The sequence below is a fragment of the Chrysemys picta genome, chromosome 1 (assembly GCF_011386835.1).
Source record: "Chrysemys picta bellii isolate R12L10 chromosome 1, ASM1138683v2, whole genome shotgun sequence".
In the NCBI taxonomy this organism is placed as follows: Eukaryota; Metazoa; Chordata; order Testudines; family Emydidae; genus Chrysemys; species Chrysemys picta.
The window spans coordinates 76,945,789-77,077,139 of NC_088791.1; the positions used below are offsets into that span (position 1 = coordinate 76,945,789).

The following is a 131,351-nucleotide window of genomic DNA, read 5'->3' on the forward strand; positions in this document are numbered from 1 at the left end:
CTGGGTCCCCTCCAGACAATAAACCCAAACCTCTAACCCTGCCCCCCCCCCCCAGAGCACAGTGCCCGCCCCCCCAGCTCACATGCCTGCATCCCCTTCTCCTCCAGGAGCCCAGCTGCAGGGCCCCTCTAGCCCAGTTACCCGCATCCCCTCCTGCCAGAACCTAGCCCTGAGCCCTCCCTCCCAGACACCCGCACCCCCTACCCACCCAGAGCCCAGCCACAGGGCCCCCCCAGCCCAGACAACCCACCTTCTACCCCCCAGAGCCCAGAGATCCAGAGGGATAAACAGCCTAATGCTGGGTCCAGGCTTGTGTGGAGTTTCCTGCACGCTGCAGCCTCCTTCCCTCAGGGTGTGCAGGGAACTGCAGCTGCTGAGAATGTTCCAGCTCCTCCTCCCCCTCCGCTTCTCCCCAGTAGTGTCTTCTATGTGTAATCTTGGCTCTGCTGGATCCAGCAGCCCCTAGTGACAGCCAGCAGCACTGCAGCCCATTTCTGTGGGGAAAGGAAATTCTGCTCAAAAAGCATTAATTTCTGCAAAATTCTGCACTGTGCAGAGGCGCAGAATTCCCCCAGGAGTAGTAGGTGCTTATCTTTGGAACTTCAACATCTGTTTTCTAACTTTATCTTCCTGCTCAAACCTGCCAGAGCTTCCACTGCCAACAATCTGGTGAACAGTTATCAGTAATGATGAAGAAAGCCAGGGAAGAGAAGTTTATCTTTCAACACATGCATTTGAATTGGTTGTGGGACATCCAGGATGACATTTCAAAGCTGGCATAGATGTGGGATGGCACAGAGCCAGAGGTATCTTTGTGTGGTTTTCTATTGAATGACTAATTCATGCTAACATACTAATTTTAAAATTATGGGATGGCTCTAGCTATCTTAAGGCTGTATCCTTTGCCAAAGCCCCTCTCCCTGTTTAATAAAGAAAGAGCTTGTTGCTGACCTGAGGCTTGTATATTGTATTATGAGGAAGGCCCTACTTGAATTGTGGCATGATTGTCAAAAAATTGCAGCTGAGTTGCGGACAAACCTCAGAAAATTGTGGAAAAATAATAATGGACTTTATTATTTGCAATAATAAAGTCCATTATTACTTTTCCGCAAATTTCTGATGTCAGCTACCCAGCACTGAGAGCAGGGTGGGGGTGGGGAAGGAGGAGCGGGCAGGGCTGACAGTAGGAGCTCGGGGTTGAGAGTGGGGGCTCCTGCTGTCGGCTGCCCAGGGCTGACAGTAGGGGCCCCTGCTCTCAGCCCAGGGACTGCTGGGGCTCCCACTCTCAGCCCCATACATGGCGGGGCTCCCGCTGTCAAAATTGCAATGGAAGGCTAATATTGCAGAATCCCCAGTTTTCCGCATTATCAAAAGTTAAGTAGGGCCTTAATTATGAGTCTCTTTCATTCTGATCACAGGTGAACATAAAGCATTAATGGGACGTCTATGTGCTGCAAAAGAAGTGGTGCTGGTAATTTAATAGGTGGCACTGTCCCTCCTGTGTGAATGGGAAACATTTCATACCCACTTTATCCACAGGTGCAAATGACTACACAAGGTGTGAGGCAACATAGGAGAAGGCCATAATATATCAGCATTTAAACCACTACCTTTCTTGTGAAGCAAATCACCCAAGTTTAGATGAATCACTATGTGAGCTGCACTATTTCTCAGTGTCCGCCCTCCTTCCCCCTCATTGCATCTTTCAGTCTTTATGACAGAAAGGAATGAGAAGCAATACTGAAGTGTTCTTGGTTAGAATCCAAGGGTTGGTCTACACTTACCTCCGGGTCCGGCAGTAAGCAATCGATCTTCTGGGATCGATTTATCACGTCTTGTCTAGACGCGATAAATCAATCCCGGATTGATCCCGGAAGTGCTCGCCGTCGACGCCAGTATTCCAGCTCGGCGAGAGGAGTACGCAACATCGACGGGGGAGCCTGCCTGCCGCGTCTAGACCCGTGGTAAGTTCGAACTAAGGTACTTTGAATTCAGCTACGTTATTAACGTAGCTGAATTTGCGTACCTTAGTTCGCAGTGGGGGGTTAGTGTGGAACAGGCCTAAGAGGTTATCTCACGTTTGCTGATTAGTTTGCTGACTTCTGTACTATCCATTTCAGATTTGACCTCTTATCATGGTGGTAATTAAAAAAATTCAAAATATCAGAGCAAGAAGCTGATTATCTACCTGGTCATTATTGCACTTCAGACCTGAAGGAAGACCATTCTGACACAGAAAAAAAGATAGTTTGTCCCTATATTTTTAAGCATTACAGGATTATTGCCCATTTCTTTCTTAGACATAAAATACAAATACTAATGAAAGCAGTTGAGAACACAAAATGAAAGTTTTTTTTTTTTTCCAGTTCTTGCTTTATAGAAACCTATTTTCATTCTGAAATGCTCACTGTTGCTGTCTGATTAATAGGGGATGTGAATGTAAAAGTTTTTCCCAGGCAACAATCTCATGAACCTTGCATCTCATCAACACACTTTTGGAATGTCAGCACCCTCCAGTGGCAGTCGAACTGACTCACACCTTATGTGTTTGATTATTTCATATTTGCTTTTTACACACCATGAAATCTAGCCCAATGTTTTAGGGGTTATTGTTAATTCAGTGATTTTTTGGAAATTGACATAGCTAAATTTATTAGTCTTTCAAAAAGAGTATTAAGGAGGGAGCAAACTTCAGTTTATCTAGATACACTGCATCTCAGCTGATAAATATACAGTTCTCCCAACATTTTTCCATGATCAGTAACAGAGTGGTAATTTGTTCTCTACAGAACCATTTTAGTGCAAGGCTGTGAAACAATTTTACAAATACTCTCCTTCCCCTGGCACCGTCACAAACATAATTGACTCATGGCTCCTGTGATTGCACCACTACACACACAATCCGCCTGAGAATTCTAGGTCATCATCAACTTACGTCAGTGTGCACCCTGGGCTTCCTGCGCATAAGCTGCCTGCTCAGTGGGCATTCTAGACTAAAATGCCTCCTTCCCTTCTAGGGATCCTTCACCCCTCTGGGGTATCCATGGCAAAATTTCTGTGGGATCAGTGAAAGGATAGGAACAGAGCCACAGATATAGTACGGTCCTTGGACTGTGGCCCGTTGCCCTCTCTGCTCATTGCCCAACAGCCCTCTACCCAAGGATGTGGAGGAAATGTTGTGGCGCATGATTACATTATATTTAGACTTGGAAGGATTCGATTTTTATCAGTAAATGTCAATTTCATCATACACACAAAAAACAATGAAAACATATTTTCATTGATGATCTTTGAAATGTACAAAGGCAAAGTAAGAAAAATGCTGCATGAGAAATCATTGATTTAAGGATATTTACTTTGTATATTTTTATGTGATGTTGACAATCTGTCTTTTCCTAAAGCTTCAGTTTTTTGACTATGTGTCTACTGTCTTTAAATAAATGTCTGACTCCCTCAATGCCTGATCCATCCATAATTTCCTGAAACTGTTGAAAATTAAAACTTATAAACATTAAAAAAGCTTAAAAATAAATATTGATATCATCCATTACAATTATAAACTAATATTGAATTCTGCCAAGCCTAATTATATTGATGCCGGCCTTTGATAGCTTTCATTTGTGCAATCAGACCACAGAAAGTATATCCATTTGAACTTTTGCAACAATTTATAGTGCTAATATATTTTCACTTTCCACATGGATGATTTGTCTTTGGACCTAAACGTATTAGGTACAAAGAAGCTTTTCTTTAATTTGGGGCATGATTACCTTGTGTAATGATTTTTATTTCTTTCAACAGACTTATTAATTAATAGGTTGGCATGACACTCCATGCCTTCCAACTTCTTGATAGCTAAATGTCTGAAGCCTTTCTTTTCTGTGTTGTCTCCCTTTCTTTTCTGCATTATATTCCCCTACGCCTTTATGCTTTTTTTCCACTTCTGGCAGAGCAAGTAGTGACTAAAAATACTGAAGTAATCTGAAATGGAGAGATGTGAGAGAACTGGACCAAGGCCCCAGTACATCTAAAACAATCTTCACTCATTGTGTTGTCATTTCTCTGTGGATGGAAATTCCATGTTTGAATAATATAACAGTAGAAATATACTACCGACCACCTAGCCAGGCATGGTAATGCTGATTGGGAGATGCTCAGAGAGATTAGAGAGGCTACAAAAGCAGAAAACCCAATAATAGTCGTGTATTGTAGCTATTCTCATATTGACTGGTTATATGTCACCTCAGGACAGGATGCAGAGATAGCATTTCTAGATATAATTAATGACTGCTTCTTGGAGCAGCTAGTCCTGGAACCCATAAGGGAGGCAAGTTGTGATTTATGTCTAAGTGGCACACAAGATCTGGTTCAAGAAGTGAATATAGATGAACTGCTTGGTAATACTGACCATAATGTAATTAAATTTAATATCCTTGTGGGGGAAAAATACCAATGAAACCCATCACAGTATCATTTAACTTCAAAAAATGGGACTACAGAGATATAAGGAAGCTACTTAAATGGAAATTAAAAGGAACGGTCACAAGAGTGAAATCCGTGCAAGCTGTGTGGAAACTATTTAAAAACACCGTGATAGGGGTTCAAACTAAATGTATACCCCAAATAAAAAAAACAAAAACAGTAAGAGGATAAAAAGTGGCACCATGGCTAAACAGCAGAATAAAAGATGTGTATAGAGGCAAAAGGGCATCCTTTAAGAACTGGAAGTCAAATCCTATCTAGGAATGTAGAAAGGAGCATACATACTGAGAACTCAAGTGTAACAGTATAATTAGGCAGGCCAAAAAAGTATTTGAAGAGCAACTAGCAAAAGACACTAAAACTAACAGCATTTTTTAAAAATACATTGGAAGCAGGAAGCCTGACAACAATCAGTGGGGCTGTGGGACAATCAAGGTGGACAAATTGTTGTGGAGAAGCTTAATCAATTCTTTGCATCAGTTTTCACTACAGAGGATGTGATGGAGATTCCCACACCCGAGCCCACACTCTTTTTTGATGACAAATCTGAGAAACTGTTCCAGATTGAGTTGTCAACAGAGGAGATTTAAAAACAAATTGATAAATTAAACAGTAATAAGTCACCAGGACCAGATGGTATTCACCCATTCACCCATCAAATACGAATGGCAGAACTACTAACTGTGGTATGTAACCTATCACTTAAATCAGCCACTGTACCAGATGAGTTGAGGATAACTAATGTCATACTGATATTTTAAAAGGGCCCTAGAGGCAATCCTGGCAATTACAGGCCAGTAAGCTAACTTCAAAATGAGGCACATTGGTTGAAATGATAGTAAAGGACAGAATTATCAGAGATAGATGAGCATGATATGTTGGGGAAGAGTCAACACAGCTTTTGTAAAGGGAAATCATATCTCAACAGATTATTAGAATTCTTTGAGGGTGTCAACAAGCATGTGGACAAGGGTGATCCAGTTGCTATAGTGTGGGCTTTCGGAAATGCTCCCACATCAAAAGGTTCTTAAGTAAAGTAAGCAGTCATGTTATAAGAGAGAAGGTCCTTTCATGGACCAGAAACTGGTTAAAAGACAGGAAACAAAGGGTAAGATTAAATTATCTGTTTTCACAATGGAAAATGGTAAATAGTGTTGTCCCCCAGGGATCTATACTGGGACCAGTGCTGTTCAACATATTCATGAACGATCTGGAAAAGATGGTAAACAGTGAGGTAGCAAAGTTCGCAGACAAAACTAAATTACTCAAGATAGTTAAATTCAAAGCTGACTGTGAAGAGTTACAAACTGGGTTACTGAGCCACAAAATGTCAGATGAAACTCAATGTTTATAACTGCAAAGTAAAGTACATTGGAAAACATAATCCCAGCTAAACATTCTAAATGATGGGGTCTAAATTGGCTGTTGCCACTCAAATTGGAGTCATTGTGAATAGTTCTCTGAAAATATCTGTTCCATGTGCAGTGGCAGTTAAAAAAGCTAACAGAATGTTAGGAACCATTAAAAAAAGGATAGATAAGAAGACCGAAAATATCATAATGCCACTATATAAATCCATGGTATGCAGTTCTGGTCACTCCAACTCAAAAAAAGATATATTAGAATTGGAAAAGGTACAGAGAAGGGCAACAAAAATGTTTATGGGTATGGAACAACTTCTGTATGAGGAGAGACTAAAAAGACTGGGACTGTTCAACTTAGGAAAGAGACAACTAAGAGGGGAATATGATGGAGGTTTATGAAATTATGAATGGTGTGAAGAAGGTGAATAGGGAAGTGTTATTTACCCCTTCATGTAAGAAAGAACCAGAGGTCACCCAATGAAATTAATAGTCAGCAAACGTAAAACAAACATACAAAAGGACTTCTTCACACAGTGCATAATAGATCTCTGGCACTCATTGCATGGTGATGTTGTGAAGGCCAAAAGTATAACTGAGTTCACGAAAGAATTAAATAAGTCCACGGAGGATAGGTCCATCAATGGCTATTCACCAAGATGCTCAGGGAGGCAACTCCATGTCCTGGATGTGCCTAAACCTCTGACATCGAGAAGCTGGGACTAGACAATAGGGATGGGTTACTCAATAATTGCCCTGTTCTGTTCATTCCCTCTGAAGTGTCTGGCACTGGCCACTGTCAGAAGACAGGATACTGGGCTAAATGGACCATTGTTCTGAACTAGGATGGCCAGTCTTATGTCATTATTTCCAACCTTTCTGACAACACAGAATGATACTCCACTCTCATGTCTCAGTGGATTGATGTTTCTAGGTATATAGTGATGATTTAAATTCCATCATTTTCCTGGAGCCTTATTCTATCATTTGGATCTTTTGTCTTTTATTTGGTTATGTTATATTTACCTCATATGAGGGTATTTTTTGTTCTAGCTCCACTAATGGCTAGCACAACAAAAATCACACGCTGAGGCAAACTTCTGCGCAGAGTAATTCAACAGAGATTTCAATGGACTTTCAGCAGGGATTGAAAAAGGCAGTGTATATTCATGTTTGGCTTGTCTCCTAGGGCTGGGATGTTGCACAGAATCTTTTGCACTCTATTTTTAAGGTGACTCTTTGAGGACCTCCACACTTACTTGCACTTTTCCAGCAATGCTTTTGTTTTTCAAAGGACTCAGCTTCAACAGTGGAGGATGTTTAGCAGCAGTAGGCACCAAGCATTTGAATGGCAGTAGACAGGATGTGTATTAGAGCACAGGGATTCCTGGAGCCCACAACATTCCATGCAACCGGTATGGCAGGATAATCAAAGTATGGTTGTTGGCATGCAGCTAATCAAGAGTTAACAGTGTAAATGTGTGGCCATTTTAAGGAAAGGATAAATATATTACAGAAAGTAGATGAAACAGGAGAAAGAGTTGACAGATTCTCTTGATAGCATGGCCCTTACCATGCTGGGACAATCCTTCACTCTGTGATTATGATTGCATTGATGTCGTTTTTGTATTTCTGGAATAGGCAAAGGGAATTTAACCAGGACTAAGGATATTGTGTTAGAAGCTGTCCCATGAGAAAGGGTAGTTCTGTTGACAGATGTTAGTATGATCATCTTCATTTGTTCAGCTGTGACGGAGAGTGCCCGTCACCGCCAGGATGATGCCTCTTCCTGCTCATTCTGGGGAATAGCTTGCAAGGTCGACACTCCTTCCTGCAGTTGCACACTGTCTCCATCTCTCTCTCTCTCAGTGTCTGCAGCCGCTCTCTCACTCCACAAGCTGCTGCTGCCTCTTTCTAACACAGCATTCTGGCAAGGTTACCATCTGTGTTGTCCCCTTTTGGAGTACCAAGGTTTTCCTTCCTGGGTAGTCTTCTCATTCACTGCCACATAGCGCTACTCCCTGTGGTTGGCATGGGAACCCGGTCCTGCCCTTTACTCCAGGTTCCGGTTCAGGGACCCTCAAGCCAGCAGTCAAAGCCTGTGTCCTCTTAGACCTTACTGCCTTTCCCTGAGCCATCCTGGCATTCCCCCTCTCTATAGATGATAATACATTCCTACACTTCTGCTGCTTCCATGTGGCAGGTTTGGGCACATCTCTACATTTTGTACACATTTCCTCTAGGTCTCTTGCTATTCTGCTGTGGTATATGTGACATTATCTGATAAAATATGACCATGTAGGCCATTGTTGCTGCCACTGCCATATAATTGCAACAAATCTTGTACAAAGTATGTCAAGTAAGGTGTCTATGGAAAGGGTATGATTTGATTAACATGATTTTGCTATTTGTATGCATGTATCATTTTTGTATTTGAAGTTATGAGTATTGGCTCTATACCTGTATTTTAAACATTTGCTCCTGTGGTAATGCCCACAAGATATTTAGCCTGCACATCTTGAAGGGACTATTCGAGTTGAGTGGCCCATTAAAGAACACTTAACTCACAATGGAAGACGCCCATCTACGGACTTTGGACTAATGGACTTTCCTGCTGTGACTAAGCGAAATCATGCATGGACATGTGATTTGCCCATGTGACTCCAAACACCATCTTGTCACCTGTAATTTTCCACAGTGAGAACAATGGGTTTCCCTTCACTTGAGAGAAGCTATAAAAGGTGCTGGAAACATCTCCATTTTGCCTCTTTCCTGCTCAACCTTCTGGACTATGGATTTATACTAATGGGAGCATTCTAGCCAAAGGACTGCGGACCTTCCAATGATTTGGAAGCAACCAGTACATATTTGATTCCTTTAAACAATTTTCTCACCTTTCTTTCTTTTTATAAACAAACCTTTAGATTTTAGATACTAAAGGATGGACAACAGCATGATTTTGGGGTAAGATCTGAGTTATATATTGACCTGAGTATGTGGCTGGTCCTTTGGGATCAGAAGAACCCTTTTGTTTGATGAAATTTGTTTTAAATAACCACTCATCTTTAAGTCTAGTGCCTGGGTGTTGAATCAGGACTGGAATGCCCACGGAGACCGCTTTTCTGACTTCTTGTTAGCCAGTGTGGTGAAACCAAAGTTTAGTTTTGTTGCTAGTTTGGTATATCTTATGGGAGAATAACCACCAGTTTTGGGGTGTGTCTGCCCTATTTCTCAGCAGTTTGTCCTGAATTTGGTATTCTGAGTTGTGACTCACGGAGGCACAGTGACAGTACACAATTACTAACATCATCTGTTGACCACAAAGATCTTTGATGAATGACCCTTTTGAACTATTTCAGTTGCCCTGTGTAAGTTCCAACAGGTAAGCTAGGGACATCCCATAGAACACATTTTATGCAGATAAGAGGCAGCACACTATTCAAAAAGGTTAAGTAACCTGATTTTTTTTTTCTGAGCCACTGTTAGCTAAATTGAGAAGATGTTCTTCTTCATCATTATTAATGAAAATTATTTCAGAAGATCTTAAGGGGGGGAGGGTATGGGGTGGAACTATTCCGAGACGAATAATAAAATAATATTTTCACGGGCATGTTGTATGTTGCATAGCTTACTCTGGATCTTTATTTTCACATGCAAGTATTTTATTCTGAATCACACACTGTTGTAGTATAGTTTAAGGCTCAATTTTGAGCCACCATATGCACCTGTGCAAAGAAATAAGCAAACATAAGGCTTACCTATGTGGGCTACCAGAAGCACAGGTAGCAGCAGAGAAGCAAAGCAACCTTCACAACTTCCTCTCCTATCCATGTAGACATGAAGAGGGGCAGTCAGGGATAGGATGAGGATAGCTGCAAGTCAATCCCAGAGGAAGCGGGGGTGGGAGGAGAACAAGGTACCAGATAGTGGTTCTGACTTTCTTGCATTCCGTCCCAGAGACACAATCTGATTCCTTGTTCTGTTCCTGGCCAACATAGCCATTCTCTACTCTTTACTCAGGACTTGTGGCAAAAGCAGAATTGAGTCTATAGTTTATTACATGCCCCAGGGAACTTCTATGTCTGGATTTGTAAAATGCTATGTAAATTTACAGGGCTACATAAATTATTGTAGTAATAATAAAAATCCTTATTCCTAATGCAATAATTTAATGAAAACATGACCTCCCAGTTAAACATATTTTTGCTTTTACAGGCTTTGAGCACCTCTCTCCAGTTTGTGAACACTGTTCTTTCAGCTAGCCCAGCTGATAGGCAAGAGTGTTACACTATAAAAACATATCAGGAGATAACAAATAAACATCTTTTTTTCACTCTCTTTATTCATAGGTTAAAATGTAATGCCATACAGTTCTTAACGTTTAGTCACTAAAAAAACCAAGGATTTCTTTTTGCATAAACCAGAAGCAAAACAGAAAGAGACTAATTAAAAAAGCCATCTTGCTTCAAGTTTTGAAACCATTACATACAGTATTAATATACATATTTACATTACAAGTATATTATATAAATATAATATATATGTAATCTTGTAACCACAATAAATATCAAGAAGGTTTTTTTAGGCACACAGCATAGAAAAAATGCAGAATCTGCACAATCCTTAAGAGTCTTGGAGTGACTCGTTCTTACATCATTTTCACACTGAAAAAGAAAATATTTTACATAAAATATACAGCCACAGCTTAAGCAATCCTCAGTGAACTGGGAATCTTTCTTGTATTCCCATTAGAAGCCTCCTCCTTGGTTTTCTAATACTATTTTTCTATACAGCTGTTACATAAGAAAATAGTTTGCAAGATTTTGTACTCAGCTAATAGCCTAAGTAATTATCAGTGCTAACAAAATAAGTACAGCATATCTACATAATGTATATACAATTGTGTGAAGAAATAAGGGTTTGGTGAACTATTTTGAGGCTCACTTCTTTCTAATACTTGGGAGTTAACCTGACATCAAAAAAGAGATTTTCAGTTAAACCAAGTCAGAAATATTACATCAGTTGAGAAACTGCTGCAAACTGAGGTAACAACTGTACTTTATAGACATAAAGCTTTCAAATTAAATTTAAAAAAAATCTTCGCTATCTTGACAGACCTAGGCCATCACTGATTTTTTTGTGTGGTGTGTATTCCCTTCAACACTCAAGATAGTCAAGTCCAAAGCAGACTGCAAAGAGTTACAAAAGGGATCTCGCAAAACTGGGCGACGGGGCTACAAAATGGCAGATGAAATTCTATGTTGATAAATGCAAAGTAATGCACATTGGAAAACAATCCCAGCTATACATACAAAATGATGGGGTCTAAATTAGCTGTTACCACTCGAGAAAGAGATCTTGGAGTCACTGTGGATAGTTCTCTGAAAACATCAACTCAATGTGCAGCAGCAGCAATCAAAACAGCGAACAGAATGTTGGGAATCATTAAGAAAGGGATAGATAAGACAGAAAATATCATATTGCCTCTATATAAATCCATGGTACGCCCACATCTTGAATACTGCATGCGGATGTGGTTGCCCCATGTAAAAAAAATATATATATTGGATTTGGAAAAGGTTCACAGAAGGGCAACAAAAATGATTAGGGCCATGGAACAGTTTCCATATGAGGCACGATTAACAAGACTGGGACTTTTCAGCTTGGAAAAAAGATGACTAAGGGGGGATTTGATTGAGGTCTATAAAATCATGTCTGGAGTGGAGAAAGTAAATAAGGAAGTGTTATTTACTCCTCATAACGCAAGAACTAGGGGATCACCAAATGAAATGAATAGGCAGTATGTTTAAAAGAAACAAAAGGAAGTATTTCTTCACACAACGCACAGTCAATCTGTGGAACTCTTTGCCAGAGGATGTTGTGAAGGCCAAGACTATAAAAGGGTTCAAAAAAGAACTAGATAAATTCATGGAGGATAGGTCCATCAATGGCTATTAACCAGGATAGGCAGAGATGGTGTCCCTGGCATCTGTTTGATGGAGGCTGGGGTTGGGTGACTGGGGATGGATCGCTTGATGATTGCCTGTTCTGTTCATTCCCTCTGGGGCACCTGGCACTGGCCACTGTCAGAGGACATGGATGGGCTTTTGGTTTGACCCAGTATGGCTGTTCTTATGTTCTAATGCAATATAAAACCAGACGATCAATCCAAAGGGAATTTTCACTCTGTATGTACCGTCATGATATTTTAAAGACTGTAGCTAGGGGACACCTGAGATCGCACTCTAGTAAGTGAAGCAGACAACTTCTCTTAGAGAGCCAATGTTTAGTGATACAGTATAAACAAAAAAAAGTGATTTTGTTCTCTAGCTACAAGTCAGACTCTGGCATATCTGGCATATCTGCCATTAGATAGCCAATACCATAGCGTCCATTGGGAGCAGTATCCAGCGTTGGGGATCCAGTCTGTTTCCGGTATATGTTTTTACCAAAATTTGGAGATGGCAGCTCACTTGGAATCTTCCCATGAATCAGACTTGCATCATCTCCCTCTAGATTAACAGGCTCCTTTATTATCCGTCCTCTTTTGTAGGATACAGCGGCCAAACTACCAGAGCTATCATCAATAAGATTGCAGCGGCGGACTATGAAGACTATAGGGACTGGAAGTATGGCCAATATCATCAGAGATATACAGACAATCATTCCCCAGGGTGGATAGCTCAGGAACTCCTCAGTAGCCTATGCGGGCCAAGAGAAACACAATTAATACATTGTTACTTAATAAAAGACAAAGCTTGCAATCCTAACCCAGACGAAACTCCTATTCATATCACACATTAACTTCCCCCAAATTTTGATTAGCAGTCAACCCCAGATTTGGTGTTGCTACATGAGATGAAATAAGCACTAAAAGCAGTGCTAATATTGCAAAAAACCTAGAAAACAGAACATTACCAATTCTTTGCTGAAAAACCAAATAGCTAGATTTCCTAGAAACTGAATGTCCTTATCCCACTATGCTAGACAATCATAGATTGTTCTATAAAGTAGCAGTTCACTGATATGCTGTTCCAGCTTCCAGGGGGAGTGGCCATGAAATGCCTAATCTGAATATTTAGTTCTATGAAAGCTGATGACAACAAAGTGGTGAAACAACTGATGCTAGCTCAGTGCCACCACCGTGTATTCTGCTTTAATTCAAACAACCAAACAAACAAATGCCTTAACACCTCCCCCTTTCACCCTCTCTCACACATGCAACCTAACAAATCAGCACTGACACAAAGGATAAAAGGGAGGTGTCAGCCAGTGACTACCTTTTTGGAAATGAAAGAACCAATGCTATATTAAAGGTAATGATGTTTTTGTATTAGTATAACTAGAAACAAAAGTGGCCATGTTTACATTTGTAATGAACTATATGAATTACAAAAGTGTCTTTTCATGGGCTAGCAAAAGCACTTTAAATACATGTTACATTATTCTGGCAATTACTTACCTTTTCTTCAATCCATGCATTGTAACCAGGAGGACTTAATCCCATTTGGACAATACTAGCTACCAGCAAAAATAACAATACTACAGGGGAAACATACTTCCACATGTAGTAATAATATTGGTTTGGAGAAAAACCAAGCATATCCTTTAGGTCCTCCATAAATCTGGGGAGAAATGCACATTATTATTAGTTCAGAAACTGAGGTTTTGAGTGTATGTAGTTGAGACATATCAGCTAATTTGCAACAAGAGGCACACCAATAAAGTGTAAAAATAGAAATATCTGCACTTAGATCAATTATATGGTTTACACATAGTACCTATATTAATAATGGGTTGAATCAGCTCAGATCAAGTTCACTCAGAGTGCTAGAAAACTTAGGTTTGAATCCTGATTAAGCCACAAGCAGAAATGAGTGTGATTCCTAAATGATGTTAGGCCAATATTTAGTTCCTGGTGTGTCACAAATATAGATTAGATTACCCTAAAATAAGTAAGAAACATATTTTGAATGTTGATGAATCATTGTGAAAATCCACAGTATTCAGCTCAGAAATATTTAACACTGGTGTTTAGGGGTGATACATGAGGAAAAAAAACCCCACTGTTATAAGTTTTCCAACCCATTCTTGCAGCTGTCTGCTAGTTCAAAGATGCTACCCCAAACCAGTATAAGTGTAAAAAGAAATATTACCCTGAACCCAACGCAAAACCTACTGAAGTGTTTATATTGTGCTGGGATATCTATTTAGGCATGTGCCATTGCTTTTGAATTCACATACAAGTACGGCACCAGAAAGAACAAAATAGGTGTTACAAAACTAATTTGGAATTCAAGTGTGCTATATATTATAATAAATTACATTATCAACAAGCTACCATTTTGCACCTTATCAGTTGTTGAATGACTGTGTGAGGTCTTGACTCTGCCACTGTGCCTTCGTAGTGCAACATATGTTTTGAACCAAGCCTATTGTTTTAGGACTTTCTGATGAAAAAGGACACATACTCCAATGCCAGCAGAAAATGAGAGTGTTAACTTAGAACTGGTTCCTTTTGTCAGGTTTTTGTCAGCAAACTCTGATGGCATTTTAACACTTTTGCTGTTTCATTTTCCTATTTGAATGTTACTGTAACAAAATGCTTCTACTGTAATTAACGTTGTGGAAGAAATGCCCCATGCAAGATTACTATGACATAAAATCTCATCTAATTCCTGGAAACATACCACTGAGAATATACTTCATTGTGAGCAAAGGACATAGTTAAAACCAGTGAAAATAACCGATTTCACAAATGGCTTTAACCCTTGGTATATAGCTCCCCTTTCTCCACCATAGCAAACATAAGCTACTTGTCTTCACTTTTAAGATTTTTCATGACCTATCCCCACACTACCTATCATCTCTCATATACGATCAAGATGTCATCTCTTGCCTCTGATCTGTCAATGATGACAGCCTTCATCACCCACTTGTTACATTTTCAAACACTTTCTTACTTTCTCCTATGCTGCTCCTCATGCTTGGGAGGTGCTTCACATAAGCATCCACAAGGTCACCTCCCTCAAACTCTCCTTTGCTGTGATGCCTACAGAAAACTTGAGGGTTAGGTGCTGTGCTGAGACCGCAGCCTATCAGTCTGATCAATATTGTCTCACGTTTCCTTGTGTTCCCCCATCGGTCTGTATCCACCTGCTGTCTCTTTTCTTACACTTAGATTATTAGCTCTATGGGGCAGGCACTGCCTTTTTGTACTGTTTGCCCAGCATCTACCACAATGTGGTCCTGACCTTTGACTGAAGCTCCTAGGCCTGATAATTAATAGCTACTTGTCAATGACAGTTTGAGTGCTTTCGATTCAAGTGGTCTCTGCAAATAATATTGGGTTCCATACTAAGGTTAGTGTGGGGAAATATACACCATCAGTGATGTATAGAGCTTAGCAATGAGTTCACAGGTCAGTCTGAATGCTGGACTACAGTACATGCCGTGACTCATAGACACTTTCAGTTGAATCATCAGGATACCCCGTGGAACCACTGACAAAGTAATACCTTGGACTGATAAATCAAGACAGGAGACAAATGCATTTGACATATGTAGGGTCAATGCTTCGAGATTATTAAATCTGAGACTAGATTTACAACAAAGCCATATTCTTTTCATCATCTGCGCTGACTAGTTGATTGAAACTGTTTCCTTTGAATTTGGATCTGGGTACCCTGATCCATGCCTGTGACACCTCAAGACTAGATTAATGCAATGCATTTTGCATGGGACTTTATCTTGACTCAATCTAGAAACTTTAGCTGGTGTAGTATGCAGTAGCCAGTCTAGTAAGTAGTGCACCTTGATGAGAGTGTGTGACATTACAGTTCCAGGATCTGCACTGGCTGACTGTTGGTTTCTGTATTTTTAGTCTAACTAATGTGTTGATTTTGACCTAAAAAGCCTTAAATGGGCTGGCGCCTTCCAACTTGAGAGACTATCTCTCATGTCATATTGTCAAATAATTCAATCTGTCAAAAATCATATATTGTTCCTCACCCACTACTCTAAGTATGTTTAGCTCTTCTTGAAATCCTTCCATTGGCTTCCCCTTGCTGTGTAGACCAAATTTATATGCCTCTTCCTTGACTTCAAGACCTTTCTCATCCTGCCCATCTCTCTGACCTTGTCTCTTGCCACTGACTTCCTCTTCTCTGTTGCACTGGTCTAATCAACCCTCTACTACTCGTGCTTGAAGGCCTTTTTCCATACTGCCCCCATAGATTTAGAACCCTCCTCCTACGCTGGTCCAATATATTCTCCAAATCCATCCTTAAAAATGCACTTCCCTCAGGAGTCCTACAACCACAGGCTCACCCACCCTGACACCCATAACCTACCAGAAATAATGTACCTACACACACAAGAAAAAAACAACCCCAAGATGAAGACTTGATTTCACTCTTCAGTTCATCATTCCCATTCCCTTCTCTGTTTTTGTATGCTGCCTAGATAATTTGAAAGCTCTTTGGGGCAGGGATCTGTCTTTACCTAATCAAGTGGGCTGCTGATCCTATACAACTAAAACAATAACAAGGATAATGATGAAAAGCATCAATATATTAACCATCACAGAAAGGAGCAACTCCATTTCCTGAACTTACTTGTCTATCCCATAAACTTGAGAAATGGCAATATTCTCCAAAATGACCACAATAAGTAGAGGCAGAGTAGCAGAGTAATCATCAAACATTGTGACAAAATAATTTCCAGAGCGCTGCACAAAGATCAGGCCAATTAAAAACGCCACCAGACAGCAGATGACTGGAACAAAGGACAGAAATTAGAATTGTAACCATAATCATGCATCAGAGAAAGAAAGGACGGAAGGAAGAAAGAGTTACCAAACATCAAAATAATTACTGTTTTGCTTTATTCTAGGTTGACACTAGTTTTCCCTTCTTTTCTTCCCACCTTTGCACTGGCACAGTAAAGCCATCAAAGGAATCTTAGCCATTCCCTAGGCAGCAAACAGTCAAAAATTTGAAGTAATTACTAGAATGTAAGGCAGCCCTGAATCAGCAAAATAAGTTCTTTGCTGAATCAAGGACTATTTATCATTAGACATATCACTTAAAGTGAATGTAAGGGTAGAATCCAGGAAAACAGTACGCTTAATGCAGTGCATGCTGTGAACTGGTCCTTAGTTCTCTCTTTCCATCAACTAAAGTTAAGTGCGTCAAAATTTTAGACCAATTTTTTAAAACCAAACAATTATATAGGTTTACTAGGTAGAATCATTCACTGCCACTTTGATTCAGATTGCATTCACTTGCCATGGGAACTATTTGCATTTACTTGCTTTCAGAGCAACAGCATCATAATCTTTTCTTCTTCTAAAGTCCAGCAGGAAATCTCCATCCCAAAGTCAATGAAATTCAGTGATGAAAGTCAATGGGATTTCTGCCATTGGCTTCAGTGGGAGCAGGACTGGACCCTACAATAGTAATACAGTGAGACAAATTCTGGAAGAATTTGAAGTTGGTTGTACTCCGAACAGATAAGACTTGTAGGATTGGCCCCAAAGTGTAACAGTATCCCATAAAGGCCACTTGTTATACTCCAGCCAATATATGTATTGACTTAAGTACTGTAAGGAAAGAGAACAATAATTTTGTAAATACGGTCATATAAAAATAAATGTATCTTTTTTTATCATGTAGCCACAGTTGTTTACTTTATTAATGTCTTTTGGAGAAAAAAGTTTGAATTAAAGCATTGCAGAAGAAACAGCTATTAAAATAAAAAATGGATGTTAACCATAGCATTCAGGGCCCAACACAAATTGACAAAAGTAGGGAAAGTTAGTGTGGAATCTTCAAAAGGCCTCAGCACTGGCCTAATTGCTCCTACTGAAATCAATATGAGTTATCCTAGAAACTTCAGTGAAACAGATTTAGCCCCAGACTGTGTGCTTTGGAAAATCCCACCCTCAGACTTTAGATTATCCCTGAATCGTTAACTCTTCCCTCTGTGCCTTCATGTTGTAGATAGCCAGAGTATGCAATAATCTGTATATGGAGACTCTGATGATAGCACTAATGTCACTGAACACATACATCCCAAAGTATTTAAGCATGTGATAAGTCTCAGTGAAGGCAATGGAGATTCGAAGATACTTGAGTGCTTTGCTGAATCAGGCCCATAATGCTGCAAGTTACAAATGCAGGAACCACTTTAATCAAAATTACAGATGTGTGGGTATCTATGACTCTTCATGCCAAATTCTCCTGTTGGTGTTTATGCTGTGCAATTCAACTGGCATTGGATGGGATGTAATCCAGGGTAGAATTTGGAGATTAGAGATCAATTCTGAAAACATTTTATTGTGAAGTGCTAAAATTGTATTACGTGGCAACAAGGCATTCATATACACATTCAGAACAAGTAGCTAATTTTCAAACTATATTAATGTTACAAGAGTTATTTGATAGGGTTTTAAAGAAGCAAAAGAACTTAAGGACTGTGTTTCAGAAGTGGTGAGCATTTCTATTCAATGGCTCAGCACTCATGAATATCTGCTGATTAGCCTTTGTGAAAATTGTAAGGCCCTGATCAAGCAAACAGCTGAAGCACATGTTTCCTTGTTAACTAAGTCCTCCAAGGCCAGATTTTTAAAGCTATTCAGGCACCTAAGATTTAGACAGGTGCCTAGTGGGATTTTCAAAATTGTATAGGAGCCCATGGGAGCCCAGTGCATTACTGGCCAGGCCTAACTCTCAGTAAAAAAGTATTTTTTATGAATGGTGGGTGCAGGGATGCTATCTTCCTCATAAATATCTGACATAGGACATTTCTGGCAGTAGGCAATCAGAGTGAGTGGGCAATTTGCTTGGTCCACTGTGGTAGTTCTATAGACTTTCTGAACTGCAAATTTCATCTCACCGTTTATTTCTTTACCTCATTTTTTTTCTCTATCCAAAGAAAAGATTAGTAAAAGATGGTTAAGGATGCCCCATTAATCACTCATAAATCAGGACAAGCCACTATTAAGGCTGCATGTGAAACTTTCATTCCTCTTTGTGCATAACTTTTAGCATTTTATATTTATTTTTTTCATTCTTTTCTATTTACATTGTCATACTTGTCTATGCTTGAATGGCGAACATTTGGGGGGACTTAAGAATGACTGACTTTAAAGGAGCTCACAATGGAAACTGTTATACAACTTGAATTACACACAATAAAAATTCTTTATGGAGCTATGTATAGGGGGGTGGGGAATAGAGAGTACAGACTGGTCTGCAGTTAAATTACACTATACTATATTCTATGGTGCAACTCTTCATGCCAATAAAAACATGAAATACCTCTTATTCTTCTCCAAGGAAGTGAGGAGGAGACCTATTTTATTGGGCTAATGAGAGATGAAAACTTGTAAAACTCACCAGTAAGAATTTCTTTCCTCACTTTGAAGGTATCAACAATAGGTGTGATGATTCCTTCAATGGTTCCAAACATACTGCCAAGTCCCAAATTTACCAGCATGAGGAAGAACATCACTGACCAGAAAGGAGAAGCAGGGAAGTGGGTCATTGCTTCTGTAAAGGCAATAAAAGCTAAACCGGTGCCTTGAACAGCCTGTCAATAAGAAATCCACATGAGATGATTAATGGAGACAACAAAGCAAACTGTGAGTCAAAGTAACAGTGGGTCAGTATTTATTTACATATTTTTGTAAGCTTGCGTACACAAATTCTGCCTCCCACTCCAGGCACCAGCTTGGCAAGCAGGTGCTTGGGGCGGCCACGTCGGAGAGGGGCGGCAGGTCCAGCTATTCGGCGGCAATTCGGCGGACGGTCCCTCACTCCCGCTCGGAGCGAAGGACCTTCCGCTGAATTGCCGCCGCAGATCACCATTGCGGCTTTTTTTTTTTTTTTTTTTTGGCTGCCTGGGGCGGCTAAAACCCTGGAGCCTACCCTGCTCCCACCCATAATATTGCATTCTCTAAATGTTTGAAAATCAGGCTCATTATATTTTATGATCTCAGGATCAGTATATCTGATCTCAGGACCATAGCATACAGTAGCTCAGTGCAGAGACACTGATTAGGGGCCTGATCCAAAAAATCTGATTGGGGCTTTAGATGAGGCCCATCTGTTTACAGATGAGGCTGTTCAGAAAATAAAGCCAATTTTAGATATACAATATTGCATTCTTTGTATTTCACAGTAGCAGATGGCTAATAAAATACCTACTCATTCATAATTTTTGCATTGAAGACACAAATATCATTCTAACCTTATTAAGCTCATCTTCGATCTGACAGGATTTCAGGCCAAGAGCAGGAAATTCTTCTTCTTTAACTTTTTGAATGATGTCATAAACTAAATTGTAATCATCTCCTGTAATGCTAGAGAAATTAATATGATGGGGGATCATATCCTGGCTCAGATTGCCTATTTTCAAAAGATTTAAAATCTTTTCTGAATTTCTGTAAAACACAATGAAATAGTGATAATAAATCAGAGGATTTCTTGTGTGAATTCCTAAGTGAAATATACCATAAAAATGAAGGAAAAAAATGAATATTCATACTGGGTAATGCATTTCTCATTTATGATATTTGCTTTGAAGCCCAGGACAGCAAACACCACCAAAGTTGCCAGCACAGAAGTGAAAAAATTGATGAAGGACACCAGAACAGCATCGAAATGGCAGTTGTTGTCTCTCTTGTTGTAGCTTGAAAAGGCAATGACTCCACCAAATCCAAGCCCTAAGGCAAAGAACACCTGAGTAGCAGCTTCTCTCCAGACCTTGGGCTCCAGCATTATTTCAAGCTGTTTGAAATTAGACACAATATATGTCAGCTACAAAATACAGTACTTCTTTTGTATGGATAGACAACATGCAATCCTGTAAGATAACCCACACAAACTAAAATGCTAAAGCCCAAATTTATTTATATAGTATTAGAACAAAAGCTGAATATTAATTCTACCACTGGAGGAATGTATGGACCAAGATTTCCACTGGCATTAAACACACAGTCCAAGAGGAACATAATGAGGCACTATTGGCCAGTTATGTTCATTGTTAAAATAGTAGCTAGTTGTACCCTGGTATTGGAGGCCACATTGTAGTACGTTTCTAGTTTAACTGGGTTAATTGATTTGAGTTGCAATTGTTAAGATATTTTGGGATACAATTCCTTTATAAAATTAAAATAAAGTATGTTGAAGATTGTTTGAATAGCAAAAATGAATTACATGAAGCATCATGTGGAATTCTGTTGTGTTAACAAGCGAGAGTTCTGTGAATGCACTTACATTATAGTCTGTGCAGAAAGATTCAATGAGCAGACTAAACTCTGGCCACTATAACCTTTGCTGATATCTGTGGGTCAAATTCTGTCTTCAAATATACACATAAACCTCTCACTGACTTAAACAGATCACATATCCAAGTGAAAATTTGGCCCTGCACTGAAATTTGATTGTAAATTCCATTTGCATTGCTTCTTTAGCCAATCCAATTTCAATGAATGCCTTTGGTGAAACTAGATAATTTATACTGCATTCACCTTGGATCTACCCAATTAGTAGATCACAACAGAATAACAACACTGTCTAGTTCTTATATGTGTTGTTTTTCTTCCATAGATCTCAAAGAAGGTCAGAAGTTGATGGTTATGTTGGACATATTAGATTTGTCTACTGAGATCAAACTGAACCATACCTTCATAAATATGTTATGAAATTATATATAACATTAAAAGACCTTAATTTTGATGACATACTTTGTATTTAAATTTCATTAGTTTTATAAGAAAATAAAAGCATCAAAATAGTTACATTAATTTATTGTTTGTCCTTACTTTAAGCAAAATATGCCTCAAGCTACTTTAATACAATTTTAGAAAAGTTTCCAACTTCCTGTAAAAACTGAAAGATTATATATATCATATGTAAACTGTAAAGGAGCTGTTTTCATAAATCTAATTCTGGTCCTGGAAGTCCTGACAAATGGATCTTTAGTGTGAAGGTGGAAATATATATTTTTCTGTAAGATGCACAGTACTGTAATTACAAATGGTACAAACAGATATGCCGTACTCTACAGATACACCTCTATCCCGATATAACACGACCCGATGTAACACGAATTTGAATATAATGCTGTAAAGCAGCGCTCCGGGGGGGCAGGGCTGCACGCTCCGGCAGATCAAAGCAAGTTTGATATAACGCGGTTTCACCTATAACGCAGTAAGATTTTTTTGGCTCCCGAGGACAGCGTTATATCGGGGTAGAGGTGTACTTCAGATGTTGTATGTATCTATCACACAATCATTTCTAATGCTTGATCACTAGATGGAGCTAAATATACACTCTTAATTCCTACCAGCATGTCAGAACATTTTTTTTCACATTTTTATTTACTCTGTTAATATAGAGCATTTTCATTTCAGTTTTTGTGCAGTATAAGGAAACATTTCTCCACATACTGTGATATTTCTCCCCAAGTAACTGACTTTAATGGGCTTTGAATCAGGCCCATATATATTTCATTTGCTACTCTATCTACATCAAGCCAATGTTCAAGTGACAATCTTCTAGTTATATATACTGCAAACAACATTATCCTCTCCTGTATTTACACCATCACTCGAGAGTAATGAAAATCAGGTTTTGAGACACATATCTAGAGACCAATAGAAAATATTAAGAATAAAATTTTTCTTTAAACAATATTTATTTGAACAATTTTATTACTAACCTCTTTTAATTAAAAAATCATCAGTATTATTTGTAATGTACTCATCACTATGTTTAAATCATGATTGGCCAACTCCTAAGAGATGCTGAATTCCTTTTGCTCAGTGGGAGCTGGGGAGCTTAGCTTCCTTCAGGATCTGGCTCCAGAGTGTTTTTATGATTAAAAGAAAGATAGTCTTGTGTTTGAAGCACTGAACTGCAAATCAGGAGCTCTCTTTTAAAAGACTCAACTACATCTCAGGAGCTCTCAGTTCAAATCCTGCCTCTGCTACAGGTTTCCTGTCTGACCATGGACAAGTCTCTTAATATCTCTGTGCCTTGGTTTTCCATCTGTAGAAATTGGGATAACACTTCCTCACAACCACCCAGCAACTGTCTTGTCTATTTAGCTGGTAAGCTAATTTAGGGTACGGACTGTCTCTCACTATGTGTTTGTACAGTGCCTAGCATAATGGGCCTGGATCTCAGTTAGGGAATCTTAGCATTACTATCATGCAAGTAAAAAACAATATGATTGCTAACACAGGTCGTTTTAACCTACTGATGGTGCTCCTGACATTCAAACAAGGGGTAACCTTCTTGTTATTTTTCTCTGGCCACGATGACCCCTTCAATTTTATCATATATTAATTAAATATTCATCTGTGAGGGCCAGTCCTGCTTCCACTGAACTCAACTGTGGAACTGGCTTGTACAGAAACAGGAACAGAGCCTGTATGTGTTTCTGAGCAGGTAGGCTCTAAGGGCTTGATCCTGTGCCACTGAAGTCAATGGAAAATGTCCCATTTATTACAATGGGAGCAGGAGCAGGCCCTGAAAGAAGGCTGCTAAGCCCAGTGTTTTATTATTCAAAGAATTCATAAATGAACAATTTGACATTGAAGCCATAAGTGCACATTCAATGGAAACTAAGCACATACCTTAGGTGTAAACATGTGACGAATTCCATCCATGGAACCATTTAAGAGCAGTCCTCTGACTAGAAAGCATATAAGTACCACATAAGGGAAAAGGGAACTAAAATACATGATCTGAAAAACATTAAAAGAACATTAAAAAGACATGCATGGCGTGTTTTTTTTTCAGAGTTTCATTTTCTATAGTCAGTGTCTTTTCATGGTACAATTGCATGACCAAGATTAAATTGCAAGACAGACTCTCTGTTCCCCTCTATGGGGCAGAATGGAGCAAAAGTAAGGTAACATTGCTCAAATGGTTCCCCAAATTGCAGAAAAAGTTATAGTACAACATCTGGTCTGGTTGGTTGAAAAACACAGAATTGGGGTTCCATGGAAATCCAATGGGTATGTCAGTCCTGATGAGAGGAGTGGAGAGCAGCCACTCTTAAGGACTTTGCTTCTGCTTCTAAATGTACTCTGTTTCAGGCAGAAATCAAGATGAAGAAAGTAGCTGCTTTTTGCAGCATTGTTATAATCTGCAACTTGTACTCCCTTTGGAAGAGGGATAACAGGTAGCCCAGTGGCTTCACCCCACCAAATAATGTGTACTGCCAAGAAGGAAGGGGAGCCCAAAACAGTGTGCAAATGCCCCAAAATCCATGGGATTTCAGCCATGTTGCATAGGGATTGGACCATTCCCCCTCACCTGAAGATCACATCTCACTGGGCTAGTAGGCAGAGAAGTTAGTACACTTTAGAGCCCTAGAATACAATCCAGACCAACTTTCTGAGCCAGGAGAACCCTACTCCTACACTCTACAGCACCGATGCAGCTAAGGACCAGGTTTTTACTTTATACTTGAGGGCTGACTTCATTTGGTTTTACAAGCATAAAGCTTAATTTTCTGAGGTACTTGTAACCCCTTGTGATAAATATCTTTTTGCTTTATTGTTAACTTATCTGATCTCATATTGGAAAGAAAACAGAATCCAGTAAGTGAAATGCTATCTTTCATTCCTTATCTGTTCTTGAAAAGGTTAGTAAATGGGTTTGGTGCTTGAAAAACTCAATCGTTTTATTATATGTCAAAACAGGCCACACTTAAATAATTTCTGTTACTGGAATATGCTAAAGAGGCATGTGATAATTCCCCATGATCTGATGTAACATCCTATCACAAGATTTTCTGATCGCAAAGAACTGGGCAGATGATGCTGTCAACAATGAGGCGCCAGAACCAGCCAGTCTTAAGGGCAATTGTTTTTTTCTTATCTGGGGCTGTATGTAGAGGAAAGATGAATTCCCTTAAATTTGGCTAGTATTTTATAATACAGCCTGACATTATGACTCAGTCCTCTTGCCTCCAGGGCAGGAGATTATGGGTGGAAGTTCTAGGTGAGTACTTCCAGTCATGTTAAATACAAATTTTGCAGATTCACTTAGGATCAGGAATAACTGGAGGACGAACCTGGGGGGAGGATTATTGCCATTGCCACCTTCTAGGTCCACCCCAAAATGCCCCTCCATAAACTTCAGACCTTCCTGCAGCATTCCGCAGGTGTCTCTTTTCTAAATGCTAGTTAAGATAGCCCGATTTACGACCCAACCCTGTTAACATTTACACTCACATGTAATTTTATTGACAGTCCCAGTTTTAAGAATTACTGTGATGCATAAAATTTCCACTGAACCCTGTAGGTGCCTAAACTCACGCGGCACCTAAGATTTTACTGTAAAATGTACTTAGATACCTATGACTCTGCCTCTGAGAATGTACACATATCCCGGAAAGATTGGCTTTCTGTCTCCTCAGTCATGTGTGGGGCCTGATGGTGGACAGCCTCCAAACACAGCTAATGGATTGGGCGGGCCCCTCAGGTGAATTTACACAAAACAGACAGGAGAAGAAGGAAGAGGACAACTTCCCTCATAACATTTAGCCCAGTGATTAGAGTATTCTCCTGGCACGTGGGAGACTCACAGTTCAAGACCCACTCTCCCTGAGGAGGTGAAGGGATTTGAGCAGGGATCTGCCACTGGGCTATGGCATATTCTGATGTGGGAGAGTTCTCCTCCTGAAGCAGTGCACTCTGGATAATTAGTCATTGACACAGGAGGGCTGGGTCCTCAGTCCCCACCTCCCAGTGCTCTCACCACTGGACTATAGAGTCATTTTCATGCTTGTCCTCTCTTTTACTTTCTTGCTGGCCCAAATGACTCTTTGACACAGAGAGCACACATGAGAGAGAGTTCAAGCATTAGAATTACTCTGTAGCATCTATCGCTCTCCTCCTCAGCAGCAGCAGCCAAAGGGGATGGCTAATCGAAAAGGTTGAAAAGGAACAATGAAGGCTTCCAAAGGGAGCTGTATCCAGCCCTCATGATAAAGGATGTTACAGCAGCATGGACCTCTGTCAGACAGAGGATCAAAATGATAACGGATCATAAGGAACCAATCTACCATCCTGTAAATGGGCATGGATGTGGTAAGAGCCATCTCACCTCTTTATCTGATACACAAATGTATGCACAGATATCAGTGATGCAATAAAACAGAGGTGAAATTACCTGCATTATTTATGTGACAAGAAAACAAAAAGGGTTCTCAGACTTCAGCACTCCCTCTCTTTTTATAACCATACATTATGTCTACAGTTTTAATGCTTAGGTACCAACAGTTCTCTACCCGAGATTATAAAAATGCTAGATGAGTCACAACCTTTAGTCTGCCCGTGCAGATTTTATGAGAGGGTAGGCAAAGGAAGTGGCAAGTAAGAATGTACAGAAAGTAAAACACTGTAATTAAGATAAAGAATATACTCACTTTGCCTGAAGACTGAATGCCTTTGATCATTGCCAGGCAAACCAGAATCCAGGCAGCCAGCAAGCACAGAGTCATTTTCCAGTTCAGACCCCCACTCTCTGAGAGAGAGTTGGAAATGTTCAGTGCTTCTCTGTACCAGTAATAGGTGGTGGCAGAGCTTTTTTCACACTCAGGCTCCACAACTGGCAAAAAAGTCAACAAATCATTATTGATCTTTGGATGTTGGGTAAAAAGTACTTTCACAATCTTACAGCAAAGCATCACAGCAACCTTGAATTAGTTCTTATATATTTTATTACCATGGGGGCATCATTTTAAAGTCTATTAATATGAAAATATCACAGTTCAAAGATGGAATCTGAGACCTACTGAATGGAAAGTTTTGAATACGGCCCTTGAAAAAATACCCAACTGTACTCCCCAGAAGTGAAATTCATTTGTGCGCAGAACACCAACCCAAAGCCTATGAATCATTTAAATCCCATGTAAGCCCTCAAAATAGGTCTTTGAGTAGTGCAAAGGCCTTGGACATAGTTTTCTGCACAAAGTTGAATTTAATCAATTATGCATAAATTAGACTTTCTGCATTATAAAGCTGTGAATCATGTGCCAGGTTTTCCATTATCATTATGGAAAGTAATTTACTATAAAGTTATTCTGAAATGTAGATGATGTTAATTTTGAAATAAATATGGTGAAGCCATTTTCAAATAAGGGTGTGTGATGGGATGTACTAGGCCTTCATGGCCCCCTGCTGGAGGCCTCACTGCTCTGCTACACCCTACCCCAGGAAGCAGCAAGGTGGAAGGGAAAGGCAGCAAAGGTGAGTCCTCCAGGCCTGCCTAGAGAGGCCTCACTGTAGAAGCCATCTTGGAAGCTAGAGAGACTTGTCCTCCAATGGCTAGAAGGACAAACAACAGCCAATCAGAGCCCAGCAGGCTTAGATAAAAGGAGCTGCAGGGCCTTTGCAGATCCGTTGCTGGATGGGACCAGAGGAATGAGGAAGGGGGCTCCTCTCTAGCCAAAGGAGCCTGACAAGTAGCCAGAGTTTAAGGCTGGCTGCACTTACTCTTGAGATTGCAGACATTGGCCCTGAGATAGAGCCGGAAGGGCCTGGGAGGAAGAGGCCCAGGGAAACCGCAGCAGAGGATTGGAGTAAGCAGTATGTGGCTGCTGTGTATAGAGTCCTTAGGTGGGCCCCCAGAGGAGGGGATGTGCCTAGGTTCCCTTATGGGCCACTTGTAAAGTGGCATAAATGCCAGGAAGAGGAGAGGCCTTATCTGGGAGCCCAAACAATGCGCCATATTTAAAGGGCCCAGAGCCAGGGCTGAAGACTGAGGGCAAATAGACTGTTTAGTTATTGGACTCTTTAATACCTGGAAGGAATTATTTTGGACTTTTTGACTTGACCACATGGCCAAGCTACTGAAGACACAGCAAGGTTGGCCAGCAGCATGCAGGGGTTCAGTCACTAGGAGGTGCTCAAGAGGTGAGTGCTCTTTTACAGGGTGCCTCAACAGAATATCCATATCTTACACACACACACACACACACACACACACACACACACACACACACACACACAGAGTCTGGCAGGTAGGCACATAAATGACTATTTTACAAGTCAAAATAATGATTTAATGATACCAAAGTGTTAAAGCACTTGAAAACAGGGTCCTATATTGTTCTGTTGAACTGAAAGTGGTTATGTGTATTACAGTAGTGATATTTTATAGTACTGTAATGCTACTATGAGTTTTCCAGTAATCTTATACTTATCAAACAGAATAGTTAAAATGTATTTTAAAGGATTTAAAAAAAAAAGACTCATAAAATTCACTTACATTTTTAAATGATAGCATTTCTAATCTAGCTCTTGAATCAAAATAGCTTATGGAGGAAAGAGGTTTATTTTAAATCTAATTAATACAAAGGGCAGATCCTGAGCTGGTATAAATTGTCCTAGTTCCATTATGGCTAGTACACGTTTGCCTGGCAGTTATGAAGCTATGACAACTTATATGAACTGGGGATCTGCCTCCAGGTATTGAAGAAGCAATCAAAACTGGGAAAAAACTTCATAAAGAAATTATTTGCAACATTTCAAATTACCCTGGTCATCTTCTTCATGCAGAAAAAAAAAAAAAACCCAGCACACACTTAATATTTAAGATAAGAATAAAAATTAAAAAAATCAAAAGAAATGTTTCCTACTTCTAGGTGTATGGTCAGATCATCATGAGGTAATCAAATCCTAGGTATAAGAAGCACTTAGTTGTGTTTCATAATGTGCCAGGATAGGATTATTGCATTATGAGTATAAACCAATCACTAATTCTCTGATTCCTGCTTATTTATGAGTCAGACATAACATTGTTTAACTCACTGGTTCTTTTGGGCTTTCTGTTGTCTAACGTGTTTTCATTAGGACACTGAACAAACATGCCACTGAAATCATTACTGGAAAATAAAATCCAAATCTTATCAATGTACAACTATGTCTTCAAAGAAAACACCTTGTTGTAGCCACAGGGAGCTTTGACATACAGTATTAAATATAGAAAAGTTTCCTCTGAGATTACATCTTCGAAGTCAAAGTAAATATAAAACTCACTATTAAAATTAGAAAAGTATATTTATAGTTTAGCCTATAACTTTCCTCATCAAAACATTTCCTAAGAGGACAGCATTCAACCAACCCAGTTACCCTTCAAATGACCTTTTTACATTATTAGGCCTTTTGCAAAGTCTGCCTATTTGTCTTAGACATGAGGTGGTTTATTTTTCTTTTTATGCATCATAATGCCATATCTGCCTTATTTTAGGTTTAAAATCTAGTCAGTGTTTCTTTCAATGAGGTAAAGGTAGTCTCAGGACAATACTGACACCTGTACAGACCAGACATCTGTCCCTGAATCCTCCTGTCAATATTTGGAATGGTTTGAAAAAAACATTTCTCTCCCCTTGTACTGTATAAAAATCTCAGACAAAGCTAAAGTGATAACTGAAGCATTATATAGGGGAAAGAGGGAAATGGACATGGATGGCGAGTATAATATGCCAGCTCAGCCTCCCATGGGGCAGCCACTGCTGCTGGACGCCCTGTTGCAGGTTTGGTGGAGGATGTTTTTGCTTGTTATTATGCCCCATGCAGGTTCTGGGGTGGCTGAGAAGATAGTATCTGCTACTCAGCTTCCCGCATTGATCAGTAATCACTCTGGAGTCCAGGGATATTACTGATGAAGCCAGGAAGCTGAGTAGCACATACTGCCTCCTCAGCCTCCCCGGAACCTGCATGGGGCATATCAAAAGCTCATGTTCTTTTTACAGAAGAGACACTTTTTCCGCAGGGTGGCTTTGGGTTTGGGGAGGCACAGCATGGCTGCAAAGGGCGGCTGACCCGTGGCTCCTCTGGCCATGAGGGTCTTGGGACTCTGGGGCAGGTGTGTGTTGTGGGGGGCTCAGGGCTTCGGCTGGCCCGGAGCTCCTCTGGCAGAGGGGGAGGGGCTCCTGCAGGAGAGGGGGGCTTGTGGCTCCGGTTGGGGGGGGGAGGGGGTCTCGGGGTACCATCCGCAGGGGGTGGGAGGTGGGCAGAAGAGGCGGAGACGGGGGCTAGCCTTCCCGAAGGGGGGCTCCACCTGCCACCCATGGAAACGGACTATACACGGCATGCTGTCAAATATACAAAGCAAAATAACTGAAAAATACACAGAAAATATATCTTTTTCTCTAGTCTCTTTCAGTTACATTAATCTTAGGTGTTACTTAAAGAATAGTAGGTTAAAAAAAAGTAGGGCTGTCAATTAATCGTAGTTAACTCACGCGATTAACTCAAAAAAATTAATCATAATTAAAAAACTAATCGCACTCACAGTGTTAAACAACAGAATACCAATTGAAATTTAATAATATTTGTGGATGTTTTTCTACATTTTCAAAAATATTGATTTCTAATACATCACAGAATACAAAGTGTACAGTTCTCACTTTATATTATTATTTTTTATTACAAATACTTGCAATGTAAAAATTATAAAAGAAATACAGTAAAAACTGTTTTGTCCAGCATGTTAGGAAGAATAGGGGATGCCGGTAAGTGAAAAATGCTGGTTATCTAACAGGGAAGGAGTTTGGGTGGGAGAGGAGGTGTGGGGAGCAGGCTCTGGGAGGGAGTTTGGGTGCAGGAGGGGGCTTGGGGCGCGGGAGGGGGTGCGGGGTGCCAGATCTCGAGGCTGCTCACTTGGAGTGGCTCCCTGCAAGCGGTGACCTGTCCCAGCTGCTCCTAGTGGAGGCGCGACAGGCAGTTCTGCACACTGCCTGAGCCTCCGCCCGCGGGTGCCACCCCCGCAGCTTCCATTGGCTGCAGTTCCCAGCCAATGGGAGCTGCGTTGCTAGCACTCAGGGCAGGACGGGGGCAGCGCGCAAAGCTGCTTGCAATGCCGCCGCCTAGGAACAGCTGGGACAGGTCACGGCACTCCCTCCCACGGCCCAAACCCTCTCCCGCAACCAAACTCCATCCCAGGGCCTGCGCTCCACACCCCCTCCTGTGCCCCAAGCCCCGCTGGCCCCACACCAACCAGACTATAAACTGGAATTTCAATGAAGATCAGAAATGCTGGTTTATAGAGCTTCCCAGCTGGAGATGTGCTGGATAAAACAGCTTTTACTGTAGTATTTTTCAATTCACCTCATACAAGTACTGTAGTGCAATCTCTTTAACGTGAAAGTGTAACTTACAAATGCAGATTTTTTTGTAACATAACCGCACTCAGAATCAAAACAATGTAAAACTTTAGAGCCTACATGTCCACGCAGTTCTACTTCTTGTTCAGCCAATCGCTAAGACAAACATGTTTGTTTACATTTATGGGAGATACTGCTGACTGCTTTTTATTTACAATGTCACCTGAAAGTGAGAACAGGCGTTCACATGGCACTTTTGTAGCCGACGTTGCAAGGTATTTATGTGCCAGAAATGGTAAACATTGACATGCCCCTTCATGCTTAGGCCACCATTCCAGAGGACATGCTTCCATGCTGATAATGGTCATTAAAAAAATAATGCATTAATTACATTTGTGACAGAACTCCTTGGGAGAGAACTGTATGTCTCCTGTTCTGTTTTACCCGCATTCTGCCATATATTTCATGTTATAGCAGTCTCGGATGATGACCCAGCACATGTTCGTTTTAAGAACAGTTTCACAGGTGACTTAACAAAATGCAAAGAAGGTACCAATGTGAGATTTCTAAAATTAGCTATAGCACTCGACCCAAGGTTTAAGAATCTGAAGTGCATTCCAAAATCTGAGAGGGACAAGGTGTGGAGCATGCTTTTAGAAATCTTAAAAGCGCAACACTCTGATGCGGAAACTACAGAACCCGAACCACTAAAAAAGAAAATCAACCTTCTGTTGGTGGCATCTGACTCAGATGATGAAAATGAACATGCATCGGTCCACTCTGCTTTGGATCGTTATTGAGCAGAACCCATCATCAGCATGGATGCATGGACACATGTCCTCTGGAACGGTGGTTGAAGCATGAAGGGACATATGAATCTTTAGCGTATCTGGCACATAAATATCTTGTGACTCTGGTTACAACAGTGCCATGTGAACGCCTGTTCTCCCTTTTAGGTGACATTGTAAACAAGAAACGGGTAGCATTATCTCCTGCAAATTGTAACCAAACTTGTTTGTCTGAGCGATTGGCTGAACAAGAAATAGTACTGAGTGGACTTGTAGGTTCTAAAGTTTTACATTGTTTTATTTTTGAATGCAGTTATTTGTTTTGTACATAACTCTACGTTTGTAAGTTCAACTTTTATGATAAAGAGATTGCACTACAGTACTTGTATTAAGTGAATTGAAAAATACTATTTCTGTTGGTTTTTTACAGTGCAAATAATTGTAATAAAAATAAATATAAAGTGAGCACTGTACGCTTTGTATTCTGTGTTGTAATTGAAATCAATATATTTGAAAATGTAGAAAACATCCAAAAATATTTAAATAAATGGTATTCTATTATTGTTTAACAATGTGATTAATCATGTGATTAAAAAAATTAATCATGACAGCCCTAAAAAAAAGTTGTTGTTTTTTTAAATGGCAATAGCCAAATATAGGGTCTGACTCAAAGCCCATTGAAATCAGTGCAAAGACTGCCCTTGACTTCAGTGGATTTTGCATCAGGCCCAAAGTGACTGTAAAAAAAAAAGAATATATCCAAGACTTACATGTATGAGAAATATTTTTCACCAAAGGACACTGATCCCATGGCAAGGGGTGCTGAAACGACTGAGAAAAGTAAAACAAACTCCATCCAATGATCACATTGTAGTAGAGGGCCACAAAGAAACATACCTGAAGGATAAAACAAGATATTTTAAAAGTTTTATTGAACAACTGCATATCTTAAGTTAAAGTAAATAAAACAAGCTAAATCTTGCACTACCTAAAATTGAGTAAGGAATGAATAACAGCTCTGTGATTTGGCCCTTGTGGATATATTTAAAAGTCCAATATTTTCCAAATTCTTGTTTTTTTCTGTGTTTATCCTGCATATCTTGCTAATATTTTAGCAGACTCTTTATCCCAAAAGACTAATATTTTTATATATTACAATATGAGTTTTACAGATTTTGTAAACATTGTAAATTGGCCCTGGTGCTAGGACAAAAATTATTAACCTTTGGTTAAAACTGAGCAGAAAGTCCCAATGTATTTCATTGTGATGCTCTGGAGAACATCAAACTATGTAAATTACAAACTTACTACACAGCTTGCAAATCCAATTCCACCAAGCGTGGGGCTGATGTAATTCCATACACCAATGCTTCCTCGTCGGATTCTCTGGCCCACAGAAAGCTCCAGGAAAAAAAGTGGAATCCCTATTATCATCAGCAAAATTAAATATGGCACAAGATATGCACCTATGAAAACAAGAGGACATCAATCACTATTAGGATGAGGAAGAGTCTTCTAAGTCGGGGCAGGTATAAATTTCTGAAAGGAGAACAAATAATGGATGACCACAAGTGGCTGAAGTCTTTAATGTGTGTGTGTTTTTTCCCTTCAGTCTCCATTAAAAAGATTAATTGTGACTAGATGCTTAACACAATATTAACAAGTGAAAAAGATTACCGACCAGAATAGGGAAAGAACAGATTAAAGAATATTTAGATAAATTACAGGTTTCAGAGTGGTAGCTGTGTTAGTCTGTATCAGCAAAAAGAACGAGGAATACTTGTGGCACCTTAAAGACTAACAAATTTATTTGAGCATAAGCTTTATAGGCTAAAACCCACTTCATCGGATGCATGCATTGGAAAATACAGTAGAAAGATATATATATATACACAGAGAACATGAAAAATGGGTATTGCCATACCAACTGTAACAAGAATAATTAATTAAGTTGAGCTATTAGGTAAACTATTATCAGCAGGAAAAAAAGTCTGGGGATAGACAAGATGATCGCTCAGTGTCCCTTTCAGCCCCATAGTTCTATGATTCTATTAAAGCAGCTGATACCCTTCCAGTTTTAATCTCTGCCTGTCACTTGTAGAAATGGTTTTCCATCATACAGATAGTGTAGTATTCATTGGAAAATGCCCATGAATCTTTTAAAATTTGAAAAGCCACGAAATCTCATGTTTACAATGCATTTTCTGTTAAGTAAGTGCATATCATTTCGAGCCAAACCTTGCCAAGGAATGAGTGCTCTCTGACCTGGCTACTTGATTGTGCTAGATTTTGTGTGCATATAACCACACTCATCAGAGTAGTAGTGATGTAATCACATGCTAAATCAACCTACCTTCAGACACTGTGTGTGTGTTAACTGCTATCAGAGCAGCAAAAGTGGACATTTTTGACCTATACAGGAATTGTGTGATGTTGCAAAAAACTTGCAGTGAGATTTAGGCTCCTAAGTTCCTAAGTCACTTTTGAAAATAAGACTTAGCTGTCTAAATTTCTTGGGCCTTCTAATGGTGAGTGGAGCAGTGCTTAAATAACTTTAAAAACCAGACTTAACTGACTAATGTTACCCAGGATGTGTGTACTAGAGCAAGACCTGAACCCATGTCTTCAGCACACCAATCTACAAGCTTAACCACAAGGCTCTAAAGTTAAGCACATACTTAATTCCTGTGCTGAATTGGGGCCCTTTTGTAGACCAGTTGTAGGTTGGAAGATTTATCAATTAAACCAATGGGCCAAATTTACCCTGGCATAATTCTGCATTGTTTTATACCCTGTGCAACTCTGTTACTTTCAGTGCACAGGTGTAGGTCAGCATCAGGGTGTTCCAGATGTCCCAATTTTAGAGGAACAGTCCTGATATTCAGGGCTTTGTCTTATATAGGTGCCTATTACCCTTCACCCCATCCTAATTTTGCACACTTACTATCTGGTCACCCTAGTCAGCATAGAATCAGAACAAATATGTTTTGTTTCAGCTTCTTTCAGCTTCTTGCAGTGTCATCCTTTCACTGTCACAAATTGGAATTATATGTAAGCATTCTTGCCAATGCATGAAAACTTGGCACATGAGTGTTGTAGCGTACATGACAAATGAGGATAATTCCTATTCAATTTGGGCAACATTTGGCCATATTTACTAATAGCATCCTAAATTAGCACAGTACATAGGTAAAAGTGGCTCTACATGCCAACTTTCAAGATAGCCCTTGAGTGTCACAGTTTGGTATGTTTCTGTATTTTCATGCAAGAGTTCTGTTCTATATCTTAAAAATATTTTTCTGTCAAATCACAGATGCAGCATTTTATGTATGATACCCTGGCTCATACAGTTAGGTCACTTTTAACAGGACCTTCTTTCTGTCACTCACTGCTGGTATGTGCTGATAAATCTAAAAAGTATATTTTCAGATTTATTTAAATTATTGCTGCTGACATTTTTTTCTCTAAATATTAAATATCTGATTCTGGTCCCATTGAAACCAATATGAGTTTTGGCATTACTTTGAGTAGGATTTGGTCCAAAACTTTATGTCACCTGCTTTCTGTATACTCAGCATCAGGAATCATTGGTCTGGCAGCCAGAGATGTGAGCCAGCACATCTTAAATGTCTAAATTTATGCGAGTTACAATAAATCGAGGTAGACTACCTAATATTGCAGTTTAGTGTCCTACTGGATTATATATTCTAAATTGGTTTGTTTACTCCTGTAAGAATATTAATTTTGCATACACACATGCACACACACACATAGGTATTAAAAACTACTAAATGTTTCACTCAAGTGATCTTTCACAGTCTTAATTTGTTCAGTTACAGCTAGTAATGCTATGTTTAGGGTTGAAACTAGCCTTGAGCAATTAGCTTTAATGGAATGAGAATTAAACTTGCAATATACTTCAATATACTTCATTGCAGCACGCTCATAAGTTCTCACACTCAATAATACAGTTCAAACTAGAATTTGTAAAGTTGAACTTGAGAGAAACTCTTATAGTCACATGTGATAACTTGAAACCATCTATTACAGGTTATTGATCAAGAATTCATTAATGAATCCATCTGTACTCAGACTTGGAAACCTCAAGAGTGTCTAATTTGTACTTTATTTTAGTAAGATTAGTCAATGGAACTGTGGGTTTGAATTACTGATCACTAAAATTTCAGCATTTATTTTTTTCATAATTCTCAGAAATGACCGCTTCCTTTTTGTGTTATCAGTTCACAACCTATACTGTTCAATCTGCTGATATTTCAGTTTGAAAATACAGGCTACCCCATTAACAGCCCCTGATGTGTTTCCAGTCAGTACAGGCATTTCAACAAGTAATGATGAAGTAGACTTTATAGCTTTCCTGCTGCTGCTTATACTTATCAGCTTGCTCATCATTACTTGCTCTTCCTACTCTTTAGCTCAACAGGAATACAGAAAGGATTGACATGCTAAATGCTAGGAAAATCAAGAGCTTAAAATTCACCTTCATGGCAACTGAAGCCCAATCAAGCTACTAATAAACACATACAACTCCCATGGGACATGAATGTGTTTCGCATGCTTCAGGATATGATTATCGTAAATATACTTAATATTAGCAGAATAGGTAATCTGTATTAGTTGTTCTTGGTATCAAGATGAAAATTTTAAGCAATTGATTTTGCTGGTATTTCCCCTAGGGAGAAAAAGGTCTGGTTTGCCATTACTTGTTGGACTGAATGCAGTGAGTGGAACCTTGAGAGCTGTTTAATTACCACTGTCAGTCGAAAGGAGTTGAGAATCTTTAGCATGTCACAAGATCAAGCCTCAGATATTCTGCATAGCTCTAAGTATTTGGCCCAGACTTAATGATGTATGTTCAAATATGTATATTCAAAATAAAGTTTTAGAATTTAACTTATAAAGATTAATGTCCAGATTTCACTTTCTATGCCTATTTTCCTTTTGAAGCTGCAAGTTGTAACATTAAAATATGTGTTAATATAGCTTTATAGTTCAGATCTGTATATAAAATATATTTGTACTCTAATAAAATTATCTATAGTAATATGATGTTATTGTCATATTTTCTGACCTGACATCCCAAACTATCAATTTCAGAATGCTTGGATTAAAGCTGTGCATGACTCAGCACTTTAGAGAAAGCTGTGAACTGAAATATAAAAAATGTGTGATTAAATAAAATGTATCACGGTCAAATATGTGCATGGAAATAATCAACTCCAAAAGCGCTCCAGGTAGAAAAATACTGTTGACGATATTTAAGAGTTTCCTAGATCTGTATTTTGTGGAGTTCCTAATGTGAGTATATGACTCAGCAAGTCCTATGAAGTCTGCCTAGTGAGCCAGTATTGCAAATCTTGGTTAGACATCATTTACACCATCATTCTTTATGAAAGTGTGATGCATGGCTAGAAAGGGTTAAACATCCTGCAAAATAAATAACTCTCAGAAGACATGTGGACAGATAATGTTTGTGTTTTTGTGTATTTACATATGTATGATTAGGGTCAACGACGTAATCAACAGTACCTGTCTATGCTGTATTCTGATAATTCAGAGGTCAAAAGAACATCCTATCATTTAAATGAATTGTAAACACAGGATATCTCAGTATTCATCTCTCTTTGAAATGTACTGTGAATGGTGGAGGAACAAGCAAATGGCCTTATGTTAATTCATATAGCTAAGTACCGGTGATGGACCTCCTTCAAAGTCACCCTAATTACGTTTTGTTCCCCGAGGAATTCTAACTTGTCAAAAGACATGAAATTGTATAAAAGATCCTTGGGCCCTGATTCTATCTTCTCAGATCTGCTTAGGCTTCATCAGGGGAAGTTTGAGTCCCAAGACTGAGGTCTCAGTTATGCTGGTACACCCTGAATATGAGATTTGGACATTGAACAATAACCTATGAACTATTCCTGAAAGAACTCTTTGCAACTACAAAGTTCACCGTCTCGTCTATGAATCTGAACCTCAATCAATTTAACTCTACATCTGTATGTATAGTGATCTTTTAACCATACTCCCTCTCTTTTGTTTTTTAATAAATTTTAGTTTAGCTAATAAGAATTGGCTGTAGCGTGTATTTGGGTAAGATCTGAAACATTCATTAACCTGGGAGGTAATGTGTCCGATCCTTTGGGATTGGTAGAACCTTTCCTTTTATATGATGAAATAAGATTTACAGAAATTTTCATCATGGGTACCTGAATGGAGGCCTGAGGGGAACTGTGTTGTTTGGACTTCTGAGTAACCAGTAAGGTAATAAAGAAGCTGTTTTATGCTGGGTTGATAAATCTAAGTATTGGAATGTCCACCAGCTTTATGGGGATTGTCTGCCCCATTCTTTGCAGGTCACCCTAAATGAGTGACCATAGCTGGCTCCCCACTAGGACCCTTGTCACAGTAAGTAAGGTGTCCTTAATTGACACTGACATTATTTTATCCCTGTAACCTTGATATCACTCCCCCCAACCAATTTCCATTTTCTTTCTTTCTTCAGACTATATTGAAAAACAAACATTATAAGAACTGTCTCCATACCAATGTGTGGATAACATGGTGTGCTCTGTATGTCAACAATATGTCCGATGCTAAATATGAGTCAAAATATCAATAAGTTACTATGGAAGAGCGCAAAGAGGGAGCAAGCAAAAAAAGGTCTCAAACCCCAAGGTCAGAGAGAGAGAACTAGTAAACTAGGGAGTCAAAGTGAATAGGGAGATCTGGAACCAGAGAAGGGAAAAGTGTTTGGGGGCACCCAAGTCCCATTGCCAGTCTAGCCAAGTCCCATTAAGGAACTGGGATAAAACCAATATTTTCACTATAGAAATGATCTCTAACCAATTCAGCCTGATGCCTACAATTCTTTTCTATAGTTATTTGCATCTTTAAAGTCACAAGTGTCAAGAATAAAAATGGTGAAGGTTAGCCCATCATAAAAGTTTACATACTATTGACCATTTTAAAACACATAAGGAAATACAGTAAATTTATTATTCTAATGGAAAGCTTTTTAGTCAATAAATATATTATTTTTGGTAGCTGGAAATTGATTGGTTTATTTCTAAAAATATTCATGAGGCTCTTCATTGTCTGCAGTTATTTGTCAAGTATAAGTAGTTTATAGTTAAAGAACAAAAGTTTGGATTAGACTAAAGTTTGTAGGTCAATAAATATTATCATATTGAAAAAGCTGTTCTATTGGAAAATCTACATGAAGGTGCCTTGCTATATAATCAGAACTCATGCAGATACTTTATTCAAGTGATCTCAGTGCAAGTTTGTAGAGCAGTTCTGACAAAGACATTTCAAACAGGCTTTGTGAAATGTATGCAAAAGCACTCTAATTGCAGTGCAAAATAGATTGAACAGTCTTAAAATCTGGAGTGTGCAAAAAGAGAAGAAACAAAACCTATGTTTGAGTATCCATTTATATCAAAGTCTCCCCATTGTGCTTTATTGTTATCTTAAATCACCAGGAAACAGATCAATACATTTCTCATTCTTCTCTACTAGTCAGAAGTTAACCTTGTCTTCAAAATGATATAAAATAAGTAAAGAAAACAGACTGCAGTAGGCACTGTTAAGCCATGTATTCACTGGCCCAGCACCTGCAATAAACATAACATCTACCTATACTTAGAATAGGAGATACCATGATACTGCATTCACTTCGGAAGGACAACTATTGAGCTCTTAATGTCAACCACTGTAGATTTATTTTCCCAGACTACAGCACAATCCCAGATTTGTATTGTTAATTTGTGTTTCATCTGGATTAATTTGGCAAGCACAAGCTGACACAGTACTTGTAAAGATGTCTGACCATATCAAAACAATCTTTCCTTGCTCTAAGGAAAGCAGCTGATAGACTGGTGCTGCTGGTTCACAGAATTAAGCAATGGGTTTGCAAAATTCATAATTGACTAGCACTAATCAAAGCTTCACAAAATAACTATAAGTTTGATAAACAGACTATTGTAAAGCACTCTGCATGGGACTGCATCTCGATACCCTTTGGAAACTGAAATGGGTGCAGAAAATGTCCACTCCTTTACTGAATGTGAATTAGTTTAACTTGTTTGTTTGCCAATAAGGATACAGGATCAGCCCTACCCTACCCATATACTGCCTACAGACAGTCCTTAAACAGAAAGAATATATGGCTTTCAAGAACACTATATCCAATTTCCACTTTCTCAATCAGAACTTCCTATTTAGCACAGAGACAAGGAAATGAGTCAGATTCCACAGGGACCCAACAATTTAATGGTTCTAGCTCCAGAATAAAGGTACAAATTAAAGTTAAATGAAGGGTGGAAACTCTTGCATTGTTTGAAATGAATGAGAGCTAAGCAGCTATGGAATGTGGGCCATTGTGACCACAGGTTGGAATTCAAATAACTATTTTAGGCCTGATTCTGTAGCCTTTAATGGCATCCGTTGCCCCAGTCTGTACATTTTGAAGGATCTGACCCTAAATGTCCACCATGAATAAAAGTTCTTGTTTGTTTTCAGTTCTCTATAACCTTCTCATTTTTTGTTCAGCAAATATGGACAGATTCTTTTTCAACTCAGCTGAGCAGTCAGCCATACCAGGGTGTGGATTAATAGGCTATTGTTGCATATCTTGAAGAAAGGCCCCAACTCGAGCCTCACAATGTATCTAAGACATGTATAAACAGACAAGTAATATGCAATTTGATGTGGTTTCTTTTTTATGTGAAAGGTATTAAGAAAAAGTGAAGCAATTTTATATCCTAGCACAGTATGTTCTTCTACCATCTAGATTAACTCCTTTTAGTCTCATATTATACACTGTATGATTAAAGTTCTTCATTACCTATAGAAACTCCATTACATTCCCATAATATTTTGTTCTGGCAAAGAACTGATCATGATCAAACTATCTAGGAAGTAGTGATCTAATTAAAAAGGACCTGACGCTCAGTTATGCTAAGTCTTCATTTGGTCCTTAAAGTGAGTGTGCATTACATTTATGTCCATTTTAATGCCCCTTTACACTGCCTGACTGATGTAAGGAGGCCTAGCCTGACTGAGAATCAGGCCCTAACTATTTCACATACCACAATCTGCCCACGAAAATAACAAATGAGAGGACCTTGCTTAGCAAATATTTAAGTTAAAATAAAACAGTTACATGAACAGGGAAATTCTACCACAAAACACAAGGCCAAAGAAGCTTATCAGAATAATGTACTGCTTCCTTCAGCAGATTTGTCTCTCTAAAATAAAGATGGGGTGCTTTCTTCTCATAAACACTTGCCAAAATTAAAAGATAAATTTGAGACTCTGGAGAAATTTATCTGGTTTTTACAATGAAATCAGCAAGGCAAGTTAGTAAAAACCGACCCTTACCTCCACCATTTTTCTGACACAGATATGGGAATCGCCACACATTTCCCAACCCTACAGAAAATCCAACTTGTGCCAGAATATACTGAAGTTTGCTGTTCCAGGCTGGTCTTTCATCTTCTACATCTGACCCCTCTTCAACATCTACATCTTTATGTTCTTGATCATCAACCAGCAGTTCACTCTTCTTAAAGGCATCATCTGCAGAGTCTTCATTAGAGAGAAGATCCTTAACTGACTCGATAACCTCATCATCTAGTTCTCTTTTTACCACCTTGCTGTTCTTAGGCATTTGCAATAAAGAAAAGGTGTAAGTGGGTCAGGTTCAGTTCAGGCAGGCTGACAAAGAAAGCTTTCCTTCGGCTAAACCAAAAATGTTGGTAATTCACTGAACAGCTAGACTGAAGAGGATGTCAGATTAGTCCTTCATACAGAGTGTTCAGGAGAAAGAAGACTTCTGGTTCTAAATGTTTGAACTATATATACCTGTGAAATTTAAAAAAGAATAAATTATTAAATTATACAAGAAAATGTAATTAGGAAAGTTATTTGCTCATTTATCTATTTCAGTTTATTTTCACATTAGGTTACAAGAAAACTCCTAACTCATCTTTTGGATGGTTGTTTTAATTTGCCTGTAGACTATAATGATAGTTATATTCTTCTCCTTATAAATAAAATGTCAGAGAGATACCATCAATATGCGGAAGTCCAAATTCTGATTTATATTAAGTTATGATAATCCACTTGACTCTACCTTTCAGATTTCAAGCATCTCTTTAAAATATGTTTCACTCAATTACTAAGAACTAGCATGTGTGTGCTGAGTCTAGCAGCCTGCTAGGCAAGGCTGAGAACTTCTTAACGAGGCTTTGATTCCATAAGTCCTTTAGCACCCATCAACCTTAACCACGGGCTTTCAAAAGCCTGCTCCTAAGCAACCAGAGGAGCTAGCGAACAGGAGCGGCTAATAGGGGAGTTTTGCAAGGGAGTTCTCCAGGTGAAGGAGAAGCGATTATGTGACCCTTGGGGTAAGTTGGTTGTCTGTAGTGTGTGTGTTTGTGGTGTGCTTGCTGCTTGATTGAAATATACCGTGTGGTCTGTTTGTTTGGGAGACGGTGAGCTGACTGTGTGTGTTCTAAGCCTAGCGGCCTGCTAGGCAAGGCTGAGAGCTTCTTAATGAGGCTTTAACCCCTAAGCCCTTTAGCACCCATTAGAAACAGCTAACAAGGAGTTTCACAAGGGAGTTTAGAGGAGGGAGTGTGAGCCAGGGGGCTAGATACACTTAACATTCTTTAAACTTAAAGCCAAGCACCCCCTGATAAAAACAAAACAACAAAGAAATGAGCTGCAGCTAATGCAGGCAGAAGTCCAGCAACAGAGTGGGGGCTATCCAGTTTACATGTGTAAAATAAAATTAAAAATCTCAGTTCAGAATTTCTATTTGACTTGTGGCTAAAAACCTGATTTTTTTTTTTCTGGAATTTATTTATTAAGAATCTTAAAGGGGGCAGCCTAAATTTTCTGAAATTGTTTCCTGAAACTCATCAGTAAGATTTTCAAATTTAATATACAGAGAAGTGCTGTTGCTTTAATAGTGTGGACAGCCTATATTGTGTGCATAACTATATAGCACAAGAAATGTAAGAGCCCCCAACACACATTTTCAAGGTAGGGCTTTCCATTTCTTTAGAGTGAGCTGAAACGGTGCTTTAGATACAATTATTTTGGAAAAAGAGGATATCTGAACATAGGCTGAAATGTCTGACAACCTGTGTTTTTAAAAACCCTTCCCTTTTGAACATATATATTTTAGCACAGACATAAAAAGTATATATAATTATGCTTTCTTTTAACACAATAAGCCATTTAAAAAGACATTTGGGCTTGCTTGCAACTGCTCATAAAGTATTGTAGATATATCTGAGTAGCTATCCGATTTCTGGGGAAGTGCTTTGGAAGGAATTTTTCACTATTCTCATAGGGTGAAGTTCAGCCTACTGCAGAGGACTGTATGAAGCCATCTGGACAATTTAAACCCCTAACAGAGGTCTTATAATTCAGGCTTAAGTGATGTGAAGAGCTTAGTGCAGACCCTCTGAAGTAAGTAAATTTACCCAAAAGGCCTAATCTTGAAGTCCCAATTGATGGGGAATCATGTTTTATATGATGCATGAAAACTCCTCTAGCCTTTGGACGTCAGAGTTTCTGTAGCAGCATCTGGGCTCTAGTGGTAGGGCTCCACTGTAGTCTTAATGCCAGATGACAGCAATGAAGGGAGTTATTTTGCCCCAGACCTCAGCCTGCAGCTAATCAAGAGGAGTGTTTGCAGAAACAGAGCTGGATTCGCTGTCAATGTAAGTGCTATCATCTTGAGTGGGGAAAGCCTGCAAGATTTGAGGGAGAAAATGCCATGGAAAATGGTATGACCCAGGTGTCTCATCTCCTGCCCATCAGAAATTTCCCATCCCTCTTCATCCATGGAGTCCAAAATGTAGGAGGGCTCCTGCATGCTTCAGGAGAGGAGGGATGAGCACATTAGCACATATCTCCACCTCTTCCATGAGTCCTGCCTGTTTGTGATTGTTTCCCTTCCTCTAATATGGTCATCCTGACTGGACGATTAGATCTTTTTTTAAGAACAAGTTCCCATGTAGACAAAAAGGGTTTTTTTTTAATAACAGCTGAATAATATTAGACCCAATGCACTCATAACTGTACTTGCCATGTTAGTATAAAGGCAACACACAACACTACTAACTGTAACTGACAATTCATATAGGCTTGTGAATGCAAAAGAGTGGGCAAAGGGAAATAAATGCAGCAATAGAAATCCAAAGCTCACTTCAGCAGCATTAGAAAATGCAGTTTCTCAATGAATCTAGGTCAATGTGTGCACTGCCTGCTTTGCTACCTGAGATGAACCTACTGAACGGATGTTGACTCTTAAAGAGGTAAAACAAGAACGGGTCGTACATATCTGTTTGCTACTATGGTACAAAGCAGCATTGCCAATGACGTGCGCATATTTACTTTTATCATAGATTATATAACAAAGCCCATGCATTGGAAGAGAAATAAACAAAACCTATTTGTATGCTTGCCTTGGTAGAAAAACATAAAATAAACACTTCTTAAGTAGAAAAAGGGAAAATAAAGAGTATTTGTTTTCAAGTCTCTAGAGGATACTGTAGACTATAAATTAGTCTCAAAATGCCCTTTTAAATTAGCATTAATGAATACATTACTCTATATTCCAAGTTTCACATCCTGATAAGGCACCCACCAGTCTCCCATGCACAAAACAAAAGTTTTCCACTCCTATTTTGGTCTCCCTAAAAGTGGCAGCAAGGTTGCTCTGCAGGCCTTCTGGATCACATGCCCCAGAGGAGTATCCTGGAGCAGGGTCTTGAAGATACCATTGGTGTATGTATGCCTCCAGGTCTGAAATTGGCTCCCATGTACAAGCCACATTACCCCTTTAATTTCTACTTTGGCAGAAATAATCTGCAAACGGGTGACCAAAACTGTACATGGGGTGACTGCTGAGTAGAATTTTTTCCACACTTTAAGTTAAGGGGCATTCTGGCATGTGTTGAACTAGAAATGGGGCCTACAGAGGCGCCAATTCTGAAAAGTACTTAACCACGTAATGAACTAGCAGCGAACACAGCAGAGGTTGGTGGGAGAGTGGGGGTGTTATATAAAAGGAAAAATGAGAAGAAATAGTATCATACTTTTTGTTGTTTATCTCTGTATGTTTGTTTATCTTGCCTTTTAGGAACAGGGTGTGTCTTCTATTCCAGCGGTTATTCCAAACTTTAGCAACCCGAAGACCCCCATTTTGATTTTTAAAATTTTCATGGACCCCCAAGCCTCCTGCTCAGCCCCAGGCCCTGCCCCCCACTCCGCCCCACCCCTTCCCCCCAAGGCTTCTTCCCACCCCTGCTCCACCCCTCCCCCTCCTCTTCCCTGCCTTTTTCCATTCCCTCCCCCAAGCGCGCCTCATCCCCTCTCCTCCCCCTCCCTCTCAACGCCTCCTGCCTGCTGGGGAACAACTGTTCAGCGGCACACAGGAGGCACTCAGAGGGAGGGGAAGGAGTTGATCAGTGCCCCCGAACATGATTCCACTCCCTCCTCTGAGCGCGCCCTGTCCCCACTCCTTCCCCTCCCTCCCAGCACCTCCTGCACACTGCTGAACTACTGTTCCCCAGCATGCAGAAAGTGTTTAGGAGGAAGGAGGAAGAGTTGATCAGCGGGGCCCCCGGGGCCCCTGGAGTACCCTCGCAGACCCCTCAGGTATCCGCAGACCTCCATTTGAGAAATGCTGTTCTATTCTATTGTGTGTACAGTGCCTAGCACAAAGGGGTCCCAACCATGACTGGAATCTTTAGGTGCTCTCAGGATATAAATAATGAATAATAATAACATTTTAAGTACATGAGTCGTCCCATTGAAGTCAGAACCATAATCATTAGAGACATAGGTGTTTCCACTGATTTTTCAGTAGTATACCCTTGAACTATATTTTAAGCTTCCAGAGAATGAAATAGACTTCTTAAAGAAGACTTTCAATTTTAAAATGTAACCTATAAGAGTAATTTCTTCTAGAAATAAATGTGAATGATGGAACAAGCAATCTTTCCCAAGGATTAAAAAACTAGAATAGAATTATTTTCAAAAACCTCTGGCAACTGTATGGAAGTGAAATTAAAAATAACAAAAACAGTGCTAAGTATAATTGCCCCTTCTAGTCCATTTCACTACTTCACTGAATGACCAACATGTCATATTCAAAATGTTCTGAATTCTCAGATGCTTGTAGCTTCTACAGGTTCCCAGATTAGATTTTCCTTACCTCATAAGCCTTTTGGGAAATTTTTGCCTAATATGTAACCTAATTCAATATCCTCTAAAATTAGATCATGACCATATGTTTAACTATCATCTTGTAATGAAAGCAAAATAATTCCCAGCCTCACTATCTTGGCGCCATATAAATTAGCCTATAATTTAAATTAATCTCTCAAAAACTTTTAATTTTAAGGAACAAATCTGAAGAGGAAAATTCATAAATGTTCATTTCTGAAGTATCTGAAGTATTTCTATGCACTGTTGGGGTATACAGGAATTATGACAAGTCCTAGCTTCTGCTACTTCTTTTTTTATTATTATTATTTCTTGCTTTTCAGCTCTTATACATATAGTAATGGGAATGCTTTTTTCATATATGCTATGTTCAATCAAAGATCAATATGATCAAATTGCCAGCCACTTTTGCCCTTCTATAATTTCATGTTCACCCCATATATCTCATTGTAAACTATGCATTATTTCTTCCCTTTATAAAACAATCTGAATTGCTACCTCATTTCCTCAGCGCCTTGCTGTCCATTTAAGCAAACGGACAGAGCATTATATGCGACATAACTAATTTTCTAAAGAAAAATCAGATTACCCCCAATGATTTATGTGATTTATTCCAGAATGGATCATTTAGGAGAGAACATATGCCAAGAATGTTACTTGTCACATAGGGCAAATATTATGGTAACTCATGTCCTGGACCCTCTGTCAAGTTAGATTTTCTTTCATCAAGCAGTTAGGTTCCCAATAAAAACAGAGAAAGTTGCAGCATAATGTGATATGTATTGTAGCAAGTCCCTAAAGCGAAAGGCATATGACAACCAGCAATAACATGCCGCAACAAAAAAGATGGGGTGTCTTTTCTCTTTACTTATCTGAGACAATAGGCATTTGTAAGGAAATGCTACCGCCCCTTCACATTTTGTATGAGCCATTTCCATTCTGTTCTGTCTGTTTTAAATCAAAATGGGGGTCTTCGGTTTGCTAAAGTTTGAGAACTGCTGGAATAGAAGACAGACCCTGTCCCTAAAATAGTCTAATAAAACAAAGAATACTTTAAACCAGTGATTTTCATAAGGCTGAATACAAAGAACCTGTATGTTGTACTAAATGTTGGGCTTTATTATCTGGAGTCCTGGATGTAGCCAAAACTACTAAGCACTCTGACATGAGTTTTACTAGATTCTAAGGCCAGAAGGGAACATTGTGATCATCTAGTCTGACCTCCTGTGTAACACAGGCCTTCTGTTTACTTGGAGTGGGTTGGTTACTGATTAGGATGTAGTAATATGGCAAAATACAAAATGTGACTCCTGATGGACAAACAGGGAACATGGTGTTACCCATCCCACCCCTAGGGTATTCTCCTTTAAGTTTCCTTGGGATGGTACTGTAATGCATGTGTAAGTGCTGTGACACTGCACCCCATATTCTTGACAGTGATATCTTTATGATATGATTATGGCATAACTATGATGTATTTTATGCAAGATAGATTTTATGTGAGATATCTTTGGAAAGGTTATGATTTACTGAATATGATTATCCTATGTGTATGCATGTGTCATTTTTGTATCTGAAGTTAGGAATATTGTCTATGTATCTATTACAAATGTGTTTACACATGGGGAATGCCCACTAGGCATAATGCACTCAGTCTAGATGTTCTGGCTGGGAAGTACCCATTCAAGTTAATGAACCATTAGGAAAAATGATAGGCCTTAGGAAAAGCTTATCTCCCACCTTGGAGCCTTCCTGGGGACACTGTAAACAGCCTCTGACTCATGGCTGCCAGGACCCCACAGGGACAGGTGACCAGGTCACCTGGTACTGGACTCCATCTTGGAATACCAATGATTTTCCACTGACTGGCGTGGGAAGGAAGCGTAAATACAAAGGGTTCCCACCAGTTGCAAAAGCTATTTAAGCGATGGGAGTGACATCAACGAGGGTTTTCACCGACTCCCCACCCCAAAGAGACTCTTGAAAGCACCCGAGGAACAAGGACTGAACTCAGGAGAAGTGCTGGACCCAGGCTAAAAGTGATTTTAAGCCTGTGAAAGGAACACCTGGGGTTTTTGAGCTGCAAGCAAGTGCAACTAGTCCCTTAGGAATCTCTGCAGCCTGCTTGTTTCAACATTTAGGGAGAGAATTTGCTACTCATATCCAATCTCTTTAATATATTAAGCCTAGGTTGTGTTTTTGTTTATTTGCTAGATAATATGCTTTTATCTGTTTGGTATCCCTTATAATCACTTAAAATCTATCCTTTGTAGTTAATGAACTTATTTTATGTTTTAATCCAAACCAGTGTGTATTTGACTAAGGTGTCTGGCGAAAAATCTCAGTTTGGTTACCACAAGTGTGCATGGTCCTCTTCATATTGAGGGAGAGGCGGACCAGGTGTTAAACCCATATACTGGCCAGATTTGACCAAGGAAGGATGGTACCGCTCTGGGGTCCTAGGCAGGGCCAGATTCACTTTTTGTGGGCTCGGCGCCAAACATATTTGTGGGCCTCCATTGCGGAAATAGGGCATGTGATGGGAGGCAGTCCACAGAGCGAGGGGCTGGTAGGGGACAATGAGGTGCAGCGCAGCGGAGTGGCCCCACTCAGCCCAGCACAAGGGCACTGTTTACAAACCCACAACTACTAGATGCACACTGACCCGCCCAGCCCTGTGCTGCCAGCATGCCCCTTCCACACTGCCCCCCTGCCCAGTGCCCTGCCCAGCACCCCCTCACCCAGAGACTTCCCCCACAGATCCCTATGCCCAGCACCCCCTGCCTAGATACCCCTCCCGCTGACCTCCCACCACAACTGCACAGCACCCTGCAAACCATACCCCCTGCCCAGCTCCCCCACCCACAGATCCCCTACTGTCCAGCACCCCCTTCATAGTCCCAACATCACAGCTGTACAGCACCCCATATTCCTGAGAGAATTCTGCATCAAATTCTGTGCATAATATTTTTAAATTCTGAATATTTTTTTTTACAATAAATAAATGTGGAAGCTCCACCATGGCAGTGGGGAGCACAGGCCACTGGCTGCATGGAGGTGGGAGAATACCCCGCAGCCTCCCCCCGGCCCCTTGGGACAGGGACTTGGCAGTGAGGCTGAACCTGACCCTGACACAGCACAAGGGCCATGCCTGCCACAGAAACACACTGGGGCCCTGCCCCTTTTGCGCCAGGCACACCAGATGTGGGCAGGGAGGCTCAGCCCGGCAGCAGGATCCAAGTGCAGAGGGACTTAGTGTGGGGGTATTCAGATGGGGGTAAGAGGGTTCTGTGGGGGACAGTCTGGGTGCAGGCAGCTCAGTGGGGTATCTGGATGCACAGGGAGGTACCGGGTGCAATAGGGTTTGTAGGGGGGACCAAATGAAAGTGGTTGGAGCTCAGCGGGGGATAGGAGGAGTCTGAGTGCAGGGGAGGTGGGGTTCATTTGGGTGGGGGGTCTAGGTGTAGGTAGTTAGGGATCAGTGGGGAGGGTGTCTAGGGGGGGCTCATCGGGGTAGTACAGATGCAGGGGAGGTGGGGTATCAGGGTGAGGGTTTGATGGGCCTGTTTAACAGGGGAGCCCCAGCTGCTGCCAAGGGGATCTTCATGCTGGGCCCCCATTTCCCTATCCCAGGGATCGGAAACCTTCGGCACGCGGCACGCCAGGGTAAACCCCCTGGCGGGCTGGGCCAGTTTGTTTACTTGCCGCGTCCACAGGTTTGGCCGATTGTGGCTCCCACTGGCCGTGGTTCACCACTCCAGGCCAATGGGGGTTGCGAGAAGCTGCGGCCAGCCCATCCCTCGGCCTGCGCCGATCCCTGCAGCCCCCATTGGCCTGGAGCGGCAAACCGCAGCCAGTGGGAGCCGTGATCGGCCAAACCTACGGACGCAGCAGGTAAACAAACAGGCCCAGCCCGCCAGGGGGCTTACCCTGGTGGGCCGCATGCCAAAGGTTGCTGATCCTTACCCTATTCCCTTCTCTTCCCCATCTCATGCCCCTTCCCCAGCACTCCATCTCCTCCCCATCCCACCCCCTTCCTTCCCCACTGCCTCTGTCCCCTTGCCCTGCTTGCCCCACCGCGGGCACTCACTGTTGTACAAAATGAAGGATGGCTCCCAGCACACAGAAGGGAGCTCAACAAGCACTAGGACCCAGATGGTGGTGTCCAGCTGCAAAGTCCAGGGAGCTGAGCAACACCTTCTTTTTTCAGCCGGGCTGCGCAGCTCTGCAGTCACAGAGTAGGTATGCTCATTCCACCCCCTTCCCCAAGGCCCCGCCCCCACCTCTTCTCTGCCTCCTCTCCCCAGCGGTGAGCATGCTGCGGCACCGCTCTTCCCCCTCCCTCCTGCCAGCAAATAGCTGATCGGCAAACAGCTGATTGGCGGCACGGAGGGGGAGGGTGGGAACGCAGCAGGCTGTGAGAAGAGGCTGGGGAGGGGGAGCTTGGCTCCCCTACTGCAGCAGGAGCCTCAGTGCCAGCAGCACCATGCTTCTGCCCCCCGCAGGAGAGAGCGGAAGGCGGAGAAGAGTGGGCCTGGCCGGATCCCCCCTAGAGTGTGGGCCTGGTGCCCGGCGCCATAATAAATCCGCTACTGGCTAGGCTGTAGGCTGGTGGTTAGAGAGCCTGTGTGTGAGTGCAGCTGGGTGTGTCCCTATCTGTGTGAATGCTGGTGAAAGTGCAGGCTTGGAGGGCTTTGCAACTTGTCACAGCAACACAGTGTGAGCGAGAGAGCCCAGGCTGGTGGGTCAGAGGGCTCAGTGGTATCCCAGTTCCAGGTGGCACCCTAGGGGGAACCCATCACAAGTGCCTACTCTAGAAATGGACTGTGTTTGCATTATATATTGGAAATAAATCTCACAGGGTTATTTTTGGTTTTATCTTCCAAGTAGTGAACTCCTGAGTTTGGTATTACTGCCAGATAATCTGCTGTGTTGCCATATTGGGCCCATTCCTGGCTACCTTCTAAGCAGGCTGATGAAGTCATATAGTACTGACTGATTTAGACCATGTCACTTATGTGTCCACTCTACTTCTGTTATCTAACATTAAGAGGGGAAAACAGTTCCCCACTAATAATACCATTACAAATGTAGTTAGGAGCTAATGACATTCCAACACAAGGTACTATAATAGACTCAGCATTTCCCTGTAACCATTTTAAATCCTTCACCAAACCACATTGCTTTTGGGGTACATACTACCAAAAATGCAGATTTGGGAATAAGAATTTTTTGGAGCGTAAACAAAATAGCATCAGCTCTACATCATTGCATGAAAGCTGAGGGAACCCCCATTTGGCCAAATGCAGAAGAGCTAACTGAGCATTGGCAAGCAGTGTGTTAACGCCTTGCTCAGACCTACAGGTGCAAAGGGTAAAGTACTGTGGCAGGACTTCGGACTTGAGGCCCCGTTAGAGAACATCTAGGACACTCTATAAAAGTAACTTGCAGTGTCACACACAGTTGCTATATGGTTGGGTTTCAACCACAGGTTGAGGTTGTTGTTTTACTCCCTTCTTACTGACTGATTATTTGCTTCCAAAAATCTATGTGACACAAACCACAAGAATAAAGTCTTGGGGGGAAAATCATTGTTAGTGAAAGGCTTTGTGGTGTTGCTGGACTATGGGGCCTACTCCACCAGCTCCTACCTCCTACTATATTAATTATTCCATAGCCTGGAGTTACACATTTATAGATTTAGGACAAAATCAAGCCTTAAATATGTTCATCATTTTGAGGTTTTCCTAATAGGACATTCACTTCATAACCCCAGATTTGTCTTGTAGCAACCTCTGCAGTTTCTTGAAGGCTTAAAAGATACTAACTGACAACAAAACAGTTTTCACAGTGCAGTTCAAAGGAAAAAAAAAAAAGCAAACTTTAGTTCTAATATAAAACTTGCTATAAAAATATTTCAACTCAGTGCAAGTTTAAAGGGACAATTAAAAATCTTGTATATTTTTAAAAAGCAGTGGCTCTACTATTAATAATACCTTACCACTGAAAGGATATCTAAAACCTAATTTTCTCATCATTAATGCTGTTTGTTTAACTTTTTTATTGCTACACTTGATCTGGACAATGAAAATAAACTAGTCAGTTTAATTTTTGTTTCTAGTCAGTTTTACATGGCCATTCTCATACACAGGCTGTTGTAGCATCGTTTAGCTTGGAAACACTATAATAGAGGATTTTTTTTTTTTTATATGGGGAACGAAATTTTGCTTTGGAATTTAACAGCAACAGAAAACCACGGAAACCTTTTTTCACCCTTTTGCTGGGTAAATCCCTGTTTTTAAAAATCTAAATTTGGTCTTAAATCGACTGGACAAGTGCCCCTTTGATGTCTCAGAGAACTTAACAGAATGGAAATTGCTGGTATAGGTGATGTGTGACCCAGTTAAAAATATTTTAGAACAAAATACACAAATAGGAACATGTTAATAGTAATTAATAATCTGAACTAGCACAATCAGAATTCTTTGGCAATCCCCTCACCAATCATTTATAAGCAAGCCTTCTAAATTAAAACAATACCCAGCTAGCAACTGACTAATGATTATCATCTCTTAGACACGTTTTAAATTGGTTAAATTAAAATGTTGCCTTTTCTTTCTACTACTGAAATATCAAAACCAAGAGAATCATGTTGACACTTGCATCGTCCAAACTATGGGCCCAATCTTTCTCCCGGAGAAGACAGTGGGAGCTTTATTATTTACTACAATCAAGGCATAATGGGTATGTCTACACATCCCATGGCAGCAAGACTCCCAGCTCAGGTTGATAGACTCAGGCTCGCAGGGCTCACACTACTTTGCTAAAAATAGCTGTGTAGGTGCTGTGGTTAAGCTGAAGCCTAGGCTCTGAAGCCAAGAGGTGGGCCCTTGAGGGTGTGGGCCTCAGTGCCTGAGCACCAGCCCAAGCTGTACCTTCAAAGCATTGGCTAAATAGCGATTTTTAGAGTGCAAGCATGAGCCCCGCAACACTGAGTCGATCGACCTGGCCTGGGACCTTGTTGCTGCAGGCTGTATAGACATACCCAATAAGTCTAGATTCAGAAAAGAAAGTAACCTGCTTAGATTTTATCTACATTAGGTACTTAGATGACCCCCCCCCGCCCTATCACCAGAGTATCTGAGCACCTCACAGTCTTTAATGTATTTATCCTCACAACACCCTTGTGAGGTAGCGTGTACTATTATTATTATCTTTTTTAAGATGGGGAACTGAGGCACAGAGATGCTAAAGCTCTGAAGCAGAATTCTCAAACTATGCAGGGAAACGCCTTTCTCAGCAGTGGGGCCCGATCTCTGAATATGCCCAAGACCTGATACCTGTCAGACCCCACAGCAGGAGAGCCAGATGCAGGCCACTCGTAGGTGGAGGGGGCAGCACAGCACCCACTCAAAAGACAGCCAGGGACTCAAGGAAATGTAGGACAACTGAGAGGTATCAAGCATGAACTGGAGGCAGGGAGATGGTTTCAGCTGCTAGAGCATTGGCTATTGAAGTGGCCGAACTCCAGAAGAGGGTTCATGGCTGAGGATCCCTAGCACAGGGAGGCATGAACCAGATCAGACACTTAGGTGCCTAAGCCCCTCTTCTAAGCATTTTACTCCTGGCTATCTTAGGCAGCTCCCAGCTCAGCTTTCTAGTCTCAGATGATCCCTTTTTTAGGCACCTGACTCTCCCCATGCATTGTATGGGGAGGTTGAGTGCCTAGCTTCAGGCTGAAAATTCCCCTAGGCAGCAGGCTGCCTAGAGGTTAGTCATTGCAATGCTGAGTGGAGGAATGCCTAAGTACCTTTGAGGGTCTGGGCCCAAGTGACTTGCACAAGGTCACACGGGAAGTCTGAGGAAGAGCAGGGAATTGAACCTAGGTCTCCTAACTCCTAAGCTAGTAACATAACCACTGGACCTCTCACATTACTGTGATTTTGTTAATGACGGAAGCAATATTAATAACTTCAATGGGGAATTTAAGCTTGAATGTACTCCTTAATTGTCTTAGCTTCACTGTATACAAAGTCACAACCTTTCTTTCAAGTTCACAGCCACGTTCAGAAAAGCTGGCACAGGCAGATGGGAAGTATAACTCTGGACCAGTCAAGCATATTGCCTCTGATGGAAAATTCACCCCTTACTAAGGCCAATGACAGACCCAGTGGAATAGAGCCACATTCCACAATGGTGGTAAAGGTGGATGAGCCATGACCATGGATGCGTGTACCGTATAGGACACAAGAAGAGCTAGATCTTCATAATGGTCATCCACATGCTCAGAAACCAACCTTCTGACGACTGTGCAGCGCTATGTGACCTGGCAAATAACATGGCTGCAGACCCAGGAACAGACATCAATCCTCCATCACTCAAGCAAGTATGAAAGGCCATCCAAAACTTATGCTGGACATGATGGTATTCCACTTGAGCTACTCAGATATGCCTTGGAACCAGTGAGCATTGGCGTGCAACAACTGTTCTTAAAAGTGTGAGCAGCAAAAATTCCAGTAGAATGGAAAGATGGCATCATAGTATCCCTGTACCAGGGCAAAGGATCTTGCACTGACTATGGCAACTACAGTATGATCTCATTGTTATTGGTCCATGGAAAGGATGCAGATATTCCTTAACACTGTCATTCACAGCAATCAGGTTTCATTGTTGGGCGGTCAACAGTGAACGCTGTCCTTAACCTCTGGCTTCTGGCTGAGCTGCACCAAGAACTTAACCACCCACTTCATGTGGCATATATTGATATCAAAGCAGCTTTTTGATTTGGTTGACAAGCAAGCACTCTGGCTCACATTGAAAGGAATTGGCATTCTAGATGTTCTGTTAAATCTGGTGTGCAATATTCACACCAGTACTGGTGTCAGAGTGCGTAGTGGTTCAAGGCTTTTGCTGTGTTACTGCACAACCTCAGGTGTGTGGCAGAGATGTATTCTTGCCCCCAAACTATTCTGCCAAGCTATCAACTGGATATTAAGACTTTCCACTCCACATGTCAGAATCAAGGTTGGTCAAGAAGTGTTCATCGACCAAGACTATGCTGCTGCTGCCCTGTTTGTGGAGTAGTCAGAGAATTTCAGCCCATCCTCCAAAATCTCCAAGATGCTGCCCACACTATGGGGTTGAACATCTCATGGCAGAAGACCAAGGTCCAGAATCTCAGAATTGGGCCACCAGAACCCCTGGTGCGGGTGGGGTCAAGTACCACGAGAGCATTGCTGAGTTCATCTACCTAGGCAGAGTTCAAACAATCACAGCAAACCAGACATTCTTCAGTGAATAGGTCTCACTGCCTCCTGTATGAAGTCCATGTCTCACTTACTGACCCAAAAACATCTTTGGACTGAGACAAAATCTGGAGCACCCACAGAGAAAAATAAGTGGGTGCTCAACACCCACCGGCAGCCAAGCTCCCCCTCTCCCCCCCAGCCCCCAGAGCCTCTCCTCTGCTGGCGGCCCCACTGATCACTCCTTTCTCTCCCTCCCAGCGGCTCCCGCCCTCCACAAACAGCTGTTTCATGGCATGCAGGTCAGCTCCGAAAGAGACGGGAAGAAGCGGGGACGTGGCGTGCTCGGGGGAGGGGGCGGAAAGAGGCAGGGAAGAGGCGTGGCGGAGCAGAGGCGGAAAGAGGCGGGGTGAGGGGGCATGGGGGTGGGGCCTGGGGAGGAGCAGGGTTTGAGCACCCCCTGGGTAGAGGGGAAGTTGGAGCTTATGATCTGTATTGCTATATGGGTAAGAAACCTGGACCCTCTTACAGGGAGACTTGGAGCAGCTAGAGGCATTACATATGCATTCTCAGCGCCAAATCCTGAGCATAAAGCAGTTTGACTTTGTGCTAAATGTCATAATCTTGCCGAGATTTGGCCTTCCTTCAATAGTTCTTTACATTAACAAGTGGTTGTGTATTCTTTTTGGCCATGTCAGCAGGAGAGACAAAAACATCCCATGCTCTCAAATTTTCCATTGAACCATGAAGGGAAGCATGCTCTAACCTTACCTGGCACCACCCACAGGGCCACCCCAGAGATGCATGGATTCACAGGACTGAGCCAGATCTGGGAACTTCACTACACGATATATGGTGTGACTCCACCAACCGTGGTCACTCTGGCTAGCACAACCGTCCTTGGTAGACTACAGACATTTAATAATGATGACAGACAGATGGAGTTTGTCAGGAGGCAGACAGGAGTTCAAATTTCCAATCAGATGCCTAGGAACTTCACCAGTGGGAGAATCTGAATAGATACATTCTCTAAGCAGCCTGGCTAGACAGCTTTTTCCTGCTGGTCCTGCTCACTTAGGGGGGTTTCACTGCCACCCATTCCTGCTCTCTCATAAAGAGTTGTAGCAGCTTTGCACTGTCTTCCATCATACCAGAGACCATCACCAATATTTAAATCCTTTTTTTTTAGCATTTAAACTTGAATCTGACTCAACAATCCTTGTCAGGCTTATCTGGTAAGATGTATATATTAATATATGAGTGCAACTTACTGGATATGGACTGTTTTCCAAGCGCTGTCAATTATGTAGTATGAATAAATAATTAAAAAGTGATGGTGCTGGAGACTTTCACAATCAATAGGGAAAAACATTCACAAAACATCTGTAGTCTTGCATACAAATTTGAAAGTAAAATGAACATAGATGACCCAGAAATCCTATAGCTGTAATCACAGCATCAGTCTATATGCAAATATATATGTAAGGCAATTTTAGTTTATAAAGTACAGTAGAATATTATTACACTGATTGATGTAACTCAACAGCAAAGAGCCATAGCAAAGATCTATTTTGTTTACACAAAGTAAAACATAATTGTTTTTAGATTCATAGCTTTCAAAAGGGAACATACTATGATTTGAAAACATATAGCTCCCAATATGCCTTTAATGGAAGGTGTATTGTAATGTGTTTTATTTCTTTTTTATTTTATTTTTATATATTTTATTTTGTATTTAATCAAAATTAAAAGCATTCATCAAAAAGAAAGTGAAAGAGTCTAAATACACTAATTAATACATTATATTTATTTGGTTTCGGCCCATTTGGACATTTACGTAACGGAAACAAAGACAAAATGAAGTCATCACTTTTTAAAGCTTTATAAAAGACTAGCAACAAACACCAAATAGAGCAGAATTTCTCTTGTTTGTTTGAAAAGCCTCACTTAATCATAATATAATATACTATTCCTACACATTCAAAATAGAAAAATGGAATTGATTTCCTTTTAAATTCAAGATTACTCTTTAAGAGAAGTAAGACATTCATGCTGTTAGAGCTCAATGTTCCTTTCAGGGGTAGCTCTATTCATAACTTTGCGGAGTTAGGGAAAGGTGGAATGCATGGTGCGAAAAGGTATATAGAGTTCATGCCATATTCTCCTAACTTTGTGAAGAAAGTGCCAGAACAGTTTAAAGTCCCGTCTGCAAGGTGTTAAGTGCCTTCTTCTCCCATTCACAAAATGTCCCATTGACTCCACTCCAATGAAGGATAGTGTAGTTCAGCAGATAAGATACTGGACTAGTCGTCAAGATTCTATCCTCACTCTGCCACTGAGCGGCTTTCTGACCTTGGTCAAGTCACATCTCCATGCTTCAGTTTTCCCATCTGTAAAATGATGATGATACTTACCTATCCCTGAGATTTATGTGCAAAAAGCTCTGAGCAAAGGAACCTTGCAGGAGTCAATTCAAATATAGAGCAGGATAGTGGAAGCTGATGCTGGGAGAGGAAAATAAAAAGAGCAGGAGCAGAGGGCCTTGCTGAACTGAGAAGAAGAGGACCAGTGCTGCTGATAGGACCTGGGGGAAGATCTGAAAGACATCAGTTCTGACTGGGAAATAGGAATGGGAGGGGAAAGGTAGCAGGATTGATCAAGTTTTGGAGGCAGACTGTGATTGTGAAGAATGGCTAAAGTTGGTGAAGACCTGTTTGCAGGGAGCTAATCACACAAAAGAAGAACTACACTACATTACAGTACTCTGTTTAGTTGACATTGAACTGCTGCTGCAATGCAGCAGCAGCATATTCCTTGCAGGTATCCAGAGCCTGCACTGTCTTCTTCCTGCCAAGTCAAGCCCATTGTTACCCTTCTGCACCCTACAAGATGGAAAAGTATAGGAGTGGCCATTATGCTGCTCCTCAGTAGGAGCTGCATGTTATAGCATTTTGCCCTGGTTAATTAATGTAGTTATGCATACCAAAAAGTTAATACAAGTTTCCCATCATAAAACTGTTATACAAGTGTACATTAAGAAATTTAAATCTGTTAGGAAAACATGACGTTCTCAGTTTCATCCATATTGTCTCTAAGGCTAGACTCCAAAAAATATCAACCAGTGTGGTAGAAATGGATGAGGACTCAAGCTGCATCTGACTTGATCTTTCCCTTCTGAAAGATGTGAACTCATCCATATAAAGAGGGACCCAGTTCTATGTGTTCCCTTGTGATTCTACATGAGATGTGCAGGAATATAACATGGAAAATGTGACATTACAATCTTGCTTATTGGCTCAGAAATGAACCTTTGGTTTGGAGGCACGAGAAATAATGAGTATCTCCCCCTTAAATGCCTCCACCCCAATTAAATATTTTGACCCAGGCAAAATAATTTAAAGACTCGGGGACAAATTTACCACTCATGTAAGTAGGTACATATCTATTGACTTCAGTGAAGCTATGCTTGCTTATTTTAACAGTGAATATAGCCCTCAATTCCTAATAAATGTTCTTCCTGGCATCTCTCTTAGAATAGGGACTTCTTTCCCAATCTCAAATACAGGCCAAATAAGTCCTTCATTTCTCCTTCTTGTTCTCCCATCCTGACACTCAGGTCCATTGGAGGATACTTTCTGGAATTATTAGGCAAACAATATGGCTTAGCTAGGGGTCGAAACTATTCTTCACAGAATCATCAAATAGTTGGTTCATTAAATCAATGGCAACTTTCTCCTTGCAAATCAGTGGTACGGCAGGGACTTATATTTGGGGATCTCCAATTGGACATCTGGGGAATATCAAAGATAATTTTATTTTTGAATTCTTGAGTACCATTTTTGTTCTGAATTTGTAGGTTGTCTCTAATAATCATCTCAATTGTGGCCTGAACAGATCCTAATTTTATCTCTTGTACCTATAATCTTCTCAGCAGATTCTAAAGACTTCTCAACACTTGTCACTGTGACAGGCAGAGATGCTCTGTAGTGCCCCCTTCAGGGCCTCTCCCCACCTTAGTCTGCAAAGTTCTTAACTGGCTTGCTGGTTCCTGAGTAGTCAATATTTTCTCCTGAACCTTGGAGGACTGGCTTGTTGATCGCCTGTTCTTAGAAGATTTTCCTTGGGCTAGGAGTTTTGGGCACTGATGCCTCCAGCAAGGGACAGAGAAGCCTAATAGACCCTATCACACACCTCCGCCCCACAGAATAGGCCTATTGGCCCAATCTCCCTCCTCTGCAATAATGCCACCCTCCCAGAAAAAGAAATCTGCATTCTGATGCTGTGAACCTGGCTGGTGTATACAAAAGGCATAGGGTTCTAACTCCAGATACCACCAAGTAATGTGAGGGTTAGTGTCTTTCATTGACTGCCACTATTTGAGGGGGTGCCTTCTGGGTTTCATTGGGAAGTACCCCTCATTTTGGGACTTCTCTGGGAGCCCCCTGGGCCTTTTCTAGTACCTCAAGTTGACTCCTCAGGAGGTTGGGGCCAGGCTTCACCAGACAAGGGCCATTCACTCTGGCTGGACCAACCTGCTGCCATAAAGTCCTGTGTGAGTTGAACTGTCACCATGCTGAGATTGTATCAGCATACCCAGGTTTGGATGGCAGTTAGCAGAATATCTAGGTACTGTTCGAGCACCACCACCTCCAGAATCTTGGCTGGACAGTGGGATGCCAGCTGGAGCTGGCGGGCAGCTTAGTTCTTTAGCCGCTAAGCCACAGCCTGGGGTTTTGCCCCCGGTGGGAAATGTTCTGTCTAGAATTGTCTTCGGCGATACCCCTCGTTGGTTGAGACAGTAGCTTTCAGGGTATCAGAATCCTTTGCAGCTTCATCATCTAAGGACAAGTAGGCCACCTGGGCTTCCCTAGTCAGAAAATGGGCTAGTCGTGTGGCCCATGTGGCCTTCTCCCATTGTGTGGCAGTGCCTATCAGCTCAAACATAACAAAATATGTCTCAGGGTTAGCAGCAGGTCCCAATTTGGAAAGGACAATACTGGGGCTGGCTGAGTCCCTTCAGAGTGGGAGCAGCTGGTGATCCATTCCAGTATTGGCTCCTAAAACTGCTGCTGCCATTATTGCTTGCTTGCTGCTATTGGGTGGCTCGCCAAGTCTCCCGCTGCCCTTATGGAAAAGCTGCTGGGCCTCTGCCTGGACCTGCTGCTGCTGAGCTAGGAGTTGTATGATCTTCTCCATGGTTCCCCTTTACAAAAAAAGTCAGTCCCATTTCTGGGTCCAAGTTGTGGCAGGCAAGGCTGCATGTGGTACTGGAGCTGCTCCATACCTTAGTCTGAAAAGTTGGCCACCTACTTGGGGTTGTAAGCTTGGCATCAAGTTCTAAACAAAAATAGCAACTCATGATTTGGCTGTCTGCGCCTTTAAACAAGAAGGGGGGAAATTCCTTCAAAATGCAAATGCTTAGTTGCAGTGCTTAGGGCAAGCCCCTGGCTCGGTTAGCCCTGATGAGCTCCTCCTCTGTCCCAATGTCACCCAGCTCTGCCCCTGAGCAAAAGCAGGCTAGCCTTCTTAACTGGTCTGGTGGTTCCTGATCGGTATTTCCTCTTTTAGGCCTCTGGAGAACTGTCTTGTTGGTTACCCAGTCAGAGTGGATTTTCATTGGGTGGAGAATGTTAGGGCTCTGTGCCTATGTCCCTGCCATTGAGCATGTGCACTGCTGCCTCATTCTAGACATCCAGATGGTTAAGCCCCAGTGTGATGCACTAACTGAAGGAAGACAGGCCTCCACCATCTTACTCACCTGTGGGGCCCAATCCTGTAGGTGTGCAGTTCCACACAAGATGACTTCCCTCATAACTTTTAGCCCAGTGTTTAGGGTACTCACCCAGATGTGGCACACCAAGTACAGTATGTTCTGCTGCTATTTGGTGGTGTGGGCCCAGGTCTTTGGAATGTTGGTGTTCAGTTATTATTATGGCAGGTTGCTAAATTTTCCCTGAGGAATACAAGTGAAAAAGGGAAAAGGAGTTAAATCTGTATGAAATTTCAGAGGACAAAAGAAAAATGTACTTCTCTAGCCTGAGTGCTTCTCCATGCAAAACTTCAAAGGCCTGCTGCAAACAGTGGATGTGTTAGCGTTTCTAAAAAAAGATCACAAGAATCTTTTATAATAGAAGCTACTAGGCAATGTAAATATAGTGATTGTTACCAACTCTGCCGATAAGGACCAAAAGTGCTAAAAGCTTGCATTAAGTAAAGCAGTTTTGTCGCCCATCTTAATTCACTCAACTGTAAGTAATTTCACAGTAGATTTTATAAAACTTAATATTTAATTGGTGAAAAGTTCAGATATTCTTTTGTATTAGAGGGGATTAAAATGAAAAATGTAGTAAGTGGGTAGAAAATAGTCTCTGTAAGTAACCAAAAATAATTTAACAACATAACAGCACCTTCAGGGAACTACGTAGCTGCCAAATCACTTGCCTGAAATATTGCTCCTGATACTTAAGTCATGAGATAATTACCAAAAGAAGAGGATGACAAAGAGAAATCTGATAGGAAGGAACATGAAGGGACATATTTTACTTTAATATTAAAGGATGCCAACACTTTTAAAATAATTTAAAATACAGAGAACACAAATTCAGACAGGAAATAAGGCATACGTTTTTTTACAATGAGAGTAATTAACCATTTGAACAACTTACCAAGGCTTGTGGTGGATTCTCCATCACCAAGAATTTTTAAATCAATACTGGTTATTTTTCTAAAAGGAATTATTTTGGAGGAAGTTCTATGATCTATGTTATACAGTAGGTCAGACTGGATTGTCCCTTCTAGTCTTGGAATCTGTGAATCAATGAATCAGCTGTATTCTGCAAAAGTAACTTGGCATTGCATCAGCAATTTCTTAATTCCACTGTTGGTGGCACATCTGAATTTCTATGAGGGGACCCAATTCTGGATTCTAAGACCAAAATCAACAGGAAGGCTCCCCTCACTTGTAGTGTAATATTCAGCTCCCAAGGCATTCTCTGTGTGTAAGAAGCTGTTTATTTAATAGCTCCTATGTATAAATTCAATCCTTCAATAATGGCAAAGAAGTCCAAAATGGAGAAATCCTGATTTGGGTTTTCTAACGTTTAGTTAACTAAATTTTCATTTTAATGCAGAAAATATCAATCTAAATGGTGTCTGGGAAGTAAGTTGCAACATACAAGGATTTGAGGGAAATTTTGTCATTTGTATCAAAGGGAGAAAGTTGTCTGGAGAACATATCTGAGTGCACAAGCATAACGGCTGATGTAACACATGACTTATGAAATCACTAGTGCTAATTTATTCATTTTTGAGGGAAAAAGAAATTGGGAGAAACCAGCATATTTATCCTCTATTAACAATAATAATTGCCTCTTAAGAGGAAGACTGTGTTTTGAAAATAGTTAAGGTCTCTTATAAACCAATGCTACTACACTCACTGTGATTGATATGTAGCAATACTAAATACCAGATGGTCTAAAATGGCTGATCCACATGGTAATATAAAACTTTGACTGCAAAATTTAACAAATAACATTAAATTCTGTGCAATGGAAATCTACATTCCTTTGCATCCCTAAGGGCAGGGAGACGATGATACCTTTTAAAAATCCTATGTGCTTCCTCAACCGAAACAAAGTACTGTATGGCAGAGAAATGCTGAACCTCTGCATGGCTGGCAGTTCATTCTCATACTAGCAACAACCAAAGGAAAATATTGCAGGAGCATATAGGCAATGAGGAGGATTATCAAAGGAATCCAGTAGCGCAGAGTCCAATCACAGCATGAAAATAACAGGCGTGAATCTCCCCTCTCTCTGAGATATATTGTTGTACGTGTGCTGGAGAGAGGGGATTAGCCTTAAAATGCGGGAGGGGGAAAAAACCCAAGACCGAACAAGATTGGGGAGAGATCCTCATTAACATACCCACCCAAACATGGCTGACATCACAGTAGACCAGCCTTGTGTATCCCCCCACCCCCTCCCAGCCAGACTGGGATTCGGAAGGCGTGGGAGAAGGAGGAATACGCACTGGCCATGACCATTGGATACACAGAATGAGACAGCATCCGAACCTCTTCCTCCTCACTGCCGATAAAATGATCTTAGATCCCGGCCCCTCGCCCCCGCCTCCAAAATAATATGACAGTAGCCTCATCTGAGCAGATCCTGCCTTCTGAGGATATTTCCCTAAACCTTTCCCCCAATTAAAGAGAGAGAGAGAGAGATGCAGATTTGGGAACCGCTACAGGCGCAACCGGCGCTGTTCATCCTCTTTCATCCCCTAGATAGCTTAAACGATTAAGATCAGGCAGATTCCTCTTAATAAGCCTCGGAGCCACCGAAATAGCTAAATCCAGAAAGGCAGCTCTCCAGATTAAATGCTCCCTTCCCTGCGCTGCAGACACACAGGCAATCAAGGCGTTTTACATAACCCGCGGGACCTGAAAGAAATGCTTTTGATCCACACAAGGAAAAGAACTCCCCGCCAAAAGAGAAAGAAAGAAAACCCAACCCCACCGAATCAGAGCACAAGGCGCCTCTTTCCATCTGGCCACACTATTGTTTCCCCAAGGACAAACCCGCTTCCCTCCGAACAGGCGATATTCAGTCTAGCAAAGAGAATCTCCCAGGGACTGATGTGACAATGCCCCTGGCTTCTGCGAGAGGGGAAACACCGGGCGGAGAGAAACCACTTCCCCTTCCCTCCCTTCCCCTCCCAGCACATAGAGATAAGCGGTGGGAGGGGGGACTCTCTTTACCCCCCAGCGTGAGCTCTCCGGTGCCCACAAACCCCACTACTGGTACTAACCTACCAGGCAAACCGTGCCTCCGACCATGTGTTTCTTTCCATCCTGCCAGATCACGATCCACACAAGATGGCTTGGGAGCACTAAAGCCTAGAACATCCTGTGGGGACTCCTGCTGATTCCTCTCCATCCCTCTCCCCCCCCACACACACACTCGCCCCAGACATGCCCCCTTGCCCGGCGGTGCGGCCGCCTTACCTACCTTTCTTCGGGGCGTCCCGCGGGGCGAGGCCCTGCAGCGGAGGCTCGCTTCGCCTTGTGTGCTTGGAGTGAATGAATGAGCGTGTTTGTCATAAGGTTTGTGTGCGTGGTGGAGAGCGAGATGCAGGCGCACATGTGCCCAGCCCTCTATGCAGCGGCGGCTTAAAGGCGGACACACACACACACAAAAGGGGGGGGGCGGCGCCGGTGGAAGAAGGTGGGCAGGGCTGAGCAGGGGGAGCCGCACCTCCCTTGACGCAGAGGAAACTCTGCAACACCCGCCCGCAGTTGCATCCTTGCTCAGCCAGCGATGGGGGTGATGGGTGTGGGGAGGTGTGGGGACGGGGGCCCAGTGCTCCATTCCACAAGCGTGCCGCTGCCTGGTGGTCCTTAACCCGGTTTGTTTAAGGCTCTGCTTGATCTGAAGCCTGGGCTGTTTGTGTTCAAGAACTATCAGCAGCCCCCCAGCTGGCCCCACCCTGTCTCCAGCGCTGGAACGGCCCATGGCATCTGCAGTATGCTCCTTGCCCTGCCTCACAAAAGCAAGAAGCACCTTTTTCCACCCTCTTCCCCTCTGCTACCACCACTGCATCCCAGTGCACACATGCAAGGTACCTGTCTGCCTAAGGGTTATGGGAAAGTGAAGCAGTTATGGCTCTTTCCATGCCCTTGGCCCAGGCCCAGCACTTCCACTGCAATCAGGCAGGATGGAGAGTTGGGATCTATAAGGCAATGCGTGGGAGGGGTGTGTGTATTTCTGTGTGTTTTGTGGTTGACATGCTGATAGAGGAAGGGGAGGGGGCGCAGGGGTGGAGAAACACAGGAGTGAGGAGCTAAAAAGTACATGGAAAGGGAAGGGGATGTGGAGGAGGTGAGCTGGGTGGTGGGGGAGCCCAGGAGCAGGTGAGGAGCCCAGCTGTATTTTGTAGACTTGGATAGGATATATGGTGGTGGTGAGGAGTTGTGGTGGGAGTTGGGGACAGGACAGTTAATGAAGGAGAGAGGAAGAAGAGCTCTCTGAGGGATGGGAGAGTAGGAAGATGGAAGAGTGGAGGTGAGGAGGTGATTCGGGAAATTAGTGAGATGGAGGCATGGGAATGAGGATCTGATCATACATTTGAAAAATTGAGATCAGGAGTAACAATGCATGAGTCCTGCAGCCAGGCTGTGGATGACTTCTAAAGGACTGCAAAATGTTGGAGGGGAGACATTAATTCGGTCCTCTTGTGCATACGCATTATAATACAGTTTTTAATTATGTGATCACATACTGTTTTTCCCACAGGACCCTTTGCTTCATTCAGTACACAGGACAGACAGTGTTCACTTAACGAGCAGCTATGGAATATTTTGTTTTTTCATCACTGTTCAATCTGTTGTCCTGGACCTTATCTACTGCACACTATTCAAACTCTGTTATGAAGCTCAAATTATTAATTTCCTCTTGGGCTTTCAATGGTGTTTATTAGTATAGTATCTGAGTGCTCCACAGTTAATTTATCTTCACAACACCCCTGTAAAGTGATGGGGTGGTATCCCCATTTTACAGATGGGGAGCTGAGGCACAGAGAGATTAAGGTAAATTTATCTACTAATTTTGGGTGCGCAATTTGAGACACCTAATACTTGATTTTTTCAGAATACTTAGCACTTTGAAGCACAGCTCTCAATGACTGCAGTGGCATTTGTGAGTACTCAGCACTTCTGAAAATGCAGCAAGTCGGACCTCAGGAACTCAAGTCAGGCATCCAGAAAATGAGGAGCACATAGTTAGTGCTAGTGACCTCTGAAAAGTTTGGGTTAAATGACTTGTTTAACATCACACAGGAATTCTGTGGCAGAGGCAAGGATAGAATCCAGTTCTCCAGGGCAGCAGCCCACTGCTTTAGCCATGAAACCATCCTTTCTCTTCCCTTAGTCCCTTCCTCATTCACTACACAACCTTCAATTTCTGCAACAAATGAGGAGAGGCCCTACAGGCGACAACCTCCTTTATTACATAACTCTGATTCATCCTTGCAGCAAGACCATTCTATACACTGAATAAGACAGGAATCCTGTGGAAAAAAATCATATGTGATCATATTATTAAAGACTGTATAACAAGGCATAAACACAAAGGGGATGAATTAAGGTAATACAGACAACTTTAAATCTAGCATTTCCTAACTTTTGAGTGCTTGACTTTGCAACTTCAATCGTGTTTTTAACATAGTTTTTCTGTGTAATTTAGGTTTTTAGAAAATCATATTGAAAAAATAGAAATTCCATTGTTTGGCACCCGCATCAGCAAGGTTGGAAACTTTATATTCACCACATATACCTCTGCCACTTGAGCTAACTGAGCAACTAATAGCAATAGTATGTTATCATCCTTTATATGGACTAGCACTAGTGAGGAGTGAGACACAATGATGAGACTCAAGAATCTTGGGTTCCATTCCAAGCTTTGGAGGGAAATGTGCTCCAGTGTGCACAGATTCTTTTGTTCATTTCCCCGAAGTTTGACCCCTTCTACCCCATCCCCTCTAACTTGTCCCTTTCCTAGTCCTGACTGTTCCCTACCCCAGGATCCTTATACCAGGCCCATTCTCATTGTCCACCTAGTCCTAGTCCTAGTCTCCACTCCTAAGGCTTCTCAAACGAGACCCAGTCTCCTTGTTTGGTCAGTCCTAATCTCCCGCTTTCAGCTTGCTGTCAGAGTCCAAGCCTCTGCCCCCCCCCCAGTCCCAGTTTCCCCTCCCACTCCAACACCTTGTCCCTAGTCTCCTTGTCCAGACAGTACCAGTTCCTCCATCTGGCTCCTCATCCAATCTGTCTCTCATCTTCCATCTCACTGGCTCACAGTCCCAGTCTTTCTCCTTGAGCTCCTCATCTGATCTCAACTTCCTCCTTCACCCCTTCCTGTCTCCTTGTCCCAATCAATCCCAATTAACCCACACCTCAGCTCCTTGTCTGCTATGTTGCTCCTCCTCCTTTTCCTTTCCCTCTCCTACTGATTTCTAGTTCCAGTCTCTCGTGCTCCCTCCAGCTTTCATCCGATCTCAGTGTTCCCCACCAACAACAGCCAACTGGTCTCCAGTCCCCCTCAGTCTTGTTGTACTCACTGTTTCCCAGTCCCTGTCTCCTTGCCCAACTCCCCCTCTCCTCCCCCCAGCTGTTTGTCTCCACCTCTCCAAATCCCACAGTTTCCACCATACATACAACTCCAGTCCCAGTCTCACCAGACTCACCGTTCCATTCTACTCCTTTCCTTTTCCCCTGGTCCGGTTTTTGTCCCCTGTGCATTTGAGTCAGTTTCCTCCTCCATCCAGTATGGCAGCAGGGGGGTCATTGAGAGCACAGGAGAAACAGGTTCCTGTTCTCAGTTCTAATGTCTGGCCCAACCCTGACCCCGAGCAGCTGGGAGCAGCTTTTACAGGTACAGCTCTTCTGAGCCCTCATAGCCCTGGGCTTCAGAGAGCATGATCAGTCGCTCTGTGAGGACAGCACATGTGCAGTCTGGTCAAACATAGGAGCTGGGAGGGCTTGGAACATGCATAGTCTGGTCACCACTTTATGTTGTGAGAGGTTCAAGCATGTTCAGAGAGGGAGGAATCTTCTGAGATTTTAGCTGATAAGCATCAGATTGAGCATATGCAAACTGTGATTTTTCAAATGCTTATAACTTGGCCAAATTTGGACAAATTTTCATGGGTACAGCAAAAAGCACATCCATGACAGAAAGGAGACCCCACTACCAAATTTAAAAACATGCTCCAAAACAAGGGGCTCTAGAGCATTTAAAAAAAAGGTTACCAGAAGTTTTTAACAAGGGGGAAATAATGTAATTTTCTCCACCATTGTTCTGGGAAAAATCTGAACCACTTTGTCTTAAATTCTCCAGAAATATTCAGCCTGAAGCACATACCTAGCTTGGAAAACTTCAGCCTGAATGTTTTGTGTTTGACAAAGTTATAAGCAACAGAAAACAGGATCTTATAGTGGGAAATGCTGCACAACCTTAATGACGTTTAGAAAGTGCTACCAGCCCTGCCTATAGTGTGTGTATCTGTGTGCATAATTATTGCAACTACTTAAACCTAACATATACAGTGCTATGTTTTCTCTAAGTGGAATCTTCTTTATTCTGTTTTTTTTAAATATCCTCAGAGGCATTTTTTCTCTTTCTCTCACTCTCCTTTTATAACTTTGATTTTGCAAAGTGACTTACAAATTAAAACAAAAACACCAAAAAACAATTTTTGTAGTATTTTTACAATGCAAAAACAAGTCAGATATTTTTCATTACAAAGGTTTATAAAGTTGCTGTTTTAGGAGTGCTGTGTTGGTCAGAATGTTTGAATGGAAACTTAAGTCCATTTTTTTACCTCATTTTCCTACAAGAGGTTGTCATGAAGGTTTTCTGTATTTTTTGCTGTTGTTGACGGGCCTCCTCACTAAAGATTTCCACAATCCACATCTAATTTAATTTTCAAACAAATTCTGTACATGTTTTTGTAACCCCCTCTGGAATTGGTTGTTCCTGACATATTATTCTAAGCCTCTAGGAGACTTGCCCCTGAAGTACAGCAGCAATGGCTACAGAGGCTCAGGACTCGCTTTCCCAGATTGCCTAGCATACAGGGAGGTGACAGAATAAGCTGGAAGCTACTACCAGAATCAGTCATAAGCCAGAACTCAGAGACAAATGGTTTGTTTTTAATTTGGGTTTTGGTTGTTGTTGCAGTGGAGAGGAGATTGGAAAGGGGAGAGAAGCATCACTGCCTGGGATGTCCCCATTAAGCTTCCCATTTCTACCTAAAATGGTGGTTACTGGGTCATTGAAGGATGTCAGCGTGGCAGAGACCAGCAACATGGGAGGCCAAGTCAGGGTACCAAGAGCTAGACTAATTATCCATACTCCAGAACAGTGTGACAGGATCCCCGGGGTACAACCTGGAACTGGGTTACTACTGTGCTCCCTTAACTCTCCAGCCAGGGCTATCCCTCACAATGCTTTGCTGGTGACAAGCAGCAAACCCCTCCGGGTGCTGTTATAACTCAATACAATAACATGTGAGTAGTATAAGGGTCCTACCGTCAATCAAACCCTAACCCCGCCCCCTTGACCCCTGAAGCCCCGCCCTTGACCTCTTGGTGCCTCCCACCTGTCACCAGAAGTCCCACCCCATAGGGGTATTACTTCCGGGATCAAGGTGCCACCTGACCGGAAGCAAGGTGTGTCATGTGACCCCTCTAAGAACTCCTCCCACCACCCTCTACCAATCAGGAGGGGTTTTGTCCTGATAGGACCTCCCCGAGAGGAGATTTTGACTAATCAGGGTGACTTCTGGGTTGGGGTGACCCCTCCGTAAGTGAGTTGTGTGACCCCACTAAGAACTCCATCCAAGGCCCTCCGCCAATCAGAGTGCAGCACCATTACCCCATAAGTCCCAGCACCAGACAGAGGAGGCGGCCATGTCTTACCAAGGACACGTGTTTTCAAAATCGTGGAAAGGCTGCTGAGAGGAAACATGGACTCCTTCACCACCTCCATGAGAACTTCGGACTTTGTTTTAGCCCCGAGGGTCTTTGACCATCCACGGTGAAAGCGCTACATCAGTGACAGTTCCGAGGAGGAGGGAGCGACCGAGGGGAGCCCTTTGGCCCAACCGTTGCTGGATACGCTGGAACTCGACCCCAAAACCCTCATGAGACACTCCGATGAGCATGGCAGTCTCTCTTTGTCCACCCCCTCAGAGGTGGAAGGCGATCGCGGCTCGGGGGAGTCACCGGCAAACAAGGCGAACGGAAAAGACGGCATTCAGGTAAATGAATGATTAAGAAGCGGCAGTCGAGGAGGGGTGGGTAATGGGTTAGGAACCAGGGGCTGTGTAAATTAAAAAACAAGCAGTGGGGGTGCTTACCCGGTTTCTTTTCTGAAAATTTCTCAACAGCTCGACAATGCCTTTCCAGAGAACCCAGAGGCCCTGGACAGCGTTGCATCAAGCAGCGAAGATTAACCGGGTCCACCATGTTTTTGCTCAATGCCAGTACAAGTTGTTGAAGAGGACTCTAAGGATGATGGCTATGAGGAGTTTAGGAGGCGGCTTGGCATAGAACTAACTGAGCCAGTGCCTCATCGTGAGCATAAAAAAGTCATGCGGACTATTGTATGCGTTGCTGTTTATGCTATCCTTAAACACTGCCTTAGGGAAAAGCTTTTTGAAGATTGTGAGGGCTGTGTCATAGATGCACCAGGCCAAAGGCACCATGACTGTGTGACTTGGACTTCAGTGGATTTAAACTGCAAGCTCCAGGGCCTGTGTGCTGAGCTGTGTTTGGAAAGCTTATTAAACACTATTATTGCCATAGGTTATGGTATGCAATGTCTGTGCCTAACCCAAGAACATTTAGCACAAGGGGTGACCTTGATAAATGCTGTGCAATTCAGTGCAGACCCTGACCGTGTTCTAAAGAAAATGACCAAACCGGAAGATGCCTGCTTACAGTCTTATATTGACCATCTAGTCCGCACAAAGAGTTACAGAACCCTGCTTAAGAAAAAGACTATTTGTAAGAAATCTAAAAGGATTAAGTTAGAGAATGGTGAGGGGACAAACATGCGATATAAAACTTGGTAGCTGTAAATTTTTTTTAAAAAGGGGGATTTGTGATTATCTGTGTTTTGTTAGAAGGCCTTTGGCCCTTAAGTGAGCTAAAAAGTTTTAATGAAGCAATTTGGTTTGTTTTCAAGGAGCTGTATGTTTTTTAAAATAAAAAAATAAATTGTGAGAATTAGCTCTTGTGTTTTTGTGTGTGTATAGCAAAAAGCTGAAATGTATGTTGTGGGAGAGGGAAAAAATCTTAAAAATGTGCTTATAATAAAACAAACAAGGCTAGTTCAGACAATAGAGTTAATATGGAGATATCTCATAGAACTGCCTTTACTAGCAGGACCAAATATTGATTTTGCCCCCAATCCCTAAGTGGCCTTCTCAAGGCTTGAACTCACAACCCTGGACTTAGCAGGCCAATGCTTAAACCACTGAGCTATCCTTAGTCTATTGAACTGAATGAGTTTAACCACCCCCCCCCCCCAGACAAAATGGTTTCAATACTCCAGATCACAAAAGGGAACGCTATGGGTGGGGTGATTAAATTAACCTGTTAGCAACTATGTTGAAGTCTGTTTGAAACAATGGAGCTAAGATGGTATAAAAACCTCAGGTATGCTGGAGCTTGTCCTTTTCAACAGAAAACTTTCTTGGATAGCTGCTGGACTGTAAAAAGAGGTAAGACTTGCTGTCTTTAACTCTGAAACTATATATTATATAATGCCACTCTTTGCCCATGCTGACTTAGTAAATAATGGTGCCTATGTTTATTGCAGTGTGATCTGTTTAGCATGGAACCAGTAACTTTAAACTGCATTTCACCACCAGGCCAAGGTAAAAACCATTTTAGCTATAGTTGTGCTTAATACAGTTGAATTTAAAAAAAAAAAGTATTACACAGGCTGCATAGGGATTTGGTGGTAATACAAACTAACATTTTTGCTTGTTCTTGAACCTGAAGGCCCAAGCACACATGAGGGGGAACAGAACAAGCATGTGCCTGCAACACTTTATCCCATAGTGAAAGGTAACTTTATTTATTCATTCATTTTGCAACTGGCTTTTAAATGCATGTGGGGTTTTTGAAAAGTGTATGGCTGCAAACTTGGGTTTGGTGTGTTTTATAAAGCTGCTGTGTGTGTGTTTGTGAGGGGCCTGTGCAAGGCATAGGTGTTTTTGTTTTGTTTTTTAAAGTACTTGGTTTGTTTCAAACTAACAGGGGTTTTTTACTGTGCATAATGTGATGGGTTTTTAAAAATGGGGTTTGAGGAACTTGGGGAGAGGGAATGCTACTAACTAAACCAAAGGCACATGGCTGGGGGACAGAACAAGCATGTGGCTTTTAAATGCATGTGGGGTTTTTGAAAAGTGTATGGCTGCAAACTTGGTTTGGTGTGTTTTATAAAGCTGGTGTGTGTGTGTGTAATATGTATGTGTGTGTACAAGATGGTTTCATGTGTTTTATAATAATGTTGTTTGCTCCACAGTACAGTTGAAACATGAGAGATCCTTAGACCAGAGGGAAAACAAGCTGAAAAGAAAAAGGAAAGAGACAGCTGAAAAGGAAACTTCACCAGCATCAGTGATGGATGGATGGATGAAGCCCTGTAAATATATTTTGCTTATTGGTTTGGTTGCTCTATGAGGTTTTGTATTTTACATAAATACATAGGTGTGGGTGAGAGAGATGGTAAAGTTCAGTTTTTGTAAAATGTTTTTTTTTTTTTTTTTCCCCCCCCCCTCATAGGCCTGGGCAACTTTTCTGACAACGCTGTAGTCAGAGCTACAAAGACATCTCCTCCAGAACTGCCAACGAACCAGGAATCTGCTTTGAGACCCTTAACAACGCAAAACAGCACAAGAATGCAGCTGAAGTATCCGGGCGGGCCAAACCTCATATACGTCAAGCCCAAGGACAAAACAAAAGACTCTGGTAAAAAACAACCATGCCACCACAACTCCAGTTCCTCAGCGGCCACCACCACACCAAGCCCTGAGGAAACTGTGAGTGAAAATGCCCACATTCACAAACCCGGAGCATGCGCTCTAGGGGTTGTGAATAAAAAATCAAGAACTGACAAACCATTCTCCCAAAACCATAAGCTCATCACAGCTCCCCCGTATTCTAGTATTTGGGAAGGGTTTGAGGCTTCCTTCAGAAAAGTGATGGAGGCTGTATCCTCGGGTAGTCTAAAAGAACGGGATTCTAGAAAGAAATGGGAAAAATATGATGCTTTGTTAAGAACCATGCTGAAAAACATAAGGGCTGGAAAGGGGGGCTCTGAGCAGGCATAACTAGTCATGAAGAGGGGCACCCTCCAGGGTACACATCAGCTTCTGTGTAAACAAAAGGGGGGACAGCGCTTGGGGGATAAACAGATGGCTGCCAAAAAGTTCCAGGCCCAGGTTGTTGTAAAAATTTTAAAAAGGGCTAAAGAGGTAATGGGGGGGGGGGGAACAAACCAAGAGATGGGGAGGCGGAATCAGACTCTGGTTTAGCAAATTCCCCAGAGGGCTCTCTAGACGGGTCCCGTTCTACTCCCAATGACCCTCATGGAGGCGCCTCAGAGTCTGACTCTCAAATAGCATCTGATGTAGAAGATACTGCTCATGATCCCGTAGAGGAACCCCCAAGTAACCCCGAAAATGTCGAGGTGTATATGGAGAGAGTGAGAAGTTGGCAACATGAATTATCCAGATTTGGGGGGTCGGTGTATTGTGAGGAATTTTGTTTTGTCAATCTTGAGCAAATAAATTCAGCTCAGCAGGTTGCTGAAGCCATACATCGGGGAATATAGTTAGTGCTCGATGACATTAATGGTAGGGTAGGCCCTGATGATTATGTTCAGTTACGTTTAGAGAGCCGTAATTTAACTAACTCTTTGTTTTCGGTCAAAAGAACTAGGGATGAGCTGTCTGCTGAAGATTTCTTAAATCAGACCTCAAAACTGCTACAGAGCAATAAAGAGTTGCATGTCGATGGGACATAGCGCCTCATTGTGACAGTTGTGAAAAAACAGGTGGGGACGCTCGTAGAGTTTTAAATTCTATCCTTAATAGTCAAATTAGTCATAAAAAGAGACAGTGTTTAGTAGACCTGACTTACACTGGTACCAATTTGTGTTTTGCGGGTGGGCTCTTGGCCGTCATGTCCGATCATAAACCTACGGACGCGGAATTGTTAGCAGAGGCGAGAAAGTTACATGAGAAACTGAGGTGGTCAGATAAAAAAAAAGTTATGCTCAGTGACGTAGCAAAGTTTGAACAGCATTTAGGAGTTAATGTACAGGTGTATGTATATGACGAAAGGCAGCTGGGGCTTTTTTAAAACGGGGGGCACAGTGTACCCCAAGACTTATTTTATCTTGTTGCATGATGAGCATTACTATGGAGTTTTGGATGTAAAAAAGTTGTTCAGAGTGAAAAATTGTGAGTTTTGCCACACTGTGTACAGCCACGACCACTCTTGCAGGTATCGTTGCCACCTCTGCTTGAGCGTAACATGCTCAGACAGCGTGGGCGTGCAGCAGCAGTGTCCTAGCTGTAGACTGTATTGTCGGTCCAAAGAGTGTTTCGACAGACATATCGACTGTGCATCAAAAAACCAAGTTGAATGCCTGTCTAAAACTTTGTGTGAGAAGTGTCAGTCTTACGTGGACGAGCGGCATAAGTGTAAAGGGAGACGGTGTAAGCAGTGTCAGGGTTTGATCGTTGGTGATGTAGACAGTCACCTCTGTTTTATGGACAGCCTTAGAAAGCCCGAATCTTCAGAAAAGTATATATATATATATTTTTTTATGATTTCGAATGCACGCAGGAGACCGGGTTGCACACTCCCAATTACATTTTTGCTATGTCCCTAAAGCCAGAAAAATCCTGGGAATTTAAGGGCGATGAGTCTTTCTGTGTTTGTGAAGAACTTTTACTGGCAAAGAGTTTCAGGACTACATGTTCCTAGCACACAATTCTAAAGGTTATGATGCGTACTTCATTGTTAGACAGTTACTCAAGGAAAAGATGGGCCTAGAACTGATCACTCAAGGTAGTAAACTAATGTGCGTGGAAGTTAAGGCCCTGCGCATTCGTTTTATAGACTCTTTAAACTTCTTGCCCATGAAGCTTAGCAAGCTACCGCAGGCAATGGTTTGAAGGGTGCAAAGGGTATTTTCCACACTTTTTTTAACATGTTAGAAAATCAAAATTACGTGGGGCCTATGCCCGGTATGGAGCACTATGGTGTAGAAAGCATGATGCCCAGAGAAAGAGTTTCTCGACTGGTATCGGGACCACAGCTCTGAGGCATTTGACTTGCAGAAAGAGCTCGTGTATTACTGTCAGCAGGATGTAAAAATTGAGACAGGTCTGTATCCTATACAGAAAAGAGATTCTGAAAATGACGGAGAAGGGAGATGTAGTAGAGAAAGAACCTGGTAAATTCACTGAGATAAAACTGTGTATAGATCTATTCCAGTACATAACATAGCCATGCAGACAGATGCTAATGTATAGGTTTATGTTTTTGGAGCCTAACACGGTAGCTCTTCTCCTTCCAGACAACTATCACAGGCAGAAAAAGATATTCGACCCCAGCTATTCAGTGGCTGTTGTATATCTCTCACAAAGAAAATATACAAATACGGCACACTTTACAGGGTGGGGAACTATAAGTAGGCCCCTACTTTTTAGATGGCTATGCTGATGTTGATAGGGTATGCACAGCCTTTGAGTTTAACGGGTGTTTTTTCCATGGCTGTGTCACCTGTTTGGTTTTGTAGTGAGGACTCTTTGGGAGCACAAGTGGGAGGTGATGAAAGAAACAGACAGGGAGCTTGCAGACTTTTTAAACCAAGCCCAGTTACCCCAGCCTCTCGTGCTTAGGGATGCTCTTTTTTGGGGGGGGAGGACTAAAGCTATCCGCCTATATTACAAGCCTAACCCCGGGGAAGAAATCCACTTATGATTTTACCAGCCTGTACCCTTTCGTAAACAAAACCAAAGAATACCCTATCGGACACCCCGATATAGTCTATGACAAATTTGGACCCCTTGCAAATTATTCTGGAATTGCAAAAGTTAAAGTGTACCCCCCACGAGGCCTCTTTTTTCCTATTGTTACCTGTCAGAGTGGGTGGCAAGCTTATGTTCTCGCTATGCCAAACCTGTGCGGAAACAGAGCAGCGGGAGACATGCACCCATACTGACAAGGAGCGAGCCATCCTGGGGACTTGGTGCACGGTGGAATTGAACATGGCCATAGCGAAGGGGTACACGGTGGCTAAGATCTATGAAATCTGGCATTTTAATGAAAAATCTGAAACTCTTTTCAGAGTACATAAAATTACACCTCCACCAGAAACAAGAGGCTTCAGGGTATCCCAGTTGGTGCACAGACGAGGAAAAACAAAATAAGTACGTTAGCGATTTCTACCAGAAAGAAGGCATGCATTTACACCAACACGAGCTCAGATCAAACCCTGCTAAATGCCAAATCACTAAACTGTTTTTAAATTCTCTGTGGGGTAAATTCAGCCAAAGATCCAACCTACCCAACACCAGCATCATGAGAGACCCTGACTAACTCTTGCAGTACCTGTTCTCCCCCAATTATGAGGTTTCATCCTGCGAGTCTATCAATGATGAAACAGTGTGCATGTTGTGGAAGCACGCAAAAGAACAGTACTCTGTCTCTGGCAATACCAATGTTTTCATAGCCTCTTTCACCACTGCTTATGCCCGCTTAGAATTATACAGCCTCCTAGACGGTTGGCAAGAGCAGTGCCTGTACCACGACACTGACTCGGTGATATTTGTGAAAAGGGAGGGTGACTGGAATCCCCCTCTGGGGGATTATTTCAGGGACCTCATGAGCGAAATCCCACCAGATCAACACATCACAGAGTTTGTGTCGGCAGGCCCGAAAACCTATGGGTATAAGCTGTTGGGTGGAAAGGCCTGTATGAAAGTCAAAGGTATTACCCTAAACATAGCAAACTGTGAAAAGATCAACTTCGACAGTTTGAAAGATCTAGTCCTGGACTATTGCACAGATCTGCAAGAAAACACCTCAAAAAAGATAGAGGTGCAGCAGCCCTCTATCGTAAGAAACAAAAAACAGTGGCAAATAGAGACAAAAACCCTTAAAGACAGAAAGTGGTTTACAACAAGAGGGTCCTAGGAGAAGGTTTTAAAACCCTGCCCTACGGCTTTTGAAAAAAATGGATACGAGGTGGAAACACCCCTTTCCTGCAATTCTCACGGGGCCTAGCAACTGCGGGAAAAGTTACTTTATAAAAAACGTGTTGGATAATGCTAAACACACACTGTCTGTTATGCCTGAGAATATCGTGTGGTGTTACAGTTGTTGGCAACCTCTGTATAAAGAACTGCTTTGTAAATATCCCTTTATCAATTTTGTGGAGGGGCTGCCTGATGCTTTTGATGATGACAGTTTGTTTCCTACTAATAAAGTAAATATGATTATCATAGATGATCTGATGAACTCGGCTTGTGAAAGTAATGAAATCGAGAGAGCCTTTACCAAGTACGTGCATCACAGAAACCTGAGCATTATGTATATAGTTAAAAACGTATTTTGTCAGGGGAAAAAAAGAGTCGCATGATTAACCTAAACACAAAGTACATGGTTCTGTTCAAAAACTCCAGGGATAAATTGCTAGGTTCGCTTGGCAAATGTACCCCGGCAAAGCTCAATTCTTTCTAGAAGCTTTTGAGGATGCTACCAAAAGACCTTATGGCTACCTGGTGGTGGATTTAAATGCTTCCACACCAGAAGCTTATAGACTAAGAACTGGTCTTTTCCCTCCAGACTGGCCGGCGGTTTATACTTTGAAAAGAACAACAGCCAGGTATAAAAAGAGATGACTTATCAGCAGGCCCCTTTTTAACAGCCGGGGCTGCTGACCGAAAACATGTCTAGCTGCGTAAAGAGAAACCTGAGCCTTTTAAAATTACTTAGCAAATCATCCCCACAGCAAAGGAGGGCTATACTGTGTTCGGCCTCTGAAGATCTAGTAGCGGCTATCTCCGAAATAGCGCTCAATACCTTAAAAGGAAACATACCTTTAACACAGAATCAAGTGCGTGTGCTGAAAAAGAAACGCACGCTTATAAAAACTTTGTGTAATAAAAGGGTTTCACTTAAAAGAAAAAATCATCTGGTAAAGCAGTCTGGGGGGTTTATCAGACCTCTGTTAAGTTTTGCTATCCCTCTGATAACGGGGCTTTTAACTAATCGATAATGGAGTATGCAGAAAAAATGTTCCTGGTGCCCAGCCACCAGTTGGAGCAATTAAGGGCTCCCCTCCAGCAGAGGAAAATATCAGAACTGCAACTCGCTTACTGGATGCTGAAATGAAGTCTGTTCTTCAAAGAACTGACTTGGCCGAATACGAAAAGGCTAAACTTCACAGCACCTTACTTCAAAGGTACTTAATGTACGTGAAGCATAGCGATGCGGATAAAGGGAAAATAAGTCTGTTTCTACCCAAACAGGAACAAAGTGTGACTGCGAAACCCCCAGAAACACCAAAGAACTCAGACTCTGTTGCTCAGGAGGTGTTGGATAACGCAAATAAGCGTTATAAGAAAAATGCAATAGTATTGCTAAATAAGCTGGGCCAGGATAAAAATCTCTCTTCATGGAATGATAAAGGGTCTTTTGTGTACAAAGGCTCTGTGGTTAATCTTCCTAACATGCTCGACTTAGTCAGGGCTGTCACCCAGACTCACTCTGTTCCTACCAGACATGTACCTAAAGGATGGCATGTGTTTATGAATGCCATGGCGGAACTGAACGTAACGTCTTCCGTTAGGGGCAATGCGGCCAACAGAGATCTTTTGGAACGCCTCAAGGCCTCAACTGCTGACACCGGCGTGGATCAAGAAACCGTGACCCCTTTTTTGCCGTCTAAAAAATGAAAATTGGCTAAAAGAGCCGAATGGCTCAGTGTGAACAGTTTTTCACATTCTAATTTTAAAAAAAAAACTGGTAATGTTTTGCTTTAAATAAAACATTTCTATAATTAAAAAAAAAAATCTGTGTACTTTTTCCTCAATTGGTGTGTGTTGTGTTTTTTTTTTTAAAACTCCACCAAACATCAATTTTCTTTAAACCCCTCACCTGGGTGCTTTATTGGGTAACATGGCTATGAAAATCATTGCAAGATACACATGTCTGGGCTTGTTGAAACATGGTTTGAGCAAGGCTAGGCATACCCAAGAATTTAAATTTACTTTTTACAAAATTCATCACCATCCAGTCATTTTGCACTAAGTCATTAGAATACAATTTTAAAATCTGATCAAAAGATAAACCCTTGCTACGATGATGTAAGAAAAACACGCAATGATAGCCGCAGGCGACGGAGCGGGGGTCTTGTAATTGTCTATTGTGAAACACCATGTCTGTGACATTTTTGTTTAAAAAAAATTCATAATGCTTTTAGGAAACAACACACTGTTCGGGGGGTGCCCATATGAGTGAAAAAACTCTCCACGGTTACGCTCCACTAGATACAAGGCAAGCCAGTGTTCACCCAGTTGGTTGTGTGCATGTGTGTTCACCACCAAGCCTAGGGGTCTCTGAGACAGCTTGCCTCCTGGGAGCCAATCGCAAGGGAACACATCTAAGAAATTCTTTTTTGTGTAAGGGTCTGTTGATAAGACACGTGAGAGCTGCACGGTGTCCATGTTCACATGTAGTCAAACAGAACATTTCTCCTCTGATTTATTTCAATGACATTGTCAAAAACCCCATACACAATCATATTGACGGTAACCGTTAAAGCCTTCCCAAAACATATTTCTGCTCTCAGGTTCCCAGTTTTAATCAGGGAATAGTGATCAGCGCATTCCTGGTCGGGAGACAGGTCAAAGGCAAACAAGGTGTAACCCTGTGCAAACTCCTCATGGTCGATTAACAGAGAATGATCTTTCATGTGTTTACCAGCTGTCTGTACCAAATTAATGTATTCTCTCACACAGTGTCCTGCCTCGAAGTCCGGTTGCAGAGGCTTGGTCGGTATCTGTTCACCATACACATACAAGGCCACAAAATTAATATCGTAATGTTTAAAATGAAAGGGATTTTTAGCGTAACTTTTGCTAAAGGCATCGTTATCCACAAACCCTAGGACAAGCATTTTGGGTAACTGTCCCAAGAACAGGTTCTCCTGGTTACTAACCCTGCTGCCCACAGGGATGCTAAACACTTTAATTCCCACACGGTCCACGGGGTATTTAGCATTAGCGGTAAGCAGGGCCTCCGCGTGCCCCAGACGGACTCCCGGGGCCGCCCGTACTTTCTTCACAAAAAGGGACGCTGATACAATGCGCGGTTTAAAGCCTTCAGCCGCACTGCCCATTAAACAGAAAGCATCTTTACTGCGCGTCAGTTTAATTTTCACATCCACTCCGTTTAACAAAAGTTTTTCTTGAAAAAACAGGTTGCTGTGTAAATGGCCCAGCAGCTCTACCGTTCTGCTCTCGGCCGTCAGCTTTGCTTGCCTCACAAACCTTAGATTCCCTCCATTCAACTCTGTTTCTTCATGTTGTCCAGCAATGTCTTTGTAAAACAGGCCGGCGGAAAATTGCGTGGCGAGGGTGTCATCGCTGTAATTGAGCACCGATTCTGTAAAGGCCCTGTAAGGGTAACAGTTGTTGCTTTGGCTTATGAGGCGGTCTCCCAGCGTGACATCCAACTGACTGAAAATAGAGGCCATAGGGTAATTCACCAGGCCCACTTCGGCATCCACGGCGAGTTCAGTTCCGTCTCCTTTTACAATCTTGCAACACAGGTACAGCAGCGTGTTGTTTAAATCCATATAATCTATGCCATTCCCTGCTGCAAAAAAGTCAATGGGGGCAGACTTCGTAATAGCCGATAGAGGCGGCACCTCGATGTAGATGCTTTTCTCGATGCTGGTCTGCGTAGGGGCTATTTGAAACACGTCTAGTTTGGATTTGGTGCACTCTTCAGACCCGCAGTGAACAAAAGCCATGTTGATTAAAATATGTCTCTTTTACCAGGCAGAGCGCGTCTCCTCTTTTGCCCAGGCTTCCTCTTGGACTTTCGCTTATGGCCGACCCTGCGTGTCAAAGCCCTGCTTTTAAAGGGTTTCGGGGGACCTGTGCATTGCAGGTATGACGTATTTCTCTTTCTCTTCCTCCTTTTAATGTACATCAGCCCCGATCCTTCCTGTGAAGCTGTATTCCCCACCTTCTCCAGAACAGCATGGGAGACATGACCTACCACATCTTTAGCTATGTTTTGAGGGGTGGTTTTTACGTGGGGTTTAATAATCTCTAGCCCCCTCCTCAAAAGCGGTACGGCTTTTCGAAAGAGGCTACAAAATATTCCACCCACACCCGCCTCGTACACCCCGGGTCCCCATGATATCCAGGAAGGGCGTATCCAGCCTGGGCTTTGTAATAGTTCCTGTAGATTGTGGAGTCGCCATAATTTTTTGGGATCGCCATAATAGGGTTTTGCTTTTTTTAGAAACCTTGCTCTCTCCACGGCTGCAGATGCAGCTTGACGATCACCTTGCCGAAGCGAAATGAGACATGTCTTCTGATCTGTCTTTATTTCAATGGTGATGGTGTCGATGTGGTGTTTACTGACAGGGACGTAATGAGGTTTGTCATAGGTGATGGTAACAAACTCGTTGTTCCTTCCTCGGACAGGGACGCAGCGTAACAGGGGAACAGAAAAGTCCCCCACAAACTGGTGTTCTATGATATCCGTATGATATTAAACCTCCTGTGATGTCTGCTGAGAAGGGGAATTTTTGGACATTGCGTTTGTGGCCCAAACCCAGAATGTTAGCTAGCTCCCCGTCAGTAGAAAACACATACATAAAATCGGTAGATTTAAGTCTCACTTTTCTACCCACAGGATCGTAGTTCATGAGCACCTCAGGCGGTCCGGGATGACGAGCCACGTTGCTGTTCATATGCTCCAGTAATTCGGGTATGGTCAAGTAATAACCTCGTCGTAGGATGAAATTCCACGTTGTAGCTCCAAAGGTGATTTTGAAAGGGGTGTCTTCGTTGATAGTATTCCAGCTGTGCGGGTATTGTATTTCCGCTAACCCTACCTCCCAGGCACCCGGGAGATCCAAGGGCTTAATTAGCCGTATTGTAAAGTTCGAGATGGTGTTTTGGGGAAAAACTGCAGAGCTGGCATTGCTGGGCAAAGTAATGTAAAACCCGCCATCGCTCATTTTTCTCTCTGTCTTTGCAGAATGAATCTTTTTTTGTTCGTGTCTAGATGTCACAGAGTTGAGAAGCTTCCACCCAGCTGTTAAACTTACCGGGCCACCCCAACCATTTCACCAGTAGCTGCTTTTTTCTCCCTTTTCCTTTCTCTGCTAGAACTTTTTCAATCCTGTAAATCCTGTCTCGTTCGGGGTTTACTTTTTGTAATTCTTCAGGGTAAAAAGATCCAGTAACTGCCTCACCCTCGTAATCTTTTAATTGGTATACAGGTCTCTGGCCCCTGGTTAAGGCTTCATCCACTATGAATATCTCATCGGTAAACGTCTGTTCATAACCTTTTTCAAAAGCGCCTTTGGTTTTAGATAGTCTCACGTGGTCACCTTTTCTAAAAGAGGCAACAACCAGTTTTATTTTAAAACCATCTCCGTAAACCATTTTCCATACCTTCAGAGAATTTGAAGGGTTAACATCAACAGGTCTGGTACGTATAGTTCTGTGAAAGCTCTGGTTGTAACTCTTTATAAAGTCAGGTAAGACGTCAATGTAGCGAAAGGTGTTATGGGCTGTAAAATATCTCCACATCCTAGTTTTTAAAGTTCTGTTAAATCGCTCCACAACCCCTTCTTTGACTTCATTATTGGTAACAAAATGGTGAACTCCATGCCGCTTTAACAATCCACTTAGAGGTTTGTTTAAAAATTCTTTCCCCCGATCGGTTTGTAATTTTTGAGGCATGCGACTTTCACTGAAAATAGCTTTAAAGGCCTTGGATACCTCACCACTCATCTTGTCTTTTAGGCCTAAGGCCCAGGCATATTTGTATAGAATGTCTATCACTGTTAAGATGTACTTAAAACCGTTGTTGTGTTTGGAGAACCGGTGCATATCCACCAAATCTGCCTGCCACTGCGCATCCACATCTGAAACAATGGTCTTGTTTCTTTTAAAACGTATTCGAACCGGTTTCTGTAAAGTGTAAGCATCCTGGTCTGAAAGCCATGCTGTTACCTGTCTTCTGTTTAAAGTTTTACTATGCTTTCTGGCCACTTGAAAAAGAGGGTTGACCCTGCCGAAGCTCCCAACTTCCCCGGGGGCGTAATAATATTTTCTTTAACAGAGCCGTCTGTGTAGACATGACTGTTACTGGTACCGTCTTTTACTACCACGAGTATGAAAGGGGACATATTCATATTGACACATTTAAATAAGTTTTATTAATCGCCTGGTTTAACACAACCTTTTACAGCCGACTGTAAAAATGGATGCCATGACCCCTACCATAAGGGAGTCTCAGATGGTTCATTCTTCCATTTTGTCCTTTTTGGCTTGAGATCTGTATCTCAGACATGAGCAGAAACAGCTGACACACGAAATATTTACTCCCACAGGGCTTCCAATGTGTAAGTTCTTAAAGGCCTCTAAAAAGGCATCGTCGACCTGTTGAGAGATTTTCAGAAAAGAAACCGTGTAAGCATCCCCACTGCTTGTTTTTTAATTTACGCAACCCCCGGTTCCTACCCGATTACCTACCCCTCCTTGACCGCCACTTCTTAATCATTCATTTTACCTGAGCGCCGTCTTTTCTGTTCGCTTTGTCCACTGGTGCCTTCCCCGAGCTGCGATCGCCTTTCACCTCTGAGGGGGTGGACAAAGAGAAGCCGTCACGCTCATCGGGCTGCCTCACGAGGGTTTCGGGGTTGGGTTCCGACATATTCATCAACGGCTGGGTCAAAGGGTCCTCCTCAGAACTGTTACTGATGTAGCACTTTCTCCAAACAAGTCCAAAGGTGGTTGGGCCTAAAACAAAGTCCGAAGTTCTCACGGGGGTGGTGAAGGAGTCCATGTTTCCTCTCAGCAGCCTTTCCACGATTTTGAAAACACGTGTCCTTGGTAAGACATGGCCGCCTCCTCTGTCTGGCGCTGGGACTTATGGCATAATGGTGCTGCACTCTGACTCACTTCTGGACGGGTCACCCTGCCCCGGAAGTCACCCTGATTGGTCAAAATCTCCTCTCGGGGCAGTCCTATCGGGACAAAACCCCTCCTGATTGGTAGAGGGTGGTGGGAGGAGTTCGTAGAGGGGTCACATGACACATCTTGCTTCCGGTCAGGTGGCACCTTGACCCGGAAGTAATACCCCCATGGGGTGGGACTTCTGGTGACAGGTGGGAGGGTCCAAGGGGTTAAGGGCGGTGCTTAAGGGGTCAAGGGGCGGGGTTAAGGTTTGATTGACGGTAGGGCCATTATACTACTCATGTGGAGCCCCACACTCAGCTAGATTGCATGAATGCTCTCTGAGCCATTCATGAATCACACAGAGAAATGCACCAGCATATCTCCCAAGACCCCAGCCTTGCACCCCAGAACTGAACGGTTTTGCCCTGGTCCGAAGCCTGACCACTGTAAGTTTATTACCCAGTCTGTCCCTCCCTCAATATGGAGAGGGCACACCTCTTAAACTGAGCTGAGATTTCTCAAGCACTTTACCGAAAACACACTGTTTTAGGTGAAATATAAAACAGATTTATTAATTACAGAAAGATAGATTTTAAGTGATTATAAGTGACAGGCAGAAAGGGTCCGAGATAGTTATCAAAGAAAGTAAAAGGTAAGCGCACAGTCTAAATCTTAAACCTTATTAGACTAGGCAGTATTTGGATCAAGTAGTTTTTCTCACCCCACCTGATGTTGCAGATAAGTTACAGTTCTTAATACACAGGCTTCCCCTGTAAGCCTGGGTCCAGTCTCCTCAGATTAAGTCTTTGTCTTTCCAGTGTTCTTGTTGCTTCTAGCGAGCGGGGGAGAAAGGTCCCTTTATTTATACTCTTGGTCCATGTCCCTGGAAAGAAACTAGCCCGGGCATGTTCTGGTGGGCCTTGCTGAGTCACAGGATTGAGCAATCCCCGTTGTGTGGTGCTTCTCTTACAGAATTGTAAATCCCTTGTTTACAATACCCTTGCTGATTAATGGTCATGTAACACTCGCCTGGATGTGGATCACCCCCTTTGTTGTCACTGGAGAACTAGCAATGGAGACTCCCAAATTTACAACATATTCCAATAACAACCATACAACAAAATCTCATAACTTCATACACACTAATGATATACATATTTTGACAGAACAATGGGTTTCAGAAGATCATGATATCTTATATGGCATGATTTGTGTGAAATATCACAACCATATGTGAATGATGAATATGAGGATTGCAGGATGCTACTTTGCGGCACAGCATGTCACAACCAGGGAGCCTCAGGATACACTCCTTTTCAGGTGAAGACATTGTAAGAAATCCCATGTCTATTTATGTTGTTTATGAGTTTTACATCGGACAATGATTACAGTGCTGCTTCACCTAGGTAAGAACTGATTCTTAACTCACTATCTGCCTTGGCAGGTGGTGGGAGGGAGCTGAGTGGTTTGGGCCTGTTGTAAATATTGCATGGGGGGAGGAGGTATTAAGGTATTATTGCTATTTTATTATTCCAGTTAATCCTATTCTTTCCTTATCCATTATCCTCTTTCCTCGTACCTAATAAAGTTCCCCCTGTTGCATTGTTACTTTGATGATTGTGATAATTATCTTATTTCTTGTGCATTGGGCTACACTCCTAGTATATTATTTGGTAGTAAACATTTCCCAGAGAGCAGCACCTCTTGTGTTCCATGCACTAGGAGAGGTCCTCCGTGGGTGGAGGCACCAGGTGCCAAGATAAAGAACCCAGGACCCATACCCCTGAGGTGAGAGGAGAGAAGCTGTTCCAAGCAGCAGGCAAAGCAGAGGTGGATTAAGATTTATTGGGGCCTTGGGCACAAAGAACATTTGGGTCCTCCACATCCCTCTTGCCACAAGGCCGTGCCCCCTACTTCTCCTCTTCCCCCAGAACTCCCACCCACTGGCCAGACCAGAGTCGGGAAGTGATAGCTGCCCAGGGAGTGTAGGCTGCTGTGGGGAACCATGGACACTCCACCCTGAGTGTTGCATCCCATGGGGCGGGGACACGGCCTGCTCTCAGGGACACTAACCACCCCGCCCAGGGCAGGTGGAGGGCCAGGAGTTCTCCACAGCAGCCCAGGCTCCCTATATGTCTCTGACCATGCCTGGCTCCAGCTTCCAGCCTGGCCAGGGGGCAGGGCCTCAGGGGGAAGAGAGGGAGCAGGGGGCGGGACCACAGTTCCAGTGCTGGTGTCCCCTCCACTTTTACACAGGTTCTGGTGCTCCTGTGGGTGGCCCCAAATTGACCAGGTCCCTGGGCACAGGCCACATGGGCCCATGCATTAACCCGCCACTGCAAAAGGGAGAAGGCCAGAGCCACACCTTGAGGGCTGGAGTTACATTTGATTTTATAGAGATTGAACCTTATTTGAAAATTCAGTGAAAGTAATCCAGCAATCTGGATATTTGTAAGATTTTTGTCTCATCTGTCAAATTTTAATTTGATGTTAACTTTTAATTATGACTTTGTTCCAAACTCCGTTGTACCATGTGCTAACAAAGGGGACTCTTTCCTTTTTTCTAGTTCCCGACTAATAAAAGTAATATTCCTACTAATAATTATGCTATGTAAGATTAATGTTCTCAAAAGGCCACATAGTTAATTCCTAGATGAAAAGGATCACTAATGGGTCCTTTTGAAAACTACATCCAGTTAACAACCAGCTTTGATCCATAATTCTGTGCCTTGGGGTAATTCCACCAGATATAAATACATTTTCCCAGGTACCCATCCCGCCTGAACGGGAGTGCAGGAAGTGGCCCAGGGGAACTGAATATAGTTCAGCTGTGTTGCTGACTGACTACAGGCCAGCATGTTAGGGCCCTGGGCTGGAACACAGTGGAGTTGGGTGGGCCTGCGTCCCCCTACCCCTGCCACCTCACCGTTGGTGTGGCAACCTCCCTACCATAGTCCAAGAGGCTTGTGTTTGTTGGTGGTCCGCCAGAGCCAGGACCCCCGACTATTTGCTGCCATGCCCTGTTTGAGAGACTGGGCCTATAGGCTCATTATTGCTCCGGGTCGGAACCCCCTGACTTTGCTGCCACACCCTGTATGAGGCCTTGGGCTTCTAGACTTTGCTGCCTGCCCTGCTTGAGGGCCTGGGCTTGTAGACCTCACTGCCCTGCCCTGCCTACAGGCCAGAGCCTCCTAACTGTGCCCTGCCCTGCCCTGCCCTGCCTGAAGGCTGGGGTTTATAGACATTACTGCTCTACCCTGCTGAGTAGTAGAGATCCTGGGACTAATTCACCCCTAAACAGTGCCCTCCCAGAGTCCTTGTAGCAAGGGGTCATGGCCTCCCTCCAAGATGGACGGAGGGACAGCTGTGACCACCTTACAGTTACTTAGACCAATATTTTCATACTTGTGTCCATAAAAGTAGGTACCTAAATCCATAGCCTGTAAAGATATAGGTACTGCTTCTTCAATATGTAGCAGGAACCTGAGCAGGAGAAAGCGGAAGAGCATATAAGGCTTCAGCATCCTCAGTGAAGCAAAGAAAGAGAGTAGTTTTAGGGATGATAATTGTGCTAATAATTTCCAGCAATATTCTTGAAAACCTTATTGGATTACATTTAAGTATCCCTGGAGTGCATTGTTTTGAATGCAAAGTTTGTGTATTATTGTGGATTTGGATGTAACTTCTCTATGGGGGAGATGTGGCCAATGTAAACCTTGGGAAGTGTTATGAGCTTCAAATGACTATTTTAAATAATGTGCCAGACAAGAAGGAACCATTGGGACAAAGTTCAGTGAGTTTCCTGGGAAATACCAGAGAAGAGGTGAATACAGATTCCCATCTTTGGACCCAAACTTTTGAAACTATGCCCTGAGGAGAAAGCCATTGCTTGCTGATTACCTAGTTTCTGAATCTGAAAATCAAAGGACCAGGCTATATAAAGGAGAGACTCACTTATTTATGGATGTACTTCTTCTGAGTAAAAGCTGTTATGAACTTGTAACCACACAAAAAAATCTGTGTAGTTTTTGAAGGACTGATCACCTACCAGAGCCCTTGTTGGAGCTGGGGGTGATCTCAGGTGGTGATGAGTTATTTCTGAGGTCACGTCTACACTACAGAGTGAAGTCAACTTAAGTTACGTCAATGACCATATGTCGCTTTAATAACATGGGTTGTGCATGTCCACATAAAACTCTTTGTGTCAATGGAGTGCATCGACAGTCGGTGCTCTTGCATCAACAGAAAAAGCATTGCATCATGGGTAGCTATCCCACTGTGCAACTCGCCACCCTCTGCTACTGGGAGCTCTGGGAATGGATCACAGTGCATCATGGGAGCATGCTCACTATCCCATGATGCAATTCTTTTCGTCCCATTATTCCATAGGCTTCCAAATTCGCTTCAAGCTGTTTTTGAACAGCCCCTGTAAACTGTGTGCCCGCCATCTCTGCCTGAAAGCCTGGATCCTGAACTGCTAACCAGTCAGGTGATGAGCGTTATGAACATAATGTGGATGGTCCTGCGGTATTTCATGAGATGTGAAACAGAAAATGAATTTGTGGTGCCTGCCCTGCTGTGTACAATGGAAAGAAACAATTCAAGATTGCTGCTGGCATTCACGGAGAAGCTGCACACAGTGGACCGTTGATATTGGGTTTGGGAAACAAGCACTGAGCAGTGGGAATCACATTGTGACGCATGCATGGGATGATGAGCATTGGCTGCAGAACTTTCAGATGCGCAAATCCACCTTGCTGGAACTGTGTGCTGAGCTCACCCATGTCCCGTGGAGCAAGGACACCAGAATGAGAACTGTCCTCATTGTGGAAACGCGAGTGGTGATCGCTGTGTGGAAGCTGGCAACTCCAGACTGCTACTGGTCAGTTGCAAATCAGTTTGGAGTTGGAGAGTCCACTGTGGGGGTTGCAGTGATGCAAGTGTTCAGGGCCATTAATCGCCTCTTGATATGAAGGACTGTGACTCTGGGTAATATGCAGGAAATACTTGATGGCTTTGTAGCAATGCGATTCCCAAACTGGAGCGGGGTGATAAATAGCACACATATCCTCATTTTGGCCCCAGACCATCTTGCAATGGAGTACATCAACTGAAAGGGCTATTTCTCCATGGTATTGCAGGCGCCAGTGGTCACTCGGGCCGTTTCACTGACATCAATGTGAGGTGGTCAGGGAAGGCTCATGATGCATGCATCTTTAGGAATATTGGACTGTGTAGAAAGGTGTATGGGACTTTCTTTCCAGACCAGAAGATTCCAACTGGCCATGTGCAAATGCCCATAGTAATCCTGGGAAACCCTGCCTACTCCTTGCTCCCTTGTCTTATGAAGCCATACACCAGGAACTTAGACAGTAGCAAGGAGTGTTTCAACAACAGACTCAGCAGGTGCTGAATGACCACTGAATGTGCCTTTGGTTGATTTAAAGAATGCTGGCACTGCCTTTTTGGCAGGTTAGACCTCAATGTGGAAAATATTGTGATGGTCATAGCAGCCTGCTGTGTGCTGTATAACATTTGTGAAACAAAGAGGGAAAAGTTTCCCCAGGGTTGGAGCACTGACGTGGATCAGCTGGCTTGCCACCTTGAATGACCCCTGTAATGTTTTCTTCCTGAATTTTAATTGTGGTGAGCAAATGTTATTGCCTACAGCCACTGTGTTTGAATTTTAGCAGCAACTACCATGTGCATGACACAAATAAAGACTCATTTTATTTCAAAGACTTCACTTTAATTAAAGGATAAAACATATATTTATGTATGTATTTATTTTGCAAACAGGGAACATGCCAATGAGGAACAGGCTCTCGGTTAAGGCTCTCTCAGCTGTATGTAAGTCCATCTTTCATCATGAAACCAGTCTCTAGGGGTAGAGTGCAAGATGAATGGGAAGACAGAATGGGAACATGAGAGGAATGTTTTGGATGAGTTTGGGGAGGGCATGGCCCAGCATTCTGTATTGGCTGCAGGGGGGATGGTGCACAGATGTGCTCAGACTGCAGCACTATAAGTATCTCTATCTGGCCCTCCAGGTGCTTTGTCATCTGTTCCTGTCCTTCTATCATCTGCTCTTGCCTCAGTCTCCTTTCCAGGCTATCCAGCCTGAGTTTTTCATTAACTGTCTCCCTCCACGCTCTTGTTTCACTATCTGCTGTATCTGTTGACTGCAGCACTTCACAAAACATATCCCCTTTACTCTTTCTGGTTCACCTCCTTATCTGATGGAGGCACTTCGTCGGTGTGCAAAGTTGTTCCTCAAAGGCACATCTGCAGAAGCCAAAGAAACAAAGAACAGTATTGTGAGTGCACTCACAGCCGTGAATCACAAAAGTTACATACACATCTTTCCCACTGTTGCTTGGTTAGCACACAGCTTGAGAGTCCCTAATAAGGTGAATTTGGTGGGAGAGGTGGTGGTGGTGGTGGAGGCAGTTGGAAGGGGGAATGGGCAAGAAGGGTCAAAGAGTCTGGGTGGTTTGCGAAGAGGGTCACTACATGCACCTAGGGAGATTATTCTGAACATTGGCATTCTTTTCCACAGGCTAGGGAAATCAAACCCTGTATCTGACTCCTGAGGATGACCCAGGATTCAAGAATGCTTCTCTTGCATTCATGCGGCTTCAGACCAGATCTGTATATTGCTCGCCTGTGTGCCACTTTGGTCTCTACAGACATAATTGCTGGTTGGCGCAACAAAGTTTTCTACAGCAGTGGCAGAAACAAGGCAGCTCTGTCAAGGTACCTTCAGCAGAGGATTGCAGAGTACCTACATGAAAGTTTCCTAGAGATCAGTGGGATATATAGCAGGGTGCATCAGGAACAACAGGTGGCATTGGATGAGGAACTTGTGGAACTTCTGGCAATTCCCATAAAATCTCTCTGGCAGAGGAACCTTTGGGGCTTGTTCTACGATATTGCATCTGGCTGCACTGGGAATACCGGGACTGCTGGGATTTGTGAGTGGAGAGAGGCATTCCTCAATTGCAGCTGGGCAACTTGGCTCTGGAGGCTCTGACTTAACTCTCACATCTCAGTAACAAACATGCCAGGGGTTTCCATCTTGACTGCTGGATCAAACACAAAAAAGGGGAGTTGACTCAAACTGTCATAATTGCCAGAGAGCTGGCTGAGGTGGGAGCAGATGGAACCTCTGGAACATGGGCTGGCTAGTGTGGAAACAGGCACGGGCTAGAGTAGGCTGGAGCAGGATCAGGCTGGAGCAGGGGCTGGCTAACAAGGAAACAGGCAAAGGTGAGAGCAGGAGCAGGCTGGAGCAGGAGCTGGAGCAAGCAGCAGGAGCAGAAGTCAGGACAGACTTGCAATAGGAGAGTCCCAATCAGATAGTGACATTGAGCAGACTGGAGAGACTGCTTCCCTAAGGAGCCTATATATCTGCCTTGGGATCACCTGGGTGGATCCTTGCCTGTGAATTAGCTGAACCCTGGTTGAATGGTGTGCCCCTATCACAACACCTTCTGGTAATTGCCTCTGAAGACTCATCATACTATCTAGCTCAAATTCAAGGAGGTATGGCCATTTTGAATAGCTCATCATGTCCTTCCTTCTTTCCAATGCCCCAGCCACATTCCAGCATTTTGTCAATGACATCTTTAGAGATGTTCTGGACCAGTTTGTAGTGATCTACTTAGATGACATCCTCATCTTGTCAGAAAGCCAAGCCCTTCATAACTAGCTTGGTACTAAAGTGTCTTCAAGAGAATGGCCTGTATGGGAAATCCAAGAAGTTTGAGTTTGATCACACTTCTATTGCCTTTTTATGTTATATTATTTCCCTCGACAGGATAAGTATGGATCCCCAAAGGTGTCTGCAACTGTGGACTGGGCAGCACTGAGAAACATCCACAATGTCCAGTGCTTCATTGGGCTTGCCAGCTTCTACCAGCGGTTCATTAAGAGGTTTTCAAAGGTGATGAGCCCAATTATCCACCCATCTAGAAGGACATTGCCTGTTTTTTGATGCAGGAAACACAATCTGCTTTTGAACAACTGACAGAAGCATGTACATTAGCATCTATCTTAGCTCACCTGGACCTGAAGAATCCCTTCATTGTCAAAGCAGATGCCTCTAATTATGTAATTGGAACAGTGCTATCACAGCAACATGGGTCCCTGAGCATTCTCCATCCCTCCATCATGAAAGCTGACTCCCGTGGAACAAAATTATGAAGTCCGTGACAAGGAACTGCTGGCCATCAAAGCTGCCTTTGAGGAATGATGTCATCATTTGGAAGGTGTGCATTTTCTAGTTCAGGTATTCATGAATCACAAGAATTTGGAATACCCGTGAACTGTAAATGCTGTTAATCGCCACCAGACCTGTTTGTCCCCTTTTTTCTCCTGATTTGATTTCACCCTGACCTACCACCCTGGTACCTGGAATGGTAAGCCCAACAAATTATCTCACAAAGGCAAGTATCTGGACAAAGGGAATAGACCCTCAGAGCCTACCACAAGTTTGAAGCCCTGCCATTTTGCTGATTTACTGTCTTTTATGAAGTCTTTCCTGCTCACAATCTGTTTGCAGTTAAATTGATGTCAACCAGTACAGATCTGCCCCCTTGTTCAAACTTCCTGGTCAAGAATGGGATTCTTTTGTTCAAAGATTGGATTTATGTCCCTGATAGTCAACCATGTTTGACAGAAGAGGAAAGTGATCAGGTACAGTCAGCATGGATTCACCAAGGGAAAGTTGTGCCTGACTAACCTAATTGCCTTCTATGATGAAATAACTGGCTCTGTGGATGAGGGGAAAGCAATGGACATGTTATTTCTTGACTTTAGCAAAGCTTTTGATACTGTCTCCCATAATATTCTTGCCAGCAAATTAAAGAAGTATGGGCTGGATGAATGGACTGTAAGGTGGATAGAAAGCTGGCTGGATCATCGGGCTCAGCGGGTAGTGATCAATGGCTCCATGTCTAATTGGCAGTCAGTATCAAGCGGAGTGCCCCAAGGGTCGGTCATGGGTCCAGTTTTGTTCAATATCTTCATTAATGATCTGGAGGATGGCGTGGATTGCACCCTCAGCAAGTTTGCAGATGACACTAAACTGGGAGGAGTGGTGGGTAGGAATAGGATATGGAGGGATCTAGACAAATTAGAGGATTGGGCCAAAAGAAATCTGATGAAGTTCAACAAGGACAAGTGCAGAGTCCTGCACTTAGGACGGAAGAATCCCATGCACTGCTATAGACTGGGACCGAATGGCTAGGCAGCAGTTTTGCAGAAAAGGACCTAAGGGTTACAGTGGAAGAGAAGGTGGATATGAGTCAACAGTGTTCCCCTGTTGCCAAGAAGGCTAACAGCATTTGGGGCTCTATAAGTAGGAGCATTGCCAGTAGACCGAGGGATGTGATCATTCCCCTCTATTTGGCATTGGTGAGGTCTCATCTGGAGTACTGTGTCCAGTTTTGGGCCCCGCACTACAAGAAGGATGTGGAAAAATTGGAAAGAGTCCAGCGGAGGGCAACAAAAATGATTAGGGGTCTGGAGCACATGACTTATGAGGAGAGGCTGAGGAAACTGGGATTATTTATTCTGCAGAAAAGAAGAATAAGGGGGGATTTGATAGCTGCTTTCAACTACCTGAAATGGGGTTCCAAAGAGGATGGAGCTAGACTGTTTTCAGTGATACCAGATGACAGAACAAGGAGTAATGGTCTCAAGTTGCAGTGGGGGAGGTTTAGGTAGGATATTAGGAAAAACTTTTTCACTAGGAGGGTGGTGAAGCACTGGAATGGGTTACCTAGGGAGGTGGTGGAATCTCCTTCCTTAGACGTTTTTAAGGTCCGGCTTGACAAAGCCCTGGCTGGAATTATTTAGTTGGTCCTGCTTTGAGCAGCGGGTTGGACTAGATGACCTCCTGAGGTCCCTTCCAACCCTGATATTCTATGATTCTATGATACTCTAGCTATGTCACAACTCGCCCCATGTATTTCTGTCACTGGAAAATGATGAAGCTAATCTCACACAATTTGTGGTGGTCAAAACTACATTGGTCTGTAAAATGTTACATAACCTCTTGCAATGTATCTGCTTGGCCAACTCCCCCTCCCCCCACCATGCCCATCTCCTGGGCACTTTGGTTCCCTTGCAACTCCATCACAACCCTGGTCATCTATCTCTATGGACTTCAACATCAACATCACCAGTTCCCAGGGCCACACAGTCATATAAGTCATTATATGAGGTGTTGATCTCCTCACAAAGATGTCTCAATTCATACACTGCTGGAAAATCCCAACTGTGGAGGTGACAGCCTTACTATTTTTTAATCGTGTCTTCAAGCTCCATGGCTTAACAGTGGACAATATGTCTGACCAAAGATCACAGTTCATTTCCCACTTCTGGTGGGACTTGTTCAAGCTCCTGGATGTTAATCTACAAGCCTCCTTGGTTTACCACCCCCAGACTGATAAGCAGATCAAACAAGTAAACAAATTCTGAAGCAGTATCTCCACTGCTTTATCAATGACCATCATAATGATTGGGTGCTACTTCTTCCTTTTGCTGAGTTCACATACAGTAATTCTGACTTCAAATCAATCTACCAGAGTCCTTTTTTTCCCTCCTACTCTGCTTTCGAGACTTGGTTTCATCTGTCCATATCGCCAGTTTCCCACATTCCCACAGCCTCCAACCTGGCTAAGTATCTGCACCATGTTTACAAAGAATTGAAAACCCACCTAGAATTAGCCAAGAGGGATTACAAAATATATACTAAACTCCATTTGCAGGACTCCCCTCACATTGCTGTTGGAGATTGGGTATGGCTCTCAACGCAATACCTGGACACTGCTTATCCTTCAAGGAAGTTGGACTACTGCTATTTTGGCCCACTCCCAGTCATCCAACAGATTAACCAGGTGGTCTCCAAATTCCAGCTACCCAATACAATGAAGGTGCAATCAGTGTTCCATGTTTCTCTGCTGAAGTACATTGACAACTCATTTCCTGGATGGATACAGCCACTTCCTCTCCTCCTCGTGGTCCAGGGGCAAGAAGAGTATCTGGGGAGGCAGATCTTGGACTCCAGGATTCTTGGAGGGAAGCTCATGTAGTTCATTGATTGGGACAGCTGTGATTCAACTGATTGCTCATGGGAGCCACCAATAATATACATACACCGAACATACTTTGGGAATTCCATTGGTCATACCCTAACAAACCAGGCCCAAAGATACCAGGAAAGTGTCTTTTTAGAGGGGTGATGTGAAGATTTACCTCTAAGCCTGGCTAAACTTGAGTTGCCTCTGAGCCTGAGTGTGCTTAAAACCAATGCGTCATATCTGAGTTACCTCTGAGACTGAGCCTGCTTAAGTCTGATGAGTCCTTGAGTCCTCCCTCAGCCAGATGGTGTGGTGAGTGGCCAGAGGCTATTACCTGCAGGTCTTGTGATAGGCCTCATGCCATCTGAGCAGGGTTCAGCCAATCCCCAGATGAAGACCCACCAGATGATCCCAAAGCAAGTATATAGGCTCAACATCACTACCTAGTCAGGAACACTCCCATGGGCAGTATTTTCAACAGACTGCCCTTACTCCTGCTACAACCAGCTCCTGTGCCTGCTCCTGCTATTGCTCTTGTTGTAGCCCAAGCCTGTTTCCATGCTAGCCAGCCCCTGCTTCAGCCAGCCGCCTAGTGATTCTGACATTGGTAAGCATATTAGCATGAGTGTAGTTTCTTTCATTGTTTTTAATATGTTTTTTCTGTAATGTTTTTGCCTTAAGAATAAATGTGCTTGCTTAGAAAGAGCTGTGTGGTAACTTATAACTGTGGGCAATTATGCTGTTTATGGCCTCTGCAGAGAAAGCAAAGCACAGACACTGGTGCTTTAGGCCATTTGGCTTGTTGGGAATAACACAGTTTAGGGTGTGATGCAGCCTGGAAAAATCCCAGTCAAGAGGGAGAGAGACACAGGTCTGCACCCAAGAAAGGTTATGGCCGTGGAGCCAGAAGCCTAAGAGTGGGTGCCCTTTATGGTTCACAAGGGGGGAATACAGGCACAGTTATTAGAATATTTTCATTGTTCAAATAAAATTTGTTGTTCACTGTTAGAAGAAAGCAAGTTCTTTCTTTGATTCTTTAGCATTGTCACCTTATGGTGCCTAAGTATTGGGTATGTAGTTTTAGGCATCCAAGTTTGACAATTTTGACCCAACTACTTTTTAGGAGAATTGATACAATGTGCCAATTGCTCATGTACATCCGTTTATTTGAGCAATTTCATTCTTTAGTCATATTAGAATAGCAAACAAATGCATGGAATTCAGGTTTAGGAATAAATGAGGCTGCTTCCATGCAAAGAATGCAAAAGTAAGGGAAATTGTTAAAACAAAATCCAATGTCACCTTTATGCCAATCCATGGTAATCTGGTAAACAGCATGTTGTATAAAGCATTCATTTTGTATAGATAGCTCTGCTTGATACTCAAAAAAGGCCAGATAAAAGGGCACTCATTTTGAGTATCATTACCATTATTGAATACCATTATTTACACTGAGTAGCACTTTACTTTTAGAATAGGCTCATTGAACACAATGTGATGATTCATGTGGTTAACTCTCCACCGATAGGACCATGTACAGAGAATTTGAAAATATGAGTAAAGCATTCCAGAACAAGCTTATTACATTTGTTGACCATATTTCCCTGAGAGAGGTTACTAGTCATCATAATGCTGCAGGTGCTTTCTTTAATAATTAAGATAGTATTACATCCTGTTTAATATAGTAGCTTCATCAAGCACTGGTGAAGTTGGAAATGTTAGAGTATGTAATTAGAATTCTTTAGCAATCCCTAGAAATTGCATTTCAGGAGGATTAGCTTTCACTTCTTGTGCAATTTCTTTCCAATTAGACTTATTTTTAAAGGTGACTCAAAATAGGCAAAAAAGTCATGGAATCATAGAACCACAGGTTTGGAAGGGACCCAAGAGTGAGCTAGTCTAACCCCCCTGACAAGATGCAGGGTTTGTTGTGTCTAAAAGTCTAAGCTAGGAGTGTGAAAATATTTTTAAAGGTCTCAATATTTCCAAAATTTCTCTCACAATGTTTGTGTCTTGCTTTGGCTTTTGAAAGTCCTCCAACAAATGTATATCAACTAGAAAAAAAATAAGATACATCATGCCAAAAGTCAATCACAACACACAGGAAGAAAATGCCAGGATAGAGTAGAACATAAAATGTATTGCTTGTTGGAGATTTTCCAACAGATTTGAAGGATTTAACAGTCCCATATTTCCATATCTTTGACATGGCCCCTTGACCTAGTGATTATAAACCTCTCATGGTTTACAATGTTTCACAAGTTACAGAATTTGCTTTAAGTATAAGCCTGTTCTGATAACAGTTGAGTGATTCTTGAAAGTATAGAGAATTTTTTGCTCGGACAGCAGCGGAAAGATTACAAATCCTCCATAATGCAGACCAGGTTTTATTATGGTGCCTGTTTCCCTAGCATTTTTTATTATGATTTGTGGATCATAAAGAGAACAGTAACACATTAATTAAAAGTCTTGCAAATGTTTGCTCTGAGGTGAACATGTGGTGTGAACTAGATGTGAGCAATGCTGACCTGCTGACACACTGTGATAGCATGATTGCAACTCCTTTCTGAAGAGCTGTGCTAGATGTTGAGAGAACTGACTTCCCTGGAGTGACTCCTGGACTGGTTATTGAAGCTACCTCCTTCCCCTTCCCTGTTGACATGTATCTCAACAGGCTTTGCTCACCATTCTTCTTCCTTCAGTGGTGTCCAGAGACTTTGAGGGAAGCATGTTATTATCATTAGCGATGGCAAAGAAGAAAAATTGCTTTGTAAGATCAGAGAACATGTGGACACAAAGCTGGCAACACCAATTCAGAAGAATGAGAGAATTTAATTGAGTGAGATTTTGCAAATCCATCTTTTTGAAATTATGCATGGTGTGGACAGAAGGTATAGATAAAGTTAAAGTAACACTGAGCTACATATTTGATCATTCTTCCATTGATAGAGTGAAGCTTTGTTTTCTATTTCATTCACTTTAAGGGAAGAGTAACACAGAAAATATTTCAGTGGTAGCCGTGTTAGTCTGTGTGGCGGGGTGACAATTTCCCTTGCAGCTGGGCCCGCAGGAAATCCCTCTCCTGCCACAGGCTTTCCACTATATGGAGCCACCTGCTTCCCTCTTTCATTATTTGGGTCCCCACCGCAGCCCGCTCAGCTCCTGCATGGGTTTCCCTCCCCATCTGGATTCCCACCATAGCCCTGCCGGCTCCCCTGTGGGTTCCCAGGTTTGTCTGGGGCCTCTCTGCCCCCGACTGGTCCCTGTTTGGAGCTCCAGCTTTCCCTGTCCTTCTAGCCTGGACAGGCTGAAACTGGGCCTCTTGGTCGGCGCTCCCCCTTTTTCCTCTTAGGGGGCAGCGCCTTTTTAGATGGCCCTCATTGTGGCACTGGAAGCACCTCTTGTGCCTTCCCTTGGCCACGGCCTTCCCCTTGTCTTCAGGCTCAGCCCTTCCCTCAGGGCTAGCCCGGGCCCTGTGAGTTCCGTAGGGGCACTCCCTCTTCCGGCATCCAGGTTCCCCCCAGGCCTAACCAGTTTGGAGCCCCCCTGTTAACTTCACAGGGGGCGCTCTCCCAGTTCCCCCTTCTCCGAGGTACGGCCTAGCCTGGGCCCTGCGAGTCCCCTGAGGGCACTCCCTCTTCATGTGCCCTGGTACCCTACAGGTCCTCTTCATGTGCTCTGGTTCCCTACAGGTGCTTCCTCAGTTCCTTTCCTGTCCAGGTGGGGTCTCCATACCCCAACCCGGTAGGGGCACTCCCATTGGAAGTGTCCGTCGTCCACAGGCAAAACAACTTTTAGGTCCTGGCACCAGCCTCCAGCCCCTTGTGAGGTCCATGTGCCCTCCGCCGCAGCAGCTGCAACAGTTCTGCTTACTGCTCGGCAAGCTGGGCCACACAGGCCCTCCAGTACCAGTTCATCTTTCTGTCTCCAAGTCTTTGATCTGGGCAATAGTCCCACAGTCCTTGCCTTGCCCCTTGTATCAGGGGCAGACCGCAGTTGCTCACATTCTCCACCATATTTGGTGGGGCGACGACTCACCGGCGCAGCGCTTCCTGCTGGTCGTCTCGGGAATTAGCTCTTTCCAGCCCAGACCGCTCTCTGCAGGCCGGGTTCCCCTGCCATTGGCCCGGTGTCCCTCCAAGACCCCGGTGCCCTTTGCCTAGGGGTTCTGGCCACCACAGTACCCCTTCGCTCTGGGTCTCCCCTCCCAGGAGAACCCCCAACCCTCTAAACCCACCTTCTCTCAGTGGCTACTACCAGTCATCATCTAGCCCTCGCTTCCTGTTGGCAAGCTGCAGTCTGTAAACCACTCATCATCAGCAAGGGGGGTTCGACCAGCTGCCTTTGCCTATCTCTGGGCTGCTCCTCTGCAGCCCTAGTACCTATTTGTGGGCCCTTAGCTTGGCCTGCAGCCTGGGGCTTTGCTAGGCTGGAGCTCCCCAGCTCCCTCTGCCCTTCCCCAGCACTGCTCCACCCTAGGTATCCTCCTCAGCTTCCCAGGCAGCCAGGTCCTTCTCTCTCTAGTAAGCTAGAGAGAATGTGTCTCTTCTACAGCCTCTGGCCCTCAGCCCTCTTATAGGGCCAGCTGTGGTCTGATTGGGGCATGGCCCCACCTGTGGCTGCTTCCCCCAATCAGCCTTTCTCAGCCACAGCCCTCTCCAGGGCTGATTTTAACCCCTTCAGGGCCAGAGCGGGGTAATCACCCCACTACAGACTGTATCAACAAAAAAACTGAGGAGTCCTTGTGGCACCTTACAGACTAACAAATTTATTTAGGCATAAGCTTTCATGGGCTAGAACACACTTCATTAGATGTCTGAAGTGAAAAATACAGGAGCAGGTATAAATACATGAAAGGATGGGGGATGCTTTACCAAGTGTGAGGTCAGTCTAACGAGAAGTCAGTTAACAGCAGGATACCAAGGGAGGAAAAATAACTTTTGAAGTGGTAAGAGAGTGGCCCATTACAGACAGTTGACAAGAAGATGTGAGTAACAGCAGGGAGAAATTAGTATTGGGGAAATTAAGTTTAGGTTTTGTAATGACCCAGCCACTCCCAGTCTTTATTCAGGCCTAATCTGATGGTATCCAGTTTTCAAATTAATTCCAGTTCTGCAGCTTCACATTGGAGTCTGTTTTTGACGTTTTTTTGTTGAAGAATTGCTACTTTGAGGTCTGTTATTGAGTGACCAGAGATATTGAAGTGTTCTACTGGTTTTTGAATGTTATGATTCCTGATGTCAGATTTGTGTCCATTTATTCACCTGCACATCTACCAATGTGATATATGCCATCATGTGCCAGCAATGCCCCTCTGCCATGTACATTGGCCAAACCGGACAGTCTCTATGCAAAAGAATAAATGGACACAAATCTGACATCAGGAATCATAACATTCAAAAACCAGTGGGACAACACTTTAATCTCTCTTGTCACTCAGTAACAGACCTCAAAGTGGCATTGATCATTTCCAAAGTTGACTGAAGTTTACTAGAGTGAAATGTTGGATTATTCTAGCGTGGGGGACATTGAATGAGAAACAAAGAATCTGTGTCATATCAGAATTTTCTAAGAATAATCTTGGATAAGTTAAAAATAGAGTTTCCCCATAGAGAACCAATAAAGCACAATAGGGAGCACCAACATCCTTTCAGAGGACCAGATTCTGGCGCTTCTTCAACTGAGTTGTACCTGAAATTCTCCAGAAACTGTTTTAAAAGATCGAATCAATGATAAACTAATCCTTATGACAACAATGAATAAATAACATTATGCAATATGATTGATTATAAACCACCCAAAGGATCATTCTAAATATGTTTAGGCACATAAGCATACAAGTTTAGGTAGACTGTTCTAAAGTGACAATTTAGTACACGAAGAAGAAATGAACAAATCCTCGGTTTACAAACAAAAAAAAAAATGAAAAAAGATGGCTGTGAGTGACAGCATCATGTTGATTATGGCCATCATTCTAAGGTCTATAGTAAATCAAGAAAATGACTACTTCAGAAAATAAGGTTGGTAATTTACTTAATTGCATTCTTTTACACCAGAAAGTTTTATAGATTTTCCATCAGGATAGTATATTTCCAAGGGATTTTACAAAATTAAATCACTAAATTAAAATCTAACATTTCCCATTGCAATATGCTTAATTAACTTTGGCCCAATTAAAACTAAATTAATGTCAATCATTTTCATGACCTTTTAGCAAAATATATAGAAATCAAACAACAGTGCAGTATACAATTTAAGCATAATAAAGGACTTATCGCACATATACTGTAAGTCTGGGAAACAATGAATTGTCAAAAGGATAAATAAATGGCAACAAGATTTTTCATCTAAAAGCATGTGGCAAAGCTCTTCAAGGAAAATTATATGTGTACGTGGAGCCAAGGTGAATATGTTAATGTTTTACCTGCTTTTGAATATTGTATTTGTTCAATTCTTGCCAGCAATGGAACTTAATACCTACAATTGTGTCATGGGTTTGGATTAGTAGTGGTAATGGGATGGATCCAACATATAGTCTAATATGACACTGTATGTTGGCATTAGATCGTGTTGAACATCCAGGGCATCACTGAAGTCAATGACAAAGCTTCCCACAATGAAAGAGGGAAGCAGGTGGCTCCAATGGGAGTTTTGTCATTGACTTCAGTGTAGCCATGATTTCATTCCCAGTTTCTATCTGCCGCTGTTCTTGAGGTAACCTCTGTGCTTCAAGGAGAAGTCTCAAAGGCTATAAGTCAATCCTACTGAGGAACTTGAGGATGCATCTCAACCTCAGGTCTGAAGCAAGCACTAAACTCAAAGACCCCGCAACAATCCTGTAGGTCATCATCACCAGCGTCCACTATGCAGAATAATGATTGAATAGTATGGAATGCATTCTAGATTTACCCTTTGTTTACTTATAGTTAGAGACTGCCTGGAACAGGAATTGCCTTTCTTGATCCTACATGAGACCTTCTCAATGAACTGTGGTATAAGGTGTTGTTTGGCTTGAGAAGCAACCACTGTTAAGTCCTGCTATCCATCATAAACTCGGGGCAAGCAATGACACAGACAATACTTTTGAAGTGCATTAGAGTGCATGTTGACTGGTCAAATCCAAAAGGAAACAGTCTTCTCCCAACATTATGAGGCTGTAATTTGATACAAAATTTGTGGATTTATGGTGTGGTTTAGTGGTTCAGGGAGGAGACTGATGACCAAGATCTCTGTGTTTTATCCATAGGCACAGCCATTTTAAGTAATAAGGGGGATATGTACCTCCTCAAATGTGTACTATCCTATTGATGTCTATCCTTTAATGCAGTTTGTGAATTTTCACTTCTGGTCCTTCCTTAGACCCCCATTTTTTAAATATGTTTATCTCTTTGGTTCTATTACTCAATTTATCACTTTGCTAGGTGGCCTAAGTCAACTCTTTTAGCTCTCTGTCCTCCAGTTTGCCAATCTTTCAAATTGGTATAACAGCATCTACTTCACAGGGCTGTTGCAAAACTATTAAATAATTAAAACCCAGCATGCTCTTTCATGCTGAATTAGCTGCAATGCTGAATTAATACCAACACATATTGGATGGGCATGAATAGTACTGATAAATAAAGTCAAAGAGACCCTATGCATCCATAAAATGGTTTACTGGGCAATACTCCATGTTGTATTTTCTGTAACAGGATCACTGTTGAAATAACTGTTTCCCCCCCATCCCCCCCCAAATAGCTCCTCTATGACTAGGGAGTTCCGTACAAAGTGGACATGAAGAATTAGACTCTCAATGTTGTGTTTTGTTTGCATGTGATTCAAGCAACTTAAGGTTTGTTTACACGGGAAATGTTTTTCCCCCTCACAATAACTTTTGTGTTTTTCAAATTAAAATGACCTGCATCCACATGTGACATTTAATGATTAAGGCCATATCAAAAGCTCTTAATTCTTGAGAATTAACTGTCCAGTTATTGTGAATTGGATAATCCACTTTGAAAGTGGATTAAATCAGTTGTGGAATGAGTTTAAATAGTCCTCCAACATCTATCCCACATTGCATTGTTTTACATCAGAATCAACCTGTCTGTTTACCTGTGTAGCCTCTACTGCTCTGGGGTCAGAAGCATGTGGAGGAATTTAAATTTCACCACTTTTGGAGTGGTATGTTCTGTGCCCCTGCTGTGGCCTGTCAGCTCCTACCATAACCCTGGGGTTGGAGGAGATCTGTGCCCCCTGCAGCCCCGGGACTAGAGGAGCTGTCATCTCCCACCATGGTCCCAGGATCTGAGGAGCTTGCTATCCCCACCTCAGGGCTGGAGGAGTTCACGGTCCCCGCCCTGGCCCAGGGGCTGGAAGAGTTGTATGCCCCTACACCAGCCCCAGGGCCAGAGGAGTTCTATGCCCATGCCGATTCTTTGTGGGGGTTCTGCCCCTGCTTGCCCCCCCTTGTGCACACCCTTGTCTGGGATCATCTTGGCTGCCTGTCACCTCTCTATTCAAATGGTGGGACACAACCATGTTTGCCCCCATTTGCAATTGCAGACTCCTGGAGCTGCATATCTCTGTATTTTATTGTGGAGGTTCAATGAATTATATAGACTAGATGGATATCTCAGAATCAATCCTTTATAGAGGGCCTAGAGGCATTTTTTATTAAATGTTGGTCACAACATAGTTTGAAATTGCTGACTTCAGAAATGGTTGTGGCCAACCTGAATTTTGACATTTAGATAATTAAACTTGCTAATAAATATGGCTGCCAAAATTCACCAGAAATGTTTGATATACCAACAGCAATCCAACTGTTTAGCATAATTCCTTTTCAAATCATTTTCTTGCATGCTTAATATTTATTTTATAGTGCATAATATGTTGTAGTTAGAGTAGACTTAACATAGAAGTTGTGGTGATAGTATTTTTTACAAATAGAGAGAGCAACAGTAGTTAGATAAGGTGGCAGCTTGTGACCCTATAATTGGCTTACAGTTACAGGTGTATCATGGAACCGACAGTAAATCTCAAGAGATCCACACCAATTTCCTACTGTCTTTGCATTATTGGCCAAGAATCAAGTAAAGAAGGTGTTCACCTGTTTCATGCACAAGGATTACATAGAATAAGGAGGTAACCACCATTAGAAAGAAACTACAAGATGTCAAATACAGAGAGGCCATTGACAGAATCGAGTCCATCTTTAATTCAGAACGGACAGTATCAGTCATGTGGCACAGAAACTGTGGCACCCAGTACACTGACAAAAGCAAATACAGAGGTTACAGAAACCTAGAGCATGTGCAGCTGATGATCCCAATAAACACATCACGGTCCATAATACAAGACAGTCTACTTCTATGAAAACTATGAACTGGAGATTCTGCATGTTTTGTCAAGAAGTGCACCCTAAACAGAGACTCATCTCTGTAACTATATTAAAGTTGATTGAACAGATAATGAAGGCAGCTGCCTTTGACTGCAAAGTGAGCATTTGTTTAGCTGGAGTAAATGATCTCATAGCTGCTCAAGTCGAGGACCACCTGACTTGTTGCATCCCGTTTATGTGATGGAAAAGAGTGAGGGCACCAAAATTTCTTACCCAGCAACGCTTTGGCTTCAAAATGAGATTCGGCATGCAGCCAATCCAGGCCAAGTTTTGGGGCTATCTAAGGTTTGACTTCATTACTGCAATCTTGCACACAAATCTGGCATTGAAATTCCACAATCCTGCATCAGGCATAGACCAATATTCAAGGAAAAACTCCAGGCTCATATTGGGGATTTATTTCTATATATTTCATTGCTTGATCGGACTCCTGCTGAGAGACAAGCACTCTTAGTTCCAGCCAAGTATAAATATGTACCTATCTCACAAGTGCCAGATTCCTGCCAAGATGATGAGATTCTAGCCCTATTTATCATCCCCAGGAAGTCATATTTCTGTCACTGGTACATGTTGTATTGAAAATTTGGGGAGTTATTTTGTCACACCCTTCCCACAAAGGTCTCTATGTCAATGAGGATAATGCAGCTGCTTGCATTCCAGATAGTTTATATATGTTCCTCCTCCTGCTGTATGAAGGCCAATCTCTTCCTGAGGGCAATGTAGATTAAGAGAACCTTGAGAAACATGAATCTGTGAAATTCAAGGTGCTAAGTTTAGCTCAAGTTATTGTATGTGGTGTGAGTGGTGGGGAAAAAATGGACACCAAAGTACATCAGGCAACAAGGTCAAAACCACAGCTGCCAACTTTCACACGGTAAATAAGCACCCCGACTTTCACAATAAGCCAAAAATCAGGCTAATCCCATTTCAAAACAAGGCCAAAACAAGCCAATTCCTAAGAACTACAACACTCTATGTGACTAGATCCCCCGGCATGCATTCTGGGACTGTGGTGGGCCCGCTGTGCACCCCTGACTCCGTCCCCCCACTTTCCGGGAGCTGATTTAAAAAAAAAAAAAAGAAGCAACAAGCTACAACAAGCAACAAGTCAAAAACTAGCCAACAAGCAACTCACAAGCCAATTAAGCCAAAAACAAGCCCAATTTCTGCATTTTTTTTCCACAGGTTTGGCATGTCTGGTCAGAACTACTTTTCAAATTTTCATCAGGCTGACCACTGTATTAATTAGGAAGCAATCCTAAAGGTGGACACACCTCTCACAGAGAAAACTCTGCAGACGATGGATTCTGAGAATGGTACCGTTATTCCTCCCAACCTGGTTCCCAGAAAGTTTGTTCAGCTGACAATATTGACATAAATGATGCTTCTTTGAAAGGCAAAATTACATTCCATACAACCTAAGCTGTTGCTTAGCCCTGATTTTTGAATCAAACAACAGCACACTCTGTGTCCTAACGCATTCAACACAATCCTACCAGCCATGTAAGAAATGGTAAAGCTAAACCAGTATTCAAGGACCGTGTTTGCAAAGAGTGGTATGCTGAATCTGAAGAAAACTTCACTTTTGCAGTGAAGGCAAGAGCTTCTGATATGGCCTTTACCATTAAATTTCAAAATGAGAATATAAGATGTGGATGGACACATTTCAGCCAATTGCACTTGATAACAGAACCAGAAATAATTACCATTGGATACTTGCCAGTCAGTCAAGCTCCTGCTCATGATCTATACGCCCTCAGTACTGTTGTATGGAGATGCAAACATAATTCATTAGTGCTTGGGCAGCAGTATGTGGTTCTAACTGTTGATGAAGTTCTATACTGTAAACAGGTGGAACTAAAATGGGACACACCAGAGTACAGATTGGTTTGTTCCATAAATAGGATGCATCCATGTCTCAATGAACTTTCAAAAACTTATAGGACAACAAACACAGGGTTTAGGGCTAGCAGATGCCTGGATTGGACAGAACAAGCTATGAATGGCAAGTCATATACCAGGGCAATGCAGGCCCATAAACTGATATTTCACCACTGTGGTGCCTGCTTCTTCCACAACTCTTGGACTTTATAGCAGTGCATGATCAAGAATTCAAAGAGGATATCATCAAAGTCAGTCATAGTCATATGGCAAACTCATGACAGTTTATAATTCACAAAGATTTCAAAATCTCACCTCCATGTTTGTGACAAGCAAAGGTGCAGGTAGTATGAACTTCAGGCTTTGGTGGCTGTACATGGAAATGGTGGCCCTACTGTCTCAGTCAACAATGCCCAGAGGGAAGGAAATTGGAAGCTGCATCTTTTCACCTTCAAATCTATGCTGCCATTCTTCATGAGATATGACCACACAAACTATGCAAGGTGGGGTGCTGTAAAGGACTAGAGCATAGGCAGTCTGGCCTAGTGGTCACAGCTGGCCTGACGTCCACAAGTCAGGTAGTCAGTGAGCCAGGTTCAATAAGCAAGAGTCAGAGTCAAAGTGAGGCCAGAGATCAAAACTGGAGATTAGAAGTAATACCAGGCTGGAATCAGAAGGCAAGAGTCAGGGTCAGTCAGGCTGGGATAGGAGATCAGGAGAGATCTGGAGTTGCAGCAGGCCTGAAGTCAATGCAGTTACATAGACAACTTCCTGGGGCACCCTACAAGGTTAAATAGGGTGGCTGGTCATTCAGAGGGCCGCAGGATACTGGGTCCCTTGGGCAGTACTTCCTGCGGCACCCTACCTATTTTCTACAGTGCTCCCTGGGTGTGCCTCTGCACGGGTTTCTGGTGGCACTGTGTGAACATCAGCTGTCCCAGCCTCTGCAGAGCCAGGTTCTAGTGCCTGCATCCTTACCACCCCCCACACCTTCAGGGTGCCCTTCCTCTAGGTGGGTGTCAGACCTGGTTTATCCAGGTGGTCTTGGTGAAACCTTTTAATGAGCTCAGGGATATGGACAGGGGCAGTGGGTCCCCAGGAGAATTCTTCAGGACCATAGCCCTCACAACTGATTAGGTTGTACAGTCTCCCCCTCTGCAGTTTAGAGTGGAAGATAGCATGCTCTTGGACCTGGGCTGGCTGTTGGGATCAATCGGGAAAGGGGTCATCTGTGTAAGCCTGCAGGAGGGGTACATGGAAAACAGGATGTACCTTAAGGGATCTAGGGAGCTAAAATTTGAAGGTGAGAGGGTTGATTTGCTGAAAAATCCAGAAGGGTCTGAGGAACTGGTGGTCTAGTTAGAGTGGCAGCCTATTCATACAGAGGTGTTTTGTGGCAAGAGAGGCCTTTTGACCCACCATGAGAGCTGGGCCTTCCTGGCACTGACATTCTGTGTCATACTTATAGTCCCTTTTTTTTCATCTTTGAGGCGGTCCTTAAGCTCCTCCTGGATATGGTGAATTCATTGGAGCCAGTCAGTGGCTGCTGGGTTGAGTGAGACTGCTGGCAAGGCCAGGCAGAAGCGAGGATGGAACCCATAATGTGCAAAGAAGGGACTTTGCCCTGTGAGGGCATAGTTGATATTGTTGCATGAGATCTCAGCATAAGGAAGAAGGGAGAATCAGCTATCTTGATGGTAGTTGACAAAGCACTGTAGATATTGCTCTAATACTTGGTTCATCCTCTCCATCTGCCCATCTGTCTAGGGGTGGTATGTGGAAGAAGTAAAAGTGCAAACATCCATTAGCTGGAGTGCTTCACACCAAGAGTGTGAGACAAACTGCAGGCCTCAGTTCAAGGTGGTATGGTCCAGAAGCCCATGAAGACAAATCACATGAACCATTAGGAGTCAAGCCATTGTTTCAGCAGAGGGCAGGCAGTTACAGGGGATTAAGTGTGCCATTTTGGTGAGCTGGTCTACAACAATCAAGACCACTGGGTGGCCATCAGGGTCAGGGAGTTCCACTATTAAACCCAGTGTGATTGAGGCCCAGGGTCTAGGCGGGGTCTCCAGGAATACTAGGGTAGTGTGAGGGGTTTAGTGTCTTGGTATGCCCACACAGGTCACAAGAATCAGCATAATCCTGGAGGTTGGCTCTCATATGGGGCCACCAGAAGAAATTGAAAACCAAGCATAAAGTCTTAAGGCGGCCAATGTGGCTTGCCAACATAGTATCATCACAGAGATGGAGCACTTCTAGCTAAGGGGGGGGGGCCACCTCGGTGGCATGTATATGTGCTCATTAAGATAATTGATCCCATCCTGTGTGGAGCATTGCATTTTGGTTCTGGCTTTTATTTGCTCAGGCTGTTCCATCACCTCCTGAGCTAACTGATCATCCCACGAAGCAGACTGGATTAGATCAGGCAGGTCTTGGTGTAGAAGGAATCTGTGAGGTTTTAGGAGACAGTGTGGTTCTTGGTTAGGCTTCTTGCCCTCTTGGTAGTATTCCCCCTTTCAGGATCAGGTGTTGGTTCTCCCATTCCTGGTTCCTGGACTACAGGGGATGACAAAATCAAGCTGAGAGAAAAATAATGCCCACCTGAGCTGTCTTTGGTTCAAGCCTCAAGCCTTATGCAGATATTCATGGTTCTTATGGTCAGAAAAGACTTGTACTGGATATGAGGTTCCCTCAAGGTGATGGTGCCACTCCTTGAAGGCTGATTGTGAGTAGTTCCTTATCTAATGTCTCATAATTCCATTTGGCAGGGGTGAGTGCTCAGGAGTAGTAGGCACAGGGGTGCAACACTTGCTGTAGACCATGCCTCTGAGAGAGTATGGCCTCAATGGCTACATTGGAGGCATCGGCTTCCACTGTGAATGCTTGGGCCGGATCCAGGTGTACTAGAATGGGAGCAGTGGTGAAAGCAGCCTTGAGCTGTTTTAAAGCATCGTGAGCTTCAGGTGTCCAAACAAATCTGGTGGCCTGGCGGATGAGGTTGGTCTTGGGAGCTGTGATGCTATCTTAACAGGTTACCAGCTCTGTAATGCAGCTAGATCAGGTCACAACAAAAGGGCAATTCACTCGTATATGAATATCAAAGAAGAGTTCAGTGTGCCAGTGCCGGGTTTACAGTGGTGCCAGTGGCTCCATGGAGCCAGACCCATGCTCAGAAGGGGCCCCAGCCTGCTCTGCTTGCACTGCGCCCCGAGACCCCGCTGGTTCCCCCTGCCCAGCACTTGGTCCTCTCGGCCTGCCTACCAGCTGGCTAAGGGCTCCTCTCCTTCCCCTGGCCCCACTCCCCTGCTCTTCTCTTCCCCGTGGCCGGACCCCAGTCTACCTCTGGCTCCAAGCAGTCTCTGCTTCCCACCACCCCTGGAGCTGAGCCGCCTGGGAATGGTGCAGAAGCCTGGCTAGTCTCAGCCAGTTGGGGAGCAGGCAGAGTGGGGGGCTTGGCTGGGGCCCTCCAGTAAAGTGGGTCCTGAGGGAGCCCGCCTGGATGATCGCGCCACTCCCGAGGGCCGGAGCAATTCCTGGCAATGGGGCCAGCCCTGGCTGCTCTGCCAGTTCAGCCCAGCAGACACAGTCGCCTCCCAGCAGGGCCAGTAAGTGTGGCCGGGAGTGGGTCTCTGGGAAGCCTGGGTGGGTGCTGGGCTGTGAGGGGGTGGGGAAGATGTGTGTGTTGGGGCACTAGGGAGTGGGGGTTCTGTGGAGGATGCTGGGAAGTTGTGGTGGGGCTATGGGCATGGGGTGGTGTTGTGCAGGGCGCTGTACATTTGTGGGGCAGACTGAGGGGGCTCTGGCCATAGGGAGTCGGGGGGGTGTTGGGCAGGGGGGCTGTGTGGCATGGCATGGGCCAGCCCCCGATGGGAAGGGGCATGCTGGCAGCACAGGGCTGGGCGGGCCACTCTGCATATGACAACTGCTGGTTTGTAAACAGTGCCCTTGCACTGGGCTAGGCAGAGCAGGGCCACCCCTGCCATACCATGCCCCTGGCCAGCCCCTCATTCTGGGGACTGATCTCCCTGCGCCATACTCCATTGCCCCCATGGGGGCCCACAAATATGTTTGGCTCTGGGTCCACAAAAGGTTAATCTATGTGTCAATACATATCCAGGTCAGTTCACTTGTGCTGATAGAAATCAAGAGAGATGTTGATTGTATTGCGTTCATCTGCCTGTATACTGTACTTAATTAGCCTCAGAGTGAAATATGTGTTAGTGTTTAAATGTGAATTTACTTGATGTGTAAAGCTGCATGAAAAATAATGAAGAATTGTTTCTGGCTATCACATTGTGTTTACAGTATGTTTACTCATTGGAGATTGGAGCCTTAGAAATTTAAATGAAGGAACATGTTGAATTCAAAGTGTGGGTTGTTGTGTGTACAACAGTTGGGAATCTACGGACCCATGCAGTGCTGGAAGCACTTTCCAGACTGTTTTCAACTCTAAGAAGGAACCATGGGAGCTATTCTGCATCTCTGATCTATGTGGCTGCTGTCAGGGGGTGTTCCAGATACAAGACAGGTCCCTAAAACTATTTTGGGCAACCCTGAGAGACCCATGGGAAACTAGCAGATACCACATCACTGCTATCCTTTGGACTTACAAACTTTGACTCACCTATTATGTATTTTACCTGCTTTAACTTCTCAATAATTCTAATTTTTTTAAGCTAATAAATCTTTAGTTTACTAAATAAATTAGCTATCAGTGTTGGTTTTGGTGTGAGATTTGGGCATCCACTGACCTGGTATGAGTGACCGATTCTTTGTGGTTAGAAGAACCTAATGTGTGGTGAATTTTGGTTTTAATAACCTTTCATCATAAAGTCCAGTTTGCCTGAGTGGAAGATGAGCGGGAGAGCCTAAGGGGACTGTCTGTGACTCCATGGTAAGGCTAAGATAGTACTCCAGGAGTGCACATTTGTTACTGGCTTGGTGAGATCTAATTATAGAATATACCACTAGTTTGGGGTATTACAGAGTTTTCTGACACTCTGACATAAGATTGGCACTCTCAGTTGTGAGCCACATACTAGGCACTGTGGCAGGGGCCATTTGCCCTGAGAAGTCTGGAATGGTGGTAAGAATTCGCAAAGCCCAAGAAGCACTGTAACGTCCGAAGGGACCTGGGCACTGCTGTACTTATCTAAATCCAGAAATGGGATTGTTTGGTGACACACTGGGGAAAAGGCATGCGGGGGGACTTAATCCTATTAGTATTTTTCATAAAGTTTAGTGCATTCAAGGCAGTTGCTGAGAATAATCTTCATAGTGAGGAACCAGTGCTCTTCTGTTAAATAATGATTATATTTATAACAGAGGGCCAGATGTTTTCTCACTAATCAAAAGTCCTGTTTGTGTTGCTTAGTAGTGATTGGTTACTATGATCCCCTGTCTGAGATAACCAGGTTACTTGGTTTATTGGCTTCTTTCTGGGAATTCATCTGGAAGGATGAATCTGAGATTCTCTTTATAGCCTGCATTGTTAGATGCCCCACTTTTCTTTTCCGGACACTGAAAGCCAGATTCTGTACTGTACTTTTCAGGAGATCATCATCATCACACCCATAACCGCACTGGACATTGGGACACCATCACTGATGAGCAATCAACCAATTGTCTCCACCCCTCCACCTCCACCCACATGATTGTGTAACAGTGCTTGAATCTCCGCAAAGTCCATTACTGTCCACTCTTGTCAGTCCATCTCTTCTTCTGTCTACCTCTTCTTCATTTTGCCTGTACTGTCCCTTGGAGGATGATCTTGGATAGGCCAGATCTTGTTAAATGGCCATATCACTTCAGCTTGCGCTTATTCACGGTTGTCAGGAGGTCTTCATATGACCCAGCATGTTGGGTGATGATGTTAAATAAATTAATGGAAATATCCTATCTCCTAGAACTGGAAGGGACCTTGAAAGGTCATCGAGTCTAGCCCCCTGCTTTCACTAGCAGGACCAAGTACTGATTTTGCCCCAGATCCCTAAGTGGCCCCCTCAAAGATTGAACTCACAACCCTGGGTTTAGCAGGCCAATGCTCAAACCACTGAGCTATCCCTCCCCCATGAGGTATTGTGCACCTCTTCATTAGTGATGTGGATGAAGTAGGAGATGTCCAGGATTTTACGGAAGTATCTCATCTCTACTACCTGTATTTTCCATTCAAGTTCTGCTGTAAGGGTCCATGTCTCATACGCATACAGAAACATAGATGACCAATGCATGCAGCAGTTTCAGTTTGGATTCCAGGGAGATGTTCTTATTCCTCCAAATTGGCTTTAGCTTTGCCACTGCTGCTGCTGTTTGTGCAGTTCTTGCCAGAATTTCTGCCTTTGCTCCTTCTCAGTGATGATTGCCCCCAAATACTTGAACTGTTTCACTGTCTCCAGCTCTTGTCCACTGACAGTGATATGTGAGTTGATCCTATCATGTTTGTTTGTCATCAGCTTGGTTTTCTCTGCACTGATTTCCATGCCATATTTTGCGGAGGTTTCATCCAATCATTTCACAAGGTTGGCAAGTTCATCTTCGCTGCCTGCCAGGCTGTCAGTGTCATCAGCAAACCAAAGATTTGAGATTGTTCGCTTCCCAGTGCTGACTGTGCATATGTGATCTTCTAGGGCATCAGTCATTATGGCTCCAAGTAGATGTTGAACAGTGTGGGTGAAAAAAGGCAGCCTTGCCAGACTCCAACAGTGGTGCAAAACCACTCTCCTACTGTGCCATTGACCAGAACTGCCCTACTGGCCTTGGCATACAGTTGTTAATGGTAAGACTAAGCTTACAGCCAACATTGTACTTCTTCATGGTTGCCCAGACAGCTTTGTGCCATACTCTGTCAAATGCCTTCTTGAAGTCAATGAAGATGTGGTAGATGTCCTGCTGGTGTTGTAAATACTTCTCACATAGAACACAGAGGTTGAAAATCTGTTCTGTGGTACATCTTCCAGCATGAAAGCCAGCCTGTTCTTAAGTGATGATATTCTCCGCTTGTGGCTTCAATCTGTTCAATATGACTTTCAACATCACTTTGCTGAGATGGCGAATTAAGCTTATGGTCTGGTAATTTTGACACAATTGCAGGTCGCCTTTCTTTGGCACAGTGATGATTAGCGACTGTATTCATGTGGAGGACCACTCATCGGTCTGCCAGATCTTGTTGCAGATCTTGGTGAGTACATCTATTACTATTTCTCCTCCGAATTTCATAAGTTCAGCTGGGATGTTGTCAATACCTGTAGCTTTTCCGTTCTTGAGTGATTTCACAGCTGTCTCCACTTCTTAATGCAGTATTGGAAAGTCATTCTCCTTTATTGAATCTGGGCTGTTTAGGACATTAGGATTTCTATTTGTCTGGATTTCAAGAGATATTCATGTACATAAGCCACTGTAAGGGACCGGGACGTAAGCAGTCTGGCTGGTCTAGTGGTCATAGCTGGGCTGGGGTCCACACATCAGGGACTGTAGTCAGTGATCTGGGTTCAATAAGCAAGACTTGGGGTCAAATTCAGGCTGGGGTCTGAGACCAGAGATCAAACGTAATATCAGGATGGATTCAGGAGGCAAGAGTCAGGGTCAGATTCAGGCTGGGATCAGTGACCAGAGATCAGGAGACAAGGTGAATTCTGAAGTCACAGCAGGCCCAAAGTCTGTGTGGTTGCCCGGACAATTTCCTGGGGCACCCTTCAGGATTAAATAGAGTGGTTGTTCAGAGGGCCACAGGGTACTGTCACTTTGGGTCTCTTGGGCCATAGATCCTGTGGTGCCTACTCTCCATGGTGCTACCTTGCTGTGGCTCTGCATGGCCTCTTGGTGCAACTGTGGGAATGTCAGCCACCCCAGGCTCTGCAGAGTCCAGTTCTACTCCCTGCATCCTCACAGGTGCCTTTTAAATTACAAAAAAGCATCAGCTACAAGCTGAAGTGCTCAAGGAGTTCTAGCAAGGAAACTTTGTAGTCAAAAGATCATGTCAGAAGTTCAACCAACTGGACCCTGATCAGAGCCAAGAGTGGCTTAGTGACATAGGAAAGAAAGGTGAATTTGTAGGCATCACTGAGATTCGCTCAGCCCTCAGCAGATGGGCCTAGTCTTACAACACAAATGCCCATATTGAAGCAACCACCAGAGCCATGTTGCATGTTGGCTTGAATAACTAAGTTATTCACAACGAGTGAAGAAAGGCAAGAAAGAAAAATGACAATGAAGATGAGGATGCACTTTTTATGAACACTTCATAGATTCAAGTCTTTTTCTGGGGAGGAACCACCTACTTCACTGCAAAATATTGCAACATAAAAGCTGACTAATGAAGTCATACAAGATGCACTATTGAAAGCAAAGATCCTAGGACAAGTGCAACTTTGTGGCAAATGGCTTATGACACAAGAGGGAGTCTGGACATTCACACAGTCATGACCCATCTCCAAAACATATTCCATGGAATATTAGGTGGGGAAAGAAATCAAAGGAAAGGCCTCAACTATGAAGGCAGACATATTCTTCAGACACTAATTGCAGCCTGTGAAGATGACAGGACTGTGAATTTGCAATATATTTTGAAACATGTGTTAATGCCTGTTCCTTTGGCATTAGCACAGACAAATGACAGTCTAAGGGCTTGTCTTCACTACCAAGGAGATTGACACTGCTGCAATTGATGCAGCGGGTGTCGATTTAGTGGGTCTAGTGAAGACCTACTAAATTGACAGCAGAGCACTCTCCAGTCAATTCCGGTATGCCACCTCTCAGAGAAGAGTAAGGTAAGTCAACAGGAGAGTGTCTCCTGTCAACACAGTGCAGTGAAGACACCACAGTAAGTCGACCTAAGCTATGTCAACTCCAGCTACCTTAGTCATGTAACTGGAGTAGCGTAACTTAGGTCAACTTACCCCGGTAGTAAAGACAAGCCCTAAGAAGAGGCACAAAAGCAATACTGGGTGGTGTACTGACAGCCGATGTCCACTGCCCACCAACATTACCAATGTTGGGAAAAGCTGTCTTATGATAGATGCACAAACTTTGGTACAAACCATAGGAAAGCCTTCCAGAGCCAATACATTTGGACACCTTGCAGAAATACTTGTAAAAATCAATATTAGAACTGAAGCAGGCTTCCACAGAATAGACATTATGTTTGACAGGTATTACAAAGAATTTATTAAAGGTGATACAAGACAAAAATGCTTAAGAGACGCAAGACCCATCTGGGGAGTGGTGGAAGGCAGAAGGCCTCTTCCAAGTAACTGGATAATTTCATTGCATTTCCAGAAAATAAGAAGGACCTTGCAATATTTTTATCTGAACAACTAATGACACAGGCACCACATGTTAAAGTCATCATTCTGGCTGGAGGCTTTCAGGATTAGGCTCGAGTATGATGCTCGACAGCAACAGTTGACATCAATAAGCCGTGCGCTCATCAGGAAGAAGCAGACACAAGAATGATTTTACAGTGTGTCCACAGTGATACTGATAATGTGGTTGTTGCAGCCCAGGGACACTCATGTGCTTATTCTTTTTCTGGCTCACTGTAGCAAAATGATAGGTAGGTAGCTTAGGATGGGAGCTGGCACATCAAAGAAAGCAGTGCACTTTCCTGTTCATGCTATTTGTGAAAAACTACAGTATGAACCCAGTGTTCTGGAAACTCTGCTCCCATTTAATACCCTGATTCGTTGTGATGCTACCTCTTTTATGGCTAGATACAGCAAGAAAGCTGCATGGAAAGCTTTTCAGTGACACCCTCAGTTCTAACACACCTTAGACTGGGTGATCTGAACTCGAAGAAGGTAAAAAGTGCAGAGGAGTTTATTTGAAAGACATATGGCTTGCCAGAGGTTCACAGCACTGACAAAGCACATCATTTTGTTCACATGCTTGTGGTCATCAGAAGCTCTGCCCAACAAATGATGCTCTTTTCTTCTAAAGAGAGCTCATTTCCAGGCACTACTTTGGAGACAAGTCCAATGCCCAAATCCAATACTTCCTCTTCCAAATACCGTGGGTGGGAAACAGGAAGATAGAGGTCTACTGCCACAGCTCATGTCATTGCCACCAATACCAGCAGACTGCCTGGAGGCAGTAATCCGTGGCTGCACAACAAGGTGCAAAAGTCAGAGATGCAGTTTCAGGACAGCACAACTTGTTTGTACAGGAGCATTTAAATGTAGAGAACTGGAGCGAGGTTGTGTCAATGTTATACTTACAGGTTAAGGACAGTATTATCAAATAAATGGATGTGTCATAAAAAGTAAACTAATAAAATGTTGATTCAATCTATTATTGTATAGCAAAGTTTCTTGAAATAAGCACACATGTTAATGTTGTTCTAACTTTTGTGCATTAAAATGTTTTCATAATGTTTAGTCATGAAAATATTTTCACTTGTTTTAAAAATAGATGTTTTTAGAGTGTGTCTTGTATTTCTGATAGCTAAATCAGCTGTGTAAGCGGGTGCAGACTCACCCAGTGGCACCTCCTGCTGGTCGTCCATGGGAATTAGCTCACCAACCCTCTGGAGCGCCCTCTGTCGGCCGGTGATCCGCTATCACTGGGCCCCTGTGTCCCTCCCAGACCCCGGTGCCCCTTTCTCTGGGTTGCTGCCCCCCTGCCAGTACCACCACACTCTCAGGTTCTGGGTCTCCCCACCCAGGGGAACCCCCATCCACTAACCCCACCTCACCTCAGTCTGAGCTACTGCCAGACACCATCTAGCCCCACTCCCTGGGGCAGACTACAGTATAAGCCACTCATCACAGGCAAGGGGCTTTGGACCTGCTGCCTTCCTCTACCACCCAGTACCCTTGTAGGCCTTAAACCAGGCCTTGCAGCCTGGGGAGTTGCCAGCCAGGAGCTACTCTGGCCTTCCCCCAGCTTTGCTTCACTCCCAGTACCTTTTCTGCTAGGCAGCCAGGCCCTGCTCCCTCTCAGACCAGAGAGAGCCTTCTGAATGCCTGGCTGCCCTGACCTTTATAGGGCCAGCTGGGTCTGTTTGGGGCGTGTCCTCCAGCTGAGACTGCCTCCCAATCAGTCCAGCTTTTCTCTCAGCCCTCTCCCAGGGGTGACTTTAAGCCCCTCAGGGCAGGAGTGGGTGTCTACTCCGCTACAAGCTGCTATACATTTATTTCAAAGTGCTAACACCGAAGTTATAAGAGCCATGCTCTTTCATGGTTGTATAACATATTAAAATATTTCTATTACCTCTTTCAGATATGAAACTGAAATTCAACAGCTTTATAAAAGGATGTGCATATTATTTGATCACTTTTATTACATTCTACAGCTTATTAATATTCAGCTGAAGTATGTTAATCCTGAATGAAGAAGAAATAAAGGTTTACACTTCAATGATTTCCATGTGTTCCTTTGTTCCTTTGTAGAGGCCTTTATACACAAGATACAGCTTGATAACAACCATATATGGATTCAGCCCACCCTCATTAGCTTAAAAAGACTTATCACCAATTTTTAACAAAAAGCACTTCTTGCAGGTGACATTTCTAAAAACTCAACTAGTTACAGCCATGCCCCCTGCATCTCCTTGGAACTATACAGGGGTCCTGGATTTCCTGGGCATCTGGGGAGAAGAGATGATGCAGGTTTATCTTAATAACAGCTGCTGTAATAAACATATATATAAGCAAATTGCTCTACAAATAACTGACAAGGGTCATTTGTGGAACGCTAATTAATGTTCTTGGTAAACAGTAATTTTTTTTATGTTTTTATGTTATTAAGAAGTAACATTGATTATTTTGACATCATATTTTTTCACTGAGTGCTTTATGACGGTAATCTTGCCTGATTACTCATTGTTTTTGAAGAGCGATAATTAGAATAGGTGTATAAAATAGTTTGTGTTCTATACATTTTAAAGCATTTTTGATGCTTTTATTTTTTATACAGAGGAACAGCAGTCTCTTCATTTAATGAAAAGGAAGAACAAGTACCACAGATCCCATTAGAGCATGAAAAACACATGTAATTGACTAAATATTTTGAAAATATTTCCCACTGTGAATAAATGCCCTGCATATGCATCAGAAAGCTAAGATCAGAGTATAGGAGTCATAACATTTGAAGATACTCTGGGTTTGTAGTAAAAACAAATTTAAAATTGTTTTAAATAGTCTTGTTTTCAGTTTGCTGAAGTATGAGAAAGTAGCATCAACACTAAATCATTTAAATTATAACATCTCTTGCTTCATGTTTCTAATATTGCTACAAACTTTTAATCCAAATAACATTTTCCAATGATGTGTTGAAGAGCCATATCAAAAGACTTGCAGTGATCTAATTTGGATTCACCAAATCAAAAGTAATTATGACTACACTTTAATCATCAAAAACTGATTGATTCTAGCTACTGAAGTGTCATTTCATTTTTTTAATATAGTAAATATGTCAAGTGAAGGATTGCATTAACTTTTCTTTAAATATAACTTAGATATAATGTCATTAAATGTAGCTACATTCTATCACAGCAATATTTGAATATAAGATTGAAATCGACCTAGAATCAAACCAAATAGATTCTTATATTGGCCAGAGAGCTTCCCTTAAGTAAGAACTAGGCATAGAGGTTTGGTTTGATTTTTGTTATTATTAGACCTGGTCAGAAAAACTGACTTTCAGGAACACAGGCAAATTTTTCACAAATAATTTCACAAAAAATAATCCTGTTTTTCGATCAATTCTAGAGCTGATTGAAAAGTCTTGAATTTTAAAAGTTTTGGACAGAAATAAAGGGACAAATTTTGTGGGGAAAAATTCATAAACATAAAAAAAATGTTCCCATTTTTCAACCAGCATTAATTATTATGAAATATAGAAAAGGGGTTTTGTGGAGAATGAGGTAGTTGTGGAATTATACAAGAATCGGTTTGTGTCAATTGTATTCTTCAGTGACTAATGGAATTTCCAACAACCTCCAAGTGCATAGCCAGGACATGATTCCCATCTCTCTGACTTTGCATAGACACGTTGAATCAATTTTCTTACAGTTGAGGATCAGATCTATAACTCTCCAGTTTACTCACACAGGTTACCAGAATACCAAATTGATGAAGACACAATTTACAGACTGTAGAAATCAATATGGTAATATTTACTTGTAAAACCAATCACATTTTCTAAAAATATATAGAAATCAGTTATAATTAAGATACACAATAAATCTGTAATTATTTTACACTAAAATGTTGGGGTCTTGTGCATGAATGATTTAGATATACAGTAATCTAACCTGATTACCCTTATGTCTAAATAAACTGATGTAGGTATCAATCAGACTTTAACAAGAATCTTATAAAAATTATTCCTAAACTCTGAAAAAGTTCTAACAATACAATTCAACAGTAACACTGCAAAGGAAATGAACTTATGTGGATGGATAAAAAGCAAACCTTAAATACATTAAGCACAGACTTTAAGAGCCAAATCAATGTCCCATGGAAAGACTGCTATTGACTTACTCTGGATTTACAGTGCTAAGAGAGCAGAATTGGGTTCATGGACTGTGAAACTATAGTTGAAATCACTAATGAGTAGACTATGATTTAAACTACCTGTCCAGACAGTATCTTACAACACTGTGTGTGCTATCTGGACTTAGTCTCACAGGAGTATGTGCTTGATTACAGGAGTATTTTGTGCTTTTTGAAGTCAATAACAAAACTCCCATTGACTTCAAAGGTGCAGGTCAGGCCTTTAGTGGGCATGCGTACTTATTTCCCATCTGGGATAAGTAATGGGTAGAATTCCCCCCTGCACACACAACACATATGAGAGTGCCGCTGAGCTCTCACGGGGTGTTTCAATTTCCTGTGAGTATAAACTAGCAACAAATTACTCCCCAGGGAGAAGGGAGAAGTAGAGAGGAATTTGCACCTCAGAAAGGACTCTCTCACTCTCAATCACAGCACTTCCCAGAGCTACTTCTGAGGTGGTAAAACTTATGCACCAACCCTACTTAGGGCTGTGCCTAAGGGCGGAATATAACCCTAAAAGTACAAATACATAGAACCAATCTCCTAACTCTGAATTCTTGGGTCCAATATCTACATTATTGCTCTAATGGGTTAACTAGTTTGAAATTTCTCCCCTTCCTTTAAGTGAGGTCTATGAATCAGCAAGCCAAGAAGTGAGGAACCAGACAGGTATTTTCATCATGTTTTATGCTGCAAATCTACATTGTGTTCAAGCCATTGTAGAAAAGATTCTGTTTTGTATATGCACAAAGAGACAATTAGTGCTGGATTCAAATGAAAGCACCAGCAGGAAGGCAGTTCAGTTAGCATGAACATCTGTTGATTTTCCTTGTGCCTTATCTTTAAAATGCAACAGTCTTTGCGAAAATGGTGAATGGGGACCATAAAACCTTGCAAAAAAATCCTTATCTACTTCATAGCGCTGATATTGTTGGTTTAAAATGCTAGACTAATGAAAAGGACAGATTTTATTTTTTGGAACAAAACAAAGTGATCATCAAAAATATTGTTGATGTCCCAAGGAATCCTAATGAAAAGGTATTTGAATTATATCCCCATCCTGTATTCATCTGTAAAAGTAAGCAAACAGCTCATAGCCAACCATTTGTCCTTAACTCTGAGACGTGTTTATTCAGATTAGAGGCTGAGAGCCATAGGCTCTCATCCAGATTTATCAAATGGAATTGGTCACTGCTACTGAAATCATCTTGTTGTTTTTCCCCCAGTTGTTTTAAAGTGATTTATTTATTTCAAAAAGCTTTTCATTAATTTCTTAGGAGCTGGCAAAAAAAATTATTATAGAACAGAGCTCATTTCTATGAAAACAGGCTCATTACCATGCCAGCGGCAGAAAAGTGTTGACACTAGTTTCATGCTGGCAAATGAAGTCCCATGGAGTTTGTGTCACTCTGGCAGCCAATGGAAGAATATCCATGTGAACAATTAATGCTTTGCTTGCTTGAACAGCAGGACAAGTGCTGATCCACATATAGCAACAAGTCCTGGGGGATCAGTATAATACTTATCTCAATAAATCGGAAATGGGGAATATTGCAGGAAGTGATCTGGTGCAGGAAACCTAGTTTGTATGTGTGCGCAAGTTCTTGTGTCCTGGCTTACATGAAACCAATAAGAATTTATGTTCATTTTGGTGTTTGCATGTACTGAATGGATCTTCCAAATACGTTTGAAGTTCTCTCCTTCTTCACAAGCTACCGAGACAATTTAATTGCTTCAAAAAAGATAAAAGATACATATTAAAAATGAAAATAACTGGAAAATTACAAAATAAATATCTTCATTTCAAAAACCAGTGGAGATTGCTTGAATTTAACCTACCCATGTAAGCGTAAGATCTTTGATTTTTATGTGGGCAGTGTAAGATATATGTGCTTGTGGTTTTTTTGTAAATAATATCAAACGTACATAACCACTGATCTTCAATTGGTACAGCTTGATGTTACTCGTACTAGAACTGCAACAATTTACAAAGGTGAATGTCTGGCCCTACATTATTATTGTACAATTCTAACTGGGTTTTGTTTGAGTATGTAAACACAAGAAAGGCAAATATTTTCATTTCCTACTTATATCACTTCAGCAGATTTAATTTTTTTTGTTCCTCCTTTAGCACTTATGATCCTGAATATACAACCTGTGATCTCGTGTGTCAATAGTTAAGATATCACAATCTTTTCTGAGGGCACATATTCTGATGTCAGAAATATAAGGATTCCCATATTCCCAGAAAAGAGTTTATTTACATTTTAGGGAAACCGTATGAGGAAATGTAAAACCTTCCAGCCTGTGTTATACAGCAGGTCAAACTAGATGATCATTATGATTAATTCCAGTGTTAAAAAAAAATCTGTGAAAAAAATTGATAAAAATATTTGTGGAAAGCAAAAGCATTGTGAATAGTACCTTGAATAAATATTTTTAATATTGTACACCAGAAATGATTTTGCAGCTATCTTGAAAATATTTATTTTATTTTCACAAATAGCAAATGATCATACCAACTCAAGTTCATGAAAATTGTTAATATGCTAATATTTGTCCACATGCACAATTACAAATAATGAACAAATTTGTAAAATTCATACTCTGTTATTGGATAACTGCAGCCAGAAGAAATGGCAGCATTCAGATAAATTAATTGCAACAACTAATTTGATCATCACTAGGATTTACACTAGACCGAACAAATAATGCACAATTAATAATTTAGTAAATGAATGTCACCTTTTTTCCCCCTCATTAGTTCTTCATGAACAGGGCTCCCAAGCCAACCAGCGTATGGCTTTTGGCTGCATCCAAGCAGGTAAATAGACATGCTGGGGATTGTATTTCTCTGTTGTTGAAACCCTGTCATAGGTGCACAGATCCCATGCTGTGTCAGTCGCTAAAGGGTTAATAGGGAAACTGCCTGCCTGCTCAGCTGTGGCTGATTGGTGGCCGCATGACAGCTGCAGAGATAAAAGGGCTGCAGAGTGGCAAGATGGCTGCTAGAAAGGCTGAGGAGCTACTGGAAATAGCAACCTTTAAATGCAGATAGGTGAGAAGCCGTCTAGGCAGCTGACTCTGAGCATTAGCCTGGCAGAGAGGTATGCTAGGAAAGCAGGCCAGAGAAACAGTAAGGGGTTTAGAGAGATTGGTGCTAACCACTTCATGCAGGGTCCCTGGCACTGAACCCAGAGAAATGGGTGGGGCTGGGCTCCCCTATCAAACCCAGCAAGGGAGTTTATTAAGGCCTTGAATAAGTGAGGTATACATGAAGAGGCCAGGCACTATATGCCCTTCATCCAGGCTAGTTGGCCTCCTGATGTAGTGGGTTTTCTCACCCTGAAAGGGGAAAAAACAAGCAATGACTTGTCCAGAGGGCTGAGTTTGTACCAAAAAGAAATAAGTGGGCTAGATGGTGATTGGCCCATTGCAGAAAGAGGGAAATTGAGACAGAGTTGCTGTGTTGCCTGGTTTTGCTGCAAAGGGATGCTGATGATTTAAAGGTGACTTCTGATAAGCCCCCTCTCCCCCTGCAGCATTCCTGGTTGTCTCAAGGAGGGCTGGGCCCTTTTACCTTTCCCTAGTGGCCCTGACTGATCCATTCATAGACTTCAGGGAAGCTGCTTAGTCTCCTTCATTCAATTCCCTTAGGACCAGGCTACTCCAGGCTGAGGTGAGCCATTCAGCCAGGAACTGAGCTCCACCTGATTTTGTTTCTAAAGATCTCATTTATGTAGTATAGGTTCAGCTGTTAGGGCTTGCGATGTTCAACATAGGGTCTATCTATGTATTTTGGTTCTAAGCAGGTAACCTATTGGGCTCAGAGAGGAATTTTCCTCAGGCTAGTCTGGAAGCTGGATGTGCTGTTCACAAAGCACTCATTGGACTGGGTTAAAGTGTTAGAGTAAGTGCAGTAATTGTTTGGACGTATTAGGGCAGGGAGCCAGTTTAGTAATGGGGGAGCAAAAGCTGTTCACCTGCCCAAATCCTATGTATCAACTGGTAAGTTTTGATTCACATAAAATGGAGGGCTTATAAATATAGTACAGTCTGGGGCATCTCTTGTGTTCGCCCTTATCATTCATGCAGGATGGAGGTGGCTAAGGGACATCTTGTTTGCTTTTATTTGTCTAGATTAATTGAGTGATGAATTTTAGTTTCCAGAGCATGTATAAGAAGGAAAAAATGTCAGTGGTAATTATCAGAAACAATAAATATCACGCTAGCTTCAGTTGAACAAAAGTCATAAATGATATATCCTCTGGCAATCAAAGTCTCAAATCAAAAATATTGTCACAACTTGAAGGGATGCAGGACTGATTCACTTTATCTGTTTGAGGGTAAACTCCCACCATTTAATATTGTATTATTCATTTTTTTCTTCTAAAGTGGGAGGGGAAGGAATCTTTCTGCAAGCTAGGGGAATGGAGTGGGAGTATTGGTGGCAGATGAAACCTGAAATAAAATGATGAAAATAAAAGTGAAATAAACTGGCCCAAGACAAGAAGAGATGTTGATCGAACAGTTTCCTCTATCATGTTCTTGTATGTATTTAATCTAATCCCAGGCCCCTGACAATGGGAGTTTGCTACTGCATGTGATTTGCTCCTCTCGCCCCCCCCAAGCATCTAAGTTAATTCAGAACACATTTCCCATCAATTTTCAATGGGATTTGGGCTCCAAAATCATTTCTGTGCTTCTGAAAATACTACCGATTGGCTTCTGTGGGGCCAGGATTTTGCCCAGAGAGAGTTATTCATAAGTATGTTCAAAGTGTTTGAGCTGTGAACAAAATTAAAGCAATTTTTCTTATATTTTGAACCATTTTACAAAACCTGGGATGTACACCAGTTGCTCCTTGCAATCACTCTTCCTCATTTGCTTACTTCAGAAACCGTTTGTTTGGCTGATGTAATGTTTTAGAAAGATAGCATCAGAAATATACTTACTCTGTTTCAGAAGGGAAAATAGGCTTCTTGTGAAGTTTCAGATATAAAAAGGATTGTCACTAAAACTGAAATTTAAGTGTTACCTAACCACATTTAAAAACAACTACATAAACAACAAAAAGCTAAAAGCAAATAGGTATATTTAAAAATGGGTTAGAAAAATTGGCCACAGAAATCGTAGGAATGGCTCATATTATAAGACTAACATTTAACAGTATATTCAATACTTTCAGGTTTTCTTCGTTCATGCATTGTAGGCAACTTTAAATATAATTCAGTTGATTCTTTTATACTTTGTTGTTGTTTTAAGCCACAAATTGAGAAATGTCAATATGCAAATATACATTGACCTTGGCTTATTCAGTGAACAGAGAGCTATTCAACTAACAAACTTCGAATGTACTGTTCTGTTCCTTTATTAACTAAGCATTATCCAGGAATCTGATTAGCATTAATTTACATTAAGGTGTACAAACTGATTTTTAGTGAGTATTAATTCTGCAGTTTAAATACTTTATAAAATTCATAGTTTCATTTGTTTTGTTTGGGTGGCCTAAATTGGGCATCTCCATCATCTCTAGGATTTGTAGAGATATTGTATGCTACAGAGGTTCTCACCTTCTCAGTGAATTATTTGTGACGTCAAGTAATTAGATTCGTGGTCCTCAATTGTTCATTCTTCCACCTTCCATTTTCTTTATAGTCCTATTCTGCTTCATTCTTAGCGGCACCCTTGATTATGAATTCACCCTAGAAGCAGAAGGCACATCAGCCTCGGGACTATAATGTAACTTCATAGCTAATAATAGTACTGAATACATGTTCTTTCCTCTTACTATCCAACTATTAAAAAGGCCAAGAACATGTAGAGACAAGTGCTAAAGAACTTGTAGTGCTTAGCAGTAGTCCTGGTGAGAGTCCCAATGCCCATATTATCTCCCTAATGCTCAGGCTGAGACTGAAAGAATCAGAAGAAACTATACTGTAGGAGGAAGAGTATGCCCACTTGCCCTCTGAAAGCAAGAGAGGAAGCAATGTACAAAGAAACCAAAAAATAAAACCAAGTGAAATTGTGCTGTGGGGCCATCTGAAAAGTCCTTTTTTTCTTGTGGTTCCTTCAGCTAGTACAAGGCAAAATGAAATGTGTATATTACCTCCTAGAGACAGAGACTTTGTCTTCATATTTATTTGTAGAGTAGCTATTTTTTTATTTGTAGAGTGTTAAACATACCGGGGCCCCACCTCTTCTGCTCAGCAATGCACAATAGCTTCCAGGATGAATACTTCAATCAGGTTTTTTTGCTCTGATCTTCTATTGTAGAATAGAGGAAGTGACTAGAGCTGGTAGGAACCTTTTCAATAAAACATTATTTTGTCAAAATATGCTGTTTTGTCAAAGCAGAAAAGTTTCAAGGAAATGTGTCAATTTCGATGGAGTTTTTGATGGGAAGTTTTCTAAGGACCATGATTCACTCTCCAGTCAGAGAGAAAGAGAAGCCTGAGTCAAAAACCAGCAGACCCTTTCAATCCCAAATGAGATGCAATCAAACATTTTTGCGGGGTGGGGGGGTGAAATTGAATTGTATTAAAGGTTTTGTTTTTGTTCTAACGTGGAACAATTTTTTTTAAAAGTTGTCTTAAAACAGAACTGACATCCTCCAGCAAGCTTTTGAAACAAATTCATTTGTGATTTTGATTATTACAGGTAAGGAGCCCTATCCTTCCAAGGTATGCAGAAAAGTGAATGTAGGCAAGAGACACGTGCTAAAAATTGCACTCACACCACAAGCATAGTATGCACATGCATTTCCTCCAAACAAGTTGCAGTGGCCAAGTGCACAGACAGCAAGAGACAGACATGTGGATTGCTCCCTGGTCACACATGTGCAGCTGGTAACATTGTGGTGGAGAAAAGGAATTGAACAGTGGGCAGCTAGACAGCTACTGCAGTAGTGGAGTTGGCACAATCCAAAAACGCAAATATTAGTGAGCAAACCATGCCTAGATTTAACTAGGCAAACCCCCAGAGGCGAGAGAGAGAGAAGTATTTGCTCTACAGAAAGGAGCACACAAATGTGTCCGCTAAAGATATAAGCAGCCATGGCAAGGCAGTGCAGACCAAGTACACAGCCACCACATACACACAGGCAACAGGGTGCCACATGGTTTGCTGGGACACTGACCAGATGACATTTCACCATCTGTGAAGTGAGGGAACTCAGGATATAGTTGTGTGTACTTTAGTCCTTCAAGTAATTGCAGAGCAATTTAATGCAAGTTCTAACTTTTATAATTATTATTAATAAACACTTATATCACATTAATGTCCAAAGATCGTACTTGGGCTCAGGGCTGTATAGTGCCAGGAACTGTACAAACACAGCTGAAAAGACTGTCCTGCTTTAGAGAGCTTACAACCCAAACCCCGTACCTCTGCATACTCCTGACCAAACAGGAAGCACAGCTTTCATTCTCGTGACCTTGCCCATATTTGCATATCCCACACTCCTTTTGCTCACTGTATAAATGACTGTGCCCACAGTTAAGCTGCCTGGCACCCGGGGCTAATGATCATTCCAATAGCAGCTGGATTTTAGATGTGGGGGAAATGAGTAATGATTGTGACTCATCTTCCTGTTGTTGAGGAAGAGGGTTCCTATGGGCAGCCCCTGCATTCACACACGCGCTCCCACTCGCAGAGTGATTTCCCTACTGGCACTGTTATCAAACACGAATATAGCTAGCTATGGTAATAGGTACAAAAATTAAATATCAGTGTATTAGTGATGTGTCCCACTGCTAATCCATTTACAGCATGCCAGTTCTCACTAAAAGTAGCTTTACTTAGCAGCAAAGTGAAGCCATTGAAGAGAAATTGCAAAGAATAATTAAGAAGCAACATGGGGTGTTTTGTTTGTTTTGCCTCACATTTTTTTTTCTTGCTAAGTATCCATTGAGCTTTAATTAAGTTTTACTCTGAACCTGGAACACTGTGGAATTTTTCCCCTCCTGTAATGAAAGCTTTGCTTGCCAGGCAAATTTTTACCAATTCACAAAGCAGTAATCAGCTGGTCATACAATGAAAGGATTATGAGGTTTACAGTGGCTGTAACGTGTATGAGTTTATTATCCATTTCTGAGTTCCATGTACAGATCAGGTATCAAATTATTAGGGGCTGATTCTCATTTATAGTTTAAGGGCCCTTTACCTGCCAGAGTGGTGTAAAGTGAGAGTAAATGTAATGTATGCCCAATTTAAGGCCACTTTACACTGCCAGATGGTTGCAAAATGGTCTTAGTGTAAAAAAAGGATCAGGCCCATAATGTTTAACAGACTAAGGCGGTCAAAGCAAGTTTGTAGCACAGTGATTTTGGGTTTTAAGATATTTGGCCTACAGAACAGAGTTATAATTACCTTTTGCACCACTGAAAGAATTTGTTTTCAAATTCTTCATCGATATGCAATATCATTTTCAGCCTTCAAGGTAACATTAATAAAGTACTGCACCCTATCCTCACTGTGAGACGTGGTTTCTGCAACAGGAACAAGTGAAGTGACCAAACATTATCAGATTATTATGCAGAAGTACTTGTGGCTCTGTGAAAGCTCAGAGAAAAGGCAGAACAGGGTAAACTACACTTTAAGGGTATATTTTCTTATATGATAATTACAGCACTTTAATAAAAAAATCCATAATTATTCAAAATCATATTCAGCATTTTGATGGGCTTTATACTTTTCCAAGCACAGTGCAAACATTAAATAATTAATCCTCACAATTATTAGCCCATTATACAGATGAGGAAACTGAGACTTGTCCAAAGCCACAGAATAAATCAGTGGAGGTATCAGAATTAGAAAGTAAAGGTTTGTAACTCTCAGTCCTATGCAGAGTCTACTATCCCACATTATTTCTCTGAATAGGGGCATCAAAAGGAATATTTCAAAGTATATGACAGGAAAGCCTAACTTATATTAGGCTCTTCGTATTCTAAGCATCATGTGCAATGAAGTTGGATGTCATAATGCAGTATTGCTAACACTTTTTTTTCCATATGCTTCCTAGAAAATCTAGGGGAACAGTAACATCACAACTAATGTTAAAAAAAAAATGAAGGAAGAATGAGGACACAAAGAAATACAAAACTGAACACCAAATATCTGCTTGAATAGAGGCAGCACTGACTCCAGTGAAGTCTGTCACATTTAAAATCTGTTTAACTCAATAAGCTGGGACGTATTTCCTGCATCCCCTATAGAGTCTAATAATAATGGTAGATGTAAATACCTTGGCAGATTTAAGCTGCCCCGTGAAAGATCGAATGAACTATGCAGAGGTGGGGAAAAAAGGAAAACAGCCTGGACTTACTTTTTCAGACTGTATTATTACTTAAAACTGCCCATTTGTCTTCCTATTGAGGGTTGCAGCAAAAAAAGAAACCTCTGTTCTAGTTATTTTCTTTGTAAAAAGAAGAGAAAATGATGATGGCAACTTGATTTAATGTCTTTACAGTCTGGTGAACCTGACCTTAGTTTACCCTCAAGCCATGCACAGGAAATGTTTCAGTGCAGTGAGTTGTTACGAATTCCCCTTCAATATGAAAATATTGTCATACTGTTTTCATGCAAATAGCTTATAAATTGCATAGTGCTGATCAGATCCTGCCTGATTTACCCTTAGGGCACAAGTGGGAAGGGGAGAAGGGGCAATTCCAATAGGTTTCTCAACTGGAGCCATATATCAACTAAAATATAATTTTCAATGTCTTGCAGTGGGTGTGAAGGCCCCAGTCTTAATTTGTGCATATGACCATGGGCTATTTGATGTTACAATGGTATTTTTCCCTATATTTATATTTAGCTGTCTAATTAATATTCTTTTCTCTGTGAAATTAATTAATTAGCTCTCAAACACAAATAACATTTAAATTAAAGTTGTGTCACCCTTGATATTTAACCCTCCCATTTCTTCCAGCTTCACAGTATGACTGTAAAAATTTGCTCTAGGATGAGTCTTAGCCAAGGAGACACATTTTGATTTGGAGAAAAAAAATATTTCTATCAGGGCAAAAGAATGGAATCTGAATTTATTTTTGCATTGTGTTGCTTGAACTGAAATTTAGGAACCCATAGAGCTCTGAGAAGGCCAAGATCAGCGCGCAGACGAGTTAGATGAAGAGGGGAGAAGGGGCAGAAGAGAGAGAGAAGGCAAGGACTATGGGGCACCCAACCAAAATAAAACCTCCTTTCCTGATTTCCTCTTTTACAACATGCTGTATCAACCAAAATAGCACTACCCAGCATAGTCTCTGGTCACATTTCCTTCATGTAGCTTTACAGTGTACAAATTCCAAACAAACCCTATAAAACTAAACCAATCAGGATGTCTTATTTCACCAGAGCTTCCTGTCATAGTGTCTGGTCAGGAAACTCTTTAACTCTCCTTCTCATGAGTTTATAAGGGTCTGAGCCAAACTAAGATCAGCTGCAAATATGTGCTTCTACTCAGAGTCATTCCTTACGGAACTCTGAACACCCTCGCAGGGATTTAACATTCTAAAAGCTGTCCACACTGGTGTCTGGCTCAAGGAGGCCCTCGTGCCCTCAGGGGATCCCACTGTAGTCAGGTGCAGAGGGGCTGTATGACCTCCTCCAGAAAGTGCCAAACAACCTGTATACTGCCTGCTCTTCAGAATTCATTAATGTCACATAACTATTTACTTTCTAACCCCCATTTTTCCCTTGCTCATCATTTTTTATTTTCCCCATGTAGGGGCGGCCCTAGACTAGCTGCCAGCAAATGGGGCGACACACACTAAGTGGCGGCTTCAGCAGTTCGGGCGGCTTTTTTTTGCTTGGGGTGGCAAAAATGGTAGAGCCAGCCCTGGCCCTAGGCAAACCATGCAATTGGTGCCCCCACCCCCAAACCCCAAGGGCAGATCTAGGCTGAGGTTTTTGGTAAGCTGGGAAATCTTTTCCCCCTTTTTTCCTTTTAATGTTCTGTAAGCATTTTTTTTAAACAGAGGCTTAATTATTTGATTAGTCCGTCCGCCCATCTGTCCAACCAATGTTTCTGAGATCAGATAAAATAGAGACACGAAATTTTCAGAATAGATTTGTAGATGACATCTGGATGATATTTCAGTCAGATTTCAAATAAAATGCATTAAAAATGTTAATTATGTTTATTATTACAAATCCAAAATCCTCCATTTTGCTATCCTGCTTTAACTGCCATTACCACCACATCCAATATAGAAAGAAATAAGAAAACTCTTCAATGAACTTTAACCTGTATTTACAAAACACTCCAAATAAAAAACACTCTGTGCTCTTAAAACATGACTTTTCCTGCTTTAAGTTTTGAAAATTCAGTCACTAGTTCTTTTAGATCCAGTTTTCCAGCTATTTCATGCTTGATTGACATTGTGGCAAGTCCAACAAGTCTCTCTTGCACCTTTGTTGAAC

At 42.3% G+C, this 131,351-nt stretch overlaps 2 protein-coding genes across 6 annotated transcripts; both read right to left on the minus strand.

Moving 5' to 3' along the window:
• Positions 1-12,117: 12,117 nt before the first annotated feature.
• SLC6A15 (solute carrier family 6 member 15) lies at positions 12,118-64,474 on the minus strand. Of its 5 annotated transcripts, none has more exons than XM_042850911.2 (13): positions 64,290-64,474; positions 61,037-61,231; positions 41,168-41,650; positions 33,074-33,231; positions 32,536-32,662; positions 26,295-26,476; positions 23,491-23,601; positions 20,394-20,635; positions 20,097-20,289; positions 19,244-19,436; positions 16,460-16,619; positions 13,306-13,468; positions 12,118-12,545 (listed from the first exon to the last, which is right to left on the minus strand). In XM_042850911.2, exons 3-13 carry the CDS (start codon positions 41,454-41,456, stop codon positions 12,174-12,176), a joined length of 2,190 nt encoding a protein of 729 aa, XP_042706845.2. In that variant the 5' UTR covers positions 41,457-41,650; positions 61,037-61,231; positions 64,290-64,474; the 3' UTR covers positions 12,118-12,173. The 5 variants fall into 5 exon arrangements, with proteins under 5 accessions (XP_042706845.2, XP_005279152.2, XP_042706848.2 ...); XM_005279095.5 differs by having other exon boundaries at positions 61,121-61,231; positions 64,290-64,444; XM_042850914.2 differs by lacking the exon at positions 64,290-64,474 and adding an exon at positions 64,094-64,211 and having other exon boundaries at positions 61,121-61,231.
• Positions 64,475-79,598: 15,124 nt separating this feature from the next.
• On the minus strand, positions 79,599-80,906 carry LOC135980946 (uncharacterized protein F54H12.2-like). Its single transcript, XM_065581952.1, has 2 exons — positions 79,866-80,906; positions 79,599-79,760 (listed from the first exon to the last, which is right to left on the minus strand). The coding sequence occupies exons 1-2, from the start codon at positions 80,904-80,906 to the stop codon at positions 79,599-79,601; spliced, it is 1,203 nt and encodes a 400-aa protein (XP_065438024.1).
• Positions 80,907-131,351: the final 50,445 nt, after the last annotated feature.

Excerpts from the sequence above, each read along its gene's own strand:
- SLC6A15 (XM_042850911.2), bottom strand. The coding sequence starts at position 41,456 with ATGCCTAAGAACAGCAAGGTGGTAAAAAGAGAACTAGATGATGAGGTT. Across the intron at positions 20,636-23,490 it reads GTCACATGTTTACACCTAAG|CTTGAAATAATGCTGGAGCC; the intron begins GTATGTGCTTAG and ends AATTTCAAACAG. Across the intron at positions 20,290-20,393 it reads AATGAGAAATGCATTACCCA|AAATTCAGAAAAGATTTTAA; the intron begins GTATGAATATTC and ends TGTGTTTTACAG.
- LOC135980946 (XM_065581952.1), bottom strand. The coding sequence starts at position 80,906 with ATGGCTTTTGTTCACTGCGGGTCTGAAGAGTGCACCAAATCCAAACTA. Across the intron at positions 79,761-79,865 it reads TGAGAGAATACATTAATTTG|GAATGCGCTGATCACTATTC; the intron begins GTACAGACAGCT and ends TCTCCCGACCAG.